Below are 140,761 nucleotides of genomic sequence, written 5' to 3'. Positions count from 1 at the left end.
GTCTCTTTCATCCTAGCCCTGAGATTATATTCAAGGCTCTTTAGGAGAATGAGACCCATCATTGTTACTGGTATTTGGCATATTTGGTACACCACGGGGAGTTTGCCAGACTGCCCTGTGGGCAGGCTACATTTGATAGCCTGCATGTTTGTCCAAAGTAGGAATGAGATAATAAGATGTCATAAAAAGATGTCCTGATAAGATGTCGGGTGGCCGCGAATACGGCCGCACGGTTCCGGAAGCTGGATTTTATAGTCTCTGAGTCTTGGCCGTTGATGGGATTACACGGCGCCAGGGGGCCAGGTGGTGGGTGTGACCCCTGCCTACTGGAATTTGGAGGATCTGGGTGGAAGATGCTTGACTCCAATCCGAGTAGGCTTGGAGATCTCGGCCCCGGAACCCACATGGCTTTGTCCCTCTGCCAGTACCTTCATGTGTGTGGAGAGTGGTCTCAGCATGGTGGTGGTTGGTCCTGGAGGTCTTCGGCTACCGGAGCCCTGGTCAGCAAGATAAACCAAGATAATCTACTTCAATGTTCTTAATTTATTCACATTTACTAAAATGACTTTTGCCAAATAAAGAAATGTTCACCAGTTCCAGATTAATACATCAACATTGTCGGGGCGGGGGGGTTTGTTACTCTGCCTCCGAACTGCTTCTGGAATGAATAAAGTGGCATCACAGGGCTGCAGAGGACTGATGTTTGCTTATCTCAATGGTAACATCTACCATTCCTGCCGTACAGATGTGTATAACTGATTTCTGTGATTTCCAAAGCTCTACTCTTCAGTTTTTAATTTTGAGATTTTTTTATAACCCCAAACATTCTAGAACGAAAGCTAATACCTAATGTAATTCCAGAGCAGAACAAAAGTTTTTGCTTACAAATGACAGTAGTACAGTGGTTAAGGCACTTGCCTTGCATGCTGCAAGGACTGATCCCTAGCACTGCATATGATCCCCCAAGTACTACTAGGAGTGATCCCTGAGCACAGAACTAGGAGTAAGGCTTGAGCACAACTAGGTGTAACTCCTAAAATTATAAATAATTAAGTACACCCAGAAATAGTCTCTATAAATCATAAGAAATGGTCCCTAGTTTGCCTCAGTATACTTAAATTCCTCCAATTTAGGTGCACTGACCTGACGAGGAATTCATCCCCCCTCCACACCCACAAACGCACCCCACTGCCTCATGACCTAAGGGAAATGTCAGTCCCAGCACCCAGGGCCTGCACAAATCCTTGGAAGCCTCTCTGCACCAGCTTGTATCTAACATATAACCTCTGGGAATCTCTTGCCGGTGCCAATTTCAGTTACCCCAATTCAGGCCTGCTGACCAGCCTAGGATTCTGCACCCCTGCTTTGTGCCACCAGGAAGCAATCAGGTTCAGTGCCCAGAGCCCACCCCCCCTCACACAGTTCATGGGTAGGTAAGAAACCACGGGATCTTATTTCAGTGTCAGGATACCCTCATAAAAGTCCTGGTAAAAAATAGGGAGGGACTAGATCTGCACCTGTTGGTCCCACTCAAAAAACTCCAAAGCATAATGGAAATAGTTCAAATAGAGGCATAAATTGTAGTCTGTCAGTGTAAAATAGTGTGAAATAATCACGTCAGTACTCAGCTAAGCTAATCATGAACCAAAGCTCCACTGTCCATACCCACAAAACCCCAAGGACATAGGCAGAACCAATGGTTTATCTGCATTTATAGACAAAGAAGTAATTCTAAGCAAGTCCTTGAGTTCCTCAAAACTCTCAAGCCTGGACAAGAAAGACCTCAGATCAACACTGTGTGCTATAGCAATGCAACGTAATCAATGACTAGAAAATAAATTCAGTTAACTCAAAGAAGATTTGATTCAAAATATAAAAGAATCCACTCAAATGGAATTGAAGGAGATTTAAAAAAAAAACACAATAGCAAGCAATAGAATTCTGAATGCTGAGGAGTTGGATCATTTCATTTTTCATTTCATTTCATCATCCTGTTAATCGTCGATTGCCTCGAGCAGGCCCCAGTAACGTCTCTTTCATCCTAGCCCTGAGTTTATATTCACGGCTCTTTAGGAGAATGAGACCCATCATTGTTACTGGTATTTGGCATATTTGGTACGCCACGGGGAGTTTGCCAGACTCTGCCCTGTGGGCAGGCTACATTCGATAGCCTGCAAGTTTGTCCAAAGTAGGAATGAGATAATAAGATGTCATAAAGAAAAGTTCTGATAAGATGTCCGGGAGCTGGATTTTATAGTCTCTGAGTCTTGGCCGTTGATGGGATTACACGGCGCCAGGGGGCCAGGTGGTGGGTGTGACCCCCGCCTACTGGAATTTGGAGGATCTGGGTGGAAGATGCTCGACTCCAATTCGAGTAGGCTTGGAGGTGTCGGCCCCAGAACCCGCGTGGCTTTGTCCCTCTGCCAGTACCTTCATGTGTGCGGAGAGTGGTCTCAGCATGGTGGTGGCTGGTCCTGGAGGTCTTGGGCTGCCGGAGCCCCGGTCGGGGCGGGGAGGAAAGCTCGACCCGCTCCCCTCCAAGGGGTCCCGGCGAGGAGTTGGATCAGCACTCTCAAAATCAAAATACAATTCACTACAACAATGAAGTAGCAAAAGAAGAAAGCAGGAAAGAAAACACAAGATACTTAATAGACAACAGCAAGAGGAATAATATCTAAATTATAGGAATACAGAAGGAGAGGAAAAGAGAAAGGGGAAAAGTGACTTGTAAAAGAGATAATAACCAAGAACTTTTCCAGTCTCTAGAGAGAATCTTCTACACAGATTCAAGAAGCCCAAAGAGTACCAGACAAGTTAGACTCAAAAAAAAAAAAAACACCAAAACACAGAGCAATTAACTAGTAAAAATGAAAAACAAAGTAAAGCAACCAAAGAAAAGAAAACCCTCAAATACAAGGGGAACTACATAAGAATCACAACAGACCTTTAATGTGATAATTTATAGGTAAGTAAACAGTGAAAATGATATATTCAAAGTACTAAATGAAGCAAACTTCCACCTAGAGTTCACTGCTCGGCAAAGCTTTCATTTATACCTGATAGAGGAATAAGAACCTTTTCAGACAAACAAGAACTGACAGCACTTTTGACAACTAAACCAATCCTGCAAGAATGACTAAAAGGTAGAATATAAAAAAAGCAGACACTTGCAAAAATAACTTGATTCCACACACACACATACAAAAATGGCTGAAGTCCTTAATAATATCTCTTAATGTCAATGGTCTAAGCTCTCCTATATGAAAGCATAGAGTATGGGGGTTGGAGCGGGTAGGGTACTCGCCTTGCATGTGGCCAACCTGGGTTCTATCCCTTTCATCCCATATGGTCCTGCAAGCCCACCAGGATTCCTGAGTGCAGATGGGTGTGGCCCAAAAACAAAACAAAAGAAGGCATAGAGTAGCTGATAGATAAGGAAAGAAAATCTATCTAATTAATGGCTACAGGAAAAAAATCCCTACACACAGTATAAATACAGATTCAGAGTGAAAGGATGGAAAAGAGCCATACAAGCCAGAGGCAGGGAAAATAAAAACTTTGTCTGGGTGTGGGTCACATTCTGCAGTGCTCAGGACTTATTCCTGAGTAGGGAGAGTTTCTGGTGGTGTGTGTGGGAATATTTGCAGTGCCAGGATTAAATCTGGGCTGCCTGCATGCAAGGAAAACACCTTACCTGCTGTACTGTCTTCCAAGCCTAAGATTTTACACATTTTCCTGAGTCTGATATAATGCACATTTGGTTGTCATGATAGTGGAAAGAGCTCTTGTTTGAAAGTCCGATGCACTTAGCCTGAATATGTTTCCTCTAGCTTGGCTGACCTCTAAGTCTGACTTTTCATCTGGAAGGTGGGAGAGGCCTAGTCTGGCTTATGGGCCCTCACATAGTTCATGTGGGTACTTCTTCAGATTTCTGACTGACTCAGCCTAAGTCAAGACTTCATTGATTAAAGACATGGTGTAAGTTTGCTTTTGACTCATACCCAGCAGTGCTAATGGGGCAATTCCTAAAATATAACTCGGGGTTCTCTCCCAGAGATGCTCTCTGCAGTACTGGGGATTGAACCCAAGTGTTCTGCATGCAAAGCATGAGCTCGGCCTTTTCAGCCAACTCCCTGGCCTGAACACTTACTTCTGTTTACACTCTGGAACAATTCTTTTTAACCTGATTTTTTACTAATTAAAATACAATCATTAAAACTACATATTTTCTGCAGTTCACTTAAACAACAGTCTCTGGGTTTTATAGTCTCTGGGTCTTGGCCATTGATGGGATTACATGGCGCCAGAGACTCTCCAGGGCCCCTTGGAGGGGGGCAGGTTGAGTTTCCCTCCCTGCCCTGAGCAGAGCCCCGGCAGCTGAAGACCTCCAGAACCAGCCATAACCATGCTGAGACCACTCTCCACACGCATGAAGGTACCAGCAGAGGAACAAAGGCATGCGGGACCCAGGGTGTAGATATCCAAGCCTTCTCAGATTGGGATTGGGTCTTCTCCACCCAGATCCTCCATCTTCCAGTTGGCAGGGGTCACCCCCCCCCTCATGTTGTGTAATCCCATCAATGTCCAAGACCCAGAGACTATAAAACCCAACTCCCTGAAGCACACGGCCGCATTTGCGGCTGCATGACATCTTATCTCATTCTTTCTTTGGACTACCTGGCAGGCTACCGAATGTAACCTGCCCACACAGCAGAGTCTGGCAAACTCCCCGTGGTGTACCCAATATGCCAAATACCAGTAACAATGATGGGTCTCATTCTCCTAACCCTGAAAGAGCCTTGAATATGGCACCTTTTAAAATCTCAGGGCTAGGGCAAAGGAGACGTTACTGCTGCCTGCTCGAGGCAATCGACGAACAATAGGATGATCGTGATCGTGATCGTGATCATGATCACTTAAACAATGTTTTGGGAGACTACTGACAGTTCTGATATTGGTCATACCCCATGCTCCTCAGCATCCAATTATAACTAGTTGTGTATTATATAGGAGGGGGTAAGGTAATGCCTATTTCCTGAATCACAAATTATGGATGTAAAAAGCATCTTAAAATGTTCTCAGCCCTGGGAACTTACATACTGACACAAGGCTTTTTCTCCACAAGTAATGCCTTTCCTCAGACGTGCTGGCTGGTCTTCACGGTGTCTCTCCTTTGCTGACAGTCATCATCCAGATCATGGCTTCTACCCCTACAGCCAGAGCGCTAGTGACTGTGGACACAGCAGAAATTAAAGTGCCGGGGCTGGAGAGATAGCACAGTGAGTAGGGCATTTGCCTTGCACGCGGCTGACCCGGGTTCGATTCCCAGCATCCTATATGGTCTCCCGAGCACCACCAGGAGTAACTCCTGAGTGCAGAGCCAGGAGTTACCCCTGTGCATCGCTGGGTGTGACCCAAAAAGCAAAAAAGAAAAGAAAGAAATGAAAGTGCCTTGAGCCAAAGCAAACCTATCATCACTTTCGAGCATAATTCTATTTGGTAGGAATTTCCTCTCTACCAACGGTTCCACCAATCAGTTCCTTCATTCCAAGGGTCCTGCCTTCTGCAAACTCCTCTGGTCCCTGGGTGGCTCCCTGGGAGGGGAGGAGCATTCTAATGAATGGGCATGCAATCCATTATAGTGAATTACAGTGCACTGACTGGTTTCCTGTGATGGGGAAACTGATGCTGCCGAATCATGGCCCAGCTAAACAGACCTGCAAGAGAAAAAGCCTTGAGCACTCACACTCTGACTGCAGGGAGCAGCTCACATCCGCTCCTGGAAACGAATCCCTGTAAGACTGTGGGCAGAATTCCCAAGGTGAGGGACACTCAGTGCTGGCAGAGCCCAGTCGGCAGGTCTGTGAGAGGAAGAGCAACACCTTCCCCAGAGTGGAAGACTGTAGGCCAAGATGAACAGCACACAGAGCAAAGGATGGTCTGGGTTAGCTGAATGCCTCCGTCTTCCCAGCAACCTAGGACACTGCTGCCTGGAAGCAGCCCCCAGAGGCAGACACCTGAGACTAGTTGGACAGGAACAAGAATTCAAATGCCCTCTAGAAAGAGGGGAAGAGCTAAGCTATTCCCTGGGGTAGGGCCTCTCCAGCAACCCAACTGCAATACAGATCAATCAGAGATTCTGTTTCCTGCTCTCCTGCACTACAGCTGTCTTCTCCCCTTTAAACCACAGCAACAAAGGAGAACTCAACACTAAGACCACAGTGCTGCTACAGGAAGAGAAAGAAGTTAACCATGAAAGATCCAGAAAAGTAGCAGTCACAACCAAAAGCCTGCAGGAAGAAACCAAAAATAACAACCCGAAATAAGAGAAATCAAAGAGACACAGAAGAGGAAAAGCTCCCAGAAGAGAGTGCTGCAGAATCTCCTGACCCTGCGCCAGGCTGTCTTCACCAAGGCACCTTGTAGGGAGGCGGGTTGTGTCTCCGTCCCAAACCCAAGCAGAACTCCGGCAGCTGAAAACCTCCAGAACCTAACCACCACCATGCTCAAGGCCACTCTCTAAGGTCTGCTCGAACGACCTCACCCAAGAGGGGATGAACCTCACCCAAGACGGGATGAACATCACTGGAGAGTGGACTGGTCGGGAAACCCAGGTACAAGGGAACCCGTGACTGAGATCTCCAAGCCCGCTTGGTTTGGGATTGGGCCTCCTCCCCCCAGGTCCCCAGTTTTCCAATCGCTTGGCAGTCACACCCACAAACTGTCCTCGGCACCATGTAATCTCATCAATGGCCAAGACCCAGAGACTATAAACTAAAGCTCCCGGAAGAGAGCGCTGCAGAATTTCTGGAGTGTGCAGCCACAAATGTGGCTGTCCGACCTCTTATACTCTGCCTCACTTACTTATCCAGAATATCACACATTTGTTTCGTTTCTAACATACTTGCTTGTATTTTCTTATATTCGGGCTTAAATGGCTCCAGAATGAAATACAACAACCTTCATACACTTACCTCTTATTGTGATGAGAAGGTGCTTGGTGGTGGGATTGGTGTTTGAATATTGTCTATAATAAACTATTGTGAACTACTTTAATGAAAATAACATATATATATACATAAAAGAACAAGAACAACCAGTGCTGGCGTGGATGCAGGGAGAAAGGGACTCTCATTTATTGTTGGTGGGAATGCCAACTGGTTCAACCCTTTTGGAAAACAATATGGACATTCCTCCAAAAACTAGAAATTGAGCTTCCATTTGACCCAGAATTTCCACTCCTGGGAATATATTCCAGAGATGCAAAAAGAATACAGTAGAAATGACATCTGTTCTTGTATATTTATTGCAGCACAGTTTACAATAACCAGAATCTGGAAACAACCTGAGTGACTGAGAACAGACAACTGGTGAAAGAAACTTTGGTGTAGGATAACATTGGTTTGTCCTTTCTGCCTTGCCACAGGGAGCTTAGGTTTATTGCGTTACTCCCACCACAGTGCTCCCATTCCTCTGTGTTTAGTTGTATCACATATATCACTTGTCATTCCGTTGATCATCAATTTGCTTGAGCGGGCACCAGTAATGTCTCCATTTATCCCTGTCGCATGCTAGTGTAGCCCAGTGTAGTCTGCTTGCTCCAGAAACACGAAGAGCATCAAACTGTTTGTTCAGGGTTTTGATGAAGAAGTTTTACCATCTTGTAAGTCAGTGGCCACGTGTCCTTTTGATGTCCCATGGAATTCAGTGGGTAACAGGTCTAGTCCAGTAGTCATCTCTAAATCGCATTACATGTTCAGTCCATCTGATTTTTTACACTGTGGCAAATGAGGCAATGTCCCTGATCTTTGATCATCAATGGAGGAACTCCAGATTCCTTCTCTCACTTGAGTGAAGCATGATACTCCATGCGTAGCTCTTTCGATTCCTCTTTGGGTGATCCGAATAGCCTTTTCGTCCTGTTTTGTAGGGCCCAGGTCTCTGAGGCATATGTTAGTGCAGGAAGAATAGTGGAGTCGAAAAGATGTGCCAGGAGCTGGAGGTTCTTCATCCTCTTAACAACTTCTTACATGCTCTTGAAGGCGTTTCACGCCACTCTTCCTCCTGCACAGTTCTGGCACCAAGTCGTTCCTCATATTGAGTTCTTGACCCTGGTACACATAACTGCTGCATTTGAAGATGTTCATTCCATTGAGAGCAAATGGAACATCAGGGACTAGTTCGTTTTCATGGACATTGTCTTGGTGACAATGTTCTGTCTAATGTTCTATCTAACGTTCTGTCTAACGTTCCCCTCTGTCGATTTAAAGAAGGCCTTTGATTCTGTTGAGACTGAAGCAGTCATCGAAGCCCTAGCCAAACATGACGTTCAAACTCAATACATCAGGATCCTCTGCGAGCTGTATTACGGATTCACCACCAGGATCTCACCATTCTACAAGGAATGATCATTGACATTAAGACAGGATTTCAGCAGGGCAGTTTATATTCATAACTAATGAGTTAATTATCTATCAAAAGAGGGATACACACACATACACACACACAAAGAAACTAAAAATAAATAAATGATTTAAATGTAAGACCTTAAATGATAAATCTCCTAGGAAAACAAAGCATGTGTGACATTGGATTGGACTTGATTTCTCGCATACCGTGCATGTACTTCTAAAAGTAGACAGATTGCACTTATTGAAAATTCAAAACTTTCACACATCAAATTTATAAATCATATATCTTATAAGTAAAGAACATACAAAACTCATCAGGAATACCTTTGCTCAACAACAACAACCTTCTGATTAAAAGATCAGAAAATATCTTGAGTACATATTCATTTGAGGAAGATGTAATACAAGTGGTCAATGCACGCAAAAAAAAAATGCTCAAATTCCCGACTCCATGCGAGCCTGGAGATTTCAGTCACAAGTTCAGCATGCCTGAGTTTTTCAGCAGATTCACTCATGGATAAGGCTCGTTGGAACCTGTGAAATTCGGCCATGAGCAGGTCAGCGATTGAGTTCTGGAGGTTTTAGGCTGCTGGGGCTCTGTTGGGGTGGGTTTCCTCCTCCAGGTTTCCCAATGAGATAGCCCGGCATGGAGTCCGGAGGCATCTCTTTAGTATGTTGTTCTGTGTTGCTTTTTTCAGAGAGATTTATTTGTGAGTCTCTGGTTTATGGCTGTTAATGAATTTATATTATGGATCAACCCTTTTAGTCCCACCCACTCCAATTATTAGTGGGTCTTAGATATTTTCTCAAAAATCTCTACTTTAATCCTTCTATACAAATGAAATATTAGACACTGAACTGCAAGCCCAGTGAAGTCACATCCTAAGCACACAGACATTGATAGATTAATATATTATGACAGTACTGCCTGATTCAATTAGATCAGACTTCAGCTCTCTGCTAATCTGAAGCTTAAATCAGAGTGCCCACAAATCTTTTGGAACAGTGGCGAAACAGAAGTTTTCCCCTGCTCTGTAAGACAGGGACAGAATCCTGGAAAATTATTGAGTTCAAATAAACTCTCCAGCATTATCAATGAGGAACTCAAATCAATACTCCATACAATGGCTATGGCAATAAAGCAATAACTGGAAGAAAAATTCAACCAATTTAAAGATGAACTGGTCCAGAGCATCAAAGAGTTCATATAAATGGGATTGAAGGTGGTGAAAAATAAAATAGCAAGTCACAGCAACAGAATTCAACGTTCAAAGGAACATATTAGTGATACTGAAGACAAAACACTAGTCATTACCAATGACTAAGTAAATAATTGAGGAAAAAGAAAGGTAAAGAAGTAAAAGAAAATATAAGATATTTGATAGAAAATAACAGAAAAATAAGCTTCAAATCATGGAAATACCAGAAGGAGAGGAAAAAGGTAAAAGGAAAGAACAGCTGGTGGAAGAAATAATAACTAAGAAATTTCCTGATATCTTGAGAGAGGCTCTTGGACAGATTCAAGAGGCCCAACGAGTACCAAGCAAAATAGACTCACACTAAAGAACACCAAGACACATAGTAATGAAAATGATAAAATAAAAAAAAAAAACAAAGACAGAATACTTAAAGCAGCAAGAGAGAATAAAACCCTCAAATATAAGACAAACAACGTAAGAATCACAACAGACCCACCATATGATATCTTATAACACAGGAAAGAGTAGAATGCCATATTCAAAGTACTGACTGAAAGAAACTTCCAGCAAAGAGTCCCTGCAAAGCTGTCATTTCAGCATGATGGGGGTATAACAATTATTTCAGACAAACAAGAACTGGCAGCATTTGCAACAACTAAACCAATCACCAATCCTGCAAGTATTACTGAAAGACTGCTTATAAAAATATAGCACTGTAGCACTGTCCTCCCGTTGTTCATTGATTTGCTCGAACGGTCACCAGTAGCATCTCCACTGTGAGAATTGTTACTGTGTTTGGCATATTGAATGCATGTTGGGAGCTTGCCAGGCTTTGCCATGGGGGCAAGATACTCTCAGTAGCTTGCAAGGCTCTCCAAGAGGGATAGAGGAATCGAACCCAGGTTGGCCGGGTTGGCCACGTGCAAGGCAAAGACTCTTGCAAAAACAACTGTATTACACACACACACACACACACACACACACACAGACACACACACACAGAGCAACACAGCCCTTTATGTCAATAATATCTCTGAAGGTCAATGAACTAAATTACCCCATTAAAAAGGCATAGAACGCTGAGGGTACAGTGCTGCCAGCAGGTCAACTTGTACCTGTGGGGCAAGAGTGAACAGCAGCTTGATGGTGCCTTCAGGATTTCTGACATCCCAAAATTGCCACTGTGCCTTCGGCTGGACCCCAACAACTTGGGACCAAGTTTACCAAGAAATTAAACAACCAAAAGTTAGGTATGTAGGAGCCACACCCACAAACCACCTCCAGCTCAGCTATACTGCACTGTACTGTAGCATTGTCGTCCTGCTGTTCATCAATTTGCTTGAGCAGACACCAGTAACAACTCCATTGTGAGACTTGTTACTATTGTTGACATATTGCTTGTTTTTGACGTATAAAGCTTGCCAGCATTTGCTGTGAGGGTAGGATACTTTTGGTAGCTTGCCAGGCTCTCCGAGAGAGGTGGAGGAATCAAACCTGGGTCAGCAGATATACAAGCTCATTTATTGGACCTATCTCAGAGATCTGATGATTGGGATCATCGACATAAAGAGAGGGGTTCTGCAGGGTGATACCATTTCACCAAAACTCTTCAGTGCCGCCCTCGAGAGTGTCATGCGACAACTGGAATGGGAAGGAATGGGAGTGAAGATAGACGATCGGCAACTATACCACCTCTGCTTCACTGGTGACATTGTTCTAATAACACCAAACATTAGCTAAGTGGCAAAAATGTTGGCCGACTTCGACCGTGAGTGTGGAAAGATTCGACTGCAGCTGAATCCTAACCCAGAGTCACTGTAAGCTATTCTAGCATTGAAAAGGGACAAGCTAAGCACCATCACTTAATCACTTAACTTCCCGTTAGTCGTCGATTTGCTCGAGCGGGCACCAGTAACGTCTCCATTTGTCCCTGTCGCGTGCTAGTGTAGCCCAATGGCATCTGTTCGCTCTGGGAACATGAAGGGCCTCAAACCGATCGTTCATGATCTTCAGGAAGAAGTCTGACCATCTGGTAGGTGGGCGGCCACGCGGTCTCTTGACATCCCGTGGAATCCAATCAGTAACAGCTCTAGTCCAACGGTCGTCTTTAAATCTCATTACATGACCAGCCCATTTGATTTTCGACACCTTGGCAAATGAGACAGCGTCCCTGATCCTTGATCGTCGACGGATGTCAGAACTCCGGATTCTTTCTCTCATTTGAGTGAAACGTGATATTCCAAGCATAGCTCTTTCTATTCTTCTTTGGGAGACCTGAATGGCGTTCTCATCTTGTTTGCGTAGGGCCCAGGTCTCTGAGGCATATGTTAATGCAGGAAGAACAGTGGAATCAAAGAGATGTGCCCGGAGCCAGAGGTTCTTCGTCCTCTTAGCTATTTCTTCGACGTTCTTGAAGGCGTTCCAAGCCGCTCTCTTCCTCCTGCGCAGCTCGGGTGCCAGGTCATTTGTCATGTTGACCTCTCGACCTAGGTAGACATAGCTGTTGCATTCGGAGATGGTGGTTCCATTGAGAGCGAATGGGGCGTCAGGAACAAGGCTGTTTCTCATAAACATTGTCTTCGTAAGATTCAGCTGTAGTCCGACCTTTCCACACTCACGGTCAAAGTCGGCCAGCATTTGTGCCGCTTGGCTGATGTTTGGTGTTATTAAAACAATATCATCAGCAAAGCGGAGGTGGTGTAATTGCCGACCATCTATCTTCACTCCCATTCCTTCCCATTCCAGTCGTCGCATGATGTTCTCGAGGGTGGCACTGAAGAGTTTCGGTGAAATGGTATCACCCTGCCGCACCCCTCTCTTGACATCAACGATCACTTCTTTGTAGAATGGTGAGATCCTGGTAGTGAATCCGCAATACAGCTCACGGAGGATCCTGATGTATTGGGCTTGAATGCCCTGATTGGCTAGGGCTTCAATGACCGCTTCCGTCTCAACAGAATCAAAGGCCTTCTTTAAATCAATAAACGTTAAGCAGAGCGGCATCTTGAACTCCCGAGAAACCTCAATGAGCTTGGTTATTGTGTGGATATGGTCGATGGTGCTGAATCCTTTGCAGAACCCTGCTTGCTCGCATGGTTGTCCTTCATCTAATGTTCTGCCAATCCTATTCAGGATGACTTGAGTGAACAACTTGTAGATGACAGACAATAGGCAGATCGGGCGATAGTTCCCAATGTCATGGATGTCTCCCTTCTTGAACAGTAGTACGGTCCTGCTGGTTTTCCATTGGGATGGAACCTTGCATTCAGACAGGTAGCGAGTGAAGAGCCGAGCCAGTGTATTGATGAGTACTGACGGCAGGTTCTTCAGGTGTTCAGGTCTGACCTTGTCTGGGCCAGGTGCTGTTTGTTTCTTTACCGACGAAATGGCGTGTCGGATTTCGGAGGGGAGAACGTTGGGAACAACATACCCATCCTGTGGAATTTGGTATGTTGGCAAGTGGACATGGCTATCGAAGAGATTTGAGTAGAAGTCATGGATAATCTTCTCCATTGCCGTTCTGGAGGATGTGATGGATCCATCAGGACGTCGGAGGGCAGTCATCTTGGTCTTATAGTTGGCGAAGGACAGGCGGGCCTTACGAATACTTTTCCCGGCTTCTGCCGCATCTACCAGTACTTCTGCTCTTCTCTCTTTGAGGTCTTCCTTGATCGCATCTCTGCACTGCTTTGCAAGCTCGGACGTTAGCTTGCGGTTGCCTGAGGCATGCGCCAAACCACGCTGGCGAGTTAGCTCAAGAGTTTTCGAAGATAGGCGACTTTTTGTGGCTATCTCTCTCTTGGCGTTCCTCGCACATTCATGGAGGTGCTGAACCAGTCCATCGTATTCCTCGTCAATGTTGTCAACAATGGCATCTTCCCATGTTGCCGCAATAGTACCAAAGAGTTCCCAGTTGGTGGTCATTCTGGGAGTTCTCTTTTTGAACTTTGCAGCCCTTTCTCCCCGCTCTGTGAAGTAGAATTTTGCACGAAGGAGACGGTGGTCCGATCCCGTTCGAAATTTTGGGACAACAGCGACATCAGTCAGGCAAAACCGTCGATTGAATATGATGAGGTCTATTTCGTTGTGGAATCGTCCACCGGGAGACTCCCATGTCCATCGTTTAGATTCTGCCTTCTGGAACTGTGAGTTACCATGGATGGTCTTGGTCGACATGATGAACTCTGACAGTCTCTCACCCTGTTCGTTCCATTCTAGGCCATGGGTCCCAATGTGAAGTTCTTCAGCTGATCTTCTCGGTCCTATCTTGGCATTAAAATCACCCACAATGATCTTGTAGAAGGTGTGGTCTTCTTTATAGAACTTCTCTAGCTCCATGTAGAACTTCTCGATTTCTCTTTCATCATAATGAGATGTTGGTGCGTAGACAACGAAGATAGAAACTGCAGGCAGTGAGCCACATCTATTCAAATGTAAACGTCCGATTCGGGTTGTTAGGCATTCGAATGAATCAATGCTCTTGGCCAAGTTTGTGTTGACAAGGACACCGATGCCTCCAACACCTCTTTTATCGCATGTTCCGAGGAACAATTCTTCTCCAGTGTCGAAAACGGCATGGTGAGATTCGTGCCAGGAGACCCACCCTACCCAGATAAATACCCCACTGGCAGACTTCCACTCTCGACACGACTTCCACTACCCAGCCGTCGCCACACTCCAGGACGCTTTCCGGAGACACATCATAAGACACTAAATACCCATCTTCCGGAATTGTCGTACCGTATTTGATAGGGTTCAAATATGGTAACACCTACAAGGGTGATTAGAGGTCACCCCAAAAGCCTCTATCCCTCTCGGAAAGACTGGCAAGCTACCGAGAGTATTCCGCCCGCACGGAAGAGCCTGGCAAGCTATCCGCTGTGTATTTGATATGCCAAAACCAGTAACTACAACTGGTCTCATTCACCTGACCCTGAAGGCTTCACCGACATGGCAGCACTGAGAAGGATGAGAAAGGAGAGGCCGACAAAATCTCAAGGCCGACCTAGGCTGCCACAACGAAGGAAGACAAAAATGATCGTCTGTACTTTCAATGCACGTACGCTAGCATCAGATGCATCCATCGAGGACCTGATGGTACAAGCGCGAATGATCAAGTATGACATCATTGGTCTGACCGAGACAAGAAGGCACGAAGCACCATAAGAAGTATAATAAGTTAAGAGCATGATCATGGAACAAACTCTATCATGACCCCAAAAGAAGTAACTGAGTAAGGACCTTGCTGGAGTTAGGAAAGACTGATCTGACTTGAGGACTGTGGCCTGAGATATATAGCAAAATATCTCCAGAAGTGAGACATTGCCAAACTATATGTAAGCTTATATTAAGCTTAATAAATCTCTTACTGATATATATATTGCTGGAGCGATAGCACAGCGGTAGGGCGTTCGCCTTACAAGCGACCAACATGGCCGATCCGAGTTCGATTCCTCCGCCCCTCTCAGAGAGCCCGGCAAGCTACCGAGAGTATTCGATATGCCAGACACAGTAACAACAAAGTCTCCAATGGAGACGTTACTGGGCCCGCTCGAGCAAATCGACGATCAACGGGAGGGCCTTTACCTTTTTATCTCTTACTGTGTTCATACAAAATGGCTAAAAATATTAGTAAGAAGTAAATTTAATATGATAATTTAAATGGATTTCTAGCTAAGGAAAGGAGAAAGCAATACGCCCTCAGATGGAATCCTACCATTGAGCGGATCCCTTCGTAATCTAGAGTGCTGGACCCCCAGATGAGATATGTCCCTGAGTTAATCTTCTGGAAGAATGTCCCCTGAAAGACAGGCTTTACATCTGTTTATTGTTATGATAATGTTCAACCCCACCTATGTGTACCCCCACCCTTCACGATTTCTATATAAGAAATAAAAAGAGAAGAAGGGGAAGAAAAAAATAAACAGTCCCTGACCAGCAACCAGCCTATATCCGTTCATTTGTTCCTTCATCTTGTCACCTTTTTGGGTGCACATTTTGAAAGCAATAAATTCAAATAATGAGCATAGTTTGTTTCTATGCCAAATTTAAAATTAAATGATATATCTAGTTGACTCTAAAAAATAGGTAAGACAATAATACATATAGTTCGGCAAAATAGGCACTACTTCTTTTAACAAAACTATTCAAAGGGTTTAAGATAACACCTTATTTTTGTCATCAATGCATTAGGACTTAAAAACATATAATCCATTAAGTTCAAAATAACAAAATCCAGTGGAACTTATCTTTTCCCAATCACTGTATCACTGTAGCACTGTCATCCCGTTGTTCATCGATTTGCTCGAACAGGCACCAGTAACATCTCCATCCGTCCCTGTCACGTGCTAATGCGTGCTAGTGTAGCCCAGTAGCATCTGCTCACTCCAGGAACACGAAATGAGACTTGTTGTTACTATTTTTGGCATATCACATACGCCACGGGGATCTTGCCAGGCTCCGCCATGCTAAAGGGATACTCTTGGTAGCTTGCCGGGCTCTCCAAGAGGGGCGGAGGAATCGAACCCGGGTCGACTGCATGCAAGGCAAATGTCCTACCCACTGTGCTATCGCTCCATCCCATTTATTTATTTAATTTTTCTTTTTGGGTCACACCCAGTGATGCACAAGGGTTACTCCTGGCTCTACACTCAGGAATTACTCCTGACAGTGCTGGGGGACCATATGGGATGTTGAGAATCGAACCCAGGGTGGCCACGTGCAAGGCAAATGCCCTAGCCACTGTGCTATTGCTCAAACCCCATCACTCCAGCCCTTGGATCATCCAAGAACACTATCAGCAGAGGGATGGGGTACCCTACAGGATGGGCAAGGGATTGGGGAGGGATGTATACAAGTCATTGAGCTGATCTGAGAGAAACATTTAGAATATATGTAAAAAAATCAATGTAACCAAAAAATATTCCATTTAAAAAATGGCAAAGATTTTCAATAGACATTTCTCAAAACTACAACAAACACAAATGGCCAAAATCACATAAAATGATTGCTAGTCACTAAAGAATGCTAAAAGTTGGGGCCAGGTTAAGATGCTTGCCCTGCACACATCCAACCCAGGTTCGATCCCCGGGTCCCCAAAACCCACCAGGAGTGATTTCTGAGTGCAGAGCCAGGAGCAAGTCCTGACCACCATCCTGTGTGGTCCAAGCAAATCCCAGTACCTCAAATAAAACTGGTTTTTAAACAATTTTAATTACAAAAAACATTTCCCTTCTGAAAGTCAGTTGTTAGGGGTCTGGAGAGATAGTACCGTTTGACTTTCATATTGCCAAAACAGGTTTTGATTATTGGCATCCCCTATGATCTTCTTAGTACCAGCAAGGTGATCCCTTAGTGCAGAGCCAGGAATGATCCCTGAGACTGCCAGGTGTAGTCCCAAAACAAACCAAAAAAAAAAAAAAAGGACAGTTTTTGAGATGCTCTCTAGAAAGTTTAAATGTATGTTGCTGGCTCTGTGCCCAGGGTCTCTGTCAGCTTGGGAGACCTTATGTGGACTGGATATGAGTGGGAGGTTACCTCACCTGAGGGTTGGGGAGAAAGCAGGGATTCGGGTGATATGGCGGTGGCTGGCTGGGAAAATATTGGAGGATCATTGAGGGGGTATTGTGGTTCCCCTCCCAGATTCTGTGGGCCAGAGACATGACTGCAGTTTCTCATTCCTTCTTTCATATCTCCTCTCTGTCTTGCAGGTCTGTTCTGCTGCTTCCTCCCTTTTCTGAACAACTTTGTCGGTGTCACTTTGAAGTCTTTGCCTGGGAATTAATGGAGCTCTTAATTCTTGGGGATCTTCCAGGCTTTGATGTTTGTCCTTTCATTTTGGTGGGCTTCTTCACTTCCGCACTGTGTCTACCATCTTGTGGTGTGGTCTGAGGGAGGGGGAGGCACGATTTTGCATAGGTTGAGTAGAAATCTAAGATTTGCAGTAGCAAATCACACACCATCTGTTGGGCTCAATATTGCTTCATGTGATCTGACAAATCTTTGCAGTAAAAAAACTAGTGCTGTCTCCCTTTGTTCCTGGTGCCTCACTGTGGCCCTGTTGTCTCAGTTCTTTGAATTTGGGCAACGTGTTACCTGAATCAGCCTCCTTATTTCTTGTATCTAATTCCTCTGCGCTTGTGTGAATTCCAGTCCCCAGACTTGCTATAGGGGAGCAGATGGTCTTGCTTTTACCTCAATCTGGCGTTATCTGCTGCCACCCAGAATGCTAGTAGGCCACCTTTCTGCCTCATGCCACAAACACTAACTGAAAATGCCAGCCTGCTATCCTGCCAGTCCCCAGGGTAACGTCCTGCTAGGTCCTTGAGCAGGTGAACCATTAGAAGACTCAGGAGAAATGGGTGGTTTGAAGCCCAACATTTCTTTCTCCTGGCCGCACTCCACTGCTTTCCCTTCCCTGAGAGCTGGTGTCATGACATCCCTTACTGTTTCAAGATTCCTCAGAGTGCCCTCCAGGAGCTGATCACTGTCACTGCTGAGCACTTCCTCTGAAAGTTCACACACAGCACTGAGGCTGTTCCTGTGCTGTGCTCTGGTGTGGACATGGGAAGATCTCTCAGAGCACCTTATCCCTCATCATGGCACCGCCAACACTTAGCTTTCCACTCTCATCTGTACTATTCAACATATGAAAGCCATCGCCACAGCAAATTGATAATAAAAGAAATATAAGATCCAAATTGGAAAATAAGTAATTTTCAGATTTCATGATAATATACATTGACAACCCTAAGGACTACTGAAAGACATAAATAAGAAACCAACACAATAGACTACAAAACCAATGTATACAGATCTATTGTGTTTCCATATGCAAGAAAAAAAAAACTGGGAGAAAGAGAGCAAGGAAGAAATTCCACTTACAAATCCACACCAAAAAGTTAGGTAATTAGAAATTGTCTTTATGTTATGCAAATAAAAGAAAGCCTGAGCTAGCTAGGGATTGCTTCTAGCATATACCTTGTGTTTGTCTGGTAGAAAGTAATAATTGTCTAAGTATTTTATGTCTTCATTAGCTCATTTATATAAAGTAAGTTTTACTGAGCTACATCCCTGGTCCTTATTAAGTCTAGTATTAATTTTGGAGGGGTAATGTTTGTTTAAATTTTCATAAATTTGCCAAATATAAAAGACAAATTAGGGGGCCAGGGAGATAGTATAGTGAGTAGGGCATTTTTTCCTTGCTCTTAGCCAACCCAGGTTCCATCCCAATCATCCCATATGGTCCCCTGAGCACTGCCAGGAGTAATTACTGAGCACAGCCTGAGCACCATTGGGTGTGACCCAAAAACAAAGAAAAAAATTAGGTATCTCAAGATTCTGTAAACATTTTGCAACTAGTCTTCTAAAGTTTTTGGTATATTCATCTCAGCAAATTCACGTAACTGTTTGTGGTTGTTTTTCACATGTTATATATCACAGACATCTTTCCTTGCCATTTACACCAGACATCATTTCATGCATGGTGTTCTGTAAATTAACCAAATTCCTGATGGTGGGTAATGTTTTTGTTTGTTTGTTTTTTTTTTAAACCATTACAGTTTATGCTGGGCTGGAGTGATAGCACAGCAGTAGGGCATTTGCCTTGCTCCCAGATGGCCCGGCTGAGTCAGGTTTGATTCCTCCGCCCTCTTGGAGAGAGCCTGGCAAGCTACCGAGAGTATCTCGCCTGCATGGCAAAGCCTGGCAAGCTACCCATGACGAATTTGATATGCCAAAAACAGTAACAACAAGTCTCACAATGGAGACGTTACTGGAGCCGCTCGAGCAAGTCGATGAACAACGGGAGGACAGTGCTACAGTGCTTTATGAAAGAGGTGAATGGCTTACACATTAAAAAAAACTGTTAAGTTATAGTTAAAAGAAATAAAATATAGACCCATGAACCACCTCTGCTGCCATGTAAACTCATCTACCGGTCTTGCTCCAGAAACTGATAAATAAATCTCAAAAGATATCAACTAGCTGCAAAAATTTGTCACACACCCATTCCCAGCTGCGACATCTGGGACACTCTCAGAGGAGGGTGGACCAGCACTCCCCAAACAAAGCTCTGGCAGCCACTCACTCCAAAGTCACTGCCTACCTCTGGCCAGACTCCTTCATCTCAGGACCAAGCCTCACCTAGAAATTAACCTGCTGAAAACTCAGGTACATGGGTTCTTCTGACTAAAATCTCCAGGCCTTCTCAGAGTCAGGATGAGCTATTCTTCCCATCTTCCTGTACTTCCAGAAGCCTCAGCAGTCACAGCCGTACCCTAAAGCTGCAGTCCCGTTAAAAATTTTACTCCAACTGTATTAGTGAAATATTCTGGATTTTCTGGAGTGACATCTCCAAACTAGAAAACTGACAATCCAGCAGTAGCACAACAGATTGGATGGGATGTAATATGGAAACCAACCGATCTTTACTAACAACAAAAGCATTAACACAGAAGGCTCATCTTGCAACAACACCTTAGTAATCCCTCTTATAAGGACTTAATGTCTTCATGGTGAGATACGATTTACACTGATTTTCTTCTAAGGAAGCATTTTTTGATCATTTGATTAGCAATTTATATGTAATAAGCAACATAAAATAAATTATTGTCAGCCTGCTATGGGGACAGGCTTGAGGGATGGCTGGTAGAATTAAAGACAATGGTGGAGGAAAGGTGATAGTGGTGGTGGAATTGGTGTTGGAATGCTGAATGCCTGTAACAAATCATTACAAACAACTTTGTAAACCACAATGTTTAAATAAAGTGTAGGGGGGGCAATTATACATATAAGCCTTACCTATTTCATATAAATTCCAAAACATATTAGCATAGTTTTTAAAAAATTTTATTAATCATGTGGTTATTACCGTAATGAGATCCAAGCATAAAATAAAATTTAATGCAATACATTTTATTTTTTTTAATTTTATTTATTTATTTTTTAAATTTTTATTAGTGAGACACCATGAGGTACAGTTGTAGACTTAGAAATTTTGTGCTTGGGTTTCAATTATACAATGATCAAATACCCATCCCTCCACCAGTACCCATTTCCCACCACCACGGATTCCAGTATCCCTCTAACCCCCCTTCCCCCGCATCCCACCTGCCTCTGTGGCAGGGCAGTCCCCTCTGTTCTCTCTCTCCTTTTGGGTGTTGTGGTTAATGCAATACATTTTAGATTCCACAGTTGAAAACTTACTTATGCCAATGAGAAATGGCATTTTATTATAATGTATTAAATGGTTTTAATTTCCTTATTTACATAGGTTAAAATTATATAGCAATCACAAATTGGCTTTTACTGATTTGTTTTCTGATCATTCTATATGCTGTTTCTTTAAATTTTGTTGGAGCAAGCAATACAAAGTAAATTTATTATGTGCCTAATTTATTTATTCAATTTATTATGTGCAGGTTGGGATCGTGAGGGAAGCTCATTGGTGGAGAGAAGATCACACTGGTGATATTGGAACACTAAATGCCTGCAACAACTCTATTATGAATAACTTTGTAAATCAAGGTCCTTTAATAAAAATAATTTAAAAACTAAATAAAGTATATCAAAAGAAGATGGTGTGTGAATTTTATTCCATTCAATAAACTTTTTATTAGTCATAGTTTTCTTTTTTGTAAAAAAGAGAAGTCTTTGATTCTTCCTACTATTGGTTGGAAGAACAATCACTGTTCCCAAAGTGTTATACAGACTTAAGACAATTACTGTCATTATTCCAATTACATTGTTTAAGGAAGCAGGAAAAAAATGACTGAAATTTGTACAGACCACAAAAGAACCCCAAACAATTAAAGCTAATCATGAGAAAAAATATGGGAGTCATCACTTTGCCCAACTTAAAAATATAATAATTAAAACAATGTTGAAATATAATAAAAATATAATAATCAAAACAACGTTAATCATGAGAAAAAATATGGGAGTCATCACTTTGCCCAACTTAAAAATATAATAATTAAAACAATGTTGAAATATAATAAAAATATAATAATCAAAACAATGTTGACTTGGAATAAGTAATGGCATTGAAGTGAGAACACAGAAATAAACCTCACATAGATAGTCAATTTATAAAAATAGAGTTGAAAACATAAGATGAAGAACTAAAAGTCTCTAACAAATGGTGTTGGGGAAAGTGGAGAGACATACGTGAAAGAAAGAAATTGGTTCATTATCTCACACCGTGCACAAAAATGAACTCAATATAGATTCAAGACTTTGGTGCTGAGATGGTTCAAAGGTCTGGAGCACGTTTTGCCTGTGGAAGCACTGAGTTCTCTTCTTGGCATTGAATAGTACCCAAGCCGTGTGTCACGAATGGCACCTGGCCAGTTAGTATATCCTCTCTCAATGAACTTGGGTGCTAAACTCCAAACCAAGAAAAAATAATCAAGAAAAAATAAAACAGTGATATTGACTTCAATTAGGTGTTCTGGGATTCCTGTGAGTTATCAAAGAAAATAAAAGAAAAAATAAATGGGATTAATCACTGTCCTCCCGTTGTTCATCGATTTTGCTCGAGCGGGCCCAGTAACATCTCTATTTTGAGACTTCTTGTTACTGTATTTGGCATATCGAACACATCTCGGGTAGCTTTGCCGTGAGGGCGAGATACTCGGTATCTCGGAGAGGAGTGGAGGAATCGAACCCTGCCCGGCCAGGCTGGCTGCATGCAAGGCAAACGCCCTACCGCTGTGCTATCGCTTGCCATTTAAATCAAATCAATGGGATTAAGTCAAAATAAAAAACTATGTCTAAATAAAAAGTATCAAATGGAATAAAATATTCACACACCATGTATCTGACAAAGGACTGATGTCAAGATAAAGAGCTCACAGCATTCAGCCTGGGGAGGTAGCTGAAACTCACATCTGGCATTAGGGAAATGCAGCTTAGACTTCAGCACTGTAGGGGAGACCCAGACCCTGAACTACCTAGACCAACCCGTAGCACTCCAGAACATGTCCCCCAAACCAAAACTAATCACATAAAAAGGATGAACAATTCCCAATACATTTTATATAGGTAATATAACTTAAGGTGTTTTGCAAAATATAATAACTATGAATAAGAGCTGATAGCCATAAGTATATAAGTTGTAGAATTTTTGTATATTGAACACAACTGAGCACATGTTTAAAAAGAATATCACCCAAGGGGCTGGAGTGATAGCACAGCGGGTAGGGCGCTTGCCTTGCACGTGGATGACCTGGGTTCTATTCCCAGCATCCCATATGGTCCCCCAAGCACCACCAGGAGTAATTCCTGAGTGCAGAACCAGGAGTAACCCCTGAGCATCGCTGGGTGTGACCCAAAAAGAAAAAAAAAGAATATCTCCCAAAATGCCTTTTTCACTATACAAAATATTCTGCTAAAGATATCCACTATTCTGAAACAGAAATATGATCTAAAAATAGTGCTAAGGGTCGGAAAGATAATACAGGGTTTAAGGTGCTTGCTGTGCACACACAGTGAGCCCTGGTTTGATCCTTGGCACTACATATAGTCCCATGAGCACCACAAGAAATGAGCACTGAACATAGAACCAGGAATGAACCCTAAGCCTATCAGGAGAGGCCAAAACCCTGAACCCCCAAAAAGTGCAAAAATATTCAAAACCACCAAATAATTTGATGTATGCTTGGAAATAGAATCTGGAAATGTATTTTGATAGCTACGCTTTGAGTCCTTGTTATTTTTCTAGTGGTTTGTTTGATGTAAGTGTGGGTAGAAAGCAATTTGGCACTCAAACCAGTTTAAATATATTTATTTTAACCCCCGTATTATTTGAAGTGAGTTTGACTTGTTGAAGAATGTTGGGTTGACAACGGTTTTTCTTAGGATTTTGACACTTTCATCTTCTGAAACTATTATTTATCAAATTATTTAGTAATTATATTCCTGTTATCTGATTATGCAATGAACTAGGAGCTTCTTTCCTACCATTTTCTTCCAGTGTACTAATCCTCTTTCTTCACTTATCCAGGATAACATTGAGATTATTTATTGGAGGTGGTTATTATTTTATTCTCAATGATTATATTTTTCACTTTCAAGACTTTCAATAGTTTTTGTAGATTTTTTTTATCTTATGTAATGGGTGGTACTTCCTTCTTCAGGTATTTGAGCAACTAACCTATTACCGCCCTATTATTTTTGCCACAATTGTTGTAGGGGTGATTCCTGGCTAATGCTGAGGAGTCAGGAGATGCTGTGTATCAGCCAGACGCCAATTAATTTCTATCCCAAGCCCAATAAATTATTTTTATGTTCTCTGATATCTATGTTTTCAGATGTTCATTATACTATTTTTTTTTATGAAAGTGAACCTCACGTGCCAAAAAATAATAATAATAATAAAAGAGCTATTCTTGCTTGTGAATCTCCTTCCAGTCATCCTTCTTTTTTGTCCAGATTGGTGGCTTTGAACCAATCCAGGTCTTATATTGCAGAGTCAATTTTGCGTCTATAATACCACAATTAATGGTTTTAATTTGGAAGTCACATGCAGTCCTATGTTTCATAGTGCCACCAATTCTTTTCATGTATAAGTTCATTCAAAATCTAGATCAATATTTTAAATAATCATGCTTGGGATAAATCAACAGAGACTTGTGAACTAGGGGAAAGAAAATAGCTTCAGGATCTTTTGTGCACTCTACAAATCTCTTCTCAGTGCTGTATTTTATGTGAATGAGTGCATCTGAAGTAGGTTTCTTCCACTTCACAATCCCTTTATAATATTTCCATTCCAGATCTCGAAGATCATGGAATTGTTTTTCTGAAAGAATCATATTTTTAAAAAATCAGATGGTGATGGTCTCTAACTTTGTTACTCAATAGATGCTTCATAAACAGAGTTTAATTTTGATAAGCTTGAGTCATCTTCATTAAAAATGCTTATAAATTTGAATTTTATAAACTCAGAGGGAAGCCTATGGTATTGGTCTCACCCAAACTACCATTCCACATAGGAAACGGGGCTGGCTTGCACTCTGCTGGGCCAAAATAGCTCATGATTCACCTGTTTCTTGGGTGTCAATAATGTGCTAATACAGGAATTTATGGCACAATGAGGTCCCAAGAAGGAGAAATGAATTCTAACAAGAGTTAAAACAAGATGGGAGAGAGACCAGATACACATATTGCTTGTGTCATTTCTTTCAAGATACTAGTAAAAGCCCTGAGTACAGTAGGGAAGCAGCTTAGTTTGACCCTGTGCTTCCCATCCTCCTGCAGAAGCTGCTAGCCCTGCATTATCATTATCCATTCAAGGGGCGAAGGAGCTGTGAATATCAAGGTCAGGTGAGCTGCCTGTTCTGCTACCCAGCAGCCATTTCCCTTCTTCCAGTTGCTTTTATGGACAAACTAGAAACATGAAAAAAGGCCAGGTCTTAGGTATTGTTTGAGTATTACAGCATTTGTGGACAAGGAGCCAAGGAGTTGAATTAAGTGTAATAAATGAAGAGAATAATGGATCGAGCAAATGCCCCGGTGAATTGACCTCGTACCAGTAATGAATGTTGTATAGCTCAGGTTCTGCCTCTGCCTACTCAGACCTCCAACCTGTGCCAGGAAGGGTGAGGGTGAACCTGTGCCTGCTGGGTAGGAATTCTCTGCACATAATTTCTAGCAGGAGACTGGGACCAGGAACTCTTTGAGTTCATACTGGCCAGGGGCCAGTTTATACATTTTAGGAAGTTTGAAAATGTCTTGATAGGTTTGACATATCAAGAGCCGATAGAGGAAGGAAAGCGGTATTTTTGTATAAAGCTACAGAGTTAATGATTTTGATTACCAAAGACTTTGTATCTGTGATCTGTGTCAAGTTCATTCAATATCCATTACAATCACTTTCAGGCCTGGAAAGATAGTACAACAACTAGAACACTTGCCTTGCATGCAGCAATCCAGGTTTGACCCCTGGAACCATCTATGGTCCCTGAGCACCAACTGGTGATGCCTTGGCAAAGAAGTGAGCCCTGAGTACTACCAATGTGACTCCAAACCAAACCAAACCAGACCGAACCATTACAATCCCCCTTTGCTGTCCTGCAGCAGTGAGTTTCTATTGGACAGAGTTATGACTAGCGTGATGCAGAGGGAGACATCACCTAAAACAGGAAATAGCTTTCCTATTTAATTCCCTCCTGGAAGGAGGATAGATATGGACAGTACTGCCTGATACCCCAGTCCTCTTTTCCTGCATGTAATGTTCTGATGATAAGGAGTCAGCCTTTGTCCATGAAGACAAAAAACTCAAGGTGAGTCGAACCTGGATCTTTGATTATATTAAAACACACTGCTTCAGCCCAAATAGCCTACCTCCAGCCTTTTAAATATGTAAGAAATGCACCCAACCTACTGCATGGCCTCTTCTACTTTCTATCCATCACATTCCTAACTTCCACGGTCCTACAAGATCTCTCCTGAGTTAGAGGAGTTTGTATGATAGTGGAAAAACAAAATAAAAATATCTATTTCATTTCACACTCTATATAGTGCTTGATACTAACAAGGATATATTTTACAACATTCTTTAGGATACTAGTAGTCCTGAAGTTCTTGGGGACTGGCTATTAAAATGATACCAATGATACCAAATGTCATTACTGAGCAGTGTGACGGATGAACGGGAATGCCAACTAAACCCGACAAATTTCTGGTGTCTTCACATGGACACTCACCTGGCTTTATTTATACTGCTTGACAACTGTGACATGCCTCAAAAAATATTATCTCCAGGATCTGAGGAAATGAACTCAAGGACCATGGGAGATACTCAGAGTATCAAGCCACACAAGAGTCCTCCCAGGGACTGGGTGAAAAGAAGGATAATTTGGCTCTAGTGGGTAGCATTGCCATACATACTAGAAAAGCTAGTTGATAGGATATCTAACATTCAAAACCTTCAGAACTTTCTTTATTCTTTCTCCAGCACTCCTTAGTGTGTGTGTGTGTGTGTGTGTGTGCTATGTGTGGGGTGGGGTGTGTGTGTACATGTGCGTGTGTGGGGTGGGGTGTGTGTGTGTGTGTGTGTGTGTGTGTGTGTGTGTGTGTGTGTGTGTACTGTGTGCCAAGGAATCAAACCCAGGACCTCATACTTGTAAGCACTCTACCTTGAATAAAATACCTGGTCCATATTCTTGTTTTAAACCAAATTTTCTTTTTTCTTTTTTTATATTATTAGTGAAACACCATGAGGTACAGTTGTAGACTTACAATTTTTTGTGCTTGGGTTTCAGTTATACAATGATCGAGTACCCATCCCTCCACCAGTGCCCATTCTCTACCTCCAGTGCTCCCAGTATTCCTCCCACCCCACCCCCAGTCCCCCATCCCACCCCACCCCTGTGGCAGGGCATTCCCTTTTGTTTTCTCTCTCCTTTTCGGTGCTGTGTTAAACCAAATTTTCTTATTAATTCTCAATACTTCTCTATTAATTGTCCTTTCTTCTCCCGTAAACTGTGTTCTTTTGTGTATTACCTAAGTCAGTTCTACAAATGAATAAGGCTCCCCCTGCACAGTATGGAAACAATCCAGGGAGAGCATTAAAATGAATTCAGTCCAGGTGTTCTCTGTTCACTTCTGGAATAGGATGGACTCAAGGAGGGGTGTGAGGCATTTTTTTTCTATTAAGGGGGAGAGGGGTCAAATAGACCTGGAAACTTTATCTAAGTCTGCTTTTTTTTGCCAGGCACATTTTGTCCCTCCTTGGACCCCAGGATATTACAAGAAGGCCACAGGTAAAAATAATTACATAAATGGAAGCTACAGCATAATACCAGGGAGCCATTTTTTTAGCACTGTACTGGGGGAGGGGGGGCACAGTTGGAAAAAGGTTGAGAAACTCTGGTCTAAGTCTTTCCTATAACTATCCTAATTTCTTTTTCCTAGGTTCATGACTATATCAAAATAAAAATAGGAACATTATGTAAGGCCCTATCCAAACATCATCATGAAGAACTAACAACAAAGACAAGATCTTTGGACCAAATATAGCCATAATAATAAATCCTTTATATTTATTCCTTTTACTTTTAATGTAAATAAAAATTGTGATATTTCTGTGCAGAACTTACTTCAGAAAGAACTCAAACGTTCTACATCACTGATAGTTTACCTTCCTATAGTTCTTATGATTAAGACAATCCCCTCTTATTAAAATATATCAACAGATATTTTATATAATTTTAACTTTGTATAACCTTTGACCTTTTTGCCATCTTCATCCTAAAAATCATTAATGAAGTTTTTTCCTGTTGTTTATAGAGATACAACAAAAAGGAGAAGGAAAGGTTTATTTTTAAAATCAAGTACAGTAAAAGCGAGATTACTTCTAAGAGATAGCCATAATTAAGTTGCCTACCTTGACTAATTTCATGAAATAAGAAGCTAATCAACATGGGTTTTTTAAAATTCAAGTTTAACTCAATCATTTTATAAGGGCAAGTTTAAGTAACTTACCTTATGAAGGTAAATCATGTCTTTTGGGAGAATCAGTCTGAGATTTGACCCTACTTTATATCCCCATACTTATTAATATTTGGCTTTTGTTCCAGAAATCTAGGTAAGGGTTTCTTTAAGACTTATACTCATTTCCTCCCACGTTGCCTCATCTATTTAGATTACCTGGATCAATGATTAAGTATGGAGAAGCTTTGTCTTCAATAATAAACTTTTCTGAGGTTTTCCTGAAAAAGTGGCTGGCTGTTTTGATGTTCTGTATTATCCTTCTGATATTTGTTGCCAAACTCTTGGAGTGATGGAGGAGGATCTCATAAGGAAAACTGTGCCCAAGAGGAGGAATCCCATAGAGGGAAAGTATCTTCTGGGATCGCCACGACCTTTCCACTGAAGCAAGTGAGCTGGTCAGCAAACGATAGTGCAGGAGCTCAGTCATAGATTCTGGTTTTTTCACTTTAACTGTCTCGCGTGGGAAAAGTTGTTGGGAATCTTCAGTCACATTTCTTTCTTTGGTAAATAACGTGGACTCCAGGTTTTGGCAAAATATTTCCTGTGTTTCATCAGGTGAGATACCCTGAATTTCCATGAGTTTGGATTTCTTCATTGTCTTATTAAAGTTCTCAGCAGATGCATACAGCTCTGGCAGCTGTGGAAAAGGGCGAGGTATTATAAGATTGAAGGAAATGCAGTCACACTTCCCCCAGGAATTGCAGGAAGCCCCAGCCTCCAAGGGAATGCAGTCACATTTTCCCCAGGAACTGCAGGAAGCCCCAGCCTCCAAGGGAATGCAGCCACACTTCCCCCAGGAACTAACAGCAGGAAGCCTCAGCCTCCAATGGAATGCAGTTACACTTCCCTCAAGAAATGCAGGAAGCCCCAGCCTCTAAGTCCAGCTCCCACAGATGGGTCAACTTCATCACTGGTCTCAAGGCATAACAAGCCAAAGAATCGTCCCAGTTCTACAGCTCCTGGAGCAACACCTTCAAATTCCATAATACGACAGTCCCGTAGGAGAACAGAAAATTAGATGGGAAAGCAGCTTAGAAAGTTCACTCAGTTTAATGAGTGAAAACAATAACACAGGAGCCTCAACTAGCAACAAACAGCTCAGTAAATCCTAGACAATGACTTTAATAACACCATTGTGAGATAGAACAATTTCACAAATTTTCTCTTACTAAACTACTTTTTGATAATTTCACTTATCATTTTGTTGTAACAAGCAATATAAAATAAATTATTTTGTGCCTACTACGGGAGTGGGTGGGAAACTGGGGACAATGGCGGAGGGAAGGTCACACTGGTAGTGGAATTGGAGCTGAAACATTGAGTTCCTGAAACAGCTGCATTTTTAACAACTAATTAAAAAAATCACTGTTTTTCAATAAAGTTAAGGGGGAAAGTGGAAAAGAGAAAAAGAGCATGTCAAAATGCCGAGGGTGGGGGGCAGACAAAGAGTTGGGTAATGTAGTATCAAAGTTTCATCCTGGTGTTTGAAGGACTCTAAATATTCAGGAATGTTATGCAGCGAATTCACTTGCATATACCAATGAAAATAGTTATACTTGTGGAATGTTTGACGAGAGATGTCAGTAAAAAGATGTGAAAATTTCTTTTTTTTTTTAAATTTTTATTAGTGAAGCACCATGAGGTACAGTTGTAGATTACAAGTGTTTGTGCTTGGGTTTCAGTTAGACAATGATCGAGTACCCATCCCTCCACCAGTGCCCATTCTCTACCACCAATGATCCCAGTATTCCTCCCAATCCTCCCACCCCCCTATCCCATCCTGCCTCTGTGGCAGGGCATTCCTTTTTGCTCTTATCAGGCTGGTGAGGTTAAAGCATATTTGTCTTGCATATTGCCCACCTGGTTGGACCCCCCAGCATCCCTTTGAGCACTGGCAGGGGTCACTCCTGAACACAGAGTCAGGAATAGCCCCCGAGTATCTGCTTACTATGACTCCCAGACATACAAACAATTAAAGCCAAAGGTTTCTAAATACCTACTGTGCACGGAAGACACTCCCCTTCCATGCTGGCATTAGTTCGGTCCATGTCTCTGTTGGATGGTGTACTAGGATTTTATTATTTGATTCCTAAGGATATACGGCAAACAGAAACAAGAGGGAAAATAAAATAAAGGGCAATGAAATCTCTAAATTGTGACACTTTAAAAACTTTATACCATTTAAATTTTTCTTTTATTTTCTCTTTACAGTAGGTCTATCAAATTAATCATGTATAATCAAATATTTTCTCAGAAGCACCTCAGATTCTTATATTACATGTATGATAAAGCATTTAATTCTAGTTTAAGGTGTCTTATATAAAATTTATTGACCTTGTATATTTTGAAAAATTAATCATTTTTTGAAGAACAGATTCACATATAATCTTAACCAGGAAAACATTTTTATTCAAGAGAAAAAGGTGTGGTCTTAGGGGAATTGTTGTGTTTTGACTTTTTTTTTTACCATATCTGGTTATGCTCAGGACTTACTCCTGCCTTTGAGCTTAGAAATCAATACTGAAGGAGCTCAGGGGACCATATGAGTTGCTGGGAATTGAATCTGGGGATTTAAAATGCTAGCAGTCATTTTTTTTTCTTCACAGATGAAAGGAAGTTTCATCAATGTGTGGCTCTTACACTTGCTCCACGTTTGATTCTGAACTGGCCTGCAAGACTTTGTTAGGTCTAAGTGTGAGTGTCAGAATGTAGAGTCAGTAGCTTTGCTGCCTGTACTTCACTCAGGTGACTGGGTCTGTGTAAGAATGCCCAGGTAAACCAAGAGAGTGTGATTCTTTTGCCTGAAACTTGTTTCTAGATAGGGTATCCTGGTTCTGCTGTATCCTCACAGGTAACGGAAATAAATATCAGAGATACTTGTTCAGATGAAACAAAAACACTCAGGCTTTTTCTCTCTGGCATGACTGAGCACCACTGAGGGAATCTGAGCATTGCTTGGAGGTCCCTCAGCCTCCAAAATTAGGTTCTTCATCCTTTCCAAGCAAGGTAGAAAAAGACAGAATGAAAATGTATATTTGAGGGGCTGGAGCAATAGCACAGAGGGTGGGGCGTTTGCCTTACATGCGGCCAACCCGGGTTCGATTCCCAGCATCTCATATGGTCCCCTGAGCACCACCAGGGGTAATTCCTGAGTGCAGAGCCAGGAGTAACCCCTGTGCATTGCCGGGTGTGACCCAAAAAGCAAAAAGAAAAAAAAAAGAAAATGTATATTTGAATACAGCTATATTCAAACATATATTTGGGGCTTTCTATCCATTTGGATATGCAAACAAATTTCCTTTTACGTACTTCTCAATATTGTATTTCATAGATATCTCTTTTTAAAATATTTTTAAGTTGTAAGTTTGTGACAACCTTGTAGCAGATGAGTCTATTGGTCCATTTTCTAACTGCATCTGCCACTTCATATGTTTGTGACACATTTAACTAAAGTTAGCTACATTTTTAAGATATAATTTTATCTCACAGCTAAAAAACTTAAGTGTAAAATATGATCTTTTATATGATCTGTGCAAAAATGGTGATTCATTTGACAAATTTTATTATGATGTTCACTTTACCGTGGTGTTCTGGAACTGAACCGACAATATCTCTGAAGTATGCCTGCTGTGGACATTAATAATTTAGAACTCAGTTAACTGAAGTTCAGAGGTCCACATACGTATAAATTAGCAAAGTACAGAAGTACAGAACCCACTCTGCCTTGTATCTCTCACGGTTTTGCCAACCATGGATCTCAGGGGCATATCCACTGAAATATTAGGTTACGCACGCGTGCGCGCACACACACACACACACACACACACACACACACACACACACACACACAGAGTCAGTCAGTGCTGGGTTTGGAATATGTCTTGAATCCAAGATTTCATGCTGCCCTCTCATGGTGCCTTGTTGGCAGCATAAATAGTGTATTTTGTTAATAAATTGCTTTTGTTTGAGATTAAGACTAAACAATATATATATATAAAATATGTCATTATTACTGAGTTCCCCATAGCAATGTAGAGAGCGACAATAACAACAAAACCAAGAAAATGCAGCATGCACACACACACACTCCTATATTTAACAGTGTCCTCATAGACATCTATCCCTGACTAGATAAAACAAGACTTTCTAGTTTTCCCTTCAATTCTTTCTGCACAGGAAAACATTTTTCTGGGAGAATAGGGATATCTCAGTGGTAGGAACTTGCCCTCCATGGTGAAGCCACAAATTCAATCCCCTCCCAACACAGAGATGCACGATCACTGGCCAGTGTCACCCAGTGGTTGTCCCTAGGCCCCGCAGCTCAGCTGTGTGAGCACTGTGACCAAACAGAAGCACCCACATAGTAGCAGCAAATTGGAAGGGAAGGAGGAAATGGTGCTTTAAACTCTTTGAGACAATACCTTTCAGGGTCTTTCTGTCAGTCATGACTTGATGGCCACATTGCTTCTCCATTACCAATAAACAATGAAATTTTCTCTCTCCCTTTAGAAGAAGTCTAACTTTTAAATGCACATGTCATTGATTTATTTTATTGGTTTAACTTTTATTTCCAGCACTATACAAATTTGGGCATGTTACATCACACCCACCACCAAAGTCTCAGTGTCACTAAATCAGCAAATGAACCCATCCACATTCTCCCTGTTCCTTCTCCCTCTGGTGACCAGAGAAGCCTGGAGTGTAAGAGTTACTTTTGTTGCATTTGCCAGTCTCTTTGCTTTGGTTATTTATACACATATAAGTAGAACATCTGGTCTTTTATTTCCTTATTTCATGAAGCCGAATCATCTCAAGCTCCATCCATGTTGTACACAAATATAAATTTGTAAATTTTATTTTTTTGGTAAAAATTTCTAAAAATAAAATTTGTAAAAATTGTAAAATATATTATAAAAATTTCTTTGTAAATTTTATTTTTCCAAGGGGCCCAGAGGTGCTTGAGGGTCTGTGGTTAAGTCCTGCCAATACTTGGCTCAGTGTGACTTGACAGTTCTGTGCCTGGGCCTTGTGATGAAGACCTTCTCCAACTTGAGGTGCTGAGGGGTAGCCCAGATGCATCTGGCAGTACTGAGGGTGGGCACAAAATGCCACAAATGTAAGGAGAAACACAATATAGGATTAGGAGTGCCTGATGGAATTGTGTGTGTGTCAGGAGCACTGTGATGGGTGCAACTCAATAAACCTAAGCAAGCAAAGGCTTAGCTGTCTGCTCATATAATTATCATTGTATCACTCTCATCCTGTTGTTCATTGATTTCCTTGAGCAGGCACCAGTAACGTCTCTTTTGTCCTAGCCCTGAGATTTTAGAAAGTGCCACATTCGAGGCTCTTTCTTCTTTCTTTCTCTCTTTCTCTTTCTTTCTTTCTTTCTTTCTTTCTTTCTTTCTTTCTTTCTTTCTTTCTTCCTTTCTTTCTATTTTTAAAAAAATTTTATTAGTGAAACACCATGAGGTACAGTTGTAGACTTAAAAATTTTTGTGCTTAGGTTTCAGTTATACAATGATCGAGTACCCATCCCTCCACCAGTGCCCATACTCTACCACCACTAATCCCAGTGTCCCTCCCACCCCCCATTCCTCTATCCCACCCTGCCTCTGTGGCAGGGCACTCCCTTTTGTTCTCTCTCTCTCCTTTTGGGCGCTGTGGTTTGCAAAAGAGAAATTGAGTGGCAATCATGTTCGGTCTATAGTCTACTTTCAGCATGCATCTCCCATCCTGGGAGGATCCTCCCAACACCCTTTATTTAGTGCTTACTTCTTTCTCTATCTGAGCTGCCTTTACCCCTAGAGTGTGTGGCTGGCATCCAAGCCATGGAGTAAACCTCCTGGTATTTATCTCGGCTATTCATGGATGTTAGTTTCCTATTTTGTTACTTTATGTTCCCCAGATGAATGCAAACTTTCTCTGTCTGTTCCTCTCTTTCTGACTCATTTTGCTTAGCATGATACTTTCCATGTAGTACCTACCACTTGTATGACTTCATCCTTTATAACAGCTACAGAGCGATAGCACAGCGGTAGGGCGTTTGCCTTGCACGCAGCCAACATGGCCGACCCGAGTTCGATTCCTCCGCCCCTCTCGGAGAGCCCGGCAAGCTACCCGGCAAGCCCTGGCAAGCTCCCCGTGACGTATTCGATATGCCAAACACAGTAACAACAAAGTCTCCAATGGAGACGTTACTGGGCCCGCTCGAGCAAATCGATGAACAACGGGAGGGCCTTTACCTTTACCTTTTACATAGTACTCCATTGTGTAGATGTACCAAAGTTTCTTTAACCAGTCATCTGTTCTCGGGGACTCGGGTTTTTTCCAGATTCTAGCTATTGTAAAGAGTGCTTCAATGAACAAACAAGTGCAGATGTCACTTCGACTATACTTTTTTGCCTGTCTGGGGTATATTTCCAGGAGTGGTACTGCTGGGTGAAATGGGAGCTCAATTTCTAACTTTTTGAGAATCGTCCATACTGTTCTCCAAAAGGGCTGAACCAGTTGGCATTCCCACCAGCAGTGAAGGAGGTTCTTTTCTCGCCACATCCGCGCCAACACAGGTTGCTTTTGTTCTTTTGGATGTGGACCAGTCTCTGTGGTGTGAATCATCTCCCTGATGATTAATGATGTAGAGCATTTTCTCATGTGCCTTTTAGCCATTCGGATTTCTTCTTTGAGAAAGTTTCTGTTCATTTCGTCGCCCCATTTTTTGATGGGGTTGGATGTTTTCTTCTTGTGGAGTTCAACCAGTACTTTGTATATCCTTGATATCAACCCCTTGTCGGATGTGTATTCGGTGAATATCTCGAGGCTCTTTCAGGGTCAGGGGAATGAGACCCATCATTGTCACTGGGTTTTGGCATATCAAATACACCACGGGGAGTTTGCCAGACTCTGCTGTGAGGGCAGGATACTCTCGGTAGCCTGCCGGGTTCTCCAGGAGCTGGGTTTTATAATCTCTGGGTCTTGGCCATTGATGGGATAACATGGTGCTGGGGGAAGTTGATGGGTGTAATGCATACCTACTGGGAGATGGGGGATCTGATTGGAGGAGGCCCAGTCCCGATCTGAGCAGGCTTGGAGATCTCAGCCCTGGGTCCCGCATGCCTGGGTTCCTTTGCCAGTTCCTGCATGTGTGAGGCTCGTCCAAACATGTAGAGAGTGGTTAAGCATGGCTGTATTATAACTCTCTTTATATCATTATTTTTCTCTCTCTCTTGTACACACACAAACATTCATACACACCATCTCCCATATCTGTCCCCTTCTTATGCAAGGGTTATACTTTATATTTTGTTTTTCTCATAACTTTTGCAAACAATTTCTTCCTTGTTGGATAAATAATAAATAACTTTTCTTCTTATTTTTTCATCATTCTTTTATTATCAATCTCATGCTCCCAAACACCTGCTTTCTTTCTTTACAATCTTAATACTAACTCTTGAACTTCATATTTCCTGTGCATCTATAGCTAGCTACTTTTATATTCTCATGGTCTTACAATCTTTCCTTCAGTGTGACTTTTAACTTCCAACTTTACTGATGAAACAAAGTTGAACTCTTGAAGGAATGGGTTGTGTGTTCATGAAAGTGTGATGTGTGCATGTGATGTGGGAAGAAAACCTAAACCTCACACTTGTGAAGCATATACTCTTAGCATGGAACCATATCTATGCTTCCAACAGTGACTTTCTAAAAAATTGTGGTCACTCCTAAAGTTTCTGGGGGTGGGGCATATCGTGCCAGAGACCAAACCTTGGGACCTTGCACATACTCAGCATGTGCTATACCACTCGAGTCATATCCCAACTCCCCAGTAGGAATTTCCTTTTTTGCTTTGTTTTGTTTTGAGCGACATCCAGAGAGCTACTCCCAGTTTGGTGCTTTGGGGTTACTTCTAGCAATGTTTGGGGACTGTGAAGAGTTGCGAAGTCCCCCAAATAAAGCATGTACACCAGCCCTTTGAGCCCTTCCCTGGCCTCTAATAGTGACTTCTAATCATCAATCCTAATTCAGTACTTATAGTCCTAATTTTTGTGTATCTGAATCTCTTGGCTACTTCATTTAGATTTTTAATTCCTTATTCCTTCAAAATTTATGGCAATGATTCTAATAAGTCTGAATGAGCACAGATTTATATTTCTTTACATATCTCTTTTTGGTTTTCTCACTCTTAGACATTTTTTTAATGTGTCTTAAAATACTTCTTCAGTTAGCCTTTTACTCTTTTTGTTTGCTTGTTTGTTTGGGGCCATTCATACCAATGCTTAGAGATTATTGCTGGTTTTGCTCTCAGGGATCACTCCTGGCAGTACCCAAGGGATCATGTGAGATGCTCAAGAGACTGTAGGGGATGCTGATGATTGAAACCAGGCTGGCTTCAAGCAAAGAAGTGCCCTACCCACTGCACTATCTCTCCAGCCCCAGAGAGCCATTCATTCTTCAAACTTGACTCCTGATTCCTTTTAGCAAAATAAATAAAACTTCCTGACCAGACTTAAAAACTATTCACAATCTGTTTTCAGTACTTTCCCATCAAAAGGAAAAAGTCCTATTTCTTCCTAACCACATGTTTCCTCCTTGCCAGCCAGGTCAATTCATTGTTTTCTGAAACAATCTTCTATTCTTCGTGTGTTCTTACCTGAGCCTGGACTCACTGACTTCCCATCTAATCAACCAGAATATTATTTTAAGAGCTCTTCTGTTTTATGTCATTCTAAATAAAAACATATTCAAACAGGGACCAGAGAGTTAACACAGTGGGTAGTGCTCTTTAACTTGCATGTGTGGCTGACCCAGGTTCAGTCCCAGGAACTCCATATGGTCCCCAAACACAATCAGGAGTGGTCCTGAGTGCAGATTCAGGAGTAAGCTCTGAGCACTGCTGGTTGTTTTGTGACCTCTCTCAAAAAAATTAGAAGATGGAATTTTATGAAGTACAATGTACAATGTTAATGGAGTACAAAATTCTCCATTTTGGCAAACAAAGCAAAGCATGAAATAGGAAATTGAAATAAATAAAATGTTAAAAATTTGTAGAGTCCAGGTGTGGTTGATTGATTTGCGGGGGGAGGGGTCTTACAAGCAGTGCTCAGGGAATGCTTGCTTGCATAGTGTCTGGAGTAGAGCTCAATGCTTCCACAGGCAGACAGAAGTTCCAGACCTTTGCATCATCTCCCTGCTTAATCAATTAATGTTTTCATAAAAGGGCCAAGACAAGTCAGTAAGCTAAAAGATAGTTTTCTAGTAAATGATATTGGGTTAACCATAAGCGAAAGACTAAACCTGACCTGAACCTATACACAAATGACTATAAAGTGGAACACAGATCCAAATTAGAGCAAAACAAAACAAAACAGGAAGTCATTAAGATCCTTAGAAGAAAACAAACAAGTAAATTTTCATGACTTTGTTTTAGACCACGGTTTCTGTGATACAATCAAAAGCACAAGCGAAAGAATAAAAGCAGAAAAATTGGGGCTAGGGAGAGAAAGAACTCAAAGGTGGAGTGCATACCTTATATATGCAAGACCCTAGGTCTGATTCCCAGCATCGCATCCCCCCGCCCATCCCCTGTCCTGAGCACAACTAGGTATAGCTCTCATGGACCAAGTATCAGGTACACATTGCATCTCTAATTCCAACTGTGCCCTGACTCCCTATGTCTGTACCTGCGACTACTTCTGTTCTTTACCCTTTCATGCCAAAGAGGAGCTGTGTAGCTGCAGTGGGACTTGATTTCCTACCTATTCTTCAGGCAAATACATGAAATAGGATTTGAGTATAGTCTCCAAATTCTAGGGAGTCACTGGTTGTTGCATGCCATCCACAACATCAGGGTGTGCCTGAGTGCTCCTGACCACACAATAAGAAAGGAAAGAAGGAAGAGACTGCATGGGTAGCAGGAGGAATGGCAAAGCCTGGCGTGGGTCAGCAGTGATACAATTCCATCCCTCCAAACAGCAGAAGGCCAGTGAGCATTGCAGCTCTTTGTTCCCACCTCTACTGAATGGACACTGCAGGGAACAACATTCATTGCTTGAATGGACTGTAGTCTTCAGGATGGCCTTGAGAAGTAATAACTTTGGTGAGGTGACAAAGAGGCAACATTGGCATTCTTGGGTGTAAGGCAATTTGACTCATTTTTTCCCATTGTTCAATTTTGACACAAGAGCGACAGCTTGTCTCATGTGCTGGTTGGGGCGGGGGTGGGCATGGAAAGCAGAGGGGAAACTATCTGCCACTCTTTGTGTCCTTCTACATTCAGATCAATGTTTCTGAGACTGCTTGCTCAGGGTGGGGACTATGGAAAGGAAACAGAAAGGGAGACTGGTATGGGGGCAGGGACAAGCCAGGTGAGCTGTAGGTATTGACTGGAACACAGTGGGAAAATAAAACACAAAAAGTTCCAGAGAAGAGAAATTGTGTGCACAAGACTTTGCAGAAGGTACCAAGGGAAGAGGGACATGGGGTAGGTGAATATTTTTTTTTATGCTTTTTGAGTCACATCCTGTGATGCACAGGGGTTACTCCTGGCTCTTCACTCAGGAATTACTCCTGGCAGTGCTTGGGGTACCAGATGGGATCTTGGGAATCAAATCTGGGTCAGCTGTGTACAAGGCAAACACCCTTCCCGCTGTGCTATCGCTCCAGCCCCCGGGGTAGTTAATTTTTCTTTTTTTTGCTTTTTTGGGTCACACCTGGCGATGCACAGGGGTTACTTCTGGCTTTGCACTCAGGAATTACCCCTGGCAGTGCTCAGGGGACCATATGGGATGCTGGGAATCGAACCTAGGTCGGCCGCGTGCAAGGCAAACTCCCTACCCGCTGTGCTATTGCTCCAGCCCCAAATCTTGACTGACTGGTTCAGTTGGAAACCTGACGGAAAGAGAAGAAAGTCTCCCAGCCCTGGTTTATAAAATGAGCCCAGCACCATCTCATCTCTCAGTTCTGATCCTTCACCTCTCCTTGCCAACTCTTGATGGGCTTCATTTTCACTTTTCTATTCTCTCATTATGCCCCAAGATTAATCAATTGCTGTACTTTCCACTTACTTTACAGTGATCTCTCAGTTGCCCATGTTTTTGTGACTTTGAAGTCTGCAGTGAGGTGTTACGTCTCATTCATCCTGTTTCTGATGGGGCCAGTCCTAATGCTTAGTAAGTGTTGAATAAATGAGTGGTTGTCCATTATGACATAGGAGCATCCCCAAGACCACACAGTTTAGCAACATTAATGGTCAGAGGAGGTAGGTGGGGAGTTGAGAGTAAAAAGGTTTCCTCTTTTTGTTTTTTAAGTGGACATTAAATAGCTGAATCATGAAAATCATGACTAACTGGTAAAGGCTTTCATTCTGTAGATATTTGCAAAGTATAACAAGGAAACAGAGGCCATTAGATAGAAAACAGCCCGGTAAGGAAAGCCTCTTCAACAAATGGTGCTGGCATAACTGGACAACCACATGCAAAAAAATAGGCTTAGACGTCGACCTAACACCAAACACAATGTCAGATCAACAATGAGATACCATCTCACACCACAGAGACTGGCCCATATCCAAAAGAACAAAAGCAACCAGTGTTCGCGTGGATGCGGGGAGAAAGGAACTCTCCTTCATTGCTGGTGGGAATGCCAACTGGTTCAGCCCTTTTGGAAAACAGTATGGGCGATTCTCCAAAAATTAGAAATTGAGCTCCCATTTGACCCAGCAATACCACTCCTGGGAATATATTCCGGACAGGCAAAAAAGTACAGTCAAAATGACATCTGCACTTCTATGTCCATTGCTGCACTGTTCACAATAGCCAAAACCTAGAAAAAACCTGAGTGCCAGAGAATAGATAACTGGTTAAAGAAACTTTGGACTCTTCCTCTTCATCCCCCCAAGCTGCACTGATCTTCCCTCAAACCCAGCTGTACTGATATTCTCCCAAACCCAGTATATGATAGTCAAACCTGGATATTCATCAAAACAGACTTGACCACATAAAGCAAGTAATAAATTATCATCTAAATGGAAAAAAAAGAAAGAAAGAAACTTTGGTACATTTACACAATGGAGTACTATGCAGCTGTTAGAAAAGATGAAGTCATAAAATTTACATACAAGTGGTACTACATAGAAGGTATCATGCTAAATGAAATGAGTCAGAAAGAGAGGGACAGACATAGAAAGATTGCATTCATATGGGGAATATAAAGTAAAAAAAATAGGAGACTAATACCCAAGAATAGCTGAGATAAGTACCAGGAGGTTTACTCCATGGCTTGGAGGCCGCACATGCTAGGGGAAAAGGCAGCTCAGATAGAGAAGGGAGCACCAAATACAGGGTATTGGGAGGATCCTCCCAGGATGGGAGATGCATGCTGAAAGTAGACTGTAGACTGAACATGACTGTCACTCAACACCTCTTTTGCAAACCACAGCACCCGAAAGGAAAGAGAGAGAACAAAAGGGAATGCCCTGCCACAGAGATGGGGTTGGATGGGGGGGTGGGGGGGGTGGGAGGTATACTGGGATCACTGGTGGTGAATGGGCACTGCTGGAGGGATGGGTACTCAATCACTGTATAACTGAAACCCAAGCACAAAAATTTGTAAGTCTACAACTGTACCTCATGGCGTTTCACTAATAAAATTATAAAAAGAAAAAAGAAAACAGCCCCGTGTGCCCCACGTATGCACAGATAATCTGGGTATCAGTGGATCAGGGGCTGAATGGCTCACCTTGAAGCCAATCTTTAGTCCAGCCCTTGCCTGAAAGTGCCCCTTCTCCAAGTTTTTTTTTTTTTTTGGTTTTACATTTATCTTATTTTATTCTCCCCTTCCCCATCTCTTGGCTGCTGTTGTCAAAGTTCTTGTGATAACAGTGTTCACACATAGGCTGGGCTGTGATACACATTTCTAGCTGTGGTGTTTGCTCGGAGTCATATATTAGCCATCACTGGAAATGACTCAATATTTTTCTAGAATAGAACTCACTGGGTTTGCCAGAAGAAAAGAGGAACAGTAAGTGACTGAGGCAGGCTGAGTTTGGGAGGATTGTGGTGGAGTCCCTGAGGTGAGTCTCAAACCCTGAGATACACAAAGGCACCAACAGAAAACTCAATTTCAGTAGGAAGACTTCATGGAGGTGTGGGGTATGACTGCCGGGGCTCCTCATGGAAAAGCCCAAGTTTATGGTTTCCAAACTCAATTACTGTGTAAACTCAAAAAAGGGCACAGCAGCGGCAGAGGCTCTGTCTCTCCCGCCACCAGCATTCGGTAGTCTCGGGCCGCTTCCCCCACGTCGGGGAGGTTGATGGCAATGGGCAGGCAAGGGAAGGAATGAGGACCAGGCTGGTTGGTCTTAGTTGCAGTTTATTCCAATCCCATCTCCACTCTCCTCTGATTCTCCTCCTGCTTCTTCCTCCCCCATGCTACTACATTCTCCTTCTCAATCCCCCTTCATCCTCCTTCTCTGGAGTCTTGATTCTGATCCTGATCTCTCAGTCCACTCTTACAGTTTAGTTAAATCCCAGAGCATGAGGGGTTGGGGTAACAATTACACATAGGTGTGGTCACAATCAATAGGGGTAGAATTCTTTCCCTCGGGGAAAGCCACTTCTAGGACAGATACTCTCTCAGCAAGACGACCCACCCTAGAGCGGAATCCCCTGGATGTGTTTCTCCTCTCTTTGTCTAACAAACGTATAAGCATTCATAATATAAATCATTTTGTATAGATACAGTAAGAAATAAACTTATAGAATTGCCCGCCTAGGGCCATCTCGATCTCAGACTACAGTGCTCAGGCAGGTAGGTAGTCTTTCCTACCCCTAGCAGGGTCCTACTCTCATCATTACTTTTGGATCATGGGGAGGAGAGTATTTGTCTATGATCTAGCTCTTAACTTATAGTTAAGAATCGTGGCACTTTGGCCTGGCCCATTTCAATGCCAGGGTAGCTCACCGCTTGCCCTGGGTCCATTCAGTCTCTCATCGGGACCCTGCTTTTGGTGTGTTAGGAACTAAGGGCAACTGAGGCTTAAGTTGAGAAAGCAGATGCCTGGGAGTGAATAATATTCAAAGCCAATTAAATCCTAAGATACAAAGCATAATATTAATGGTCTTCCTGTATTTATACAAAAAGGATATTGCTGTAAACTATTCAAAAGACATAAGGAGAGGAGAAAGGCAATATTACATCATACATCTAAAATCGTAGATTTCTGAGGAACCTAACCTACAAGTTGACAGGGTCTGATTAGGGGAAAAGCTAATTAACTGGTTGGGGAGGAGAGCATAGGGAAGAATTTACAGATGAACACAATGGAATGGAAGTGCCTCAGGAGCACTGTGATAAACCTGAGTTCCTCATGGTGAAAGGGAGAAAGGACAAAGCAATGTCATCCTACAAAATACCAAGATTCTGTTCATGCTCTGTGATTCTCTGACAAATTCACTATATGTCGCTTCAGCTTGGTCTAGACAACAAACAAGATCAGAAACAAAGTGAATTGTCTTAAGGTCTTTCAGTTACCTCAGCCTTCAGTGATAAATGGATGCAGTTTGCATGCAGAAACCTCAGGCAACAGGTTAAATCATCAGTGAATCAGAAAGCTGGAATTTTACCTAACGGACATCATAGTTCCAAACTTCTGAAAACAGACCCACCCACCCTGATTCACTTGGTACAGCAATTGTACAAGCATTAGAGGAGATGAAACAAACATCCTAAGAGAGTGATATATACCAAATAGTCCTGGCTTACTTGCTTTCTAAATTTTTTCATTTTCAGCACTGTGGTTTACAATATTGAAAGTGGCAGGGTTCCATAACAAAACATTCTAGTATCACACCCTTCATAATGCCAGCCTCCTTCCACCCCCACCGTGTCCCCGTGTCCCTCCCCCACAGTCTTATCCGCCTTCCAACCCCTACAGTGACATGCTGCCTATTAAAGAACAGTTCTGTTTGTTGTTTTTAAGGATTTGCAGTTCCTTTACTATTTTTTTTTATATACCACAAAGATCATTCTGTCTGTCCCTCTCCTTTGACTCATTTCACTCAGCATGATACTCTCCAGATCCATGCACAAATTACAGTAGTATTCCATTGTGCATAAGTACCATAGTTTCTTTATCCAGTCATCTGTCCTTTGGAGTCTTGGGCTGTTACTAGATTTTGGATACTGTGGGTGGCAATACAAGGAGCATGGGATCATGGATGTCTTTTCTGAGATTTAGAGCACTTGCTTTTCATACTGTTAGCCTTTGTTTTCTGTGGGTGATCCCCAGACCAAGTCTGCTAAGTAAATGTGACACAGGTAGTCAGCTTTGCAGGGTAGGGTCCCTACATCTGTGGTCTGCTCATTCTGACTGACCAGGCAACTAAACACAAGAGGTTTGGTACTTCCTGCTTTCTTGGGCATCAAAGATAGGAGAAGCAATACTTTCTTTGTGTGAGGAAATATTATTTTTAAAACTGTTTTATCTGATGGTAATGAAACCTAGATAATACTAAAAATCTTAGGGACACATGCCCTTACAGGGAGTTTTCCAGTCCCATTACGCATTTTTCTCTAAAAGTATCAGGGCCTCAGAAGGTGACTTGGTGGTAATGCACTTGTCTTGCATTACCACCGTGGATGATTTCTGATGAAGATGTCAATCTGATGTCAATCACCGTGGGTAATTGACACCACCATGGGTGATTTCTGATGAAAAAAATAAAAACCAGAAAAAAGTATATTTTTTCTAGGTCCTGAGATAAAGGGCAGAAGACTTTCTGTAGCAATGTATATAAATACTTGCTTAAGAGCTACCCTTACACCCTGCACTGTTCAGGAGGTATACTAACTAGTGTCCTGCTCACTCTGACCAACCATCAGCTCAGTCTACACATGGCAGAGGTTACCACAGAATGAAACCAGGCAGGACACTTGAGCTTTGTAGTGGGGCTTAGGAGGTGACACGCAAGATGGACAGGATATAGCTGTGATGCTTGTATAGATCATTTTGCCCAAAATAAGCATTATTTAGCACCAGAGCATGACTGAACTCTTGGATTAAAGAACTTTTCAATATTGTGAAAATAACACTGCTCCAAATCCCAGAGTAGTACAAGGACCTCAAGTGTGACTGATCAACAGTCAAACTCCTCTCAAGAATTACTTGGCGTTAATAGTTTCCCTACCATCCTGCCTTCTTCTGCTCCAAAGGATACTTCTGCATGCTTGTTCCAATGACTGCCTCCCCTAAAAATACAATCAGTTGCTTTGGCCTGACAGATGTCCAAATGCCCCTGGTCTTCCCCAAACTGGGCCACCTGTCCCCCATTGCCGTGCCTCCCAAATTCACTAAACTCCTATGCATCTTTCCAAATTTATTCAGCTTTGTTCTTTCCTTTTCTTCTTTCTCAAGTACTTTGTCTTTTTAGCCTTGGCTCATGTCATTAATCTTCTGAGATGTTGCAAGCAGCATAGCCTTACTAGGAGTGGACTGGAGACAGATGGAATGGCTTTAGTTCTAACTTGGTTACTGACCATGCCACCTGAGACTTGTCAATTTTGAGATTCTGAGACCAGGGGCTGTCTCTGGTCAATGGTAAGCTCTCAGGACTGGTAGGGTGTGTTCAAAAACTCGCCTGAAAACGGCGGATGGTGTGTGTGTGTGTGTGTGTGTGTGTGTGTGTGTGTGTGTGTGTGAGCCCTGAACTTTACACTTGAACAATGCTTGGTCTCTGTTCGCTAAGAGCAAGGACACCACGCTGAGAGTATAGCCCCAAGCACTGGTGTGGCTCATAACCCAACAACAAAAAAGGGAAAATGCCTTCTTGGAGTGCAGTCCAGGCAGGGATACAGGTGAGAATTAAGTGAAGAAATGTTTGGAGGGTGGAAGAAGTGGCTTGGATGAGGCCGATGACCTACAGTAAAATGGAAAGATGAGGATGAAGGAAAGGAATGAGAACACGAGCCAAGAGCTATCAGAAATAGCTGTGTCAGAGGCCGCATGGAGAACACACTAACTTTGGCACTTGCAGGGTCTGACGTGGAAAAATCACAGCAAGCGCTGACTAGTGGTTTAAGTGCCACTATTCCAGCACTGCTTTTTTCAAAGAAAAGGCAACTGATAATCATGGATAGGCACATATTTTATTGACAACTTAACCATTACATGAGTATTGCACAAATTATAAGTGGAAAGACATTTCTATTAATGATACAAACTTATGAACTCTTACCTAGACCTCAGGCCGTGCGCTTATCAGAACTTTAGCAAATACGACACAAAACTCAACTGCTTCAATTAAACACAAATGAGCTTTCAAAAAAAGCTACTTAATAGGTCAAGCCCAGGAAAATCTGTCAATAATTGACAAAGGGAATATGGGCACAAAAATCTAAGGTTTAAATAATAGGGTTTTAAGTCTTAGCAACTGGACGGACGGTGTGTGCATGTTGGATTTGTGAGAGAAGATCCCCAGGCCCTACTTTACCATTACACTGTGACGATGCCAGAGTGATTCCAGGTCATGACTAATCTCTCTTCCTGCTACTCATAAAGTAGCTTGAAAGATGGTGATTTACACAAATGAGTCAAAACACATTCTCACTCAAAATAATTGTGTCGATGTCCAACAAGCTATAAAATTTTCTCCAACAGCCGAATCACTTATTAAGCTTTCCTGATGTCCTCAGCTGCCTGCAGCCCCCCACAGGGAAGTATGGGTAGGCCTAGAATGGTCTGGCTCTGCCAACCCCATAGGCAAAGGTGCAAAAAAGTCCTTCATCTTTTTGCAGGTTCTCCCTTTGGGAGCAAACTCTGGGGATGGGGCAGTTGGGTTTAAGAGACCTTTCATTTCAAAGATTGGTATCAGCTTGAGATCTTGCCTTTGCACATTTAGTGTGGCAAGAGAACTGATTTAAAATAGGCAGGCTGAGGTGTTCTCTTTTCTGCAGTGCAGTTCAAGGAAGCAGCTGTGATGAGAAAGTGCAAAGGCCAGGCAGGAGATGCTGGGTAGGAAAGTAAGTGTCAGCACCCCACGTCAGCAGCCAGGACCTCAGACGCTGAACCTCTCTCATCTGGGGGGGTGCACATTCTGGCCACTGAACACTACTGAGCACAAACCAGTTATTTATGTTTCTTAAAATTCTCCAAGGAAAGCGACTCTTACACAACTGGTTCTAACACAAAAGACACAGAGAGTTATGAGAAAGGGTCAGGCTTCCCTCTGACAACTCAGAAACATGACCCAGAGAGCACTAGCGGGCGTTTTCTGTCCCCTGGACAAATACACCGGTTTTGTTTTCAAATGCGTCACTTTATTTCCTCAGAGGACTCTTTAGAAGCCTTAAGTGGGTGGCAATCACATGATAGTGTCGGCAAGCCTTGGGTCTCCTTCCGGAATGCATGGCCAGAGCCAGTCTGTGGCGTCAGATATTAAAGCTTTCTCCACAGCCACACGTGCCTTTGATGTTGGGGTTATTGAACACAAACTCACTGGATAATTTGTCTTCAACATAGTCCATTTCTGTTCCTAGAAGTGTCAGCTGTGCTTTTTTTTCAATGAATACTCTTACTCCTGGGGGAAAAAAGATCATGTGTTATGTAGAGTCTGCAGGCTTTACAGAAAATAATTCAAAGCACAGTAAACTTTAAATAGTTACCATTAGATGAAAATCAGAGAGGAAGTTTCTAACTCGGTTTCTTTGAAGGGTTTTAGTGTTCAGCCCTGTTCATCTCCTTTCTCACATAATAATTCATACAAAAACAATTAACTTGGGCCAATTATGTGCCTTCTTGGCAAAGCATGCAGTTCGGTAAAGACCAATAATAGAAGTTCTGTTCCCTCATAGGCAGAAAATTCACAATACAAGTCCCTGGTAATGTGGAGGAAAAGGCTGGCAGCTACGTTAAAGCAACTGGTATATTCTTTTAAAAAATATTATTATTCAGAGTTATTTTATTTTTTAATTTATTTTTAATAAAGTTGTTCACAATATTTAATTACATTTAATATTCGAACATCAATCTCATCACCATTATACCTTCCTATCACCATATTTCGAATGTTTTAATCCCAAAACCCAAACCCTGCCCCCAAAGCAGAACTGAAATACTTTACTTTGTATTGCTTAGTAAGAATAATTCTCTAATAATGGTCCAAAAAAGTTTCCTTGGAGGAAAGTATGTGAGGATTGTTATATTTAACCCAGGAGCCATTAAGCCCTTCTGTAAGAGATCAGTAACGTGCTGTTAAAAGTTTGAGCCTTGTGTGCTTATATATCTATATCTGTATAAATACATTTTCCCCTAAGGTTGGCTGTCTTCTCCTTAAACCACATCAAATGTGGCACGCTGCTCTCGGTGGATCAGTGGTGTAAAGGATGAGAGGGCCGCATGGCTGCAAAGGCCACTGGAACGCTTTTCCTCCATGTAAGCAACCGTGTGAAACTATGCAAAATTCTACCTCTTCTTTAAAAACAAAGAGTGAAGGCTTAAGACACTCGATGTACTGACTTCAAAGACAGTACTAACTGCCTCAGTAACCTCAAGTTAGTGAAATGAAGCTGTGGCTAAAAATCAGAAAGTCAGCTAACTGCAAACCTCTCCTGAGACACGAGTCCCCACTGCAAAACCTCCATGCAGTGAAGTGCTTTGAAGCTGAAGATTATGGATCTTACGTAAAATAGGCACTTTCCATTACTGGGCTAGGGGAGGGAGTGGCAGCAAATTAATGATTAAAGCACCCAATCTCCCCGCTTATTTTGATGGTGCTGGGAACTGAATCCAGAGTCTCATATATGCCAGGCAAGTTCTCAAGCACTGCATCCTGGACCTGTAAAACTGAGTCTTTAATAAAGACCAGAAACACAGACTCCCTACAGGGTGAGATGACAGCACTCACTGACAGGTGACACCGTGTACTTCACATGGCACTGCACCATGTTAGACTGCAGGGGGCACAGGAGGGAAGGTACCTGCCTTGCGGATGGCGGTGGCCCAGGTTCAGGGACCCCATGCAGACCAGGGCTACAGCCATAATAGCCCTCGCAAGTGGCCAGGTGGGTATCCTCCTTCCAAAGTAGATTTAGGATCTGAAAATCTTTCTGTGGGACTCAACAGTGTGGGAGTACAGGCTCTGGCCTTCTGAGTTTCTGGTTCTGGTTTGATCTCCAACACCACATATAGTCCTCCAAGCACTGCCAGGTATACCAAACACTCCCTCCCACCCATCCCCTGAAAACAAACAAAAATCTTCCTGCACAAAATAATTGAAATAAGTTTTATCTAATCTTACACTTAGATGTAAAAACAATCTTTGGAGTGAATTTGTCTGGATTCAACTATTTAGAAGATCAATTACAGGCTGTGACTTCAGGCAATATTTAGTCTCTTCAGGCCTCAGTTCCTTTACCTGCAAAATGGGCTCAATTCCATTCCATTTTCAACCTAAGCCTGTGCATAATTCAGTTACTACTTAGAAGTCTTCCAATCCTCAAAGCTGTAACTGTCTATGCCACTCCTACTATTATTACATTTCTAGACTCAGCAAGTTTGCTCACAACTCACCATCTTGAAAAACTTCTTCATCCGAATCTCCTTTTGTCTTGGTATATTCAAGGGTATAAGAGAGGCCATTACAGCCCCTGGTTCGGACACCGACTTTCAGGCCTACCTGAAAAAGCATTGAATGTAAACTGAAATTTTAAGCAGGACGGATTAAAGAACTATATTAAGATCGCTGACCCTCATTATTAGTATTACTTACTCTGTTAAGTGAAAGGAAAAACATAAGCTATCTAGTTAAAAAAATGTCCCTTTATGGAACATATCAAACAGGGAACCAGGGATCCAGGGATCACATATTTAACAAAAAAAAAAAACCAAAACCAAAAACAAAAACAAAAAAAAAAACTATAAACATCATAGCACTTAGTAGGAATCCAAGAAGAATAAAATCAATTACATTAAAAAAAAAAGGGGGAGAGAAGGAAAATCGTCAAAACCTGAAAGCTAAGTCAACATGCAAAATTTTAAAAGTGACCAAACAGCTCTTTGAGACTATCATAGCCTCCCTTAATGTAATTTTCTAACAGAATCTACTGAACTTCTGCTCTTGTTCCCTATCTGCCTTTTCACTTACTTTCAAAAATATTCTTTGTGGCTAGAGAGACAGTACAGGTTTAGGATGCTTGTCGAGCATGCAGTCTCTATCTGGGCTCAAACCCCAAGCATATGGCTCCCTGATTCCTACCAGGAGTGATCCTTAAGCACACAGCCAGGAAGGAGTAAGCCCCGAGCACTGTTGAACGTGGCCGCAAAACTTAAATAAATAAATAAATAAATCATAAAATGCAGACCGATTCTCTGAAAAGCTTCACATGTGCTAGTTTCAGGAAAACAAGTGGCAAGCACATGAGAAGCGTGAAAATGTTAAGTGTCTCAAGTTCTGACAAGCTCAAACATTTGTGTTTTCTTCTTTTTCTAAAGAGAAAGGCGATAGAAGTATGGCTTTATTTGCTGTCAGAGCAACAGCTTATAGAATAGCAGGGAATCTTACATATTCAGCGTGGTAACCAGTCGTTAGTTCTGTGGCTGACAGCGCCCAGACTCCAAAGTCTTCTTTGTTTTTGGGCCACACCGAGATGTCCACTGTGTTTATTCCTGACTTGGTGCTCAATCCTGGCAGGGTTCAGGAGACTGTGTGGGGTGCTGGGTATTGGGTCTGGATCGAGGCAAGTGCCCTACCCACTGTCCCATGGCTCCGGTCCCTGAGACTGACCATCTCAATTCTCCTGCTGCCTGTATGTGCAGAGGCCATCCTGACGGCCCTGCTCACAGTGAGCACAGCAGCAGGGGCCAGGACAAGTGCCCAGCGTGCCAAGGTGACTGGAGGGTGTGAGGGGAAACTGAGGGGATAAACTTTAAATGAAAAAATAAACGGCCTCACTGAAATTCTGAAGCACGTGTGTGTTCCACATTTTTCTTCATAAAAAGGAAGATTTGAGAAATCAGGAAGTACATTAGTTAAGAATGTTTATAGACTAACATAATGAGTATGTGAGAATGTGCCTTTACGTAATGAGTTTGGAAAAGGAGATGAATGGGCCATACATTACCCCCGATGAAGCATTTGCTAGACTCTACGCTTATCAACACAAATATTCCCTCAAATCTCTAAGGCTAACGTCTTTTCTGAACTTACAAATTTTCATCTTTCACAGGTCAGCACCTCAACGGACTGTTAGTCTACGATGGTAGCCGCCTTCATAGGTCAGCCTGGTGGTGACAAGGACTGAACTGGTGTAGGACAGTCCTCTGAGTTCGATCTCCCGTGCTCATTTCCTTTGTACTCTAGACTAACTGTAAGAATGGAGGTGACATTCTGCTGTACTTTAGCATTTAGTAATGCTTAAGTGAATATGGTAGAAACTCTACTGTCATTGTAAGGTGGGCTGTCCATGGGAACCTAGAAACCACCATAGTTAGATTACTAAGCAGCAGTGATCTATCACTTGGGAGTAATTCACAGTCACTGATAGGAATTAGCCACGTGATCAGATTAAGGTGATACACCTCTCACTCTTTTTTTTTTTTTTTTGGCTTTTTGGGTCACACCTGGCAATGCACAGGGGTTATTCCTGGCTCTGCACTCAGGAATTACTCCTGGTGGTAGCTCAGGGGACCATATGGGAAGCTGGGAATCAAACTCGGGTCGGCCGTGTGCAAGGCAAACACCCTACCTGCTGTGCTATCACTTTAGCCCCTCAATTTTTTAATCTAGGACCAAGACCTCTATACATGTATAGGCTGGGTAGGAAAACACTAGGACAATGTGTCTGCTTCACCACACACTAAATGTGTGCTGATGGTGTTTGAGGCAATCTTGAAATACTAAGAACCGCTGGTTATATAAACCAAACTTGTTCAACAGATTTGAAATAGATGAAGTCATAGAAAAGAATGAGGTAGATTTTTATGAATTGATATAGAAAGCTCTTCAAGCTAGGGGCTGGAGAGAGTGAGCAGGGTTGAGGTGTCTGCCTGGCACACTGAAAACCCCACTTGGAATGTCTGTACTGCATATGACTTCACAAGCACCATTTCACTGTTTCTGAAAACAGAACCAGAAGTAAGCCCTGAGAACCTCTGGGTGTAGCCTCCCCAAATATCTCCAATCATAGGCAAAAGAAGGTTAGCACAGCACGTATGAAGTGCTCACCTCTCAGCAGGAAAACTCACACATACACACAAGCACAAACCTAGAATAAGCCAGATGTGCCCTTTAGAGGATGATTTTTGTTTGATACAACTCCAAGTGGGGAGGAGCCACAAGCAGAGTGGTAGAGACCAGATGCCACTAAATATCCTGCAATCCATCCCCAACAGAATCAGCAAGTATTAAGGTTGAGGCACCCTGGTGGAGGTAGATAAAATCTTGGGAGAGGACAGTCCAGTAAGACAGCACAAAGGGCTGGGGCAGGTGGTTTGTATGCCAGAGGCCAGGTTCAACATCCAGTGCCACAGTCCCCTGATCACCACTAGGAGTGAGCTGGGAGCACTGTTAAACGTGACCCGAGAGCAAGCCCCCCCTCAAATCACTCATCGGTAAAAGCATATTCTTTACTGCAAAGTCAATCCTTTATGAAAATGTTTCTTTTTTTTTTTATTACTATTTGCGATAGATTTTTACTTACATGCTCAGGTTTGTCTTTAAGAAGCTGTTTTATCTTGTTTACTGCTGAAGGTGTCTGAAAAAAGAAAACATGTTAACTTTTATTTTCTAAAACTAAGTTATGTTTAAGATGGTTCTGGGCCACACCTGGCAGTGTATAAAAATTACTTTTAGCAGTGCTCGGGGCCCATATGCAGTACAGGGGACGGAACCAGAATCAGCTGTGTGCAAGGCAAGTACCTTCAACATGGTCTTTTAGTTATATAACTTGCATTCTTCAAAATTTTTAATTTTCTTATCTTAATGATTATTCAAATCTACCTTCAGCAAATTCACAGGACAAATTATATTCTGTTCTTGCAAGAGAACTTTAAGAATTCTATACATGAACTCTACTTAATTCAAAGCATTCTCTATTTTCTATCCTTAATATATTTCTTGGAGGGGGCAAGCAAATATAGGAGATAACGTACTTGCCTTGCTTGCAGCCAACCCTTGCTCAAATCTCTGGTACCACATATGGCACCCAGAGCACCACCAGGGAGGTCACACCTGAGTATGGAGTCAGTACTGAGCACTTTCACTTGTACCCTCAAACAAACCAACCTTCCCCCAGCAGCGTCCTTTTCATTTTATTCTCCTTTGTATCAGCTCCCTGTCCTAAGCCCTACAGTATGTGTGTGTATATGTGTATATATATACACATACATATATATATCAAATACATTTTTCCAGGCCACATCAATTTTGTGCTCTTACTACAGCCCAGCAATAGTACTCTGCCTGATGCAGTGATGTTCGGCAGCCAATGTTAAAACACCATTGCTGGCTTGCTTGCTCTCTTAGGTCATGTCTCCCTAGAATACACACTTCTCTGCTTTTTTCCCCACTCTGGAGAAGCCTGAGTTCTCTCTTGAACATGAATTCCTCTCTTTCTCTCCCCTCATGTGTAAGTTTCATTCAACAGAAATTACCTTGCTTCACAAATAACAAAATAATTTTAAAAAAATCACCCTGTATCTCACTGGGAAAAACCAAACATCAGGTACTGTTCTTGTTGATTATGATGATCCATTATTGGGTTTTTTGCTTACCCCAAATAAATTTATTAAATCCATCAAAAATCACTTGGAGAAGGAAGAGTATTAACAACATCAACTTAAAATAAGTTTCCTTTCCAATTCTATCAAATGAGCAGGCAGATTCCTGTATGTGCTAAAATATTGTTTCACGGTACCTAAGAACAAAGTTCATGCATTAACTATTAAAAGGAAAACAAGGATATAGCTGGAGTGAGCACAGTGGAGAGGTGCTTGCCGGCACCATGAATGGTTCCCTGAGCCCCACCAGGAGTGATCTCTGAGTGCAGAGCCAGGAGTGAGCCCTGAGCACTGCTGGGGTGTGGCCTCCTCCCCCCAATCCAAGAACAAGGAGTCTTTCTGGAGGAATTCAGTTTATTCTAACTCAAAAATGAGGAAAAAGTATCACAAAGTCTCAGCATAATGCTGTGTCGAGATCACATTCATTCATCCCTGACCTGGGAGGGGGCTGTCAGGACAAGTCTATCCTGGGGCACTCTTGGTCCATGTCCTAGCTTGCCTACCCTGTTTCCTGTGTGAACAGAACTAAACTGTGCTGAGGAAATATCTGGGAGGAAGGCACTAGGGGCCCAAGAGAAGTCAGATACTGATATAAAGCTGAGCACATCACAATGAAGGCACCATGGCCTTACTGTGTGGATTTAGCTGCTCTCACTACTGTGGCCAGCTGGTCCTCCAAGTTCTCTGTGCTGTCCCTTTAATGGTTTGTGAAATTACAACGAGTGACATAAGACATATGCCACTAATAGCACCCGCTTCCAAAACCCAAGTGTGTGCAGAGGCGACAGAGTCATGAACAGCCATACTGTAGGGTTTTCTGCCCCATCTGATGGGCTCTGCTAGTCTGTGGCTGGCTTACAAAGACTATGAAACCAATGCAGAGGGCAAAGATGAGCACTTTCCCTATTATACACACTATGATTATATTTTACATTTTTATATACACAATGCTTACATACAGCAGAGCACATAAAATATTCAGCTACAAAAACAGCATTTACCAATAAACACACATACATTCAGGGCCAGTGTGACAGTACTCGGGATAGGGCACTTGTCTTGCATAAAGCTGACTGAATTCAATTCCCAGCATCCCAGATGGTCCTCTAATCTCCGCCAGTCAAAAATAATTCCTGAGTGCAGAGCCAGGAATAAGTCCCGAGCACCACGGGTGTACCCAATGCCACCCCCCTAACACACATAATTTATAGCCTAGATTCTAAAAGATTAACATCTATTTTTATCTGACACATCATAATACATATTTACCATTTACTGAGTACCTGCTATGTGCTTGATTGTTTATATGCACCATTATTACTTTTTACAATCTATCATTAAGGTAATAAAAAATAATCTTCACAGTACAAGCAATGAAATTATGAGTCCCAAACTTCAACAAAAAACTTATTGGGGTTGGAGAGATAGCACAGCAGGGCGTTTTTAAGTCTCATGCCGCCTTCCCTGGTTCAAACCTAGCACTCCACATAGTTCCCTGAGAGTTCCCTGCACTACTGAGAGTGAACCCAGAGAGCAGAGCCTGAAGCACTGAGCACTGCTGGGCCTGGCCCCAAACAAAACAAATTCTTACGTTCAATAACTACACCTACTCTATCTCACGGTGTAACTGTTGATGAGCATATCATGCATCCTAATCTTGCATCAAAGGTAGTTTGGTAATAAATGATTAATATAAGCATAATTTCTTTTTAAAAAAAAGGCTTCTCATAATGGTTGTAGTCTAATTCTTTTTATACATAAAAATGTGTGATGATTATGCAGTAAAATTAATATACTTAACCAACCTCTCAGTTGACAGTCAAGTTACTTCCAATGACTTTCTGTGTGCTATACCTTAAAATGCATATTTACATTTTTACTTGTTACTGTTTAAAGGGGCTGGAGCAATAGCACAGCAGGTAGGGCCGCTGCCTTCCATGAGGCCGACCTGGGTTCAATTCCTCTGCCTTCTTGGAGAGCCTGGCAACCTACCGAGAGTATCTCGCCCACATGGCAAAGCCTGGCAAGCTACGTGACATATTCGATGTGCCAAAAACAGTAACAAGTCATGGGGTGGGAGAGATATTATCCATGGTGGTGGAAAATGGGCACTGGTGGAGGGATGGGTATTTGATCATTGTATAATCGAAACCCAAGCACAAAAATTTGTAAATCTACAACTATACCTCATGGTGTTTCACTAAAAAAAAAACAAAAACAACAACAACAAAAAAAAACAAACCAGTAACAAGTCTCACAATTTGTTGTGAGACATTACTGGTGCCCGCTTGAGCAAACCAATGAACTGAACGACAGTGACTGTTCAAAGGTTTTCTGCTAGTCCCTTCAATGAAGAATAATGCCTTATTGAGCCCTGATGTATTAAACCAGATACCACTTTAGTTAAGTCCTAAGGCACTCAGTATACATAATGAACATATCCTCCGTTTATCATTTCACTATGACTCCAAGTTCGACTACATTAACCAGTGCTGGAGTATGGTGGGAATTGCAGGAGGAACCTCATTTCCTCAGATACTGTCTACAGGTTTCTCTACTACTTTGCTGCCACTGTCACTGTCCTCCCGTTGTTCATCGATTTGCTCAAGCGGGCCCAGCAACGTCTCCATTGGAGACTTTTGTTACTGTAGTGATCTAAATTCCTATAAAACATTCAATCAAGGAACCAGATCCGGTTTGCATGAAAGTGTCATCGAAGTCAGTCTGAAAGCAACCATCCTCTCCTAAATTAACATCAGTTAACTTAAAAATGTAGTTTGATGTTAACCTATGTAGTTGTTGACAGTGAAATGATGCTTTCCTTTCCCAGCGTCTTGCCGGCTACACAATGCACTTTGTAAACATTGCAATGTCATTTACACATAGAGCTGACATGTATTTCTGACCAGTCTTACTGAATTAGCTGTGAAGTTTTTCTACTGTTACCTGTCTCTGCTCGTTCAGCCCTTGTGCTGCTTTTGCCCTTAACAGAATATACTATGGCCAAAAAGGGCTTGTGAAAACTACAACGATCTACTCAAGGACCAAAATGACCTTCAGTTTGTCCCGGAGGCCAGCGGCAGGCAACAGTGCTGGCCTGGCCCTCCCCCTGGCTCCCGCATCAGGGCCCGCAGGGCACTCCTGGAGGCCATCCGGGAGGCGGCGATCACACATCCGACTCCCATCAGTCGGGAAGAAGCCAGGGAGCAGAGCAGCTCTGCGCAGGAAACGCGCTCAGCAGGGCTGCGGCGAGACGCCCGGGGACTGGGCGGGGGCGTACCGGGCACCAACTCCCTGACCAGGCTGACCGGGCAGCACGACCCGCAGTGAGAGCGAGCCCGGTGCGGGGCCGGGGAGGACGACGTGGACGGCCCGCGGCTCCCCGGGGCGGCGGGGAGGCGCTGCAGACCAGTCGGGGCCTGCACGAGGGCCAGCGCAGCGGCGTGACCCGTCACCCACACCCAGCCCGCCGTCCTTGTCCGAGGCAGTAGCCGAGCGTCCGCACGCGCCTGCGCACTCCCGCCACGACGGGCCCAGTCCGGGGTGGCGGAGGCCGAGCGGCCGCGCGCGCGCCTGCGCCTGCGCACTTCCGCCGCGCGGCCGCAGTGCCTGCTGGGAAACGTGGTCTCGGCGCAGAGGCCGCAGCGCTGCCCTCGGGGCCGACCCGCGGGCTCCTGTCGCAGAACCCGCCGACCGCACGGCTACGGACCCCCCGAGCGTTCCGCTCACCAGAGTCAGGGCGGCCCGCGTGGGCTGCAACTTGCGCTTGCTCACGGCCCGGACGGTGGCCCGGACTAACGACGCCGACATGGTCGCCGCGGCGCGCCGGGTGCTCGGGCCGGAGCGAGGCCACCTCAACCTCTCTCCATGGACACCGCGGGCGCTTTGACGCCACAGGCTGCGCGCACAGCGGCCCCGCCCCGCCCCGCCCCGCCATTGGACAGATGGCGTGAGTGACAGTCGGAGGGCGGGCCGCGGGCCGCGGCAGAGACCTCCAAAGCTGTCGGGCCCCGCCTCGCCCCGCCATTGGACAAACGGCGTGAGTGACAGCCGGAGGGCGGGCCGCGGGACCCGTCGTCCCAATGGCGTCGGGCCTCTCCGGTCTCGCCATTGGACAGACGGCGTGAGTGACAGCCGGAGGGCGGGCCAGGACAGTTCTGCCCCCAGTGACGTCGAAAGCTGCGAACCTTGGACCCGTGGGGACCTGGCCGCCGCCCTCAGCGAAGGGCAGTTTGGCGCTGCCCCTGCTCGCTGCGACCCGGTTCCAGCACGCACTCCGTGGGGCCCTTGAGTCACAGCCAGGGAACCCTGGGCACCGTTGCGGCTCCCCATGATCAAGGGACACGGCGACACGGGCGCGCGGCACCTCTCCGGGTCTGGGCACGGGGCGCGTGCCCGCCTCTGCTGGGCCTGGGCACGGGGCGCGTGCCCGCCTCTGCTGATCTGGGCACGGGGCACGTGCCCGCCTCTGCTGGGCCTGGGCACGGGGCGCGTGCCCGTCTCTGCTGGGCCTGGGTACGGGGCGCGTGCCCGCCTCTGCTGGGTCTGGGCACAGGGCGCGTGCCCGCCTCTGCTGGGCCTGGGCACGGGGCGCGTGCCCATTTCTGCTGATCTGGGCACGGGGCGCGCGCCCGCCTCTACTGGGCCTGGGCACGGGGAGCGTGCCCGACTCTGCTGATCTGGGCACGGGGCGCGTGCCCGTCTCAGCTGGGCCTGGGCACGGGGCGCGTGCCCGCCTCTGATAGGCCTGGGCACGAAGTGCTTGCCCGTCTCTGCTGGGCCTAGGCACGGGGTGCGTGCCCGCCTCTGCTGGGTCTGGGCACGGGGCGCGCGCCCGCCTCTGCTGTGTCTGGGCACGGGGTGCGTGCCCGCCTCGGTGGAGGTCTGGGTACGTAGAGCGTGCAGCCTCTGCTGGGCCTGGCCACGAAGCGCGTGCCCGCCTCTGCCGCGGCCCACCTGGTAAGGTCTTCCTGGGCCAGGCTGGCCGCCGTGAGCAGAGCCCATGCAGGCGCCGCAGGGGCTGAGCGAACCCTCACCTAGCGAGTCCTGGTGGTCTAGCAGACCTTGGTGCAGGAAAGCCTGACAGCTCCAGGGAGGAGGTGGCCCAGCCTGATCCAGGTGTTCTCCCCGCTGTGACACGCTGTAGTGGACGTGGGGTTCCTTTGCACGTGCTAGCGGGAAAAGGGCAGCAGAGCTGTGTGGAGCTTCCTGGAGACTTTCAGTGCTCTGCTGTGGGTAGGACGCCAGAGAAACGTTTCTGAGCATTTTAATTCTCTCTGGAGAGCCCGTCTGCAAGACCAGGTGCAGACTTCTCTCCCTGCTAAAAGGCTGCACCTGTAAGATGATTCTCTCCCAGCTGCTGGCGGGGGCATTTTGACTGCTCAGGCCCTTATTTAATTTAGAAGAAAGACTACGTGATACATTACAAAGCTCCCTTAAACCTACAGACTGTGGGGCCGGAGCAATAGTACAGTAGGTAGGGCGTTTGCCTTGCATACAGCTGACCTGGGTTTGATCCCGGTATCCCATATGATCCCCCAAGCACTGTCAGGAGAAATCCCTGAGTGCAGAGCCAGGAGGTAACCCCTGAGCATCACTGGGTATGACCCAACAAGCAAAAGAACCAAAACAAAACAGCCCGATAGACTTCACTGTCAGGTATCATGAGACAGGTCTGCAGGGCCACAGTACTAGGTATACATCTGCCCAGACCCGTCTTGCACCTCATTATGATCCCTGTGACCTGTAGGTGGGCGAGGGATAATAAATGTTTCAGCCTGTGCATGCATGGCAGTGAGAAAGAGGTGATGTGTGCAACGCTAGGAAGGATGAGAATTCAGTGCAATTTACTGCTCAAAGGAAAGCCAAAAATCTTCTAAACACCAGCTCTATAAAACACACCAAAGCACGGGTAAGAATTCTTCGCAAGGGAGGCCCAGGTTTTGAACTGTCTAGCTAGGTTGGCCGAGATGGGACCACGCCCACAAAGTGAACATGATCTGAATTTTCAACTTGTTTAGCTCTTTTGCGTATAAGTGCTGACTCACATAAACAGCTGATCAGTGAATGGGAGTGTCTGATGGTTATTTGAAACTGGACTGGCATAAGTCCCTGAGATACGTTGGTATGTTAGCAGTCTTCATGACTAAGAACTGCGGGCTCTGTTATCTCAGAGTAGCAGCTGTCCCTGCAGTGTCCAAGTGATGAGGGTGTGGGAAATGCTGAAGGAATTGTAAGCTGCGATCACTTTCATTTCACTACACCAATTCTGGAATAACAGTCATTTACAGTGGGGAAATGCCCAACACTAAACTTTTATTTCCTGTCAGGGTTCTAGATATTTTCAATGTTTTTCTATTGAGAACTTACTGTTCATTATTTTCTAGCAGGGCAGGTATGTACGGAAGAACCAAACCATCTGGGGGAAGGTTGCCATATTCAGCAGCAGATCCAGGCTCTAGTTAAGTCTGGAACTCCACTTTCTGAAGTGTATGCTTCTTGTCTCTTGCTCTCCAAATACAACTGCTTTCAAAGAATATAGTACATCTTGTTTTATGAGGACTAAATGTTAGATTTTCAAAACATTTTACCATACCTTGAACCCTATTGAGTTACCTACCCAGGATTTTTTCCACTAGGGAAAGATGTTAATAGAAGCATTTGTGAAACACATTTAGAGGAATAAACTGAAGTTATCTCAGTACATTTTAATGAGATCGCTAAGTGTACACGCTAGTGATGTTCATTGAGCAAGGAATTAAAAAGTGTAAAATGGGGCTGTAAACAAGATTTCATTTTTGTTTTAAGAGGAAGAAAAGCGAACCCTGGCAGTGGGGCATTTGTGAAGTCTGTTAAAAAACAGGCCAGCTGTACCTGCAAGATAGCTCTGGGCTGCGAACTAGACTCAGCATGGCACAGACAGATCAGACATATGCACTCGTGTGTCCTAGCTGGGGCAGAAAGGGAGATATTAACTGGTATCTAAAAGGTGGGAGCAGAAAGCTGAGGGCATCCATCCTCTATGTCTGCTAGTAAATGATGGTCCTAGTCCTAGTGTGAGGCCCTGAAAAAGCCCCAATACCTTGGGCAGAATCTAGTACAGAAAGCAGAAGAATGTGTAGTTTTAACATCCTTGAAAGGTACAAAGAAACAAGGTTTCTATAAAAAGACATTAAGAATTGCAGGTGGTGCAAGTTCAAGGAAATTTTAAGTGCAAGGACAAGATTTATATTAGAAACAGCAAAACAGCTCAATGACACTAAAAGTCAATCATCTGGAGGTTTTTTCTAGCAGTAAAGAAAAAAATGATACAAAACATTAAGAAAAGATGAAACTTTTTTTGAGAGGAGTCTGGCAGTGTTCAGGGGCTATTCTTGGTTCTGTGCTAAGAAGTGCTTGGGAGGAATGCATGTGGTGCTGGGATTTAGACAGGATGGTCTCATGCAAGGCAGGAGCTTTAACCCTTCTTAACCTTTTTACTGTCTTCTCTGGTAGAACTCTTTTTTTTTTTTTTGTAGTCCATCCTTTCTCCCCTGGAATATTTCAAATTAAAACAAAAATCTTAGGTAGATTCACTTTTGTTTCAAACAAGATATGAATGCTCTAAGGATAAATAAACGTAGACGCATGCTAAGCAGAGGGACCAGAGCGGTAGTACAGTAGGACAAACGTTTGCCTTGCATGCGGCCAAACTGGGTTTGATCCCTGGCATTCCATATGGTCCCCTGAGCACCGTGAGGAGTGATCCTTGACTGCAGAGTCAGGAGTAACCCCTGAGCACCACAAAGTGTGGTACAAAAACAAACAAAATAAACATGTAAGCGGAAAAATTTGTTTCTACAAGGAACAAAAATTAGGTTGTCTTCAGAAATAAAATAGTACTAAACAGAACCATATTAATGGGTTTTCCAGGGAAAGTGGACCAAGGATTTGATGCTCAGTCAAGCTAAGCATTCAGAAATCAGAAGAGCAGCAGCTGAGGAAATATGGATACTCTGTGTTATTCACTCCGTAATTTCTAGCAGAGTGCTGAGCTTTCTCTTACCAGGAATCTCCTACCTGGACATGCTTCCTCAGCAGGCTCCTTTCGCACCCCCTTGCCTGCTGCCCTCCCGGACCCACAGTGCTCTGTGTGAATACCCACCAACAGCAGCCTGGCGCAGAGAGGAACTCATCTCTGCTGACTGCCCTTCCTCTCCCATCTTGCTTACCCACAAACTTTAGGAAGTCACTAGAAAAAGTGGATAAAATTACAGGTTGAAATTTTGATTTTATTTCAAAATGATAAATATAGGCATAGTTCTGATCATTTGCAGGGCTTGTGAGATTGGAGCAACAGTTCCATCAGGATTCCAGTCAGACCCAAAATGACTCCAACCACACTTGTGATGGGCTGAGATGCCTCTTTAATCTTCAGGGATTTCATAAAAGTTCTCCACCCTAATTTCTGAATATCATAAAAAGTAAAAAGCTTTTATTTTGCCATTTTTCCTTTGAAAAGGTTATTTAGCAGCAAACAGGAATTCTTGTTTCCTTATTTCATTTTTAATGATAGTAGTTATAAGTCAATTTACTTAAAATTAGAGAGGGGAAAAACATAAGCCCCTCTGTGGAATTAGTCATCCACAGAAGGCTCACATAAATAGGTATTCATGTTCATATCACCACCTCTACAGATATCAACAAAATAAAGTCCATAAATTGTAAATACAGTAGTAGCAGTTCATACATATCTGATATGTTTTCACATGAGATCTCAGTAACCACAATAAATATAATTTCCCCTCTTCAAAACAAAAAAGGGATTTATATGGGAGACAAGGTTGATTTGATTGGGGTTTATCAGCACACCATTTTTAGTGTGCTTTAAAACAAAAGCCATAAAACTATATTCATTGAATACTGGCCCATAGTTGCATTTTTAAAAAAATCTGGCTCAAATACATACACCATGGCTTTCTATTCTCTGGAATCTGGTAGATAAGACTATATTGAAAATTTTCTCCTTATTAATCAATTTCATTAAGTTAAAAAAATCTGACATTTCCCTTTAATGTTAATTGATCTATGCTGCTGTGTCCAGTGAAATGAACCTAATTTTCCAAGTGAATAGGACGCCTACGTGGCCACTTGGAGTGCTGTATTTCCTCCCCTCATGATTCCTGCGGGGTCCTCTTCGCTGAGGCTTTTCCCTGAGTCATATATTTACTGGAAAGACTACCTAGAGGAAGGGAAAAAACAGAACCCAGTGTAAATAAACAAGCCCCGTTTTATCAAAAAAGCCTTAAAATTCTATTATTGATCATAAGGTATGTTTCATACTGAAATTGGTCACATGATGTGAATCAAATAATCAGGCTAGCTATAAAGATGTATATATGGAACGTATTACATTACTAAACATAAGCCTAGCCGGAATTCCTCTGGAATGCCAACAAGCTGGTGGAGTGAGACATTTCACTCCATCTGCACGTGCACGTTCACTGTGTCAAGGCAGAGAGACAAGGGGACTTTCCAAGGTCTCTCTCTCTCTCTCTTCTTTTTTGGGTCACACCCAGAGATGCACAGGGGTTACTCCTGGCTCTGCACTCAGGAATTACCCATGGCGGTGCTCAGGGGACCATATGGGATGCTGGGAATTGAATCTGGGTCAGCTGCCTGCAAATGCCCTACCTGCTGTGCTATTGCTCCAGTCCCCCCAAGGTCTCTTTTGCAGCCAAACAGAGTAGACTGCACAGAATTCTTTGGTCATAATTAATTATCTTGGCTCATTATTTTGCATACATGAAACTATGAATGATGACAATGGCAACAACTTCATATAAACAAGAAATACATTTAAATGAGAATTATGAAACCAAACTACAGAACAGTTAATAGATTTGTCTAAATAGATCAAAGAAATAAAATGTCACATATTTTGAAGTGATTATGTGTAAGAAAGTGTATATAAACTTCTAAAAAAACACTCATAGAAACCTTGTAATAATCTAAAAATGCAAACAAGTCAACGTTCAAAACTTGTAACATGATTATATATTATGACACAGGTAACATATGCATAAAGATAGTCAAAAGGTTATAAAACCTTAATAAAATTTTCATAAAAATTTAAAACAAATTACAGCTTTCACCAATCATATTTAATGCCTCATGTTCCTTACCTATAAAATGACAAGAGTACCTAGTCCACTGGAGCTTACATGCCCCTATAAAGATACCTGGAGGGCAACTGGACTGGGAACTAGCATACAGAATGTACTCAAGAATTACTCAATACATGGTCAATGAACTATGACTATTATTGTACTGTAAGAAAACAGGAAGACTTGACTCCCAACACATATTAATAGTTTTAATAGCCTAGACTGAAGGATAATTTTCTTCATCTTTCTAAATATATTAAGCAAAAATCTTTATGGGGCACCCCCCGAGTTGCTGGGGTTGGGGAAATCACAGCAATGCTCAGGCCCCAGTTTGGTCTCAGGAATCCATGGTGCTCGTGGGCCACCCCGAGCACGGTGGCAGATTCCCAGTGGAAGAGGAGCAGTACCAGTCAGGGTGAAACCAAGTACTCTATATGGTATTTCCACCACGGAATGCCTGTTGGTTTGTAGATACACATCTTTGATCTGAACTACTTAAGTTTAGAGAGTAGGATTTTCATTAAAGGGGCAAAGTTCAGATCCCTACCTCATATTGACACAGCATCTAGATAGAATAAATAAACTATACTAAGGAAGATAATTTGGAATGTAAACAATAAAGGAGCAGTATTCAGAATAAAAAGTCCTAAAAAATTAGTCAGGAAATGATAATAGGAAAATGTACAACTGATTTGGAGAGGCAATTCACAAAAGAACTGTCAAATGTCCACAAAGCATATAAATAACTGCTTAGCATCACCAGAATCAATGAAACATATTAAAATAAAAATATTTTTCACTATCAGATAAAAAAAAATTCTGATGAGAATGGTTAACTGCTTCAGAGAGTATGGGGTAAACTGAAACTGAAATGCACATATGACGGCTCATCAATCTGTCCAGTTCTAGGTAAAGACCCGAAGTATCTCTGTACATGATCGAGACACGGGGATGCTGACATGCTGTGTGCCCAAGTGACAGGGAACAGATACCTCAATACCTTCTATCCATATTACAGAATATTACAAGAAAGTTTAAAAAATACAGAATTTTTTTTATTTCTGTAAACTTCCCAATTATGTTGTTCAGCAGCTATAAAAAGCAGGTATTAGTACATACATTCTAATGATATAGTTCTGGATATAGCCTAAGTTAAAACAGTCATTGGTGTTACTATGTAAAAGTTCAAAAGAAAAATGGCAAGGATACCAGAACTATTTTTCAGATATTCACCAGAGTATTTATCAGATACTCAGGGGTGGAAGGTACACAACAAAATGAATCTGGGGATAAGCCAAAGGGCACTTTTACTATTTTAGTGGTCTTTGATTTAAAAAGATTAAAAAAGAAAATGTGGAAACAAAATGATGATTCTCTAGTAGATATATTTGTATATTTTTATTTTCACCAAAATGTTAATAAATCTTTTTTCTAAGAATACGAATAGTCTTATCACTATTACCACTAAAGCATGTAGTTTTCTTTCTATACATAAAATTCTATCATACCTTCAGAAACAGCTATAAAAAAGTTGCAAGTAAAGGATAAAAAGTATTATAAATAAAATATGAATTGATGAAACTGGTGGGGAAATGAGAAAAATTTTAAAGCTAAGCCTGACCTGACACAATCTAAAAGTTGGCTAGAGCAAATGACTAAAACAAGCAAACAGATGTCTGTATCACAAACTAAACATAGTAAGGTTGACAGGTAAATCCCACAAGGATGTTGGTAGGAGAGGAAGTTAGACAATTGATGGAGATAAGTGAATTTCTGTGTAGAAAGATCTAAAAATGATGATTAATGAATAAACAGAAAAGCATACATATGAAGAAAAACAAATGAAAACGTGGGTAAAACAATGTGAACAGAAATGGCCTAAAACACAATCCAAATGAAGTACAGATTTGGTAAACAAGTTGTGATGAGTCCCTGGGAGGTCACCAACCAAAATTTGGCATTGCTGGCACATGAATCGGGGATGAAGAGTGCTCAGTGGACTGAGTGTCCCGACTGCATATAGGAGACATGGGTTCCGTCCCTGGCACCACATGGAGCCGCCCAACACTAGCCACTGAGCACTTCCAGGGGGGCACAGCAGACAAAACAAGAAATGCATACAGTTCAATTTGTCATCTTCATAACACTGGGAGTTCTCCTAAGGAAAACACTAGATCAAGCATGCAAATATTTCTTATAGCGTTTAACAGAAGCAGTGATCTTCAAACTTGGGTCAAATTGGTCACACCTCAGAACTATTATGAAAAGGAATATTTTCATAACAATTTCCTAGGGAAGGGAAGAAAAAAAGACCCAGGAAGGTGTGACTGCAGCTCCTCAACCATTAGACAGAAATTCTGAGAATGCCTGTCTGTAGGCAAGGTAGGCTTTAAAAATTTTGGTGAAGGGGCTGAAGCAATAATACAACAGGGCACTTGCCTTACACAGTGCCAACTTGGGTTGACCCCTAGCACCATACATTGTCTCCTGAGCCCCAAAGGAGTCATTTCTGAGTGAAGAGCCAGGAGTAACTCCTGAGGACTGCCAGTTGTGGCCCAGAAACAAAAAAATCTGCTCAAGGAAGACTGCATAAGTACACTGCATAAGTAAAAAAAGGTATCTACAAAGCTCTAAAAGCATTTCCACTGAAAGAAACTTTAAACCCAAGGGTTAAAGTGGAACAAAGAGACAGTAGTTTTTTTTTTTTTTTTTAAAAAAAGCATTCTTGGGGACTGGAGCAATAGCACAGCGGGTAGGGCATTTGCCTTGCACGCGGCCGACCCAGGTTCGATTTCCAGCATCCCATATGGTCCCCCGAGCACCGCCAGGAGTGATTCCTAAGTGCAAAGCCAGGAGTAACCCCTGAGTATCGCCGGGTGTGACTCAAAAAAAAAAAAAGCATTCTTTGCAAAAAATGGGAGAATTAAAGAACAGAAGATATTTGATATTTTTGTATTGAGTAAGAGTAAATTTTGTATAAGAATATGACTATGGCTCTGCAATATCCACATACCCTTGTTTAAGATCTCTACTGTACATTTATCCTCTAAGAAGAGATAAATTACAGAAGAGTTGGACATTTTCTGTTAACTACAGTAACAAAGGTAGCAATTGATATGTGCGAGATGCAATGTTTAGGGTTTCAGGTATATAAAATGAAAGTGTCAACCCAATTTTACTGACAAGGAAACTGAGAAACTGTAGAAAGATTCAGTAACTTAACATAGCTGAACCACTAGTAAATGGCTGGGCGGGATATCTGATTAGAAAATTATAATCTTGACCATTAGTTTTCCTGATCACTTGGTCATCACTATTCCTTCAAAGATCAATAAAACTTACTGAGTATCTTAAGCCTGTGTTTGTTGTATGGGGGAGGTGCCACTGAAGTGCAAATCTACCCATAGCTGACCCTTGAATAATAAGAGGGTTCAAAATCTGCCTGTAACTCCTGACAAGAAAACTGAGGTGTAAAATCTAAACTATAGTTGTTCCCTTGATTTCTGTGCATATGTGTGGGAAGCTTGTCTTCAGAAACCCACGGGCAGGCCTCCGGCCTGGTGTACCCAGCAATGCAACCCAGACAACTGCAAGACCCCCCGCTTCTGCGCTAAGGTATCCCCTCACCCCTCTCCCCCCGAGCACCCAGGCCAGAGGGGATCCTGGCAAGTTTTAGGACTGCGCCACAAGTGGGACTTTAATCCTGCACAGGCCACAACGATGCCCACTTCCCACAGGTACAGCAGGGATGGCGGGCGTGGCCTCTGGGGTGGCAGCCACTATGCAGTGGCAGTTATTTCCTCCTTTCCCAGTGCTCTGAACTCACATCTCAATCTTCATTACCTAATTCTAAGGAGGACAGCTTGGCTATCCCAAACACATTACACCTATTTCAATCTCAGCAAAGTAACAGTGAACACAAGAATCTCAACAAGCCGAATATAAAAGAACACGTGCCCTGAAGCTGCACTAGAAGCCTCATATAAGTCACAGAGGAGCACCAGAGGAAGTCAGTATTCTAGAAGGGGAAAAAGATGATCACCATGGACCGAACTCATCCAGAATCCTTTCTCGCAGGGAGAGGGAGACACTGATAATGAACTGGAGGGTCCCACCTCCATACTACCACAGCAACATGAAGAAACAGCGCAAATCCCCACCACAAGGAGAGGATCAAGAAATAAGCCCAGATGCCCAAACAGGGAATACCCACAAATAAATTCTCTCCGATCAAGAATTCAGAGATAAAATGATGAAGATGTTCAATAAGTTCAAAGAAACAGTGGAACAAGCATCCAATACATTAAGGAGGACATGAAAGAAATAGTGGAACAGGCAGCTGAGAAAATACAGGAAGAAATGAGAGCAGAAATAAGAAAGCAACAAATAGAAGTGTCACTAATAAAGAATTTAAAGGATTTGGTCAATGAAATTAAAAACTCAATGACTGCCCTCAACAGTAGAATGGCTACCGCCGAAGACAGAATCAGTAACCTTGAAGATGAACGCAGAAAGCTTACAGGAAACAACATACAATGGGAAAAATCTATGAGGCAACCCTAATGAAGTAGCAACATTTAAAGGCATTATCGCTGAGAAGTTCCCAGAACTGGAGAATGCAGGCATCCAGACCCAAGGAGCCCAAAGGGTACCAACTAAAAGAGACCCTAATAAAAAGAATTCAAGGGGCTGGAGCGATAGCACAGCAGGTAGGGTGTTTGCCTTGCTTTGCACGTGGCTGATCAGGGTTCAATTCCCAGCATCACATATGGTCCCTTGAGCACCGCCTGGAGTAATTCCTGAGTGCAGAGCCAGGAGTAACCCCTGTGCATTGCCAGTGTGACCCTAAAAGCAAAAAAAAAAAAGAATTCAAGACACATGAATGGATACCACGGGTAGAGAGACAATACTGCAAGTAGAAAGATCAAAGAAGGAAATCAAATACAAAGAAGCACCCCTTAGATTTACAGCAGACTTATCAGAGGAAACCCTTCAAGCACAAAGACAATGGTGGGATAAAGTGGAAAAAACTCAATGAAATGAATGCCTCTCACTGAAACTTGAAGGAATGATACAATAGTTCATGGATAAACAACAGCTCAGGAACTTCATGTACTCAAAACCAACTTTAAAAGAAGGACTAAAGGGGCTACTGTTAACACAAGACAAACCCCTATAAGCACAACAAAACTCTACAGAAAGATGGCACAAAACCCCATGACAATAATCTCTCTCAATGTCAATGGTCTAAATGAACCAATTAAGAGACAGAGTGGCAATATAGATTAAAAAACTGAATCCAACATTCTGCTGCCTACAAGAAACACATCTGAACAGTCAGAGCAAAAATGACTCAAAACTCAAAGGATGGAAAACAATCCTTCAAGCAAATAACTCCCTCAAAAAAGCCGGAGTGGCCATACTAGTATCCAACAATAGATTTCAGGCCGAAGAAGATTAGAAAGGACAGCAAACGCTATTTTTTTAATAGTCAAGTGATATGTACATCAGGCGGAAATCACACTCCTAAACATATGCACCCAATGAGGGATCAGAAAAATACTTAAAACAACTGCTAATATACTTCAAGAAGGACATGGGTAACAACATGATAGTAGTCAGACTTCAACACCACGTTATCACCTCTTGATAGATTAACAATTTTAAAACTCAGCAAGGTAGTACTGGCTTTGAAGGAAAAAGTGGAAGAGAGGGCTAAAAGATGTATACAGGGCTTTCCAACACCCCCCACCCCCAAACTGAATACACATTCTTTTCCAGTCCACATGGAACATTTTCCAAGATAGACCATGTGCTGGGCCACAAAACATACCTCAATAGAATCAGAAAGATAGACATTGTATCAACTATATTTTCAGACCATGATACACTGACACTGAGAATCAAATCAAACACCTGGAATTAAATAACTCAATGTTGAACAATGAGTGGGTCAGGGAGGAAATCAAAGAAGAAATCAAAAGATACCTGGAAACAAATGAGAATGAAGATATGAGCTATCAGAACTTGTGGGACATAGCTAAAGCAGTGTTGAGGGGGAAATTTATAGCTCTGCAAGCACTTCTCAGGAAGGAAGGAAGTGCCCACATAAATAACTTGATTTCACAGCTCAAGATCTTAGAAAAGGTCCAACAAAAGGAGCCCAAACCAGGCAGGAGGAAAGAAATTAAAAAAAAAGCTAATATTAATGACATGAGAATCCAAAAAACAATCCGAGAGATCAATGAAACCAAGAACTGGTTCTTTAAGAAAATAAACAAGATTCATAAACCACTAGCAAGACTCACAAAGAAAGAGAGAGAACCCTAATAAACCGAATCAGAAATGAAAAGGGAGGGAAATCACAACAGATACCACAGAAATTCAAAAGATCATCAAAGATTACTTAGAAAGTCTGTGTGCCACGAAACAAGAGAACCTAGTAGATACGGATAAATTCCTGGATTCCTATAATCTCCCAAGGCCAAGCCAAGAAGATTTGTAATACCAGAATATACCTATCACTATCAAGGAAATTAACAGTAATCAAGTCTTCACAAAAACAAAAGCCCAGGTCCAGATGGATTCACTACTGAATTCTTCCAAATATTTAAAGAGGACCTATTCCATGTCCCTTTCAAGTTTTTCTAGCACATGGAAGAAACAGAAACTCTAAAACAGATTCCATGAGGCATGTATCACCCTAATACCAAAAGCAAACAGAGACACCACAAAAAAAGAAAATTACAGGCCAATATCCCTGATGAACATGGACATGAACATCCTCAACAAAAATATTAGCAAACAGAATCCAACAACTCATCAATAAAGATCATATACCACGATCAAGTGGGATTCATCCCGGGGATGCAAGGATGTGCTGGCAAAACTGGAAAGCTACATGCAAAAAAATGGGCTCAGACATCTACCTAACACCATGTACAAAAGTCAGATCAAAATGGATTAAAGACCTCAACATCAGACCAGAATCCATAAGATACACTGAAGACAAGATCGGCAAAACCCTCCACGACATTGAAGTTAATGGTATCTTCAAAATTGACACGCCACTAGTCAAGCAAGTGAAAACAGAGATAAATAGAGAAAAAAAAAAACAAACAAACTATGAAGCTTCTGTACCTCAAAAGAAACAGTGACCAAAATACAAAGACAGTCTACAGAATGGGAAAGGATATTCAGCAAATACCCATCCGATAAGGGGTTGATATCAAGGATATACAAGGCACTGGTCAAACTCCACAAGAAGAAAACATCCAACCCCATCAAAAAATGGGGCGATGAAATGAATAGAAACTTTCTCAAAGAAGAAATCTGAATGGCAGAAAGGCACATGAGGAAATGCTCTACATCACTAATCATCAGGGAGATGCAGATAAAACAACAATGAGATACCATCTCACACCACAGAGACTGGCCCACATCCAAAAGAACAAAAAGAACCAGTGTTGGCGCAGTTGTGGGGAGAAAGAGACTCTCCTTCACTGCTGGTGGGAATGCCGACTGATTCGGCCCTTTTGGAAAACAGTATGGATGATCCTCAAAAAAAAAAAAAAAAATTTAGAAATTGAGCTCCCATTTGACCCAGCAATACCACTCCTGGGAATACATACTGGACAGGCAAAAAGTACAGTCAAAATGACATCTGCACTTGTATGTTCATTGCTGCACTGTTTACAATAGCCAAAATTTGGAAAAAACCCGAGTGCCCTAGAACAGATGACTGGTTAAAGAAACTTCCGTACATCTACACAATGAAATACTATGCAGCTGTTAGAAAAGATGAAGTGATAAAATTTACAAACTAGTGGTCATTGGAAAGTATCATGCTAAGTGAAATGAGTCAGGAAGAGAGGGGCAGACATAGAAAGGTTGCACTCATCTGTGGAATATAAAGTAACACAATGGGAGACTAACACCCAAGAACAGTTGAGGTAAGTATCAGAAGGTTTGCTTCATGGCTTGGAAGCTGGCAGCACATGCTGGGGGAAAAGGCAGCTTAGATAGAGAAGGTAACACCAAGGAAAGGGAACAGCACACTTGGGATGGGAGATGCGTGGTGAAAGTAGACCAAGCATGATGGCCACTCAATACCTCTATTGCAAACTACAACACCCTAAAGGAAAGAGAAGGGAATGCCCTGCCACAGAGGCGGGGTGGGTGGCGTGGGTGGGAGGGTTACTGGGATCATTGGTGGTGGAGAATGGGCACTGGTGGAGGGATGGGTACTCGATCATTATATAACTGAAACCCAAGCACGAAAGTTTGTAAGTCTACAACTGTACCTCATAATAAAAATTAAATTAAAAAAAAAAAAGAAGCTCCTAGAAAGAATAGACTTGTAAAGTCGCAGGCTATAAAATCGACACCCAAAAATTCATGACTTTCCTATATGCAAACAATAGAGAGAAGAAAGTGACATGAAAAAAGCAATCCCATTCACAATCATGCCTAAGAAAATCAAGTACCTCGGAATCAGCTTAACTAAGGACCTTAACTAATCAGTTTAATTAAGAACCTATACAAAGAAAACTACGAGACACTACTCTGCTTTTACTATGCTGATAGAAGCCTGGGTGTGGTGACCTCACTCCAGATCTGAAAGCTGAAAATGCCCAGGACAGGGGTTGTGTTAAGTGGAATTAGTAAATTATTCACTTCCATTTCAGTCAATACCAAGGCAATAATCTCAATTATATAAAAGTATAACTAGCCATTCATTTTGAAGTAGCCTGAAATTACTCAGCCTCCCCTTCCCAAAAGGGGACTGGTGTATATCATAGATGCAGGAGAGTCTTTGAGAAAACACCCTCTATTCTGTTAAATAAAAAATCACAGTATTATTTCTCATTCAGTTTGTCATACTTATTCATTTTACACACACATACACACACACACGCACACGCACACGCACACGCACACGCACACGCACACACACATTCTGGCATTCATTAAATAAATATACAGAAGGGGACCAGCACTCACTTCCTCTGGCACTTCTACCTGGGTCAAAGCCATCACAGTGTCCCCCTGAACTACAGTGGCACTACGTTGAACTTCCTCCCAGCACTCACAGTGAAAACAGGGTAAGATGTGTTTCACTCATTTGCTTAAAGTCCTCCAATAGCTGCCCATCTCACTTAATGACAGGAAAACCCATGACCAAGGCATGCAATTGGCCCTCACCTGCCCTTCCTAACCTGCCTTACTTGCACTGAGTTCAAGTCTGCCAGAGGACAAAAGCTATTGTAGTTCAGACACACCAGGCTAACCCCAATTTCCTTTTAACTCGTTCCTTTCATTTGTTTTTACGTTACTTTTTCAGAGAGGTTGGAGCGATAGCACAGCGGTAGGGCGTTTGCCTTACAAGCGGCCAACATGGCCGACCCGAGTTCGATTCCTCCGCCCCTCTCGGAGAGCCTGGCAAGCTACCGAGAGTATTCGATATGCCAGACACAGTAACAACAAAGTCTCCAATGGAGACGTTACTGGGCCCGCTCGAGCAAATCGACGATCAACGGGAGGGCCTTTACCTTTACCTTTTCAGAGAGGTTATTTTCATAGCCAACATTTTCTTTCCATCTTTTCATAAGGCTGGTGGCATGCAAAGCAAGTGACTAAACCCCTGTACTATCTCTCTGACCCAAGAGAGATTACTTCTTAGAACCCGTGACTGCCTAAAATACTGTTATTTATGTATCTGTTCTGATGGGAATGTAAAATAAACTGATAGAATGGGCTATGCTGGTCCACTGCTTTACTGATGGTGTGTAGAACAGAGCCTAACACCAAACTCAACTGGGCAAAGGGGGTGGTTAACAACAATTGATTAAAGAAACAAATAGAACAAATTTAAAAAAAAAAGCTGAGAGATGAGTGAAGTGTAAGCCAAAAATCATCATTTTTCCTTACTTTGGTCCAAGGCAAAGAATCTACAAAAGGAAAATACTGACCAGCTAGAAGTCAACACTGGAAGGAGTGGAAGCAACACTAAGGCTTCTACTTAAGCTTGGAGAAAAGAATCACCTAGAACATGTGAAAAAGTGAATAGACCAGTATAAGAGATCTCTGAAGAGCTGAGGTAGAAAATCAGACAGAGTCTGGGCAACTATCTTCTAAAAATTTTTTTGACTCTTCTACTCTTGGCCCTGCACTCAGGAATTCACCTGGTGGTGCTGAAGGGGCCATCGGGGATGAAGACTGGTCAGCCACAGGCAAGGCACATGTCCTGCCCACTGTACTACTGCTCCAGGCCCTATCTTTTGAAAAGTTACCAAAGTGATTCTGATGTCCAATTGCTATTAAAGTTCGCTTATTCAAAGAAAACACCTCCAAGGCACGTGGTCCCCTGTGTAGTAAATAAAAAATCACAGATTTGCTTTTTAAAAAACCCACATACCTGAGTGGGGACTCAAAAATACAGTTGTTTTTTGTTTCTTTTGTCTTCATGTAAAAACACTGCCTAAAAAAATGAAATAGACTAGTTTACAAAATTGGAAGGAATAGCATCTGAACAGGCTTAAAATTGTAACTGTATCCAAGGAGAGCTGAAATCAGGCTTGTGGGTGGCAGACCTTTGCAAGCTGGTGAAAAACAAATCCCTTATGCAGATCCCTGAATCATTCTGCCATCGTGTGCACAACAAGCTTCAGACCAGACTGAAAGCAGAGGAAGGCGCCAGGGAGGAGGCAGGCCTGAAGCTGCCCAGCACCTGTCTGGAATTAGACGGGTTTGGGCTTAGGTCTGAGGTAGGCCTTCCTACACAAGTGTGCCAGCTGGTCTCAAGATGGCTGGGTGAAGAAGGGAACCCAAATACACAACCTGACTCAGTCATGCCTGAGAAAGAAAGCGATGCATTCTGCCCCTGCTTGGAGCTGAGAGCAGCAACCCTTGGTCAAGTTTCTACTGGTATAAGAAATGCATTGTGCACCTGCTTGGAGCCAAGGGCAGCAGCCCTGGGTCTGCGTCTCCATAGGAAGGGTTTCTGTTGTATGACAGAAGTCCAAGCAAAATAGTGGACAGAAAATGGAACATATTTGAGAAATCAGAGGGAACACTGTAATTTTTAGACAGAAAACCCCCAATTAATTTTAACTGTAAAAGGAGAAAATTCATCATACCCTAGACCTACTCCTTACATCTTATTTTCATGATGATTACCCATAGTTTGCTGTGCAACTGTCACCACTACATAATCATTCACTAAACTCCATGCATCCTAATACAGCATCAAAGATGGTTCAGTAATAAGACTTGTAGAAAATACTGGCACAATGGCATGCCTGCATGTGCACCCCTACGCCGCCATCCCTCCCACAACCACATGCACACACCCCCAACACACAAACCCACCTATACACACCCAACATACCAATCTACCCATGCACACCCAACACTCAACCTCCCACGCACCCCCCCAACACACCAACCCACCCATGCACACCCAACACTCAATCCCCCATGCACCCAACACACCAACCCACTCAACCCCCCACACATCCCCAACACACCAACTAACCCACGTACACCCAACACTCAACCCCATATGCGCCCCCAACACACAAACCCACCCACGCACACCTACCAACACAACCCCCATGCATACCCCCTCACAAGAACATCCATGCATATACCCTACCACACATAAACGCCCCTCTTATCCACCCCCACACACCCACCCACACCCAGCCACGCACATCCACGCACACACCTTGTCCATGCATACATATACTACCATACGCACAAACCCACCCATGTACCCACATCACCCATCCACACAAATTTTTATTTCTATTTTAAAACTATTTATTTATTTTGCTTTTTGGGTCATACCTGGCGATGCTCAGGGGTTACTCCTGGCTCTGCACTCAGAAATCACCCCTGGCGGTACTTGGGGAACCATATAGGATGCTGGGAATCAAACCCGGGCTGGCCTTGTGCAAGGCAAACTCCCTACCCACTGTGCTATCGCTCCAGCCCCCACACATTTTAAAAAACTTCACGTGATGGTCATATCCCACTGTCCTACAAAACAAGAGGCATAATATCTTTGAAAATTATTCAGTGCAATACAAGGTACCAGGCTGAATGCACCTGGACTCCACCGTGAACAGACCCAGGCGGAGGAGAGTATGTCTCTCAGGCCTGCTGACTCAAAACTACACTGTGACAAGATCCAGGGACAGGAGAGTCTTTTGTCAGGTCCACTGACTCCAGCCTCCTAATGTACTGCTGCCGCCAAAGCTCCTAGAACCCTTGTTCAGCTACTCTAAAAGCTTCAAAGCCGCTACTACCTAGTAAGAAAAAACCCAGTAGACCTGGGAGCAGGGTATTCTGCCATCACTCTGTTGTAGGAAAGAGGAGCAAATGACAATAAAGTGCTTCATGCTATTAGTGCAAGTAAACACGGAGTTCCTTTGCAGGACAGTTTCACAAAAATATTTTGGTAAAACATGATAGCACAGCAGTAGGGCGTTTGCCTTGCACGCAGCCAACATGGCCGACCCGAGTTCGATTCCTCCGCCCCTCTCGGAGAGCCCGGCAAGCTACCGAGAGTATCTCGCCCGCAAGGCAGAGCCTGGCAAGCTCCCCGTGACTGTATTCGATATGCCAGACACAGTAACACCAAAGTCTCCAATGGAGACGTTACTGGGCCCGCTCGAGCAAATCGATGATCAATGGGAGGGCCTTTACCTTTTTTTATCATCAAATCTTATTATGTATAGTTTACTTATCTGTAAACTAGGGGGTATAAATACCACATGGAATGATGGTGAAAATTAGATGAGATTACCCATGTTAAATATTTAAAACGGTACCTGTTCCTATAGTACATACTCAATACATATCTACTATGCTATCATGTAAACACTATTTTCTCTTGTAATAAAAACCATTTTATTGTGCTGTGTCCAATATCGGGGGTGGGGGGGGGGGTGGGGGGGGGAATTTGAACGGGATGTTTGAATTTGAATTACTGAGAATTAGGGAAAGACAAATTTTAGTAAAAGCTGCATCTTTCATCAACATTTATGCACTATTTTAGATCCAATAACTAAATAATGAATTCTTTCCATATAAAGTTCCTGTTTAAAAAAAATAAGGATAGTCTAACAATTTGTCACTAGAAAAGACACTATACTGCTGATAGACTACAATGGAAGAGGATATTCACACAGGTCCAAGAACAGTAATTAAGGGAACAGAGGTAGACCTGACACACTCCCTCCCCCATCTAGAACACACAGCTGGGAAGAGGAATGGGGTTATAATTCTGCTGTTAGCCTCTCCTCCCCTCCCCACCTCAATTGACAGGGTTATGACTTGAATTTAAAAGGTTTCCAGGGCCAGAGAGAGTACAGCAGTTAGGTCTCTTGCCTTACATGCAGTCAACCAGGGTTCAATCCCCAGCACCCCATATGGTTTCTTAAGCCCATGAGTGCAGAGCCAGGAGTAAGCTCCGAGCACCATTGAGTGGCCCCAAAACGAACAAACTAAACTCCCAAAAATCAAAACAGAAAGAAGTTTCCAGAAGTTCCTCCGGTTTGTCAAATTCCACCCACTCCCAGGTATTCTGAATAATACGTGAAGAGTGTTGCCCTGCTCCTATTGTTCATCACTATTTCTGGGGGTGCTGGGGTGAATCTATTATTTCTTGTTTCCTAGGTGTGCACTTTACCACAGTATCAGCCCTGGCAGAACCAACCTTTAGCTCACAGCTCATTGCACATACACACGAGAGACCCTTACCATTAAAAAAGGTGCCCCAAGAGAGTTGCCTTCCAGAGAGACAGTAACCCCAAGGGGCAGGATTTTGAACTACTGATTTTTCTTCACTGCACTGAAGTTCAATGACATATCCGCAATAATTGTCCCACCGTGACCTGCTTACATAGTTCCTTCTGGTCCCTTTCCAGACATACATGTGTGCCACAGCACACGGCTCAGTGGCCCTGTGATAGCGCTGGCTCAAGCTTCCCCAAACCTGGCATGAGTTTGCTTTGAAAGCACAGACCCCAGGTGATGTCACTGCAGTGGCAGCCTGCTCCCCGGTCATGTGGGCCACAGTAACTATGGAGGGGACCAGACCTGTACATCAGCGATGACCTTAGAAAACCCAACCAAATGGTCTCATAAGCCTCTACATAAAAACGGGAAACAGGGTTTCAGACACACAAAAGAACAGAAGTAAAGGAGGGGGGAGCAAAGAAATCTCACTTCCCTAAAACACATTTCTTTCATTTGTTCAAGACAAATTAGCTAAGGAAATAAATAGGACTGCAAGTCTACAGAGGAGCTTTCCCGTGGGCCGTGAGTGCCGACACCATGGCACAGCTGGCGTCCGTACCTGGAGAGCCTTTAAGCTGTGGGCACTCCTTCTTGATGTGCCCTTCTCGTCCACAGATGAAACAGCGCTTTTCTCGGAAGTCTCTGTCCTCTGGTTTCTTCCATTTCTCTACCGGCGGCCTGAGGCTCTTCTCTCTCCCCACCTCCACAGCCGCTGCAGCTGGCCTGGCTCTCGGAGGGGTGCCCTGGGAGGGCCTGTCTTCCCCCGGCAGCCCTCGCTCTGCGTGCCTGCTCTGCGTGTCTCTGTCCTCCTTGCCTCTTTTCTCCTTGTTCTCAGGGTATCTTTGGTTCAGGGTATCTTCCTGATCTCTCCGTCGCCTCACTCTGCAGGAGTGAATACAAACATTTAGGAAAAGCCTAAACAGAGGTAGGATGAAACTGTAAGGTTATTCCAGGCTTAGAATAAAATGGGAGGTATATGAGGGAAAAATGGGAGGTATATGAGGGAAAAGCAAGAACTTATCAAACTCAAGTCCATCTCTAGTCTCCACTAAGAAGCCTCCCCAAGACTAAAGAGTATAGTTTTTCATGTTCACAATTAGTCTAGAGCCGTAAATACCATCTTTTACAATTAGAGTCACTCCCTGATTAGAAACGGAATTAAACACTTTGATTCCGGTATTATGAAGCCCAAATGATCTGTGGGGACCTTTCCTGAACAACCTTTCTAGCCCAACAGCATTCTTGCTCTTGTCTGGGATCCACAAACTTCAGTGCTTGGGAATCTCTCCTGCAGTACTGAGGCAACCATGCTATGGGTCCTAAGGTCGTCCTTGGAGCTGTCCCCTTTGCCCTCCAACTCAGCATTCTTTATTGGGTACTGGAAGCTAATGAGGTACAACTTTAAGTCAAGGGGAACACAAGGGAACAACAGAAGGTGTAATATGTTCTTAGAATGTTAGTACTGATTAGAAGCGTCTCTTTTGGACTCTGCTTCTGACTCATTTGAAGTGAAGTGACTTCCTCCTACTCCTCCCTCTTCTCTCTCTCTCCTGATGCCAGGCACAGAGGCAGGGCTGCCTGCTCCAACAGCAATGCTGCCACGATCACATCTGGCACACATACGGGGCCCCGAGGATTTGGAGCCATGACTTGGCAAGCTGCAGGGATCTAATCCAATGCAGATTTCTGGCACATCTATATTTAAAACAATCTTGTTTAGTTTTGTTTCAGATCAGTGCTCATATGTGGTACCAGGGATCAAACTGGCATCAGCTGCATGCAAGGCAAATGCAAACCCCTCAGCTCCTGTACAATTTTTCCAGCTCAAAGGGGTGAAGACTGCGCTGTTCTCTTCCGGGATCTGGGTTTTATAGTACTGGCAGAGGAACAAAGGCATGCGGGTTCCGGGGTTGAGATCTCCAAGCCTGCTCGGATCGGGGCTAAGATCCTCCACCCAGATCCTCCATATTCCAGTAGGTAGGGGTCACACCCACCAACTGGCCCCCTGGCGCTGTGTAATCCCATCAACGGCCAAGACCCAGAGACTATAAAACCCAGATCCTGGAAGCATCTTATTATCTCATTCCTACTTTGGACAAACTGGCAGGTTATCAAATGTAACCTGCCCACGCGGCAGAGTCTGGCAAACTCCCCGTGGCGTACCCAATATGCCAAATACCAGTAACAATGATGGGTCTCATTCTCCTAACCCTGAAAGAGCCTTGAATCTCTGGGCTAGGATGAAGGAGATGTTACTGGGGCCTGCTTGAGGCAATTGACGAACAACAGGATGGTCGTGATCGTGATAGGGCTGAAGAATATGCTTTACAGACTGGAGCTCCAGCCTGATGCCTGGCTCCAGAGGAATCCACACAAAGGATGTACTGACTGAAAGTCGCCTCTATCACCCAAAACAATAGCATGTCCATCCCAAGCAACCACTCCTGACCCACTCCTCCCAAACCACAAGAAGGTCACTGGGAACTGTTAAGCTGGTATAGCAGTTAGGGTATGTGCCAAGCACGTGCCTACCCTAAATTCAATTCAACAGTCTCCAGAAAACCATCAGGGCAGCCCAGAAGACCTCATGCACTGCCAAGGGTGACCTCGGAGACCCTTGGCAGTGCAGGAACCAAGCAGCATCCCATCAGGGGTCTTGCAATGAACCAACAATTCCGTTCGCCAAGAATTACTGGTGGGGTCCCTAGAGTTCCTGGGCACTGCTTGGGAGGCCCATTAAGAACATGCCAGTGTGGGCATGCTACTCTGGTGGTTCACACCTGGACAGGTGCCAAGGCTTACCCTCAGCACACTCTAGTAGCAGGAATCCCAGGAAGATTCAGTTTACTCTCAGTGCATACTCTAGTGTAGTGGACAGCCTGAGGAGAATCAAGTGTCCTTTTCATTAATGAAGAAGACCAACTGCTGACTGCTCTGAAAGTACAGGTACCCTTGTTAGACAGAGACTTACTTTCTCCTCATAGGACAGTCTTTCATGAAGTGTCCAATTTTCCCACAGATTCGACAACATCTGTCATTTGGGGCTAGCTCCCCTTCAGTAAGCACATCTGGATCAAAAAAGTACTCCTAGTAAAAGACAAAATTTTATATGTAAATATCTGAACTATCAATGTGAGCACAAAACACAAAGGTTTACATGGTACAGAACAGGAATCTCCCACCTCAAAGCACTGTCACTCGGTGTGGAGCCAGGACAGAGCCAGGGCCCTCACATGCAAGGCAGGTTTCTCGCATCAAGCCACATCTCCAGTTCTACTCTATAGTATTATTCTTAGCAATATCGTTTATACTGATGAATGCCAAATTTAAAAACATTTAGAAGAGTTTTTCTTAAATTTCATACTTGTTTCTTTTCATTATGCAGACATTGCCCAACTGTGAGGGAGCTTCTAAAACCAAACCAAATAATGCAAAGCAAAGAAACAGCTGACTTCTAAATAAGACACCCCTGAGTTTGCTTTCCTGGAACTGAGCGGGAGTTTAGAATAGTTACAAATGCTTCATTCAGAAAAAAATAGGCTATTAAAATCTAATGAACTTAGAATCAGGGAATCTGCACGCACGAATTACAGAGGGAAAAATCTCACTTTATTCTGTTATACTCTCTGGAAAAATAGGTCAGAAAAAAAAAAGAGTATTATTTGGACTTCAGCCTCTTTGCAATGAAAACTGAGTGAAAATCAGGAGCTTGAGCATCCCCTCAGAGCTTGTGGGGAAAAGCAATCTTGGATGCACTCCAGAACTCCTGAATCAGGAATGCATTTTATAAGCTTCCAGGTGGTCTGTTTGAACAAATTACAGAATCGGTAGTCTAGAAGAATGTGCAGCAATGCCCAGTACTTAGTGTATCTGTGAACCCATTTGCAAAGTGCTTATGGAAGGAGTATAGAGCCAGAGAGCACCACAGGTTGGGTGCACGCTTTGTGTGCAGGAGGTCCAGGTGCACTCCCCAGCACAGAGGTCTCTGAAGCAATCCGCAACAGAGCTATGAGTCACTCCTGAGCACATTTATGTATCAGAAAAAGATACACATAACCCTTTCCACAACAAGAGTAATTATTACTTTAAAAAGGTTAATCAGGGACTAGAGCTTGCCTTGCATGATGACCAGGTTCAATCCTCGACATTCAATATGGTGCCCTAAACACCACTAGGAATGACCCCTGAGCATAGAAGCAGGAAAATGCCTAAGCAAAGTCAGTTATGTTCCCAAAACAATCCAAACCAAACCAAACCAAACCAAACCAAACCAAACCATCCCCTCTAACACAGGCAGTAGTAGCTTGCTCCTAGTTCCACTGATAGAATTGTCTAGAGAAAACTGGGCAAAGTCCTAAGCTAGCTCCAGATGTTTGACAGAAACTGGCATGCAGCTGAGTTCTGGGATATGGCAACGCTTCTCTACACATCACTGAAGAAAAGCAACAGCACCAAAATCATTATTTTCTAAAAACTCTATTCCCATTTCTCCCTCTACTAATTAATGGTCTCAAAACAAAAACAAAAACAAAAACAAGAATGTTTATAAAAGGTTTGCTTGGGGGATGAAGAGAGACACCGATGGTTAGGCAGTGGCTCATCCTTAGTTCAATTCCCAGCATGACATACAGTCCATGGAACACTGCCGGGAAAACTCCTAACTCCAAACCTCCACAAAGAATAATGAAAATAACATTTTCCAGGGCTGGGGATGTGAGTCAATGGCAGAGCACTTGCCTCACATGTGACAGGTCGGGTGTGATACTCAGCACTGCACGGTCCTCTGAGCACCAAGCCAGAAGCAGCCCAGCACAGTACCCAATCAATAGGCTTAGAAATTGGGTTTAGAGTTTAGACTCATCAGACTTTCAGACTATTCATATTAACTAATATTGTTGTATGTGCATAAAAAAAGGCTTTGTTTTTTTTTTCTTTTTTTTTTTTGCTTTTTGGGTTACACTCGGCGATGCTTAGGGGTTACTCCTGGCTTTGCACTCAGGAATCACTTCTGGCGGTGCTCGGGGGACCATATGGGATGCTAATTGAACCTGGGTCAGCCACGTGCAAGGCAAACGCCCTACCCACTGTGCTACTGCTCCAGCCCCTTAAAAAAGGTTTTGAGGATTGGCTTTTGTTATTTTTGACACTTACCATTTTTGATGGGCAGTCCCTTGGAAATCCTTTCACTGGAATACCAAATACTCTTCTACCATTAATAAATGCTTTCATTATAAAATTTGTCACTGAGAATAAAAGAGAGCATGCACTCATTAGATGGACTGAAAGGAAGAGGCTAACTAAAAGGAAAAGAGTTACAGCTACAAGGTAACTTACTTTTCCTTGATAATCCAGCTCCAAGATTATGATTCAAATCAAAGGGATCTAATAAGGAAAATAACAAGAATAAATAAGATAATCGATTACAAAATGCCACTATTAACCTAAATGTTCTACACAGGGAAAAATATTACGTATTTTATCACTAAGAAAAGCATTAAAGGACTGTCTCTGCACTGAGCTTGGAATCTACAACATGTCTTCTGTTGACATTTTTATTTTTTTATTGCAAGCCCATCTTTATTTATTTATTTAATTTTTATTAGTGAAACACCATGAGGTACAGTTGTAGACTTACAAATTTTTGTGCTTGGGTTTCAGTTATACAATGATTGAGTACCCATCCCTCCACCAGCACCCATCCTCCACCACCACGGGTCCCAGCATCCCTCCCACCCCCCAGCCTCCCATCCCACCCCGCCTCTGTGGCAGGGCATTCCCTTTTGTTCTCTCTCTCCTTTTGGGTGCTGTGATTTGCAAAAGAGGCATTGAGTGACAATCATGTTGGGTCTACAGTCTACTTTCAGCATGCATCTCTCATCTTGGGAGGATCCTCCCAACACCCTTTACTTGGTGCTCTCTTCTCCATCTAAGCTGCCTTTTCCCCTAGTGTGTGCAGCTGGCCTCCAAGCCATGGAGTAAACCTCTTGGTATTTATCTTGGCTATTCTTGGGTACTAGTCTCCTATTTCGTTACTTTATATTCCCCAGATGAATGCAATCTTTCTATGTCTGTCCCTCTCTTTCTGACTCATTTCACTTAGCATGATACTTTCCATGTAGTACCACTTGCATGTAAATTTCATGACTTGATCTTTTCTAACAGCTACATATTACTCCATTGTGTAGATGTACCAAAGTTTCTTTAACCAGTTATCTGTTCTCGGGCACTCAGTGTTCTTCCAGATTCTAGCTATTGTAAATATACACTCACATTTCTTAAATGAGTGTACTTATGTTGTGATCTGGAATATGTTAGGTAATAAAATAATAGTAGGAATTATTAAAAATGCTGATATCAAAGATATGAGCATTATCTTTATCATTAATCACTAACTGAATAGTGATTAATGAAATAAATGAGGGTAAAGTACTATTTATAAATTGAAACTTTTATGATGTTAAATAAATTCACAAATATATGATAATATATGATTTTAAATAGGGCTGGAGTGATAGCATAGCAGGTACGGCAATTTGCCTTGCAAGCAGCCAACATGGCCGACCCGAGTTCGATTCCTCCGCCCCTCTCGGAGAGCCCGGAAAGCTACTGAGAGTATCTTGCCTGCACGGCAAAGCCTGGCAAGCTCCCCGTGACGTATTCGATATGCCAAACACAGCAACAACAAAGTCTCCAATGGAGATGTTACTGGGCCCGCTCGAGAAAATCGATGAACAACGGGAGGACAGTGACAGTGACAGTGATGATTTTAAATACTGTGCAGATATGGAATTAGTTCCTGAAGCCAAAACACATATTCCGCAAAGAGAACTCATCTCAAGAACACAGCAGAGGTATTCAGAGGTATGCGGAGGCACCTTGCAGCTCTGTCATGCTTCTGCAGAGTAACTGGGGCGCCATCCTGGGATTCAGGTTGTACATTGAAACTGGAGCATAGGGCCATTCCCTCAACTTTATCCTACATTAATAACTGCTACGAGAAGGCTACCTACCTAGCAGGTCTGACCATGCTGTTTTCAGAGGTTTTTGTTTCAAACCCAGAGATGCTAAGGGAACTCCCGAGTGCCAGGGGTGGAACTCAGGCCTCCTGCATAAAAAACATACACTCTTCTGGGCGTTTTTATGTGTGTCTAGGCAAACATGTTTGCTAGTTTGCTTGACCAGCGAGACAACAACATTAATTTTTGTAAAGTTATAGGCACTACAGTATTATAGACATAATAAGGACCAGTAAGATTTCTCATTTTGAGAACAGGTAGCTGGAAACTCTGAAGTTTAGTCCATTAGTAATGGCTCATCCAAAAGTAACGTGAACAGTAAAAACAGGGGCAGGAGTGATAGTATAGAGGGCAGGGTGCTCGCCTTGCACATGGCAGACCCAGATTCCATTTCCTGCATTCTATGTGGTCCCCGAGCACCACCAGGAGTGAGTGCAGAGCATGGAGTAAATCCTAGGTGTAGCTCCTGCAAACAAAACCACAACAAGAAAATACATGTGTGTGGGGCTGGAGCAATAGCACAGCGGGTAGGGCATCTGCCTTGCACGTGGTCGACCTGGGTTAGATTCCCAGCGTCCCATATGGTCCCCTGAGCACCGCCAGAAGTGATTCCTGAGTGCAGAGCCAGGAGTAACACCTGTGCATCGCCGGGTGTGACCCAAAAAGAAAGAAAAAAAAAAAGTAAATACATGTGTGCCCTAGAAACAGATGTAGTGCTCTATCAATTGCCGGCAGCTAAGGACTGCCTTAAAGTATGCTCTAAGAGTATAGGATGATGCGGTGATGCTCTGAAGAGTCCAGACTACATATTCAATTAAGGTTTGGCTTTATCTGTACCTTCAATAACAATGTATTTTGAGGTCCACTGTTTCTTAAATGTTGTAAGCAGGCTTTTTCTTCTGATGCTAATAACATGTTCTTTAAAATCAAATTCCTCTGTGTAGAAACGAAGAAGGCCCAACCACAGCTGACCAACAGATTCTGTATTTTTTCCATATTCTGGCCAATAGGTAGGCTAAAAGTACAAGGAATAAGAAATATCATGCTTTCTTTATATAATGAAGTCTTAATTGGTTAATGCTCATTTTTATCTTAGGGAGTGAATTTAGACTTACTTCTATTCAGTTAAGAAATAAGTCCAAATTCTAATTATTTGATTCTTATTTTAAAATACCATTTATAACTTTGTTAATTATAAATGTCTACTCAATGACTTGGAGATAGGGAAACGCTTAGGGCTTTAAATGTCAAACTTTAGAATACATGTAATCTGGAAGACTCTTACATAAATTTGACCATGAGCCTTGAATGATGTACTGGTTAACTCAAAGTAAGTGTTTCCAAATTCTTTGTAGAAAATCACAGATTAATTATTTCTTCATTTAGAATAAAGATTTGGAATTATCAGGCATTAAAGAAATCCTGGACATAGTTACTAAAAACTCACCTGGCTCAATAAAAATGTTTTCAACCTCAAAGGAAAGATCTGTACATAATCGTTTTTATTATTTAAATAGATGTAACAAGTACTAATATAATTTGTTCACCTACACCAGAGCATAATATAGCTAACTTTTTGTCAAGATTTAAAAAAGCCTTTACTCTTAAAAATACGTACCAGTTCATCTATTTGATCAAAAAAATAAATATTCCAGCCATCAACAAATATTTCAGGTTTCTTTTCACCTTTGTATATCTGAAATTAATTTTTAAACTATTAGTATGTATTACAAACTTAAGGCATTGATACAATAACTCGTAGGAAAAGCATTATAACTTTAACTATAGATAAGAGCTGTTTTTTTGAAAGACAAATAAAATGGATAAACCTTTATCTAGGCTTATAATGAGAGAAACTCTAATAAATAAAACCCAAATGAAAGAGAAAATACAACAGATACTATAGAAATATAAAGGAATAGAGGCTACTAAGAACAACTAAGTCAACAAATATGAAAACCAGAAGAAATGATTCAGTTTTAGATCAACTAAGTAGATAAGAAATAGAAAACCTGAACTATCAAGGTATAAAAACATAAACAGTAATAAAAAAGCTCTCAAAAGAAAAGTCTTGGACCAGATGACGTTAACAGTTACTTTTACTGTTTAAACAAAATAAAAATTTATACCTAGATCTTGTTCTCCTCAAAAATGATGAAGAGTTAACTCGAAAGGCATGTGCTAAGGCTCACTTTATCTTGCTTAAGACTAGACAAGAGTAACACGCACAGAAAGGAAACTGCAGATCAATGTCTCTGACAGACATGAAAAACCTAAACCAAGCACTAGCAAATGTAATTCAATAGCATATCAAGAGGATCAGATTCAAGACTAGCTGAATATGTTTCCAGGCACATAAAGATGGCTTAACCCATGGGTACCAATTCACAGAATAAACTATTATCAATAAAAGACAAAAATTATATTTTGAAAAAGAGAATGAGGAAGCATTCACTTAGGTAAGGTAAAGGTAAAGGTAAAGGTAAAGGCCTTCCCGTTGTTCGTCGATTTGCTCGAGCGGGCCCAGTAACGTCTCCATTGGAGACTTTGTTGTTACTGTGTCTGGCATATCGAATACTCTCGGTAGCTTGCCGGGCTCTCCGAGAGGGGCAGAGGAATCGAACTTGGGTCGGCCATGTTGGCTGCGTGCAAGGCAAACACCCTACCCGCTGTGCTATTGCTCCAGCCCTTCACTTAGGTAAACTCAAGAAAATAGAGACAGGAGGTCCATATCTCAGCATAATTAAGGCCATACATTTTAGTATATGGGTAAATACTATATACCTATGACTAATACTGCACCCAATAAAAAAACTAAATTTTCTTTTTTTAATTTTAGGAACAGTTTTTCATAAGTTTCATTTTATTTATTATTAGATGTTTTAGCTACAGTAATAAGACAATAATAAATGGAATCTTGATCAGCAAAGGGGAACTATCATTATGTGTATGTGTGTGTATATGTATATGTGTACACGCATGCTTGTATGGGTATATATGTATATATGTGTATACACATGCGTGTATATACATACATACGTATATGTGTACACACATGCATGTTTGCATGTATGTGTATATATGCATATATATGTATATAGCTCATTAAGAAGCTACTAGAAACTATGATACAGCAAAGTACTTGGTTTCAATATCACTACCCAAAGCATCTGTTGCATTCCTATATGCAAGTAACAAAAGCTTAAAGGTAAAAGAATTTATAAACTTAAAAACTTTAAGAAAGCAATATCATGCACAACTCCATCAAAAAGAATCAAACACTTTGGAATAAATTTAACAAGAGGTGAAAGACTTGGAGAGTAAAAGCTATCAGATATTGCTAAAAGACAAAAACAAGATAAGAGATGGTAAGACATTCAAGACATTCTATGTGCATAATTAGAAGGAATCAATATGGCTGAAATGTGAACAAATGAAAAGTTTCTGCCCATCCAACCAAAAGGGTCAGAGAACACCCAAAGGAGAAAGAGGTTCCTCAACAAAGGGTGCTGAGAAAACTGAAAACTGGACAGCGACATTGAAAAGGAATGAAATGGATTGCTACAGAAACTCAGGCAAAATGGTCTCTTGGGCTAGTATAGGAAGCACTGGTGGAAGACCTCTGTCAATCCCCAGCACCATGTAAGATCCCCTGAATACTGTCAGGAGTTTTGGCTGTGCTGGCAGAAAGCCCTGACAACAGCAGGGAGTGGCCCAAAAAACAAAGGAGAAGAAAAAATTCAAGCAGAATATTAAATTCAAATTGGACTAAAGACAGATGTAAGATCAAAAACATATAAATCCAAAATATATAAATAACAATAAAGGTGAAATATTCCATGTTATTAGCATTATAGGTGCTTTGGGAATTCAACTTCAACAGTGTAAGAATGAAAAGCAAGGTGGGACTACATTAAACTGAAACATTTCTGTTTACCAAAAAAGTTAAACTAAACAAAAAGATAGTCTACTGAACGAGAAGATGCTTTCCACATTATAAATCTTATGTATGTTATGTAAGATTTACCACACTCAACTACAAGAAATCTATAACCCAACCTAATTTAAAACATGCCTAAGACTGGAATCAACATCTCGCCAACACTTTATTTTTCTGTTGGTGCTGGGAATGAAGCCCAGGACATCTTTCATGCAAGGAAAGTGCTCCACCACTCAGCCTCATCCCTGGCCAGGGGAGAGTTTCTCCAAAGAAGATGCAAGACATAGAAGATAGTTGATAGCATATAGAACAATTCTGAGTGAAGTTAGGAGATAAACAGACACAGAATGACCTTCCATAAGTATGAGATATAAAAAAAAATACAGTAAGGAAATAACAAATGCCCAAAGGCAACAGAAACTAAGAGCTGGTCCTCAGCAAGAGGCTACCATGGGGAGGGGGGGGGGCTGGAAAAACAATGGGACAATGGTAACGGGAGTTAGGACACTTGTGAAGGGCGCTGAAATGTCTTATGCAGGAAACCCTATCATTCCCAGTACTGTAAATTGCAGTGCCCGAAATAATTTTTAAAAAATGCTTAAGCATCACTGATCATCAGGTAAGTACAAATTATGTCTAAGAAAACACTAAACATCTTTGAGAACGGCTTATACCAAAATCAACATTAAATGTTGGAGTGAATGAAGAAAAACCTACTCTCAAGCACTGCTGAAGAGAATGAGAACTGGTGTGGCATTGCACAGAGCACTTTGAAGCTCCCTCATGAAGCTTGAGAGAGCAGCCATACGATCCAGACAAATGCCCAATGTTTATTGCAGCGTTAAAGCATCTAAAATGCAGAGGAGCAGATAGAGTTGTGGCAAATGAATACAATGGAATACGACTCAGCTATTGAAAAAAAATTAATTTTTATCATTAAGCAAAATGGACGGAGTGCAAGGGGATAATGTAAAGAGAAATAAGTGAAAAGAGAGAAGCCAAGTATTGGGCGATTTCATCCATGTACATAATGCAATGATATAAAACTGATGAACAGTTAAAACGAAATAGAGACAAACTCATGTATACTGACAACAGAACTAAAGTCATCTCAAGAGTAGGTTGGGGAGAAGACTTACTGGAGGGGCGAAAGATAAAAAGTCAACTATAGACCACAGAATTTCAGGGGAGGAAGAGCGTTCAGAGAAAGCCCGGTTTTCTCTGTGAGAGACCTTGCTTTCACCAGTACCTCTTGAAGGACAGGGATGACTGGTGAGCTCCGCTGCTGGAGAAAATACAGCACCATAAGCGTGTAGGCGTAGGATGACAAGCTACCCCGAGACGCATCACCAATGTCACACATCTACAGGGAAGGGGGAAAGGAATAAAGGAAAATCATTTGTAGACAGACACCACTTGAACTGTTCGCCACTAAGTTTGTAGCCATACTACTACGACAGTAAGGTGCTGATATAGAGGACTAATAAAGGTTTTATCTTAGAATGCTGAAACATGCCAATAAAAAATAAACTCAAAAGAACATCAAATAAACAAGATATAACCGCTAAGCCCAACAAAGCAGTGGGATTATCAGCTTCACATATATCATCATATAATGCTTCTGCTTGCTGAGGCGAGTGTCCCCAAGAGTTCACAGAAGCATTTGACATGGCTCTAGTTTTTCACAATACACAAACACGTTTTCAACAAAAATTGAAAATGCAGTTAAGATTTCCTGATAAACAACATCAAGCATATTCACCTTTGTAAATACTTTCATGGTGTAGCACAAATATTTCACCCTGGGATCAATGGCTGAATAAGCAGATAAAAGTCTTGTATTATGAAGAGCCTGTTAAAAAGGAAATTAATTACATACCCCAAGAACATCAATATGAAAAGGCTTAAACTGGAAAATTCTGAGATTACAATGTGATTTATCTCAATAGAAAGACATTTAGAAAACCCTGATATTTTCTGACAAGACAAACATCATTAACTGACTAAATAACTAAGAATGCTAATATCTTATCTTACGATTCCCATAATAATCAGTTAATTATACACAGGTATGAGTCTCCCAATGCATTTAAAATTTAAATAAATGCCTTAAGGGGATAAGGAAGTACTAAAAGTTCTGAAACAAACCAGACAAGTGAACAAAGGCATACATATATACGCTACAAAAATAAAAGTGATTGACACTGACTTCAATTGATTTTATTGATATTTTCCCTGGTTTTTGAGCCACAACTGGTGGGCTTACTCCAGTCTTTGCTCTCAGGTCCCAGCAGGACTTGGGGGAACACTCAGGGTGCCTGGGATCAAACCTGGGCTGGCCTCATGCAAGACAGGTGTCCTGTACTGCATTACTGCTCTAGTCCAATAATCCTCAAATGAAGATTGGAAAACATGCCGCTCCACTTCCCACAGTTGGTTTGTCTGGCCTAATAATTTCCTCTTCTGCTAGTTCACCCTCTTTCAGCCCCTGCAATCCTTCATGTTAAACAAAAACTGTCCATTCATAAACTGCTTTTAGGGGAAAGAGATACAGTACAGTGGATAGGAAACTTTCCATCCTTGTATCAACCTGGGGTTTGATCCCAGGCACTCCACATGGCCAGTAGTGATCCCTGAGCTCAAGTCAGAAATAGAATCTAAGCACCACTGAGGGTGCCTCCCTCCCACCCTGTCCTCACAAAAATCTTTAAAATCAACTGAGAATTTTATTTAACTAAGCTGTGGTGTTGCCTGGAAAACTAGTTAATTAAACTTGTCATTAAAGATCTTCCCTCTGAAAGTTACCCAGTTACCTAGTCAAAAGAGGTCATGGGATAGCTGAAGGTAGGCAGCAGTGAGGAATAAAAAAGAGGTGCCGGACAGCAGAGGTCTACACACACACACACACACACACACACACACACACACACACACACACACACACAGGGCTATAGCTATGGCTGCAGACGAGAACAGTCAAGGGGACAGGGAGGTACTGGAACAGCCTGAGAGAGGGCCAGGGACACTACATAACAGCAGGCCCCAACAAAGGTCTCAGGTGATAGACTCCAACCTCAGACATCACAACAGTAACTTGGGACACTGGACAAAAGGGGTGTAGGGTCAAGACCAAGACGTGTAATCTGGAATGGGCATAGAGAAAAAGCAAGCAATGTTGGGAACAATACTACTCCCCGTTTCAGAACACTGTCAGAGAAGCGACAGCAATCCAATAATTTAGGGAACGAGTAAAATGAGAGTACCTTAGTGAATAAAATGTTAAAAACTCTTTTTTCCTTAACCTCCCCACCCCCCAATCAGAAGAAAAGAAAATCTTACCAATGTATTATACAAACTGATGTCCACTTCCAAACCACTTCTCAAATGGAAGAACTTTACAATTGGGACCTTTGCTGTTGTAATAGGCAAAATGTTCCTTAGACCTATTTAGGAAATAGACAATATCACTGAATACAGCAGCATTAAGTAACTTTTAAGTTCAAGCTCTGCCATAACATGAGGTAAATGCTTTTCACTTAAAGGCGCTAGGACTAGAGAACTGTTTACCTGGGAAAGTCCTTCTGGACTATTTACAACTATTAAACACATTAACCTTTCACGTACAGGAGGCCAGAGATATCATATGGGCTTAAGGTGCTTGCCTTGCATGTGACTGACCCCAGTGTTATGCTGGGACTGCAGATGGTCCCCCAGCACTGCTGGGAATGATCCTTAAGCACCACGGGTGCATTTTTCCCTATTCACCCACCAAAAAAACCCAACCATCAATTAGACAGCACCTGCCCTGAAAGAACTCCCTGGGTCCTATGCTTGCCCATGCAGGGTGAAGGACTGTCCATCTGTAAGTATCAAACAGGAGCCAGCTAGTCAGTACTGTGGACCCTGTGCTCTCCACAGGCCTACTAGGACAGTCACAGACTCCTCACAACAACAGCCACCTCACAGTATGAGAGTAATACCCAAAGACTAAAGAAGAGGGCCAGGGGAAATCTGCCCATGGTAAGAAGCGTGCCATAAATGGGGGAAGTGGGGTGAAGGGGCAGTTAAGCCAGAAAAGGGACCACTGTGACAGCAACAGTGGGAAGTGATCACTGGACAAGTAGTGATACGCATGGTAACTTTTCAATAACAGAACTGTAAACCATGGTGCCTAAAGGAAAAGGGAACGGGGCGAGAGGAAGCGTCTGCCATGGAGGTAGGAAGGAAACCAGGAATGCTGGTAGGAAATGTGCACTGCTGAAGAGACAGGTGTTGGAATGCTGTATGAGGAAACTCAATCTGAACAACTTTGTAACTGAATCTCATGGTGATTCAGTGAAAAAAAATTTTTTTTAAAGAAGTTAATCACCACAAAGCTAGTAGTTAAAAAGGAATCAGCTTCACTTGTGGAGGAGTCAACTGCCTTAGCGAGGCTTTGGAAAATGAGGAAACTGCTTCGGCTAGGCTTTGAAAAAGGAGAAACCTGCGAAATAGGTAAGCTGAGGGTGTTTACTGAGGCAAACTGTCCATGGAGAGCAGGAGCCTGAGGCAGCGTGCTAGGGGAAATGGTTTCCTTCAGACCATAGACTAAAGGGTGGATTCTAGGAAAGGAAGAGTGAGATATGATGAAACTGCACTGAGGCCGAGGGGAGCCACCAGCGAGCACACCTATAAGACACTGTTCCAGGTGACCGAGAGACAGAGGACCGAGGTCAGAAAAGCAGGGCTGGCAGGTAGCAAGTTTTTCGGGGAAATAAGAAAACTAAAAAGAAATGACCTTACTCATAAGGACTACATCCCTTTGAGATGCAGATACTGAACTGTTCAGAGATGGAGAAACTGAGGCACCACCCAAAGAAGGGTGGACCTCTCAGAAAAGGAGGTGCTTCAAGAGAACCTACAGTCATGGCTGGGCTAGAAAAGGGCCACCAAGAGTCCAGGGCAACTTCCTTGTAACAAGAACCAGAATTCTCTGCCTGCAGAGAACACTGGCCCACGGCAATCTGGAGAAAATCTGGAGAAAATTTGGAGAAAATCCAGAGAACCTGCTCCCCAAAGCCACTTATCCCGCAGAAGCCCTGGCTCTCTTAAACACAAGTCTTTCTCCTGCCTCACCTTTCATCGAGTAAATGTCTTTAAATGAAACCATTCTGTGTTTTGTCTCCTGCAATTCTTTTCTGTAGGGACACTATTCCTTGCAAAACTGTAGTGATGTGGACCGACTCTTCTTTCCTTAGAGGAGATTCCTAGCTTCAGCCCAGGCTGAGGGCAGCTGAGGACCTGCACTGCACAGGAAAAGTGCTCCAGGTGTGGCCTGACGGCTGTCCCGTAATGGCTACCTCACAGCACCGACAGTTCTGCCCCAGCCCAGGCGTTTCCCCATGTCTGAGGAGTGCGCGGAGGGGCAGGTTTCCCTCAGGGTGGTCCCCTTGCTCCCCACTCGACAGTGGTGAGCAGGAAGAAGGACCTGGGCCTTCACTATGCCGGCAGCAGGGGAATGTGGATAATCTCTAGATAAATGGTCCAGCGAATGCAGGTAGGGCTGACCAGAGACAAAGCTGTAGGAGATAAAGCAACAGTTTCTGGCGCACCTAATATCCTTGTTTCATGTTTCCTAAATTCTCACTCTCCACCCAGTAGTTGAGGAAACTGAAGAGACATAAACTTGTGTAGGAATATGCAGCTATAGGAAATGGGACTCAATCTAGGCATGACAGAGTCCAAGCTTCTACTGACCTCTGTTCTAACTCTGAACCTGGGCCGATACTCTGGACCGAGCTGTCCAAACTTATTTGGCCTACTAACCTGTTTTTTAAAACAAACACAGACCTTTATTTTAATTAATGTTTTGATTGATACTGGTATTTAAAATCCTGTTCATGTAGGTTCCTTATGCACGTAATTCCACCACCACATCATCACCAATGTACCCCCTCTCTCCCCCAAGGACCCCAACACCCCTCCTGTTCAACTCCACTACCAACTCCCAACATAACAACTGCATAGATTAGTTTTTAATTTCCCCCAGAAAAAGAAAAACACCCCTAAGCAGTCCCTGCAGATTTCCTTTAAGGGAGTAAACAGAAAGAACCCTGAATGCACCTTCCCTGCACTGTGGCAGTGCCCAAGGAGGGCAGCAGCACCCATATTGCGAAACACCACCAAGGCTCATGATCAGTTCGCCCATTTCAATAAAACCAACTAAGAAAGCAGACTCTGAGCCCAGTGCAGGGCATGCTTGATAAGCCAAGATCTCCAGCACCAGGCGGTGTGCAGAAGCATCACCATGTCCCCACCCTCGCCTCTGCACCTCTGGGAATGGTCCCTGAAAAAAAGGAACAAGACAGACAAAGCATTCAGAAGGCCAGTTTGATAGGATGGCAGAGGGAGGAAGTAAAGAGAAAGATGAGTTCAGGGGGGGCAAGAGAGCTTGTACAAGGATGAAGGCATTTCCCTTGCATGTGGCTGCCCCTAAGCCCTAACAGACTCAAACGATGAGTCCAAATGGAGTTTTGAGATTGGGAGTGTCTTTTTTTTTTTTCTTTTTTGGGTCACACCCAGTGATGCACAGGGGTTCCTCTGGCTTTGCACTCAGGAGTTACTCCTGGCGGTGCTCAGGGGACCATATGAGATGCTGGAAATCAAACCCGGGTCGGCCGCGTGCAAGGCAAACGCCCTACCCCCTGTGCTATCTCTCCAGCCCCCAAGGGAGTGTCTTCTTAAAAGGAAAGTGGTGTTACACAGAGGGCAGCTACACAATAGGTTTAGAACTTAGATCTGCATGAGAATCCGAAGTCCAACACACCCTTTAGAAAAGGCAAGGAATACTCAGCAAGTGCCTTCTAACCCTAGAAGCTGTAAGGTTACTCCCACTACAGATGATGATCTGAGTGCGTACACAGAAGTCAGCAACGTTCTGGTATTTCATGCTGGCACAGTGCTTTTATACCACTATACTAAATTTGGTAGTAACCAATAAGGTAAAAATTATTTTAAAAACTTTCAAAATATCTAGCCTCTAAGATAGGTGCTCTGCCTAGAAATAAGACTGAAGTTAGTAACATTAGACATGCGAATTATCAGCAACTTGATGTACCAAAATATTTTAAAGACACCAAACTGGGGTTACAGAGAAAGATGAAGGGGCTAGAGTTCATGATCTACATATAGGACAGGGTTTGATCTCCATCACTGCACAGTTTTCCCTGAGCACTGCGCTAGGAGTGGCCCACGTACCACCAAGGTGTGACTTAAAAACCAAGACACTGATATTGCCAAGCAGCAAATATCTATACATGAGTCACAACACCGATCACTAGCACTAGTAAATTCTGAATGCAGAAAGCTGTAAAAAAGACTATTTTTAGAAAAGCTCATAAAAGTACCTGAATGTTTTTTGAGGACTCTTGCCAATTCTTCAATAGTTTTTACACAGTCCAATCCCTGAAACAACATGGCGTCAAAGAGGATTTATTTCCTCCATTTAAGTGATCACTGATCAGTTATTTATAGAAAACATTCCAACCCCTTCCCACCGCTTTAATAACTGCTTTCAGAAATGCACCACAGGCTGACAACAGTCTACAGAAAGGTTGTGAGCCATGAGTGAAAACTTCCATTTTTGCCCTTCTATGTAATTATGTCACTTGGAAGTAAATTATGTTACAGAATAAGTGAGATTCTATGAGTCATCTAATTCATTCTGGTTAGACTATTAAAGTTTAGTTAAGGGCTCAATTGTTAAAAGGAACTATTAATTCTGAGTCTCTCTCCATAGTAGTAGCCAAAAATACAATGCTCAGAACAAAAATCATGTGATGTGGATAATTCAAACAAATCATACTTAAAATATATGGGTTAATGTTTTCCAATACAAGTGCTTCTGATGGTTTTATACATAGTTCAGATTATATGTTCAATTTTATATTACAAATTCCCTAAAACCCAGTTTTAAGTAATGTGAAAAGTCAATATTGATTAACATTGGACTTAATTAGCCTTATCCAACTGATCATTCACCACTCAGGCTAGAAATTTTTGGCTATATTCCAAATTAGAAGCACCTGAAAAAGATAAAGTTCTAAAAGTAAGGAAAGGCATTAAGAACTTAAAAAACAGTAGGATTACTCATTTGGACTATGGTTTAAAAACAAAACAAAACAGGAAAAATGGAGGACTCTTAATGGATAGGGTGCCTGCCATGCATGCGGCGAATCCGAGTCTAATCCCCAGCATCCCTGACACTGCCAGAAGAGATTCCGAAGTGCAGAACCAGGAGTGAGCCCTAAGCACCTCCCCAAAGGAAAAAAACCAAGCTGGATCAGTATTTCTCATATTTTATAACTTTATATATCACTTATTTTTATTATTTTCAAAAAAAAATTTTTTTTTTTTGGCTTCTTGGGTCATACCAGGGGATGCACAGGGGTTACTCCTGGCGCTGCAATCTGGAATTACCCCTGGCGGTGCTCAGGGGATCATATGGGATGCTGGGAATCGAACCTGGGTTGGCCGCATGCAAGGCAAATGTCCTACCTGCTGTGCTATTGCTCCAGCCCTGCAAATGTTTTTTAATATGATTTATTTTTGAGGGAGGCCGACAGAAGCTATTCACGGCTCTTGCTTGAGTGACTCCTGGTGGCATTCATGGGACTGTATGTGGCGCCAGGGATTGATCTAAGTTAGATGTGTGCCAAGGCAAGTACCTTAACCATATACTCTCTCACCAACCACTATTCTATATTTTATAAATGTCTCCAGAGGCCAACTACGTGTTTTGCACGCAGGAAGCCTAGGTTTAAATTCCCACACTACATGGAACCCCAAGCCTAGAGTGGCCACTAAGCACTGCTGGGTAAATCCTCCAAAACAACATAAATAAAAAGTAAATGTTTATATGCCCACAGGGCTGGCAAACCCTCCTTGTACTGCAAGTAACATCACCTGCTGTGACCATTTAACTGTTTTTGGAGCAGCCTAAGAACAGCAGACAGGAGGGGGACACACACTCTGATCCTGCGTGGGGAAGTCAGCCTGTGCTCATGCTCACTACGATCTTCCAGTGCAAGAGGAGTGAGGACCACTCCACATCACCACTTATCAAGCAAGGACAAGTCCAGGCACTAATGAAACAGATCTGTTAGGTAGCGTCGATTTAACACTCTTACTGTGCTTTCTGCTCAGACTTTACTCCTGCTCAACTGCGTGGGTCTGCGTGTACATACTCTAGAAGCTCAGAGACTTTATTCCTGCTCAACTTCATGGGTCTGCATGTTCAGTTTAGAAGCTCAGAGACTATTTCTGCTCAACTTTGTGGATTTGCGTGTACAGTCTAGAAGGTCAGAGACCTTATTCTCGCTAGGCTTCGTGGGTTTGTGTGTACACAGTCTAGAAGTTCAGAGACTTTATTCCTGCTCAACTTTATGGGTTTGTGTCACACAGTCCAGAAGCTCAGACTTTATTCTGCTAAATCTGTGGGTTTAAGAGTCACACAGTCAAGAAGCCATGCCAACAGGACTCTGAAAGACTGGTCTGGCTTTCAAGAATTCTGACAAACCACTTACAAATTCACAGTCTACTTGGGTTGAAAGTCACGCCTCCTAAACATTTGCCTATAAATTGCTATTTATTGGCTTGGGGGCCACAAATAGTGGTGATGGAGGTGAGAAGGGGGCTCGTTTCTGACTCAGGGCTTGGGGGTCATGCCCAGCTCAGTGGTGGGGACACACTCAGAATCAGTGACCAAACTAGGGTCCACAGACTCTAGTCCCGAGGTCCCTAGTGCACCCTGTAAGCGTGACCGCATAGCTGGCGTGCTCTCAACAGTCCAGAGATTACGGGCAATGGTAAGTGTCAGTGGCTCTCATACCCGTCCAATCACATTGCCACAACAATGGGGATTCCATGTGGTCACTATACCTCAGCTGTTTCGTGGCCATTAATTGTCATACAGACGTCCAGGTCACTTTGTTTGAACCCAAATCCATTTTTGGAGGAGCCAAACAAGCTCAACTTTGTTCCTGTTAGGGAGATACGAAAAGTAATAATTATCAAAGTCATTTAATTTTTTGATCAAAATGACCCTCCCATAACTTAAAACTATGGGTATTAACTATCACATATTAATCTCATTAGAACTATGTTCTTATGAACCACTCATTTATTAGATTACTTTCTCTCAAGCTTTCCTTATAAATCAACATGCTACAGATGCATATAGACACTCAATATTTTCTCTATTGCTCCTGTGTCCTGTATTGCGAACCCAAGACGAACCAGACCATGAACCCAAGACAAACAAGACAAAACAAGACCATCTTGTTTTGTCAAAGTCCTGCCCCCACTGTGGTCACAAGATTATCTTTTTATTTTTAGAAGTTAACATCCTTGTGACTCACTGATTCATTCTGTTAGATGGTTAATTTCTTTTCAGAAAAAGGTACAGAATTCTTTACCTGGAAACTCCTGTCTTATGAAACTTTCTAGGTTTTGCCGAATATGTTCACGAGCCTGATCTTCTAGAACAGTTGGAGAAAAATCCTCTGTTTAAAATACAAACATTCAGAGACAATGACTGCTCACATTCTCTAAAAAACTTAATTTTATCAAATGAAGCCTTAAATAGACTGAAAAAAGTAGAAATCAAAACCAAACAAGACAACAACAAAAAAATCTTAAATTTCATGTGCCGTCTAGGTAGAAAGCATTTAGGAATATAAAGAATGCCTTTAAAAGAAAGTCTAACATCAAGAACTGTTCCCAGGCTCTCCAGCACAGCCATGGCCCCAGAGGCACACAGACCTAATTCGGAACCCAGCAGTTTTTGGCAGAAATGTGAATGGACTATGCATTAAGCTATGGAGCTGTGCCCACCCCCCCTCCCCCGAGAAAGGGTGTGTCTCCCCCTGCCCCCGACCATACGCAGCTGCACGACATTGGCCGCCGTCTCAGAGCTTATTGGACAGCCAGGTATAAAGCCAGGTATGAACGGGCAGTGACAGGGCAACTGTGGCCTCATGGGATAGGGGGATGAAAGCGGCATGTCCTTCCCCTCCCTCCCCTCAGCAGCTCTCCAGCATGGCCATGGATCCAGAGGCACACAAACCAATCTCGGAACTATGTGGCTTTTGGCAGAAATCTCTCCAGATTTAATTACTAAAATATCAGAAATCCAAAACCTCGAGGCCGCAATAGTGGCCGTGCAACATTATATGGTCGTCATAACCAACAATAGAAAACAAATTATTTCATGATGCCTTTTTAGCAGGTCTGATTGTTGGGGGGAAATTCCAAATAATACTGATGCATCTTTTGTCAAAATAATGTAATCAAAGTAGACAGAGAGTTAAGTGAAAATCATCGGCTTCACAGGCATGGGGAGGGGTGGGACGGGGGGTACATTGGGGTTCTTGGTGGTGAAAAATATGCGCTGGTGAAGGAATGGGTATTTGATCATTGTTTGACCGAGACTTAAACCTGAAAGCTTTGTAACCGTTCTCATGGTGATTCAACAAATAAATTAAAACAACAACAACAACAACAAAACTGCTTCCAAAATATCAATCAAACTAAGTTTAATTTATAACTGTTTTTCAAAGACCCATGAATCTATCAAGGCAAAGATTCATAGACTCATGACAATGCAGGGATTCCCCAAAGTGTGAATACAAAAGTTTGTGAGTATGAGTATTTATTTCTCATAAAGCTGAACCTACAGTTTTCTTTAAAGCTCAAAACTAAAAACTAAAAATAAAACTCACAAATACCTTCTAGCACAAAATCTCAAGATGTAGCAAGTTCTACTTTTACTTTTTTTGGGGGTGGGGGGGGTGGGGGAGGTGGATGTGCCACACCCACAGGAAGCCCTGGCTAGCCAGAAGGCAGGGCCAACACCCTCCGAAAGCACGCTGGCTCCATCTGGTTCTTACACTCCTATGCTGTCACTTTGTCTTTTCTCACTGATCTGTCAGCAGCCTCTCTAAGGGCAGACATCAGCAGGAAGGCACTAGGCTGTGGGCACAAGTGTTTGTGTCCACAGCAAATGTTTGACCTGTCCTAAAATACTCATATCAGCAAGAACAGTCTCAGGATTCTCTTCTTTTCTTTGCAGATTTTCTCCTTTTGGGCTAAAGCTGGTGGTGCTTAGGGCTTAATCCAGGCTGTACTCAGGATCACTCCTGGTGAGGCTCAGGGGACCATAGGGGAAGCCCAGGGATTGGAGCCATGTCAGCAGGGTGCCAGGCCAGAGCCCTCCTGTTGTAGAACTTTAAATATCCAATCTTAAGATTCAAGAGATCCGCCCAAATCCCCCCCCCGCCCCCCCCGCCCCATGTCTGTAACACTCATTGACCGCATATTCCAAGTGAAACCAAAGACATACAGCACTACGGACATGATGGAGACTGGGACAAAAGTAACCCAGATTATGCAACAGATCAGTTGATTCAGATGACTTGAGAAAATGCCAATTTAGTACTCTGACAACACCCCTGCCCCACTGAAATGTTTATGACTTACTGTAACACTGCATGCAAACTTGATCTAAGATATAAGAAAATTTGGGTGTTAATGGTGGCAAAGGTTCCAGCTGGATTCTTTTGAAGTCTTCAGGACAGTCCTTCTTTAGATGACCTTCTCGTTTACATAAACTGCATACTATTGTAGGAGTCTGCAGAGATAGCAAAGCAAAACAAAGCTTAGCAACAAACTATTTGCCAGGAGCTTATTATTATTATTATTTTTTATTGCAAGCCCATATTTATTTATTTATTTAATTTTTATTAGTGAAACACCATGAGGTACAGTTGTAGACTTACAGATTTTTGTGCTTGGGTTTCAGTTATACAATGATCGAGTACCCATCCCTCCACCAGTGCCCATTCTCCACCACCATGTATCCCAGTATCCCTCTCACCCTCCCATACCCCCGCCTCTGTGGCAGGGCATTCCCTTTTGTTCTCTCTCTCCTTTTGGGTGCTGTGGTTTGCAAAAGAGGAATTGAGTGGCAATCATGTTCGCTCTATAGTCTACTCTCAGCATGCATCTCCCATTCTGGGAGGATCCTCCCAACAGCTTTTATTTGGTGCTCCCTTCTTTATCTGAGCTTTTTCCCTAGCATGTGCGGCTGGCCTCCAAGCCATGGAGTAAACCTCCTGGTACTTATCTCGGCTATTCTTGGGTGTTAGTCTCCTATTTTGTTACTTTATGTTCCCCAGATGAATGCAATCTTTCTGTGTCTGTCCCTCTCTTTCTGACTCATTTCACTTAGCATGATACTTTCCATGCAGTACCCCTTGTATATAAATTTCATGACTTCATCTTTTCTAACAGCTACATAGTACTCCATTGTGTAGATGTACCAAAGTTTCTTTAACCAGTCATCTGTTCTCGGGCACTCGGGACTTTCCCTAAGAAGAAATCCGAATGTCTAAAAGGCACGAGAGAAAATGCTCTACATAATTAATCATCAAGGAGACGCAGATCAAAACAACAATTAGATATCATTTCGCACCACAGAGACTGGCCCACATCCAAAACAACAAAAGCAACCGGTGTTGGCGTGGATGTGGCGAGAAAGGGACCCTCCTTCATTGCTGGTGGGAATGCCGAATGGTTCAGCCCTTTTGGAAAACAGTATGGATGATTCTCAAAAACTTATAAATTGAGCTCCCATTTGACCGAGCTTGATTATTTTTAAGTACACAGTCTACTTCATTTTCCAAATGAATGAGAATATAGTATTCAGTGATTCTGAACTAAAACAGGGGCACACTAATTGTTTGAGAGAGAAAAAGCTAATTATTTTCACTACCAGCAGTATTCTACCTCCTATGAAAATTCCTAAGTCTAAAATGAGAAACAGAATTTGTGGTGGTCTTTAGGCGAATGCCTTAGCTACCATCAGAACAGGGGTGAAGCCACATTTGAGCTTAATAACCTAAAAATCAACACAATAAAGAGTTTTAGGTCTCCAGATTACCTTGCCTTTGGTGAAGGTCAGTTTATTAAATTCATAGAAAAAGTCAGACTGATCTATAGTTGACTTCTCCTCACACTCGCTTTTTTCATGCAGACTGATCTGATGAAGTTCCATCAGGAGAGCTCCGTCCACATGCATGCCACGTTCTTCCGAGTCTCCACACTCGGCAGATCCTTCAAGATCCCCTTCTCTTTCAGACAGAGCCTCGTCCCCCGACCCTCCACAGGTGCTCTCTAACTCGTCTCCATTAGGGATGCTATCTTTGTCTTCCCTTTGGGAAGCAGCGAGCCTCAGTTCTTTATCGTCGTCCTCCTCCTCTCCTTCTTCAGAGTCGGTGACTCCTGACGTGTGGCTCTGACTGGGAGGGGCAGAGTGTCTCACAACGCCTTTCAGTTCTTCAGCACCCTCTGTGCCTTCCTCAGTAGCAGCCTTCCCATCTAGACCAGCAAACCCTCTGCATTCTGGAGCTGTGTTCTGGGAAACTTCTAAATTCTCATCACTTTGTGTGTTGTCACAGATGCCATGCTCTCTCTGGTGGCCACATAAACCTGGATCATCACCAGCCAAAGGGTGTGTGCCTTCTCTTCCAGTTTTTTCTTTGCCATTTTTATCTTCAGTTTCCTTGTGGGACTCTCCAGCTTTCTTGCCATCACCCGGGTGGCCCTGTGCCCTGCCAGCGCCCAGACTCCTCGGCTGGCCACCAGGATACGTGTCTCCCACGGTACCTGCTGGCAGGCTCCCAGAACTTCCTGTTGCCTCCCTGAAACCCGGGTGCTGCACCCCGCAGTGCTCTGTGGCTACAGAAGCTGCTCCAGCACTGTGAGCCAAAACAGAGTTTCTGAATTTATCATCTTTTGTCTGAACAGCTGGGTCATGCTTTGCTACTTCTTTAGAACGCTTGGGAATACTTTTAACAGTACTTAGAGACTTTGGAAGGATGGATTTTGTAAGTGTGTGTGGTAGAGCAAAATACTTATATGTTGTCCTTAAACAATGAAGTATATATTCAAACACAGGTTGATTATTTAGGGTCCTTGCGACATTTCTTTTAACAGAGTAAGGATCTGTAACAGAAGAAACAAAAATAACAAAATTCACCACTTCATACATTTTTATTTCATGTTTCGAGTTACCTCGCTGCAGATTACAGTAAGACAGCATATAGTAGACCTTAATCATGTGCAGGAGTGAGAAAACACAATGGAAGAACAAAGGGAAAGGGTCTCCTAGATCTCTGCTCTGTCTGTGGAGGGCACATGTGCTGCTCGACCAACTGTGGCTGTCTGAGCTCTCGGCACTGAGGAGGTGTAGCCTCCACCAGCGTTGCCGCTGCCCCTCAGCCCTGCAGCCCGGCCCTGGGCTGGATGGAGCCTTGTCACTCAACTGACAGGACTGAATAAGGGGCAAGAGGGAGATCCACTCTCTCTCTCTGCTCGCCTCAGAACTCCAGCAACTGGGCAAGAGTTGAGCCAGAGTACCTGCAGGAGACTGCTTAAGAATGTGAGATCACTACAGACATACAGAATTTATGCAAAATGCAAAAAAAAAAAAAACAAAAAACCAAAAAAACTCCACCTCTTAAGCAACATTAAGTTTGATTAAAAAAAAAATCAAGCAAAGATAAAGAGTTTTAAGAGTTTCCTTAAATTATCAGAAGAGAATTAAGATTTCTAGAAGGGTTTTAATCTCCAGGCTTTGCAAAGCCAAGAGGAAATTGTCCATTTACTGACATATACAGGACATGGTGGTGTGTTATTTATACAACGGTTTAGCTAACAGAGCCTTCAGCTAGCAGAAGTGGTGTTTTCAGAAATAAACTAATTATTTTTACTTCAGGCAGAGAAAATATTCTCCTCACCTCTGAGAAATTAAACACTGGTAACAATTCTTGAAAGAACCCAAAATACCCAGAGATGAGGATGGAGCCGTGAAAGCAAGTGGCTTGTCACCAGGGGAGCTCTGACCAACATGAACAACAGATATGGTTTGTGAAGATTCCCGCAGCCATATCAGAGCTGCTTAGATGATGTGATATTTCAACGCAGCACCTTAGAAACCAAAGCTGAAGTTTGGTTCCCTTGACTAACATGTGCAAGAAAGATTCTATTTCTCTTTCGGGGTGAGGCGTGCCTACCTTACATGCAGTAGCCAAAAAGACTGAAATAAAAAGTCTGGTAAACTGGTAGCCTTAGACTAAAGACCTAAAAAGGAATTAAAGATAAACACTTAGAATACCTTCAATGGCAATGCGCTTTTTGGGCCATTCCTTTGATTCACGAGACACTGATTCTTTGACTCGAATACTTATCACTAAATCAGCCAAGTTAAATTCTAAGGCATAGAATCGAAGCAGTTCCACCCAGAGCTGCCCAACTGGTACTGTCGGTCGGTGGTTTAAGTCAAACACTAATGAAACCTATTAATAGCAAACAGAAAATATATACAGGTTATTTCATATCAGCAAAAGCTGAACAACTGATCATTCAAGCATCACATTTTTTTTTTAAAATAAGAGAACCCTAGCAAAATATGAATTTGACAATCCATCTAGTGAAATCACATATTAGATCTATTTTGTTTACTGGAGAAAGTATTCTTTCGCTACACTCCTGATACTAGAACATCTTAAAATCTACTTCTCCTCACAGACAGGCAGCATTCCTGTTGCGGAGGCTTGTGCAGACTGCTGTGCTCTCGGCACCAGCCCTCCCTGTCACTGCCTCTGGTACAAACAATGCCTGCACATGGCTCACATGGAAACAGGCAGCAGCCGAGGATGGCAAAGCACACTGGGTCTGCCAGTGGCTATCAACTGGAAGGCAAACTCGCTAACAGAACTGGTGACTAGTCTCTCATCACAGGCGTGACAGACTTGAATACACTGTGATGTGATATATTAGAAAGCACAGAGGTTAGGAGAGCAACTGGGTTCAAACAGAATTTCTTATTCTATGCTGTAACTGTTCAATGACTTAATTTTCAAAATGGCAGTGTAGCAGTGCCTAGAAGAATTTGTCAGCTTTGGAATGGGACCTACTGAGGACTGACATCCAGCTCTGCCATGTATTAGCTGTGGATGATCCTGGTCAAGGTCTATCAACTGTTTAAGCCTCAGTTTCCTCACTGAACAATGGGGATCACAGTACCCACCTCATAGGGTTGTTGGGAGGACTGAGTGAGAGAGTGTCTGTAAAGAGCTTAGCACAGTGCCTGCACACATGTTCAAAAAATGGTCGCTACCATATCTGCAGAGTAGGGATGATACCACCTATAACACAGGACAGTCATGAAGATTAAATCAGAAGCAAGGGAACGCATCTGGCAGACTTGGTTGCTTTCTGCATTGTTTCAGTTTAATTTTTCAGGAACAACAGATCCACTTATGATTGAAACATGTCACAATCAGACGATGCTCCTAAGCGGTAATCTAGATCAAATCCCGTATATTACAAGGAACTTTTAGTGACTTGTCAAAGGTCCCACTGTTCGACTGAGACAGGACGAGGGCAGTCTGTGAAATGGCAATATGGTGCCCTTTTACCACACCTCCACTTGGTTTCAGAAGTGGCAGAATGTTTAAACTCTAAGTAGCATAAAAAGTAGAGATAACATAGTTAATTGGACTTAGAGCATTAGCCTTTCATTCACATTTCTTTTCTTTTCTTTTTTTTTTTTGGAGGGATCCATACCCCATAATGCTCAGGGTCTATTCCTAGCTTTGTGTTCAGGAGTGAGCCCTGGCAGTGCTCAGGGAACCACGTGTGGTATCAAGGATTTGAACTGGGGTCAGTGGCATGCAAGGCAAGCGCCTTACCTCCTGTAACCTCTCTCCGGCCCCTCCTTCATATATCTATAATTCACATTAAATCTTGACCACAATGGTCTGTCAAGTAATATAAAATCATCAGGTGGTTTACAAAGCAGATGTGACTGAAAACGGAAGTTGTCTAGGTCCCAAACTCTGTAGCTGAGAACACAGAGAAAACTCCCAGAGACTGAAAGCCACATTAAATCTCACCTTTACCCATAAATCTTAGCACTATGAAGGATTTCTAAGCACCTCACTGAAATGATAATACCGTAACACAGAACGTAAGAACTTACACCACTTTGATACTGTGGTGTTTGTTCTTTTAAACAGATGATACTCTTTTTCGGACAAAATAGCAGCAACTAACACTTACTGAGTGTTTACCACATGCTTGGCACTGAGTTAAGCATTCTATTAATCAACAACCTATGGGAGTACCGATGTCAACTCCATTTCTAGGTGAGGAAACTGGGGCACAGAAAGCTTAGATCTGTTGTCTGAGGACACACAGCTAGGAAGTGGGAGAGCTGGGATACAATTCACATACTCCAGTTCCACCACTGGAACATTCCTGCTCTTAGCCACCTCTGGAATCCCAAATACAAAACAAAACAGCTGGGGTAGAACAATAATCCTTTCCCTTTACCACACCATGCTCAAGGATTCCAGGGAACTCAACTGGACAAGCAATGATTTACCTTTATTTCTTAGGCACACAAACAAACAAACAAACTATGGACTATAGGAGGGACATAACTAGTTTGTGAAAAACGGGGATTAGAATCCCTGTGTCTGAAGTATTCTGAGGACTGTCATTTTTACCCCAAAGACTATGAACAAGGTTATATGTTCAGGGCATAGTCCCTATCAAGAGCAGAATTCTATTTCTATTTCTCTCTGATCTGGAGCCATAATCTGCTGTGTCTAGGGATCACTTCTGGGGGTGGTTTGGAGACCAGATGTGGTGCCAGAGACCAAATAAAGGTCTGCTGCATGCAAAGCAGTACCTTCCTCTTGCAGTATCTCTCTCCAGAACCGAAGCTATGCTCTTAATCACTGTTACGCTGTTAGTAATTTAAGGTTGGTGGATTTCTACATATTTAAAAATACATAATCTAAAACTTAAGTTCTTTAAGGGTATGAAACGGTTTGTCTTTGACCTATCTTTTAAAGGACCTTTCACACAGGAGAAAAAGCATTAGTAACTGGATCCAATCTAATTTGAGCTCTTCTCCCTCCTTACCTATTCCAAGGACAAGAGAAAGCAGTCATGAAAAGCTGAGTTGAGAGGTGAGGACGGATGAACTTAAGCTCCACAACTAAGAACTGAATTAAAAACAGTGAAACAGACCTGTCCCCTTTTGACAGGCATTTTTTCCGGTGCTGCTTCTTTGGCTTTGTCTGCATCTGCCAGCACATTATCAGTATATTCCCAGATCACAGTATCTTTCTGAACATCCTTAAGACTGAAGTTCCCTAGTTTGTTTAATGAGTATCCTTCAATCTAGGGAAAAAAAGAGACATACTATTATCATAAGAAATGATCTGCTATCAGTGCACATTCAATCACAGAAATGAATAAAAAGAATGTATACTTTACTAAAAATATTTAAGGTAATATTTATGAACATTGTAGGTCTTTTGAAGTGAAAAAGCAGAAGAAATACAATTTGTGAAATAGTACTTTAGTAAACAGCTGAGGTGAGGCGTGGAGAGTCACTGCACTGGGGTCCATCTTGGGGTGGCATCTGCTGCCTTCCCTTTACTTGAATCTGGGTCCCATTTTCCTAGCTCTATGAAAGTAGAAAAATTTTGGATTATGCTCTGGATATTGTGCTACTATTTACTTGCTAGTGTAGAATTTCTGTATTTTTCACCTTACTTCAAAAGATAGTACTGCTATTTTTGTTTTCTAGTAAGTGGTGTGACAAAATGCAGGTTGCCATGTTTCCACAGCCTCTTCCCTGGGTTCGTATTTGAGGCCTTAACTCTCTCTCTTGTTATCAGTATGTTTCACACGTGTCAGAAATGTGTCATTAATTCTGGAAATGTCATCAATTATTATTAAAATAACACTTGTCTCTCAATCCCAGTACACATATTTTATATCTCTTAGCAATTGTCAAGCAGTACTTAGATATTGTGTTCTATTTTTCTCCTTTGCTTTTCAGTTTGTTTTGAATCAGGTTGATTCTTTACCCAGCCATGTCCAGTCTACTGATGAACCATTAACAGTCATTCATCGTTTCTGTGACAATTTCAATCTAGCATTTCTTTCTGATTTCTCCTTACTCATCTTTCTGCTACTATTGCCCATCTGTTCGAGCAAATTATCCATTTCCCCCTCAAAACCCAGATCATATTAATCTTAATTGCCTTAACTTCAAGGCTAGATAATTCCAACATCATGCTCTTGCTTTAAACTATGTTTTTTTTTTTTAACTATTACTATGCCTTGACATTTTTTTTGAGAGCCAGAGAGATAGCACGGGGGGCAATGTACCGATCTCGTATATAACTGACCCCAAATGATCCCTGGAACAGCACCTGGTCCGCTGAGAACAACCAGAAATGATCCTTGAGCAGTGCCTGGAGGAGTAAGCCCTGACTGTAGCCATGTGTGGCCCGGAAGCCCCCCAAGTCTGTTGTTGTTAAACTCTGGATATATGTACTGGCCTCTTGCTCACCTTATCTGCTAAAAATTGTTTTACTCTTTGTTGACACTGCAGATGCGGGGTTAGAAACCTGCAGAGTGCTGCTTTCAGCTCTGCTCCATGGTGTGTCCCGAGAATTTCCTTAGAGAAGCCTAAGACAGCAGTTCTTTGCATTACAATCCTTCTACTATACAGAGAACTAATTTCGTGGCAGAAGATGGGAGGGACAGACTGCCCGTTCTGCAGGGACAGCACCTGGGCTGTCACCCTCGGGAGCGTCACTCCTGGGCTGAGGGAAGCCAGGAGACTGGAGGATACTGAGTCGGCTATTATCCCTTTTCCCAGACTGGTCAGAAGAGAACCTGAAGGATGTTTCTAGAGAAAAGGCTCCAAGAAGCGTTGGGAGTATTCACTGGCAGGGCTCACTGTTGTTTGAACTCATAAACTTGTTCAAAACATCTCCAGAACAGAATCTTAGTACCCTGGCAGTGGCTCCAGTGGCAGAATTCTGTTCTAGGCTTTTGCTTTTTCTAGTTTAATCTGCTAGCATCATCTGTCTCTCTGTGATCACAGCAAGCCTCAATCACACATGCACACAAGAAATGGCTGATCTTCAGGTTTTATAAATACAGTCTTCAAGTTCACTGACAGAACATTCTGATCCAGGTTTAGAGAAATGCTGCATTCACACACAGAGTGAGTTTCATTTCTGGAGCAGAGTGATGGCACAGAAAGGCCACAGCACATGCCACCCACAGAGGCACCCAGGGCTGGAGTCCTGGGACCACATGGGCTCATTGAGTATGAGCCCAAGAGATGTCCCACCTCTCTGACCTTTCCTTTCTTATCGTTCCTCTCAATTCTCTGGTATCCCCAGTTGCTCTAGCCAGAAAGAAAATTGGTCTTGTGCCAAGTTTGGTTTCCCCCAGTTTGCATTTGTTCAATGTCCAGAGTCTATACTTCGTTCTTTCTACCACTGTGTTGAGAATTCGTGGCTGCTATTTTTTTTTTTTATAATTTATTTATTTATTGAATCACTGTGGGAAAAGTTACAGAGCTTTCAGGTTTAGGTCTCAGTCATGTAAATATCAAACACATTTCCCTTTACCAATACTTATTTTTTACCACGAACCCCGACAGAACCCCACCTCCCACCCCTCCCAATTCCTGTAAGGCAGATGAGTTCTAGTTAACACTCTATCTACTTTTGACTAGATTCATTGTATCGATAAAAGACGCACCATTATTATTTAGAGTTTACCCCCCCCAAATCAGACATGCTGAAAAGGCGTTGTGAAATGATTTGCTTTCTACAGCTGGGTTGAAGAATTACAGTGCGGTTTTGGATTTCTGCTATTTTACTTATTAACCCTGGAAGTATTTCTACTAAAAGTCAGATAATTAAGAGATTGGTTTCTGTGCTCTGGAGTCGTGGCTGTGCCGGAGAGCCGCTCGTGGGGGGCAACTGGTGACCTAGGTAGGGCGTGAAGGACGGGCCGGAACGCCCCCCTTCCCATGAGGTTTTTGTCGCCCCCGACCCCCGGCTCATACCTGCTGTCCACAAGGCTCCCATGTGGCCGCCATCTTTCTTTCCAGAGAGGAGAGCGTGGCTGCTATTTTTAAACAATGATGGCGTAGTTAGAGGAGCTCTTGCCTCCATACCATAAGGGGAAACCGACTTTCTACTCAGGGAGGAGTTCATTTTTCCTTCTGTCTTGTTCCAGGAGCTTTTATAGTCTTTAAGATCTCATTTCAGAATTTTTCAGATGAAGACATCAAGTTAGAGATTAAATAATTTTCCAAAGGTGTGCACAAATACATAAATGAGAAAACCTGCATTAATTTCATAGTTATGAAATTTTATAATCCACTTTCTGCTCTGAGCTGGTGCAACAGCACAGCGAGTAAGGAGTTTGCCTTCTATGCAGCCAACCAAGGTTCGATTCCACGGCCCCTGTCCGAGAGCCCGGGAAGCTACTGAGAGTATCTCTCCCGCATGGCAAAGCCTCGCAAGCTCGCCGTGACGTAATCGATATGCCAAAAACAGTAATAACACGTCTCACAATTTGTTGTGAGACCTTACTGGTGTCTGCTGTAGAAAATCAATGAACAACGGGAGGACAGTGTTACAGTGCTACTTTCTACTATGTTAACCAACATCCTTAATACATAACTGCTTGCTAAAAGTATACAGAATGTAGAATAAAGTAGTATACAAGTGATATCAACAAGGATACCAGTAAATTACAATTAAGGGGGTCAAAGATACAGGAATACAAGGTTAAGGCTATCCACTCATAATTAGCTTTGGTCACATCAAAATCTAATGACAGCCAGGAGAGATGAAGTCATGAATTTTGCTTATAAATGGATAAACGTGGAGAGTATCATGCTAAGTGAAATGAGTCAGAAAGAGAGGGACAGATACAGAAGGACGGCACTCATTTGTGCAGTATAAAACAACATAACATGAGGCTGACACCTAAGGATAGTAGATACACGGGACAGATAAATTGCTCCTTAGCTGGAAGCCTGCCTCATGAGCAAAGGGGAGAATGCGGCTGGAATAGAGAAGGGATCACTAAGAAAATGATGGCTGGAGGAAACAGTAAGAATGGGAGAGGTGTGCAGAAAGTAGATAAAGGACCAAACATGATAACCTCTCAGTGTCTTTGTTGCAAACCATAATGCCCAAAAGTAGAGAGAGATTATGGGAAATATAGTCTGCCATGGAGGCAGGGGGAGGGTGAGAAGGGGGAGGGGGTATACTGGGGATATTGGTGGTGGGAAATGTGCAGTGGTGGAGGGATGGGTGTTTGATCATTGTGTGACTGTAACTGAAACATGAAAACTTGTAACTATCTCACGGTGATTCAATAGAACTGGAAAAAAAATCTAATGACAGCAAAAGAGGAATTTTACTTGGGAGTAAAAAGATACTGAAAAAGACAGATCAGCATGGAGGCAGGTCATTCTCGATTTCTGGATGGAATGTAAGTCTTATTCATTTGGAGTTTACTAATACAGTGACTAATGTGCACAGTGCTTTTAAGAATTTGAAGGAATTAATCATATGTGTATACATGCAAAATCTTGAGGTCTTCAATCAACTTTATACAGAAATAATGCATATAAAATATCTGGCCAGAACAATTTCTCCCTCCTCACTTGCTTTATACATATACTATTTTAGTGGGACGGGCAGTATCCCTGAGATTGTAGTCAAGGGGTGTGGGGCCACTCATCACCCCAGGTAGGTCTTTTTGAGCCAGATAGTCAATGCTCAAGTCTGGTGAAGTGGTGCTGCTCAGGCCCAGAGTTGCTGGGGTCATGAGGGCTGCGCACTCAGCAGTTTCTATCAGCCACGGCTCGGGACCCTGCAGTGTGAGACCTCTCCAAGCCACACACACCCTCCAGCCTTTGGGGTCAGCTGCCCAGGTCCTTGCTTACTACTTTGGCCCAAGCCTCTTGCAGGGTCGGCACACTGGGTCAGCCTATTTTAAAGACTGGAAACTGACCCATTCTGACAGTCAATACTATCTGTTGACTTTCCCCATATAATGTAATCCAGTGTTTAGTACTCCTTATGCTTATCTGCTTTGCTATTAAATATTCTGGGGGGGATGGGGGTGCTACTCAATGGTGCTCAAGGATTACTCTGGCTCTGTGCTCATGGTTCACTCCAGGCAGTGCTTGGGGGACCATATACAGCACTGAGGACCAACTGGGGGGGTCAGACACGTGCATAGAAAGAGCCCTAACCTGTGCCTTCTCCCCGAACCTGTTATTAAATCATAGATACATAAATGGTATCATCAAAATCAAAGCAAGCATCCTCTTGGAAAGTTGTAGTACCACTGCCAAGGAAATAATAAAGGGTAGTCACAGTACTTGAAGCAAGCACTCTTCATCCAAAGAGAAGCACCTCTTTCTTCTTTTTTTTTACTTTTTAAAAATTTTACTGAATCACCGTGAGATAGTTACAAGTTTTCGTGTTTCAGTTACAGTCACACAATGATCAAACACCTATCTCTCCACCACTGCACATTCCCCACCACCAATATCCCCAGTATACACCCCCTTTCCAAACCTCCCCCTGCCTCCATGGCAGACTACATTTCCCATAATCTCTCTCTACTCTTGGGCATTATGGTTTGCAATACAGACCCTGAGAGGTTACCATGTTTGATCCTTTATCCACTTTCTGCACACATCTCCCATTCTGACTGATTTCTTCAGCCATCTTTTTCTTAGCGATCCCTTCTCTATTCCAGCTGCCTTCTCCCCTGTGCTCACGAGGCAGGCTTCCAGCTATGGAGCAATCTATCTGTCCCGTGTATCTACTATCCTTAGGTGTCAGTCTCATGTTATGTTATTTTAAACTGCACAAATGAGTGCAGTCCTTCTATGTCTGTTCCTCTCTGACTCATTTCACTTAGCTTGATACTCTCCGTGTTTATCCATTTATAAGAAAAGTTCATGGCTTCATCTCTCCTGACAGCTGCATAGTATTCCACTATGTAGATGTACCAAAGTTTCTTTAACCAGTTATCTGTTCTAGGGCTCTTGGGTTGTTTCTAGATTTTGGCTATTGTGATCAGTGCTGCAATGAACATATAAGTATAGATGTCATTTCTACTGTGCTTTTTTGCATCCTCAGGATATATTCCCAGAAGTGGTATTGCGGGGTCATATGGAAGCTCAATTTCTAGTTTTTGAAGGACTGTCCATAGTTTTCCAGAAAGGCTAGACTAGTGGTCATTCCCACCAACAGGAGAAGCACCTCTTTCCCATGTCCACACATGACAGATGAGCAGATAGCAGAGGGGGCAACAATGCCTTAACCTACTGGAGGCCAGTCTGGGCACAAGAGTTTGGTTTTGTTCTCATCTGCTGTTTGAGCCCAAACAATAGAGAATTTCAAAGACTCCCACCAATTCCTAGTTGGGTCTGATTATCAGTGAGGGCTGGATCTGATCTCACGTTTCTCTCAGGATTACTCTAGAACAGTTTCTCAACCTTGTCCATCCAGCAGTCCCTTCTGACCTTGTTTCCATCCTTCCAGCTGGCCCCCTTGTGCCACACAGTAACCCTGGCTCCTCTGTGACTTTCACCCATGGAGTCTTCTAAGCTCATCCCTGCCCCTGCCCCCACTGCTGTTGTTCCAGCACTACTCTGGAACATCTCCTTGGATGATGAGCATCTAGCAGACAGTAGAGGGCTGAACCATTCAATGCGCCAAAGTGAGCTTTCAACAAGTTAAAACTATTCTAAATATCCTATAAGGTGTATGTATTAACTTATATCAGGATAAACACCATGAAAATGAAAACAAGGTTTCCAAGAAGAAACCATTACTCTGACTTTGAGATGTTTTTGTTTTGTTTTGGGGCCAAGCCAGCAATGCTCAGGGATCACCCCCAGCAGGGCTCAAGGCCCATACATGCTGCTGGGGATCAAACCCAAGTGGTCCAAGTATGCAATGCCAGATCTGCTCTGCTGTACAATGGCTCCAGACCCCTACTCTAATGAGATGACTTTTTTTAAAAAAAAAAAATCAGATTTTCTGAATTAAAAAACAAACAAACAAACCTAGAAACAATGGTTAACATTACTGAAGTCACAATGTCTTAAGGATGAAATAAAAACGGTATTTGAGAGGGCAGCTCCACAGCCAGCCCACTGTGGCAGCTGTTAGCACGTCCTTCTCCTCCTCGGGGCTGGGAAAGCGCGCCTCAAGGAAGAGAAGGAACTCAGGACTACCTGAAGGCTCTCCATTGTTGGTCTGGAAGTGACAAGTAATGGAAGTGCAAAACTGTATACAAAGGAAAGTGTTACATATTGAATACAGGCTGATACTCTTGTTTGAACTCCTCAAGATCAAATGGGTTTCACCTGGAAGATATATCAGTTTAGAAAAGCAATGATGGAAGCGGAGAAGTTCATGTCAACTCTGGACAGGTTTTAAGAATTTGAAATGATGAGAAAGTAATTGTGGCCCTGTATCAAATACATAGACAGCAATGACAAAGTGTTACCCATGATCCTAGGTACACAGGCAGAACGGGTTCTTTCCTCTGCTGGAGAAAGAAAATGGCCATGAGTGCAAACACGTAGGGTGGCAGACCCCCTTCCTCAGGGCGGTCTATGCTGCAGAGCTGCAAGAAGAAGAGGAGTCTGGTTAGGGAGCGACCTGCTTTCACCCAGCTCCATCTGAATTTCCTACTGCACTGCCCTGTGATACAATAAGTACATCTCAGAATAAAACAATACAAATACAAAAGTTCCTTATATTATCACTTAAAGATAATTTTGATTAATAAATTTATGATAAATGAATTTAGTCATTTAATCTCATCATACTTATTAATGGAATAATCTGAAATAATAACTTCCCCCCCTTTTTGATATCCACGGTAAATCCATTTGTTTGGGGAAAATAATGAAGTAAAAATGACTGTTCAATTGCAAATGCAAGTCAATTTGCTTTGCTCAGTTTAATGTTCTTTTAACCTATGGTTTGTCCTTCCTGCATCGCCTCAGGTAGTTTAGGTTTATTGGGTTGCTCCCATCACACAGCTCCCATTCCTCTGTGTTTATTTGTAACTTCTTTCTTTGTGCTCTGTTGACTTGTAAATATTGTTTTTCTTTTCTCTTCTCCTTTGCATAGTTTATTCAGAGCAACGTCCTTCTTGTATGGACACAAGAGGACGGTAAATGCTATACTTTTGTAACATGGGAGCTTACTAAATCTCTGATATTTACCTCCTGGGCATCTGTTCTCTTGACCTAACCCTCCGCCGCCCTTACTTCCTAGCACCCTGGAAATGCAGGGTCCTGAGGAGGGACTGGATGGACCCAGGGCAAGTGGTGAGCAAAGTGCTACCCTGGCATCGAGACCTCGAGACCGGCCTCGCCAAAGTGCCATAATGCTTAACTATAAGTTAAGAACTTGGTCATGGACAAATGCTATCATGATCCAAAAAGTAATAACTAGATTCGGACCCTGATAGGGTTAGGAATGACTAATCTGACCTGAGCTCTGTAGTCCGAGTCTGTGGCAAGATGTTCCCAGAAGAGCTGCCCTATAAGCCTCAATGTATCTCTTAGTGTGTCCAAACCAAAATAACAGTGTAAAGATGTTAATTAAGATGTTAGGAGAAGAGGAATACCCCTAGGGGATGTTTCTGCCCTTGAGCCTAAGGGGTGGTCAGGAAGGGCTTTCTTATGTTGATTTTGCTACCAGATCAGGTGTAGCTTGGGCCCTGAGGACAAGGAGTTGGAGAGACAAGGGTGTTGGAGAGGGAGAAAAAGTAGGGCTGTGAGGAGATGAGTGGGAGAGACAGGAGGCAAGGAAATGAGGGGCAGTGTGAGAGGAGGAATGGGGGGGGGTTCAGAGAGACTGGAATGGAATATGTGAAGATGGAATAAATGTGGAGAATGTGAAGAAAGTAATAAACAGTAACTGGACTCAGAAGTGGGGCCTTATTCCTAGGTTTGGGAATTACATACTATTAGTACCTTATCTTAATCCATAAAATTTTGGCTTTTCTTTATAAAGTATTGATACAGAATCTCAATTTTATAACAATGAAGGGATCTTGTACTTTCAGGGAATACTATAGAACTGAAGCACTGTCTTCCCATTGTTCACAATTTGCTCGAGCAGGCACCAGTAATGTCTCCATTGTGAGACTTGTTACTGCTTTTGGCATATTGAATACACCACGGGGAGATTGCCAGGCTCTGCAGTTTGGGCAGGATACTCTTGGTAGCTTGTTGGGCTCTCTGAGAGGAACAGAGGAATCGAACCCATGTTGCAAGGCAAACGCCCTACCCACTATGCTATAGCTCCAACCCAAGGGAACACTAAATGCTGTATTTAAAATGTTATGGAGGAAAGCAAGTGTTTTCACTTTTTCTGAAATCCCTTTTGCCCAAGAATTATCACAGGACTTTTTTTTTGGCCACCCCAGGCCGTGCTCAGGGGATTATATAGGGTACCAGGTTTGCCATGTGCAAGATAAGAACCCTTCCCCTGTGATCGCTCTGGCCCTCATCTGAGTACGTGAATCTTTAGATGGTATCTTCTGGCGATCTGACTCAAAACTCTGATCATCAGTCACTGTCACTGTCCTCCCGTTGTTCATCGATTTGCTCAAGCGGGCCCAGTAACGTCTCCATTGTGAGACTTTTTGTTACTGTGTTTGGCATATTGAATACTCTTGGTAGCTTGCCAGGCTCTCCAAGAGGGGCAGAGGAATTGAACCCGGCTCAGCCGGGCTGGCTGCGCACAAGGCAAACGCCCTATTGCTGTGCTATCACTCCAGTCCTGATCATCAGTAAGCACTATAAAGTCTTATTGACTACCTATAAGTCATTTTTATTTTTTACAGACATTAGCCTTGTGAAAATCAAAATATACTTCCTATGTGTACACAGAACACACTCATGCACTTAAATTACTCAAACATACCTTTGCCCAGTATCTGAATGCAATCACCAAAGGAACCAGCGTTGATTCTAGTTTTCCAAGGGCAGTCAAATGATTTGTCGTCAGACAAGCATTTTCATTTCCTGCACTCACTTTACAAAGAAGACCACTGGGAAAGATGAGAGATAAAATGAGAGATAAAATGAGAAGAAAAGGAAAAAGATAAAAATTGTTACTTGGGGACACCCACATCCCACACTGTGCCGTAACGTATTTCAGAAGTGATGTCAAACCAACAGACCTCCCAGGGACATTGGTCCTCAGGCTGAAAACTCCAGGGCCTCCTCAGGAAGGGCTGGGCAGGAACTGGTATGCAATTGTGCAACACCACCCAATTCCGTAACACTGATATCCCGGTAGGAGAACATCGTATTAGACGGGAAAGCAGCAAAGAAGTCCACTAAGCTCCATGATCAAAAACAGTAAGAAGATTCAATAGCCTAGTAAATTCTCTTTACTTTAGTAACACCATGACAAGAGATATAAATTTTCACAAAATTTCTTTTACTGAATATTTTGATGATTCCACTTAGTATTTAGTTGTAACAAGCAATATAAAATAAATTATTTTGTGCCAGCTAAGGACACAGGTGGGAGGGCGGTGGGAAACTGGGAACACTGGGGGAAGGAAGATCACACTGGCAGTGGGATTGGTGCTGGAAAACTGAATGCCTTAAAACAGTTTTATGATGAAAATTTTGCAAACCATGGTATTTAAATAAAGTTTAAAAAAAGTATCACATGGTTATTAGGCATCTTTATACAGACAACTAATTTATGTTGATAATATAAGAAAGTCGATTTAAATAGCACTACTTTTCAGAAGGAAAAGTTTGTTTTCATAGAGTCCAGAGAGATAGTACAGTGGGGTAGGTTAGATTCTATCCCCTAATCTGACTATCACCAGGAGTGATTCCTGAGCACAGAGCCAGGAGTAAGTTCTGAGCACCTCTGGGTGTGACCTCTAAACAAGACAAAATGAAGTTTGTCTGTAAAACTCTGGGACGGTTTGAGGAGCAGGCTGAAAGAGCTGGCGGGAGCAATGCTTGTTACCAAGCACTGGCGGACTGACCCCTAGGTCCGGACACCACCGAGAAGACCAGCCCACCTTCGCCCACTGACCAACACACAAACAAGCAAAAGGGGGGTAAATGGAAAGGGTCAGCACAAGTGACCATCTGAGCAAGACACTATACTGAACTGAAAAAGAGTCAAATATGCTACCTATTACTTACATATTCCTTAAAAAAATAAAAGTTTTTCCCTTTCGTATCAAATCCCAAGAATATAGGTTGAATGACAATAAGTTCATAAAATTAACTACAAAAGGAACTTTCCATGCTAGAAATAAGACACAGAAATTTAGCAAATTACATGTTCTTTGACAATGCTGGTATTTAGTATGGAAAAAAGCTTCAGAAACACACCTTTGTTTTTCTCTGCAAACCACCACTGGTACCCTTGCATGAAAATCTGCATCAACATCAGTAAAAGAATCTGAGAAAAAAAGAAAACAATTTCTAAGTGGATTTACTACTACATCTGCGTAAAAGCAAAACAGGATAAAATAGTACAGTTGTTATCTGCTCAGCCTTTAGAAAGACCTGAGATGACTTAAACAGAAAAAAGTTTTATACTCCAGCCTCAAATAATCATACTAACTTAAAACCCTAATTTCGCAAAACTGACTAGAAGTGACATTAAATTGGCATACTTCAATGTTATAACATATTCATATTATTAGAAATATGGATAGGATAAGGGCGCAATGATAGCACAGTGGTAGGGCATTTGCCTTGCGCACAGCCAGCCCGGCCGACCCGGGTTCGATTCCTCCGGCCCTCTCGGAGAGCTCAGCAAGCTACCGAGAGTATCTTGCCTGCACGGCAAAGCCTGGCAAGCTACCTGTGACGTATTCAATATGCCAAACACAGTAACAACAAGTATCACAATGGAGATATTACTGGGCCCGCTCGAGCAAATCGATGAACAATGGGAGGACAGTGCTTTATGGATAGGATATATAGAAACAAAGTGATGCAAGGTAAAGGTAAAGGTAAAGGCCCTCCCGTTGATCGTCGATTTGCTCGAGCGGGCCCAGTAACGTCTCCATTGGAGACTTTGTTGTTACTGTGTCTGGCATATCCAATACTCTCGGTAGCTTGCCGGGCTCTCCGAGAGGGGCGGAGGAATCGAACTCGGGTCGGCCATGTTGGCCACTTGTAAGGCGAACACCCTACCCGCTGTGCTATCGCTCCAGCCCAAAGTGATGCAAAAGTTAGTAAAATATTTGCTGTCAAAATATATACAGATTGAAATAATTTTTTTCTCTTTTTGGTTTTGGGGACACACCCGGCAGTATTCAGGGGCAACTCCTGGCTGGACCCCATATGGTTAGGGTTGGCTGTACGCAGGGAAAGCATCTTACTTAACCCCACGGTCTCTTCAGCCCCCTGACTAGAATAATTTTTAAATGTTTTATCCAACTGAAATGAGTTAAAAAAAAATAATTCAAATTCACAATTGTGCCAGTATGAAGCCCATGAAAAGCAGAGATGTTGCATTTAGCAATGGACAGTGCAGGGAGTGAGGTCCTTGCCCTGCCGTGCAGCTGGCACCCGTTCTATTTCCAGCACTGCCTGTGTTGCCACAAGTACCATCAGGGAGCACTCCTGAGCAGATGCAGGCAGGAACATCTATGGGGATGGCTCAAATTTCTCACTCCGCCCCCTGGCCACCAGGTTCATAATCACCAAGATCATCATCATCCACCCAAGTTCAACATTACTCTGGACAACTGATAAACCTAGTTGGGAACAACTATCTTTTAATCAGATCTATTATTGTATTTATAAAAAACAATAACTTAAAACACTAAGCAGTTTATCTTTTAGTTTTATCCATCAGAGCAAATGTTACACATTCTACATCTGTTTAGTTTCAGTCTAGGACTAATTTGTCCTTGTAATATTTAGCATTATTTTCAAACTAAAAGCTTTACTTATGAAATTCTAATAGGACACTAATTTGAAATTAAATCATGAGCATTTACTTTGATTTTCTGTGTACTACCATAGAAATAAATTAAGAAATTATGACTTCCTTTTTTCAAGGTTTGAGAAATAAGCTACGTTACAGCGGTTAAAGAAAACATGAAATCGAAACACACAATTTGTCCTTACCACTGTTCTTTAAACATTCTTGCACAAGTAAGAGTACATCTGGCTGAGACATCTAATAAAAAGATCAATAAACACATTAAGTAATCAGTAAGTACTTTTGCTTTTCTGAGATGGTCAACATCTCAAATTATGCAAATTCTTTTCCAGATAAGAAAGCACACTGCCACCAGATTAAAGAAGTCAATCATTGGTCTTTCTGCACACATCAAAAAGACAGATAACGAAACAAGGATGAAATAGGTAAAAGACTTGAGAGTTAACTACCGGCTAATTCCTGAGATGATCAGTTTGTCCATAAATCTCAGAGTTGTGATGAGAAGTTGTCTGTGAACTCCATTACCTCTTACTGTGTAAGACAAATGTCAGTTCCTGACTTTCTTTTACAGGGCCATACCGTTACAGCTGGGATGGGAGGGAAGGCAGGGGCAATATTGCACTCAGGGCCACCTGGGCACACCAACAGGACTCAGGTGGCTGTGGTGGTAACTAAAACTCGGCATGTGCTCGACTCCCATCCTGGAAAGATTCTAGGGACTGAGGTAGAGCAGGGCTCCATGGTCCAGCCCCAACATCACTGGGTGTCACCAAAAACAAACAAGAAAAAGACTAAAAGGGGTAATTGCCCATCCTGCCTTGCCACGTGGGTCACAGAGGTCGTGTCTTCAGAGAGGAATCCACCATGAACTAACCCTGGCCATGATCCTCTTTAAAACTTGCAGTGCACAGGATGTGGCAGAGCACAGGCCTTGCATCAGATCCCTAGTACTACACAAGAACAAACAAACCAAGCATAACTTTCAGAGAATTCCTACCCTCTTTTGGTTAAAATAAAATTGTCATCATCAAGCATGCCCTTCCTCCCTGTGAAATCATAGGCTGTCTCCATCAAAATGCCATGCTCTTCTTTCTTTTGGTCTCTGCACTCCTCACACACTCCTTTACAGTGCCCTGAGTAGGAAAGCTTCCTGTGAATTTTGAATGTTTCCTTATACTCTTTTCTCTGCCTGAAAGTCTTTTATTTCTTCATTTCCCCCACTCCCATTTTTCATTTTTTAGAACCCATATTAAATGCTATCTCCTTACAGAGGCCTGCATGACTGATACCTGTGAACAATTCCTTCTCCTGTCATAGAAACGTCTTTAAAGCTCTAATTATATGTGTGTGTAATTACTTCTCTCCTTCACTAGGTCCGAGTTTCATGAAGGAGGAATCGTTTTATTCTCCACAATCTAGCAGGATGCTTGGTATAAGGGCTCAGTTGAATAATATATATGAAACAAATGAATGATCTGAGACTGTTAACCTAAGAATAGTAAAGGTAATTACGTGGCTTTTGCAAGTCAGGCATGACAAGCAATGAGAGGTTGTGTACTAGAGCATAACCTTGATTTTTAACTAGCATTCCAGGTTAAACAGGCATAAAGTACTGGCAAAGAGAACCATGGGAATCACAAGTAGATAAACGATTAATCTACTAAAATGTCTTCCAGTTTTAAAATCCTGAATCAGCATTTACTTTGTGGTTTTGCGCAATGCCCAGCTAGGTGCTGGAGGTCATTTCAGTGGTGCTGTGGCCCGAGCCTACAGCTCCCTCCCACAGAGATGAGCTCCAGTCCTTTGAGCCATCAAGTCTCCTCCAATTCCTTACAAGTCATGCTGGAACCAGTAAGAGGTCAGGTGTGGCTCTTCTAAGAGCACAGCAATTTTAATGGAGTGGAAAGACAGAACACTCAGGACTGAATTAAGTAAGACATCAAACCATAGATGTACACATATCTAAAGTGTTAAAAACCTGAAATTCTTTTCTGTCTTTGGAAAGTTGACTTTACCACCTTCCCAAGTTAACAGAACCTAAACATTCCTATTGTACGCATATGTTGGACAACCAGTGGTTGAAGTGTGAAACAAATATAGAATATTAAAAGAAGAGCTCTAAAAACAAACTGGCAGAAAATAAAATTTATAGGGAAAAAGAGTTGAATACTTCAAAAAGTCGAAGTATAATTCCATTTCGTTTTATACTTACAATGGCTGGAAACTGAACGTCAATGTTTACATCGGAGTTTCTAAACCCTAATCTGCTACAGGATGATCCATATAATCTCAGAGAGCAATCTAAAAGATAATTTAAATAAATACAAGTCAAAAATTGAAGTTTTGTTAAAACAAAAGACGCTAGCAAAGGAGTGGAGCCATTAATTAACGCAGAACACAAAAGCAGAACCGTATTCGAGAAAGACAAACTACAGGACACAACTAGGTAACTGCTTTTCATTTAACAGGGAAAGCAACACTGACTGCAATTTAGTTAACAGTCAAAAACACACTAAAGAAACTGCTAGATTAGATAATATTTGCAGTGATTTTTAAAATGTGAAACTCAAAAAAGAATGTCTATTTTTTACATTTGTAAATCTGATAGTACACTAGAATTTATGCAAATATTTCAACTTTCAGAATGATAAATAGATGTAATTTGTTACGAAGAGCAGGGTTTAGGAAAACAATAAAAAATATCTTTTCAGCAATTACTTTTAAAATAAAGTCACTTCATTAAACATTTTTCAAATAATGTAATTCCTGTAGGAAAACCCTGGAAAAATAATTATAGTATAACTGATAAAATTCTAGACAAGTAGCACTTGCCTTGCATGTGTGAGGCCCTATATTCAATCTCAGGCACACACACACACACACACACACACACACACACACACACACGAAGGAAACAGGGGAAGGGTTGGGGAGGGGTGGGGGAAGAGGGATACTGGGGCCATTGGTAATAAAAAAAATGTACACGGGTAGAGGGATGGGTGTTTGATCACTGTATAACTGAACTCAAACATGAAAGTTTTGTAACTGTAGCTCATGGGGAGTCAATTAAAAAAGAAAGGTACTTGGTACCTTTAGCGATATACGGCATTTCAAAATGTTTTCAATGTTTGATTATTGCTGTAGAAAAATCTTTTTTTTTTTTTTTTTTTTGCTTTTTGGGTCACACCTGGTGATGCACAGGGGTTACTCCTGGCTCTGCACTCAGGAGTTACTTCTGGCGGTGCTCAGGGGACCATATGGGATGCTGGGAATTGAACCAGGGTTGGCCACATGCAAGGCAAATGCCCTACCCTCTGTGCTATCTCTCCATCCCCAATCTTTTTTTAATTAGGAGATGTGCACATAGCACTTTCTTGCATGCAAGCACTTATTCAACATAGTAAGCTAACTCCTCTCCTCACTTTAAAAATATCCTACAAGAGTCAATCTTTTCTTGTATGTGGTACCAGGGATACATCCAGGGTCTCACACATGCAAGACATGTGCTCTACCACTGAACTATATCCCAGTTCATGTGTTTGAGGTCTGCTAAGAGATTTTTATCCAGGGTTTTTTTTTTTTTTATCCAAGTATATGTTCACTGCAATGCTATTTACAATAAGGATGTCTTTGGAAATAACCCAAATGACCAACAACAGATAAGAGGATTAAAAACTGTGGTACATATACACAATAGTGTACATATATACTATTCAGCTATAAGATAAAATTTGCCTTTTGCTTCAACTTGGATGGATTTAGAAGCTGCAATATTAAATAATTCTGAGAAGGAACAAATGCCAGATGCCTCACTCCTGTGTGGATATAATGACACAAAGAAGGGCTGGAGAGACAGAAAGTGCAAGGCCAAGGGTGCATATCCAAGGTGGCTCACCTTGGTTCAACCCCTACCACTGTAGTCCCAAACACCACAGGGGCCAAGTTGCAAGCACAAAATTGAGAGTAGCCTGCCCCACCCAGAGCATCAAAAGGAGCCAAACCACTCCCCCCACAAAAAAAAACAAAAACCAAAACCAAGAAAGAGAATGGAGAATATCTAGGACTCTTTGACAACAGAGCTAAAGCAACTATGGTGAGTGGAGGCAAAAAGGGTATAGGACGGGTGGGCAGATAATGATAAAGAGTAAAACAGGGTCAAGCAAATGGCTCACATGGCTGGAGTGTGCTGTGCATGCATGCAATATTTAGCGGGGGGGGGGCTCCTGTGGCTGGAGAACATGCTGACACACGGGAGCAGGGATGGGCCGTCGACACCACAGGGTACCCCAACACGGCCACACTAAAGGAAGGATGACCTACGGGGCCGGAGCAACAGGACAGTGGGCAGGGCACTGGCCTTGTATGTGGCTAACCTTAATTAGACCCTGTCATCCCACATGGTCCCCTGAGCCAAATAAAAACAAAATCTTTTCTAAATAACGGAAGACTGACATACAATGATCAGATTCTCACTATTTTGGATTTGGGGCCACATCTGACTGTGAGGTACTGGGGAACAAACCCAAGTCCCATACCCTCATAATTTATTTGTATGATATATATGTACATCAAAATGGTATGCAATATAATTCTTCCAGCAGAATAAAGAAATCTATGGATATGACGATAAACTTAAAATTGCCAACTAGTCCTACCAACGAATCAAATTCACTTATGGGAGAACTTTATAAACATGACTGCTCGGATATAATAAAAAAATCAATTTAATAATACATGAAAATCTTTTATTAACTAGTTTCCAAAACTAATTTTAGACAGAGTAATTCTTTCAAGTCAAAACCTTTTTTTGGACATAAGTAACCTATGTGAAAATGACTGTATAAATATTTTTAACTCAAAATATTGTTAATTTAGAAGACAAATATATATATAAAAGCCACAGAACTTGTGCTCAATTAAATTTATAATTAAAACCAGTCTAATACAAAAGTCATAACCATGCCACTGGACCTCATACCAGGCTGTTTCACTCGAGGTGGAGGGGGGAGGGGGGGCAAGTGAGACTCCTCCCTGCCCCAAGGGACCTAGCTCTGGAAGCCATGATCAGGACGAACATGACCATGCTGTTATTCGTAGATTGTCTCAAGCAGGCCCCAGTAACGTCTCCTTCGTCCTAGCCCTGAGATTTTTAAAAAAGTGCCAAAACCCCCCAGAATTCAACCGCTGCCACCCTCACAGCCGCTCTCCACATGCCTGAACCGAGCCTCACCCAGGACTGAATGTATTCCTGATCGCGCGGCTGCATTCACGACCCTCATGCCTCACACCACCCATCAAGAGCATGACACCACATTTGATAGGGTTTAAAGTAGGAGGCAACCAATCTTGGAGGGAAATATTTTTTTTACAGATACACACAAGGCTCAACCTTTAATAACATGTTCGTGATCTCTTATAGAAGGGCTTAGTGGCCCCTGGGTGAAATACAATAATCTTTACACTTTTTCCTCTAAGGAAACTAATTTGGAGCATTTTCAGCGGTTTTTCATAACAAACAACAATACGTGAAGCCAGCAAAAACACATAAAATATAAAAAGCTTCAGGATATGACAAATTAGCTTTTATCAAAAGAAAATTACCATTGGCAGGAGAAAATGAATGGGGTGATTTTAGATATCTAAATAGGAAAGAAAAAAATCTAGAAAATACCTGGTAACTTGTCCTGAAACACATTTTCCATGATCCTTTTAATTTCTAGTCTTTGTTCCAAGTTCTCATTGAGTAAGCCACACTCCTGCACCACTCTGTCAATGGCATTGCCGATGGCATGGATCTGTGCGAGGGCCGGTGGGGGCAACGTGGTGAGTAACTCTTCTTCTTGCTTTTCCTTGTAAGATTAATGTAGAGATTAAAAATGATTGACAGTCTACCTTTCAACATTCACTGAGACAACAAACTGTAGACACTTCTGAAAAACTTTTCTTAGCCCTCTCAGCTGTGTTAGTTGTTGTATACCACACATTTCTTTATAAATATAAAATGATAATATGAGGAAAGCAAAGATAAGAAAACATACTATTTAAGAGCAGTGAGTGGCATTTCGATTACCTGCTTTCTGCTTCTTTGCTTAAGAACCTATAGCTAAGTCTTACTAGTGACTTCATTTTCCTGACACTGTCCTACGGGAAATTTATAAAACTGCTCTGTAAAACAATCTGATCTGTATATTCTGGCTTAAACAAAATATATTAAGTATTAGAGTTATTAAAATAAGAGTCTTAAGTGAAGAAAGTCACAAAGACGGTAAGTAACAGCATACATATCGGTTGGGTTACATTCAAGTTACCTTCATGTTTTTCTTGTGCCTCTTCTCTTTGATATGCTTATGAGCAAATGCGACAGATTCAATGAAAACATCACAAAGTTTACAGGTGTACTTGGCTGTAGGGTAGTTTCGAGGTCGCTATAATTTGAAGAGATTTAGAATAAACATATGTAAATGTTTTAAAAATGTGGGTCAACAAAAATTTGCCATAAAATTGTTTTCCCTTTATTTAAAAATTATCATTTTTTGGTCTAATTTTTGATCTTTATGGCAGAAGAACATAATTTCATGTCTAATTTTTGGTCTTTAGTGCCATCCTGTCATTGTCACTGTCACTGTCCTCCCGTTGTTCATCGATTTGATCGAGCAGGCCCAGTAACATCTCCATTGTGACACTTGTTACTGTGTCTGGAATATCGAATACATCACGGGTAGCTTATCAGGCTCTGCCGTGCGGGCAAGATATTCTCGGTAGCTTGCTGGGCTCTCCTAGGAGTTATTATTTTTTCCTTTTGTTTTCACACCCAGAAAGCTTATTCCTGGCTCTGCACTCAGAGATCACTTCTAGTGGCTCAGGAGACCATATGTGGTGCCAGGGATTTAACACAGGCTGGCCACACTCAAGGTAAGCTGTGCTACTGCTCCATCTTCTAGTAGTCATTTTTATTGAAGCAATGCTATTAAATCAAATTTCCATTTTTAACCTCCAGTGCCTAAATATTATGGGTCACCCACGTATGATACCTAATTCATCGAAAGCCCTTATTTATTAACATAGTTTAGACCACAACAAATATTTTAGCAAATGTTTTGTTTAGTGAACAAATAGAACCCAAGACATTACCTTCTTCAGCCTCTCGATGCAGTCCCTTCTCAGTCTCTCCTCGGCCTGCTGCAAGCCCAGCAGCTCCTTGGCCGACAGCGCAGACTCATCAATCACGGGGCCGTCCAACTCTCCGTCCTGCTCATTCTCCTCATTCCTAGTCCTCCGCGCCTTCCTAGGTCTGGACCTCTGCTTCTTGTTCTCTTAAATTAGGAGAAAGATATTGGCGATATTTAAAAATCATCTTCGGAATTAAAAAATTAGAGCTTACATGCATATTAATTATACAATGGTATCCGGATGTTGACTGATTTCAGAGCAAAAAAAAGGGCAGCTCTCCCATGACTAAAATGCTTGAATATTTATCAAAAGTTTCATTTGAAGACAACTAAGCCATAAAAATCAACTTATTGAAAAATGTAAAAGGAAGCCTACTTTAATCAATCTGATTTTCTCTCTTCCTAATACATAAAAGACCACATGAGCAACAGTGAAAGTTACTCTCCAAAGGCACACATACCTGTACTTCTTACTCACCTAATCACACTACGTACTGTATTCACACCTAACATATCCGACACACCTAGAAATACACCTCTTCTAATGAAAATTACTCACATTTGATTTCTCATTTTTCTAATAAGTGAAAATGTCAAAAAGGCAAATATGGCTAATGTACCTTCAGAGAACTTAAATACCAAATAGATTTTCATCTGAAAAGTTAAAAAAAAACCCACCATTATTAGTTGTAAATTTGGCATGAGTAGCAAATTTAGTCTTAACATAATTAAATTTTCCTTATTTGCTTATCAAGAAGACCATGCGAAGTTTCTATTTATTGAAAGTTTTGGTTTTTTTTTGCAACAACAATACTTTTTTATTTTAATTAAGGAACAGAAATTAAAATTTACTGTAAAATATATTGGATTCTAAGGCACTTCTTACTTATTGAAAGTTTGAAGATAAATTTGCCCACTTATACGTTTAGCCTGCACATTGATCATTTTTCAAAGAAAAAAAACAATTAGCAGTTGATGAATTTTCAACAAGACGAATTCATTTGATCAAATGAATTTATATTCTGCTGTTACAATTCTTATAACTAATAAATCCATTCTTTTTTAAACTTGAACTATTTATGAAACTACAAGCTGTGGGACTGAAATCTAAAGCTCTGATGACATCTATCAAGTTCTAAAAAGTTACTAGTATTTTAAATAGCATACCAAAAATTAGTCACAGAGGACATCAATATATTGAACTGCCCTTATGAATTATGTCTAGGTTGTTTGTGTGTGTGTGTGTGCGCGCGCGCGTGCATGCGTGCGCACGCACTCAACCCTTTGAGCTCTCTCTCTAGCCCTCTGTTAGAACACTCATCTGTAGAGCAGTTACAGAGAACCTGAAAAGGGAAGTATGGGACCTCTCACTTAAGGAAGTTATTACAAGACACTAAAGAAAACCACTATCCCTGAGGATGACAAGTACAGGGGTCGAGAGTGCATGCCTCACACTGCGATAGCCACAAGTTCAGATCCATAGTGTCCCCACAAGTACCACTGCATAGAGCCTGAAGCTAGCTATGCTGTGATGCCCTGCACCACAAGCTAAGTTCAGCCATGCCACCAGCCACTCTGGAAACCTCAGTGAGCATCAGAGCTAAGTGTACCTACAAGCATCACAGTCATGCATATGTAACACCTGGTGAACTGCAGCATCAAAAGAAAGGAGGGTGTGTGAGAAAAACAAATGCCACCAAACACTGTGTTAAAACTACCACAAAGATTAAGTTCTGCAAATCATCCTAACAATGAGTAGCAATGAAAAAATGGTCAAAATATTCAGTTTTTTAAGAAATCAAAATGAACCAAACATTCAAAGTAGTCATTTGATCAGAAAATTGGGCTATTTTATTACTTGCATTTTCCTACTGGCATTTCTCACAATCTTTTAAGGCCAGGAGCCTTAGTCTACACAAGTGATTCAAATTTTGAGATGAAGTTCTTTTTTGAACTTAAGAGATATATATCTATTCTTTTGTAATTTGCTCACCAATATTACAAAACCCAAATAATTGTATCTGACTTCAGTGTCCCAGGCTGAGGTAGGAGTGTTTTGCTGAAGAAAAAAAAGTTAGTGACTCTAACATATGACCCTATAGAAAAATACTATTTGCTCACCACAGTTAAAAAAGGAAACTAAACATTAACTGAAATTCCTTTTATTAACTCCTCTCAATCACAAAACAACTATTTTTTCCCATTTTTTTTAGATTTACAAAATAACTATCTCTAAAGAACTAATGAACTATATTATCTTCAGAAGACAGAGTATAACTAACTCCTTCCTGTGAGTGGATGTGGAGACCCTGACAGCATGCTGACCACCACAGGCAATCACCAATGCTGAGTTTTTTTACTATGGGACAGATCTGATGCCGATACTTTAAGCCCACTACTGCCTTACAGATTCCTATAGTGAGCTTGTCATGGATGCTGTTATCCTCACTGGACACGTGGGTCACAGGGACACATGACACATAAAGGGATTTGTAATAGATTAAAGTTGGATGAGATGAAACTCAACAGTTGAACACTTGCCCTGAATATGTGTTTGGTCCCTACCACTACAAAGGAACACAGATGATATTTTGAAATTCATCCTTTTTTTGGTGGGTGGTGGGGGTTATGGGCCACACCAATTGGTGCTCAGGGTTTACTCCTGGCAGTTCTGGGGAAAGCAGAGAACTATAAGCAGTACCGGGGATGGAACTAGGGTTGTCTGTACAAAGGACAAGCACCCTAACCCATATACTACCTCTCTTGTCCTCAACCTTCTATTGAAAAATGTAAGCTCTGAAAAGAACTTACAAACATTTCTCACAGCATACCAATATACAACAGAAATGCCAGAATTTACACACATCTTTTGAAATTAATTTCTAGACTTATAAGGCAAAATAAGCACTGTAGCACTGTCCTCCCGTTGTTCATTGATTTGCTCGAGCAGGTCCAGTAACATCTCCATCATGAGACTTGTAGTTACTGTGTTTGGCATATTGCGGTCAAATAAAATCTCACCAGGAGAATGCTAGAAATTGGTGTAAAATTTCTGTAATTTAGAGAAACACCTGGCTCATCCCAGGTTTTGTGTATGTGATAAATATATGTATCTTTCAAGGTTTCCAACACATTTATTTGTACATGACACATTATTTGTCACACATAAAACGGAGCGTTTTCATTAACAGCATTACTCCAAAATCATTAAATTTGTAGTATAGAAATAGTGGGATTGGAAACGTAGAAATGAAAAGCAGAATTAAAAAATAAAGCCAAACTAACATAATTTTCCTTACATCGCTCACAAAAAGCTCCCTTATAAGCTAATTCTGATTTAAGGAAAATTTAGTTTTAAGAGCCTCCTTACTACCTACCAAGCACAGTGCTGCGTTACTTTCAACCAAACTTTCTACAGTAAACAACATGATACCAGTACTATTTTCTTTATGAAGATTTTCAAAGTACAAGGTGGACAGTCCTTCACTTACTGACTGAAATAAACACCAGAACTTAAATATTTAGAACTGCTTCAACAGGAAGACAGTAAAATACATTTGTCATTCAGAAGTACTTAATAACTAAAACAGCTGCTTTTGGAAAAACAAAAATACCCAGAAGAGGTTTTTGGTCTATAAACCATCCCTGTATGTATGTATGTACTGGGCCAGAGAGAGAGTAGGTAAAGGCACTTGCCTTGCACCCCACCAGCTTGGGTTTGATCCCTGTCATTCCATAGGGTCCCTGAAGTCCCACCTGGAGTGATTCCTGAATGCAGAGACAGGAGTAAGCCCTGAGTACTGCTGGGTGTGGTCCACCTTCCCCCACCAGAAAAAAAAGTATCACTCTGGTGGCAAATCTTTTGATCTAAACTTCTTTACTGGTAACTAAAATATTCATATGGGGGGGGGAGGGTTACAAGGGTGTTTGCCTTGCATGTAGCCAACCCAGTTTATTCCCCAGCATATGGTCCCGTGAGCACCTACAGGAGTGAACCCTGGGCAGAGAGCCCAGAGTGACACCCAGCACCACCAGGTTTGAGCCCTTCTGCCCTCTCCACAAAGTTCACACACTCCCAATTACAGGAACATTTAAAAAATAAAACCCTTAAACACACACACCACACACAAACTGGAAACCCTCCAACGTTTAATCTGTGTCCCAGAGTCCTTGACAGGCCCATAGTTCTGTGCGGGGGGGCAGCACACACAGCTTTCTCACTGTCTGCTGAGAAAACAGCCTCTTGGACACAGTGCTGCTTGAAAATCTGTGTTTTATCTACCTCTGAGACACCAGGGCTGAGCATGGCCTCAGTCATGGCATCAGGTATCAGGACTTAGTATTCAAATACACTTTCGAATTCTTTCTCGCTTAAAGACTTAAGGGGTTAAAGTTCTCTCCCTACCGGGTCTTTTTAAGCATTTCCCAATCTTTCATTAGCTGGGGCCACCACAGCCCAGCCAGCAGGCCTGCTCCATGGCTCCTATTCATGCAACTTCCACCTGCAGTCCCTGTGGAATATTCTGTGGCCCATAGCGAACCACAGGCTCCTAGTAAAACACACAGCCTCATACCTTGCTCTGTTTCCATTTGATGTAAGGTATTTTCATGTTCTTTCTTCCTATTTTAAAAAGTACAATATAGCACCTTTTCTGCTATTTAATAAACTTCTGTGTGACTTTTCCCCTATTGTTCTAAATGTCCAGGTCACCAATTCAAAGCCCGGGTTACTTTCATTCTCTAGGGGACACACACACACACACACACACACACACACACACACACACACAGCATGCCGCATGAAGGAAAAGGGCTTCAGATATCCACACCCACCCCAAATGAAGGAAAAGGGCTTCAGAGACCCAGAAGGTGGCAGGACTGAGGAATACATTTAAGTTTAAAAAACTTGTAACAGGTCAGCCAGTTTGCAACTTTGTCTTATATAGTCACCCAAAGCTCTTACATCAAGAAGCTAGTAAACCCCCTCTTTTCCAGCATAATTTCCACTTTTAGGCAAAATATTTTATTTTTCCTTCAAATTTATAATTGTTAGTCATTATCCAGTAATTAAGTATTTCCTACTTATAGGAACTCTCCTATGAACAAAAAGTCCACACTGACATACTAAAATAACTCAAAAATACAGAAGCACCAAGTACTTAGAAAATTACACTTTGAAATGGGCTTTGGTGGGGAGGTGGTGGTGGGGGGGATATTAGGGCCACATCCAGTATTGTTTAGGGTTATTCTTGGCTGTTTTCAGGTGTGACCCTTGGTGGTGTTTGGGGGTTCATAGGTCTTACAGGGATTTAACTATTCTATTGGCTGCATGCAAAGCAAATGCCTGGCCTCCTGTACAGTTTTGTGGGCTCCAAACAAGAAAAGCTTTATTTGCATTTCTGAAAACATATATAATTCTCATGCAGTCTACATTGTTTTTACAATACTTTTTAGCTTTATATTCTGTTACTTTACATAACATGGACACATTCGTTATTCAATAAAAAAAAATCATAGTAATGCTATTAGCAAGTATATACACCCCGCTCAGAAATTTTGATATAGTTCCTTAAAAAAACAAAAAAAGCAACAATACAAATGTTCATCAAAGCAAAATGAGCCCCTGTGGCAAAGCCCTTAAAAGGACCAATAGAAGGAACACATTAAACAGAGACTGAAAAACTGGAATTGCTTTTCCTGAAAGTAAAACCCATCTGGGCGAAAAAAGAAAAGATACAGCTGATTAGTCTAGCACAAAGGTCTGAGTTGGAACACATTACCAGGGTTTCCTGCCTCCGCCTCCACCGTGGCTTCCAGGCTTACCAGGCCTTTATTAAAAAGCCGCCGCACACCTCGGCAGCCTCTGCCGTCCTGCCACCTATAACTCTCTTCGGTTTCTTGAAAAGTGTCTTTCCTCGGTCGATTCGTAACAGGAGTCCTGGGTCCAGGTTTAAATTCTCTCCAACCGTCGGAATTTCCAGCCAGTTCATCAGCCAGCCACCTCTTGCTCGGCTCCTTGTGGTTGTCATTTATCCAAGCAGGCGGACTGTACATCGGGTTTTTAAATGCATACGGATTGCTGGAAGTCGCATATGGTCCTTTTCTGAGGACAATCCCATAGTTTCCTGGTATTACTTTCTTCCTGGGAAGGCTTTTTTCTACTTTATTGCTATGGCCTTTGCCATAATCATCCATTATTATATAATCTTGCTGAGGATGACCCCTCCTGAAATCTTCATCGTCGATGCTCCCTCGGTCTTTAGCACGCTTCACAAAGTAGGGTTTTGCTGCATCTCCCATGGTCTTGCACTTCTATTTTCTTACTCCGCACCTGAAAGAATGTGTTTTGGGCAAATATCAGACTACAGCAAGAGAGTCTGAGCACAAAATATCCCCCCATTCACTGCCTAGCTGCTGTAAAAAAAAATCCGTGTACTTCTTTCCGAGTTTTAATGGAATTCCCATCACCTTCCAGTGATATGCACGCACATCGGAAGCACATTGAGTTCCACGACTTCTGACTATTCTCGGTGAGACCCAGACGCGAGCCGACGCCTGCCGACACCCGGGCGGGCACTGACAGCTCCTCCGGGCGGACCCTCCGAGGGGACAAAGGGGCGCCGGGGGCGGCGACCCGCGGGTGTCCGGAGTCGGCGCGCCGGCCGGGGGCCGGGCCCCGCCCCGCCCGGCGCCCCATCGCCGCGCGGAGCGCGCCGCCCCGCCCACTGCGCCTCAGTTTCCCCGCGGGGCCGGCCGGCGGCAGGAAGCGAGAAGTGAGCTGCTCCCGGGGGTTCGGCTCCGGCCCCTCGGCCGCGCCCGCCAGGGTCCGGCACGGCGTGAGGACGCGGACCGGGAGCGCCAGCCGCCGCCCGGGTCGCGGGTCCTGCCGGACTCCAGCCCGGCCGGCGCCCGCGCCCGCCGCCGGGGCCGCCGCAGACCGGCGCGACCCCCGTGTGGGAGGCTCCGGGAGAGGCAGCGCGGGGACTCACCAGCTCCGCCGCGATCCCCGCTTCCGGTCCCGCCGGCCCTCTCCGTGTTTTCCTGCGGCCCCACTTCCGGCGCTCGGCGCCTGCTCATTGTGCGCGGTCGCGAGCGGCGGAGCCCGCGCCGGGGCGCTCCCCCGCGCACGCCGGAAACGCGCCCCGGCCCCGCCCCGCCGCCAGCGCGCCCCGCCCCTCTCCGCATCGCCACACCCACCGCCGGCGCGCCACGCCCCTTCTCCCAGCACCTCACGCCTCCCGGCGAGCGCGCCCCGCCCCTCTCCTCATAGCCACACCCACCCGCCGGCGAGCCACGCCCCTTCCCGACACCTCACACGTACCCGCGAGCACGGCCCCGCCCCTCTCCGCATCGCCACACCCACCGCCGGAGCGCCACGCCCCTTTCCACTCACGCCCCGCCCCTCCCACAAAGCCGCCCGCCCCAGGCCCCGCCCCCAGCCCCGCCTGCTTCCGCCGGGCGCCGCCACCTCCGGGGGCCGGGCGGTGGGTTCGGGCAGTGGGTCTGGCAGCTGGCTCTGCGGGCGGCCGGGCCCAGGCTCTGGACGGCAGAAGAGCAGGGGTGCACACTGGCCGCTGGACGGCCCCGGCGGCCCTGCTCTATGTTGCAGAACAGCTCTGCCTGTCCTTAGGCTCTGCCGGTCATTCTGCCTTTTATTAGAAAGGGGCGTTCTGAAGATTGTCTCCCCAAGGGAGTCGCCAGAAAGACCCTGGCTCGAATCTTGAACCTTGAGTGCACAGATTGCCCCTTTCCCTCTCCGCCCTTTGCACCGTGCCGGCCGATGTATCTGTGCTGTCGTGTAGATCCTACAGCGAATGGTCAGATTATGAGTACGGAGGAAACGTGTCTTAGTTTCTCTGCGTCTTAAAAGTAAACTTCAATGCCTGGATGTTTCAGGACAGGGCTGCTGCCGGGAAGCGCAGCCCGGCGTGGGGGAGGACACTATCTGCAAAATAAAAAGTGAAAGAAAAGCACAATATGTTTAAAATGTTTGTATCTTTGTCTACTGCAATTTGATTGAGGTCAGGCAGGTCTGTCCCTTTAGGGCAGGGGTTGGAAGTTTTGATTTTTTTTTTTTCCCTGCTAAGGGCCATTTTGTGAGAAGCAGCATAGACACGGCTTGGTCACAATCCACCTGATTTCCAGCCTTCTAAGGCCCTGGAGCTAACATTCTGAGTCTAGCTCTGCTTTAGGGCCAGGGTTTCATGATAGCTCATCACAAAGTACTGATGAACAAAGGCTGGGAAGATGGCTTATAAAAGCGTTGCAGCACATGCTCAGGATGGAGTTGCAAGTTCTGTTCCGGTGCATTGTGCAGGGGTTCCAAGTTCCTTCCCCAACACCACTGGATGCAGACCAAAAATGAAACAAAATAAAAATAAACTTGTAGGCAGATGGGAAGAGAGACCCTGATAATGCATTTTAGGGAAATAATAAAATGTAAGAGATTATTGAGCCTAGAAATAATAGTCCAACAACTGTCCAACTATCTTCCCGTTGTTCATCGATTTGCTGGAGTGGGCCCAGTAACGTCTCCATTTTGAAACTTGTTGTTACTGTGTTTGGCATATCAAATACGTCACGGGCAGCTTGCCAGGCTCTGCCGAGCGGGTGAGATAATCTCGGTAGCTTGCCAGGTTCTTCGAGAGGGGCGGAGGAATCATACCCTGTGCTACCGCTCCAAAGGCATAAATACCACAGCCCTTTGAAATACAAGTGCTGAGCTCTTTGAAGAAGAGAAACTGAAGCAACACCCAGATGTAGAAATCCAAGGCCCCACCCAAAGGATGGACTCCTTCCTGGGTGAGACAGAAGCTACAGGAGAATCCATGAGAATATGAAGAGACATGAAGGATGAAAGGGAGAAGATTATGAGAAGACCATCAATACTGTAAGGAAGGAATTTATACCCTCAACAGTAAAAGGTTTACCCTGTGACAACACAGAGATTAACTTTTCTGTATGCAAAATTCCAGGAAAAAAAAAAACATTTGAAAGAATTGTATAAAAGCTCCTCCTGAAAGCCATTTAGGGCTTGCTCTTCAAGCCTGTGTTTTCCTTTAAATACACAGCTCACTTGCATATCTCTCACTTTGCTTTTTCCACTACGGACAAGCCTTTACTTCCTCTATTATTTTCCCTTCACATATTTCTAATTTTATTCAGTAAAAACCATCTTGCTGGGCTGGAGCTATAGTACAGTGGCTAGGGCATTTGCCTTGCACATGGCTGACATGCATTCTTCCCCCAGCTCCACGTATGGTCCTCCAAGACAGCCAGGAGTGATCCCTGAGCACAGAGCCAGGAGTAAGGCCTGAGCATTGCGAGGTGTGATCCCAAACAAGCATATAAAACTATTTTGATTCACTATTTTGCCTCCTCCTGAAATTCTTTTCTGCAAGGGGCGGGGTTGGATCTGGATGGTCTGTGTGGAAGTTAGAACTGATTTTCCTTTCCTGCAAAGGCAATTCCTCGCTCCAGCCTGAGTTCATAGCTCCCTGAGAATGGGGTGGCAGGGACCCTCTCCCATGTCATGCAGAACAAGTGGATCTCAGGTGCAGTTTCACAGCTGTGGGGCTAATGGAATGTCCTTGCAGTGTAAGTGCTCACAGCAGACATTATCAGCCCAGACATTCTCCCATGGTGGCCATGGTGAAGGAGTAGAGAGGTGGGAGCATTCTTTTCTCAAGTCTACTTGCCTGACTCCCCACTTTACTGAGCTGCCTGCAACAAAACAATCCCCTCTAACACACATACAAATTTATGGTCACATACGCACTGGTTATTGTTAGAGACTGGAAAGGACTTGATAAATATTACCTCATTCAGTCCCAGCATTTCCACTAGGAAGCTATTATCCTTATTTTGAAGATAAAATGGAACAAAACTAGTTTTGAAAATTGAAAAAATTAAAAACGAAGAAGTATTTGCAATGAACCAAGAGGCACTCCTGGAATTCAAACCCTAATAAGGCAGTCTCTCCTTAATTATTATCTATACTACAAGTGGTTTAAAGCCTGATCATACAACTTTTGTACAATACCTTGTGTAAGTGTTTCGGTTCTGATGTTACATGAGAAGCAAGCCAATAATCTTCTCAGCAATGGCAATGATCTTTTATGAGAGAGTCTTAGGGGAATGTGGAGACACATGCTTATGTTTATTGTGGGACAGCAGGATCACCACATCCAATTAAGTAGTTTCTGGCTTAGGAAAAGTTAGCCAGCAGTTGTCTAGAGTTCAAGAAGAACTTTGGGGTGGGAGAAATCATACAGCACATAGGGCACTTGCCTTACATGATTTCCGATTCCCAGCATCTCATATGGTCCCCCAAGCTCACTGGGAGTGATTCCTGAGTGCAGAACCAGGAGTAAGGCCTGAGCAATGCCGGGCATGACCCTCTCTTCAAAAAAAAAAAAAATGGGGGCCATAGATAACACATCATTTTAAAGTTTAAATTTTTTTTATTGAATTACCATGAGATACAGTTACAAAGCTTTCATGATTGAGTTTCAGTCATACAATGATCGAACACCCATCCTTCCACCAGTGTACTTTTCCCACCACCAATATCCCCAGTATCCCTCCGCTATCCCCATTTTGTTTTCTTTTCCCAAAACTTAACTCCTATCTTAAATTTGTTTATAAGGCAAAGATAAGATAAAGGTTGAAGATAAAAGAGGCTCTCTAAAAAAAAAAAGACAAAAGAAAAAATGTTGATTAAAAAAGATTAATGATATGGGAAGGGTCAGAATTTTAGTTTTTCATCTTTATTTGCCCTTTCAATATTGTTACTTTTGGTTTTATACTGGTGTGTTGTTGATCGAAATCCTGACCCTGTAAGTGCAGGGGGAAAATCAGGAGCAGAAACAGGTAGCTAAGGAGGTACAATCAGGCAGGACCTCTGAGTGACCCATTCTAGGAGATGGGCCGAGATGAACAAATTATAAACCATAAAGTATTATTTATGAACAGAGGGACCCAAACCAACCTGCTTTCTAGACAGAAAGGGGGATGGGACAACTGAAACAATTAGTAAATTAACAAATGTTTATATGGGAACTAAACACAAACATTCCTAACCTCAAGCCTCCACCATGTAATCTTCCGCAGGGTCAATTATGGTGAAGTAACCAATGGAAAAACTCCATTCTTATGACCTTTTCCTTATCTCACAATAAGCTATGGTTGCCAGAAAAACTCCTGTAAACAGTGCTCTGAACTCCTGGTCCCATGCTTCATGCCAGTTTGCTTATCTGCAGTCTGCAGTCAATCTAGAAGTTAATATAAAGTATCCTTGCCTTTTCACTTAAAGATGGTTTCAGTGTGATTGATTAAGTGAATTCTTTTACATTACAATGTACAGAGAAAGATGAGAATAAACTTTCCATGCAGAAGATCCGGTTCAATCCTGGCTCTACGTGGTTTTTCAAGGACAACTGGAAGGGACTCCCAAACTCTAAACCAAGAGAGGCCCCTATAAGGGGAATCATTAATATTTAATTAAGAATTTGTCTTGTTTTTCCTTGATGAAAAACAAAGTTTCACAGAATCATTGTGAAGTTACTTTATAGTCCAGACACATTTCCAGCAGCTTAGGATTCTGGATTAAAGGACATTCTAGATTGTTTCTTAAGAATGAAAAAGAAGAAAGAAAGAGGAGATGGTTAGGCATGGGAGGAGAGGGAACAGGAGGGGAGGAAAGAAAAAAACAATAGGCTCAAAATGTACCCTTTCATGCAAGGTTAAGGTTGACTAAAACTTAATAATCAGCTTAATTTCATTTTAGTCTCACTTCACTTGTATCACTTGTCATCTTGTTGCTCATCGATCTGCTCGAGCGGTGTCAGTAACATCTCCATTCATCCCTGTCTTGAGCTAGTGTAGCCCAATGGCAACTGCTCGCTCCAGGAACACGAAGAGCCTCAAACCGTTCGTTTAGGGTCTTGATGAAGAAGTCTGACCATCTCGTAGGTGGGCGGCCAGGCGTTTTAGTCTCTCTTACAGGTGGAAAATCCACCAATCTGGAAATTCTTGCCCAATAAGGTGATCTTCAAACTACAGACCCATTCCCTACCCTTTCCCCTTAAAAAAGGTAGCCTAGTCTGAGGAATTTTTTGTTATTGTTGCCAATAACCTGGAGCGATAGCACAGCGGTAGGGCGTTTGCCTTGCACGCAGCCAACATGGCCGACCCGAGTTCGATTCCTCTGCCCCCCTCGGAGAGCCCGGCAAGCTACCGAGAGTATCTCGCCCGCACGGCAGAGCCTGGCAAGCTCCCCGTGACGTATTCGATATGCCAAACACAGTAACAACAAAGTCTCCAATGGAGACGTTACTGGGCCCGCTCTAGCAAATTGACGATCAATGGGAGGGCCTTTACCTTTACCTTTTACCTTTTACCCTTTATTTAAAACTATGAAGGCATTCTATTTCCTACAATTTATTGTAATATCTTTCTACTTACTAGATATGATGCTGCCATCCTTCAAATAGTTTATAGGGTTTTTTTTTTTTTGCTTTTTGGGTCACACCCAGCGATGTACAGGGGTTACTCCTGGCTCTGCACTCAGGAATTACTCCTGGTGGTGCTTAGGGGACCATATGGGATCAAACACAGGTGGGCCATGTGCAAGGCAAATGGCCTATCCACTGTGCTATTGCTCCAGCCCCTTTTGTAATGTTTTCATTTTGCTTCTTTGGGTGGGGCACACCTGGTTGTGTTGCAGGGCTAAACTGATAGCAGTAAGCAGAGATGCGCCCAGAAATGCGCAAGGAAAGTGGAGGAGCCCAGGGCGCTACCCATGCTCAAGTCACGAGTGCGGCCACAGGATGAGAAACACTCATCCAGTCCAAACGTGGTGTATGTAGAGACAAGAAGTGAAATCACAGTGAAAGAGGTGATTATTGAATATTTTTCAAAATCAAGTGTCTGGTAAGCAGAATTATCCAAAGTAGCTGTGGCAAGCATTTCATTTCCCTGGGCACAAGACTGAGTGCTATGGAGTATACAATCTTCCCAGATTTCAGCTATATTTTATTAGCTTTTATTGAATCATTAGAAATCATGCCCCCTTTGAAATTGGTTGTTTTTTTCTTTAATTGTTTTAAAATATTTATTTATTTATTTATTTTTTACTTAAAATTTTTTTATAAGGTAGTTCACAGTATTTGATTACATTTAATATTCAAACACCAATCCCACCACATTAAACCTTCCCACCACCAAATTTGGAATGTTTCCATCCCAAGCCCCAATCCCTGTCCCAAAGCACAACCAAAATAATATATTTTGTATTGTCTGTCTGTTATGAAAAACCGTTGAAAATGACACAAAAAAGTATTCATGGAGGAAACAGTGTGACGATTGTTCTATTTTGGCAGAGACCATTAAAAATTTCTTTAGGATATCACTAACATGTTGTTAAAGACTGTTGATGTGAGCTTTTGCATATATATCTGAAAATATGTATATATGCAAACATATATATATTTCCCTCTATGATTGGTTGCCTACTATTTGAATCCCATCAAATGTGGTGTGGAACTCTTGGAGAAAGGGGAGGGAGTGTCTTATGATGTGTTGTGCAGCCGCAAATGTGGCTGTACGATCAGGAATACGTTCACTCGTGTGTGAGGCTCGGCCCGAGTGTGTTGGGAGCGGCCTTGAGTGTGGTGGTGGTTGGGTTCTGGAGGTTTTCTGCTGCCAGGGCTGGGTCCCTTGGGGCAGGGAGGTCTCTCACCACCCCCACCCACTCTGGAGTGCCCTGAGTGAAACAGCCTGGAGTCTGGTGGCACGGCTATGGTGGGAGTTATGTTGCTCCCTTCTGGGGGAAAAAGCCAGGTGATCTGGATGGTGCCTGATGAGGAAATTATCTG

The 140,761-nt window shown here is 42.7% G+C and overlaps 2 protein-coding genes across 5 annotated transcripts; both read right to left on the bottom strand.

Annotated features, from left to right (window-relative positions):
- Positions 1–45,233: 45,233 nt before the first annotated feature.
- On the bottom strand, positions 45,234–56,790 carry ISCA1 (iron-sulfur cluster assembly 1). Its single transcript, XM_056122540.1, has 4 exons — positions 56,604–56,790; positions 51,797–51,850; positions 48,669–48,774; positions 45,234–46,677 (listed from the first exon to the last, which is right to left on the bottom strand). Exons 1-4 carry the CDS (start codon positions 56,682–56,684, stop codon positions 46,529–46,531), a joined length of 390 nt encoding a protein of 129 aa, XP_055978515.1. The 5' UTR covers positions 56,685–56,790; the 3' UTR covers positions 45,234–46,528.
- A 4,333-nt stretch (positions 56,791–61,123) lies between these two features.
- On the bottom strand, positions 61,124–133,999 carry TUT7 (terminal uridylyl transferase 7). Of its 4 annotated transcripts, none has more exons than XM_056122532.1 (27): positions 133,874–133,999; positions 132,665–133,215; positions 126,847–127,028; positions 126,024–126,140; positions 125,387–125,564; positions 121,928–122,016; positions 119,901–119,952; positions 118,146–118,215; positions 116,701–116,827; positions 114,263–114,382; positions 106,922–107,074; positions 103,995–104,175; positions 101,760–102,823; positions 100,298–100,448; positions 98,236–98,322; positions 97,700–97,800; positions 95,167–95,224; positions 91,121–91,224; positions 89,544–89,633; positions 89,031–89,144; positions 85,460–85,537; positions 84,679–84,856; positions 82,160–82,207; positions 81,977–82,068; positions 79,797–79,912; positions 77,385–77,707; positions 61,124–62,094 (listed from the first exon to the last, which is right to left on the bottom strand). In XM_056122532.1, the coding sequence occupies exons 2-27, from the start codon at positions 133,182–133,184 to the stop codon at positions 62,027–62,029; spliced, it is 4,461 nt and encodes a 1,486-aa protein (XP_055978507.1). In that variant the 5' UTR covers positions 133,185–133,215; positions 133,874–133,999; the 3' UTR covers positions 61,124–62,026. The 4 variants fall into 4 exon arrangements, with proteins under 4 accessions (XP_055978507.1, XP_055978508.1, XP_055978509.1 ...); XM_056122533.1 differs by lacking the exon at positions 133,874–133,999 and adding an exon at positions 133,374–133,430; XM_056122534.1 differs by lacking the exon at positions 133,874–133,999 and adding an exon at positions 133,353–133,373.
- Between the last annotated feature and the right edge of the window lie 6,762 nt (positions 134,000–140,761).

Source organism: Sorex fumeus, unplaced genomic scaffold (assembly GCF_029834395.1).
Source record: "Sorex fumeus unplaced genomic scaffold, SorFum_2.1 ptg000046l, whole genome shotgun sequence".
In the NCBI taxonomy this organism is placed as follows: Eukaryota; Metazoa; Chordata; class Mammalia; order Eulipotyphla; family Soricidae; genus Sorex; species Sorex fumeus.
This window is presented reverse-complemented; position numbering and strand designations above follow the sequence as displayed.

What these genes read in the sequence shown, in the direction of transcription:
- TUT7 (XM_056122532.1), bottom strand. Translation starts at nt 133,184, where the DNA reads ATGGGAGATGCAGCAAAACCCTACTTTGTGAAGCGTGCTAAAGACCGA. An exon ending in CATTCAGATACTGGGCAAAG is followed by an intron (nt 114,383 to 116,700) that starts GTATGTTTGAGT and finishes TTCTTCTTGCAG; the next exon opens with CTCTGCAGCATAGACCGCCC. An exon ending in CCATGAAAGTATTTACAAAG is followed by an intron (nt 89,145 to 89,543) that starts GTGAATATGCTT and finishes CCTTCCCTGTAG; the next exon opens with ATGTGTGACATTGGTGATGC.
- ISCA1 (XM_056122540.1), bottom strand. Translation starts at nt 56,684, where the DNA reads ATGTCGGCGTCGTTAGTCCGGGCCACCGTCCGGGCCGTGAGCAAGCGC. An exon ending in CGCGGGCCGCCCTGACTCTG is followed by an intron (nt 51,851 to 56,603) that starts GTGAGCGGAACG and finishes TTCTTTTTTCAG; the next exon opens with ACACCTTCAGCAGTAAACAA. An exon ending in TGAAGAAGTTTTTCAAGATG is followed by an intron (nt 46,678 to 48,668) that starts GTGAGTTGTGAG and finishes TTTTTCCCCCAG; the next exon opens with GAGTAAGAGTATTCATTGAA.